General features: G+C 39.3%; 3 protein-coding genes across 5 annotated transcripts in view; all 3 read left to right on the top strand.

Annotated features, from left to right (window-relative positions):
- The window catches only part of LIN7C (lin-7 homolog C, crumbs cell polarity complex component), a 13,081-nt gene extending 2,215 nt beyond the window's left edge, over positions 1–10,866 (top strand). The window contains exons 2-5 of one of the 2 annotated variants that reach the window (XM_082284285.1): positions 2,971–3,089; positions 4,193–4,264; positions 4,611–4,820; positions 7,333–10,866. In XM_082284285.1, the coding sequence (XP_082140411.1) occupies positions 2,971–3,089; positions 4,193–4,264; positions 4,611–4,820; positions 7,333–7,488 (557 nt within the window). In that variant the 3' untranslated portion in view covers positions 7,489–10,866. The remainder of the gene's footprint in view (positions 1–2,970; positions 3,090–4,192; positions 4,265–4,610; positions 4,821–7,332) is intronic. The other variant, XM_082284286.1, reaches the window with a different exon arrangement.
- A 21,942-nt stretch (positions 10,867–32,808) lies between these two features.
- On the top strand, positions 32,809–108,088 carry LGR4 (leucine rich repeat containing G protein-coupled receptor 4). 2 transcript variants are annotated; one of them, XM_082284098.1, is made up of 18 exons: positions 32,809–33,368; positions 67,717–67,788; positions 81,744–81,815; positions 83,308–83,379; positions 92,620–92,835; positions 93,487–93,558; positions 94,973–95,041; positions 95,631–95,702; positions 95,789–95,860; positions 96,525–96,593; positions 96,984–97,055; positions 98,170–98,235; positions 98,867–98,938; positions 99,804–99,875; positions 100,173–100,298; positions 101,405–101,526; positions 102,085–102,159; positions 105,182–108,088. In XM_082284098.1, exons 1-18 carry the CDS (start codon positions 33,184–33,186, stop codon positions 106,456–106,458), a joined length of 2,853 nt encoding a protein of 950 aa, XP_082140224.1. In that variant the 5' UTR covers positions 32,809–33,183; the 3' UTR covers positions 106,459–108,088. The 2 variants fall into 2 exon arrangements, with proteins under 2 accessions (XP_082140224.1, XP_082140225.1); XM_082284099.1 differs by lacking the exons at positions 32,809–33,368; positions 67,717–67,788 and adding an exon at positions 75,036–75,102.
- Positions 108,089–114,882: 6,794 nt separating this feature from the next.
- On the top strand, positions 114,883–137,272 carry CCDC34 (coiled-coil domain containing 34). Its single transcript, XM_082283189.1, has 6 exons — positions 114,883–115,145; positions 118,873–119,005; positions 121,349–121,456; positions 134,751–134,909; positions 135,333–135,474; positions 136,790–137,272. The coding sequence occupies exons 1-6, from the start codon at positions 114,952–114,954 to the stop codon at positions 137,002–137,004; spliced, it is 951 nt and encodes a 316-aa protein (XP_082139315.1). The 5' UTR covers positions 114,883–114,951; the 3' UTR covers positions 137,005–137,272.
- The last annotated feature ends 6,907 nt before the right edge of the window (positions 137,273–144,179 follow it).

The raw sequence follows: 144,179 nt of genomic DNA, 5'->3' as shown, positions 1-144,179 counted from the left end.
TTCAGTTTTTTTAATTGTCCACCTCTGGAGTTACGTCTACATCGATCCTTGTTGAAATCCATCATTGGAATACTTCTATAGTATTCATTTTGGTCTCTGGTGCTGAATAATTGACTAAGATATAGTGTTTATATTGTGAGGAAGACATCTTTCAGCTGATCATATTCCAACTAATAATTCAGGAGGAAGCAAATTAGATCAACACAGCAGTCAACAAGCTTTTCTTGAAAAATGAAAGAAGGTGTGTTTTGCCAGTTATTCCCAGCAAAACTCTTTTTCCTAAAGCAATATTGCTGGGATAGATTGAATATCCAGCTTTTGACTTATGGTGCCTAATGCAGTTCAGTAGAAGAAAGTTCTGCTCAATTGCACTTCCACACTGGTATAATGTGATCCTCTCAATAACATACAATGAAATAACTGCCGGGAACAAAGTGCCCTGCTGATGGGATCTGTTGTCTGTATCTACCTGAGTAGGACGTGTGGTGTGATAAAAGATTTATTGAGTTCTGAGGATCTAACTTCCATGCTATGTCTGACTGCTCTGGGTTTGTACTTTCTAGCAATAGTTTGGTCCTTTGATCTAAAAGCCCTTTTTTTATTCAAGTGTGTCCTTTGCTTTAGTTTAGTCTAAAATGAATCCAGTTCAGTGTATCCTCATAACTTTTTGAAAAGCTAATTCTATGTTCTTAGTCTGTAGTTAATAAAAGACACAGCTGGTTTCCAAACAAACCAATTTTACCTTAGGGTGAAAAGTGCTATGTCATTAAATGATTTGTCTGTTAAGAGATACAGGTAGGAAGCATATCTAATTTAATGACAAAACACGAAGGTCAAAAAAAGATAAATTATCACATAGAGTTCTGGAGTCTTCATTTCTACAGCTACTCCTTGTATCAGTAGGTTGCTGTCACCATTTAAAATTGCTTGCAGTATCCTAGTCAGACTGATAACAAGTTTGTACACCTTACATCTTAACATAGTTCATGGATCATAGGCTCAAGAATGGCTGCGAGGAACTGCAGTCTTTATGTGCATGTAATAATCATTTGTCTGCAAACATCTGCAAGTATTTAAATGATAGCGGTGTTGTAATTCATATACTTGCTAGACATTTCTCAGTATTGTGTGGAGTGTTGTAGGATTGGAAGTGCTGTGATTGCCATTTGATCATACTACTTCAAGCTGATCAGTGGGCTACTTCATGAATTAAGATAATTTGTACTGCTGTTGCTGAACACAAGGGTTACTAGGAATGTTGGTGATTTTTCATCATCTAGAATGTCTTTAATTTCACCTACTGTTTTGGATTTTAAATGAAATACAGAGTATGTATTTGGAAATAAAAAGCTTTAAAAGCATGGTTTTTTATTTTGTAATTATACAGATAGCAAATATGTATGCATGTGTAAAATGTGTTCTCTGTAGAACATGAGATTATTAGTAGATAATTTAGATTTTGATAATGCTTTGCTTTAGATAACTGATGCTTGTAAATCTTGGAAATGCTTGCCAGAAAACACCAAGTTCTTATGGCACACAGAATCGTTAACTATCTTCAGAAATCATTTGAGCCTTATGGCTGTAGTACTTGAGTGTTTTTCCATTAAGGATTTGTTTCCAGTCCATGGATGAAGAGTCTGTGTGGTTAAGGTATACCTTGTTTAATCAACTGCACAACCTGGTCTTGATCTAGTAGTTTGTAAGATGTGTCTGATAATTCACGTGAGTGGACAGGACATCGCCCTGGGCTGTCTTGCTGGTGCACTTCACTGTAATTTCAGAACATGCACACCCCACTGCCTTTTCATCCTGTTTTATAAGTGCTCTCTTTTTACACTCATATTTTAGAAGAAGTTTGTGGCTAATGCACGTCCTCTGTGCTGATGTGGTACCATTGAGTAGATGTGTGTTCACATGAAAAACGAGTACCTAGAGGTTAATTAGAGAAAAAAGGAAGTAATGCATTTGGGACATAGAAGTGTCCCAGACCTCATCCTGTTCTAAAATAATCTGTTCATTATTTTATATAGTAGATTAATCACTGCTTTTTTATCTTTGTGATAATGAAAGTAATCCTTCCTATCTGCTTTTCTGAGAGGCTGTTCTAGATCTGTTCAAGAACTCATGTGTTTCAAAATAATCACTAATGTAACAGTTTGGAAATACAAGTGAGGGATGTGAATATATTCTACTCATCTGGCGCTGCCAAAAGAATGTCACATTGCATTTAATGCCGGTCTTGAGTCATACTGGTCTGGAATCAAATCCTTCGTGGAGTTCAGTTTCACAAAGCAGCATTTATGAGAAAATGGACAATGTGAACTCTTAGGAACAAATTTCAAGGTTTGAAGTTCAGGATTCTAGACTATGGAGATATTATCTCTCAGCTGAGAATATCAAAAGGAGTTCTGTTGGTTTTATAAGCACTTGAGGAGGGAAAAAAATAGGCCAGATAGTTCTCAGCTGTCTTCTATGGGGAAGAATTGAGTGTACCTTATTGAACTAATTTTTGAACATAGAAGGAATGTTAGACAGCATATTTGATAATATTATAGCAGGTGTTAACAAAATGCCATCCAAAGAGTAGATGAATTATGAAGTATACACTACCAATATTTTAGTACACATACCAATATTTTGGTCCTTTGCAGAAAAATCAGATTGTCTTTGCAATATGCATATGGCAGTTATAGCTGCAGATATGTTACAGGGTTGGGTTGCTATGGTTGATTTATAACAGGCTGGAAGTACAGTGTTTTATTGTAGCATTTTGTAAATACATAGTTTATGGGTAACAAAACTTAAAGCGTAGTTTTAAAGTGTGTGCAAGTGCACACACACAGACTGCTTCATCCTTAATTTAAAAAAAAAAACAACTCCCAAACATACCTTGAGATTCCTCAGGCATTCCTCATTACTAGTGCTTTTTTTTTTTTTTTTTTTTTTTTTTTTTTTTTTTTTTTGTAGACATCTGCAGAGCAATTGAATTGCTGGAAAAATTACAGAGAAGTGGAGAAGTGCCACCACAAAAGCTACAGGCATTGCAAAGGGTCCTTCAAAGTGAATTCTGTAATGCTGTAAGAGAGGTAAGTTAACTTGATGTAAGCAGTTACCTTCAGTTAAAAAAGACCAGTATGATTTACTTTTTTCTTTTTGTGCTCAGTGCAGTAAGCTGATTTTGAACTTCGTAAAGCCGTATTAAATTGACAGAGCTTAATAGAACAAACCTTATTTTTAAGTAATTTCAAAAGAAAATAATTTGAGACAGCATAGGTGTATAAAATAATGGCTTAGTAGCTGATCACTTCTTAAAGGTTATTTGGAGAGCCTGTCCTTACTGGCAGCTAAAAGGATGTTATCCAGTTGGTATGTAAGAATAGACCAAGTACCAATTGCCTGTGTTATTTTTAAGCCAAATCCATGCCATCTTTAGGTAGAGCCTTGCACCACCTCATCTTCATTCCAGGTATTCTTTTGGAGACTTTCAGGTGATTGGATATGCCTTGCTATTGCTGTTGCTGATGTTAATACTGATGATAACAGCTGGAATGATTAAAAAAAAATCTGTTAGTAGACACAGGTGTAATCTTAATGTTTTCATCCTATTGAGGACAGTGTACTTATTGCTTAGCAAGTACAAATGGTTGGCAGGGAGATGAGATGTGCGTTTGCCTTCAGTGCAAGTACCTCCTTAGCATTAATATTCTTATTGTCTCTGTGTTTTCGATCCTATTTTCTTCTTAAGATATTCAATTAGTTGCTAAAGTTGAAGGAAAATTTGGGAGTTTGCGGGAAGGGATGGGTTGTCAGCGGAGCCTTGAAGAGCTGCGCTTAAGTGTTTTTGCGTGCATCTGTATTGAAGAGTTCCAGCTTGAATCAAGCAAGAGAAAATAGTCATCATGCCTCGAGACAGCTGTGCGAGCCTAGCCATAAGCATTTCCAAAGTCATGGTGAGGTCTGAATACTGTGGAAGGAGGGAAGATTTAGGTTGAGACTGAGCAATAAAAACGCTGAGAGATTTTTTTCTTCATAGAATGTGAGATTGCCTGTTCTTGTAGTGAATCAGGGAGTAACATCAGAGGTGTGTACTTCAATTTACACATTTTTGAGTTGCACCTGATATTTTGTTATATTACCTAAGCAGAAAAATATCTGTTTTACTCATACTGAAACTGTTTTGCCTCTAAAGGTGTATGAACACGTATATGAAACTGTGGATATCAGCAGTAGCCCAGAAGTTAGAGCTAATGCAACAGCAAAGGTAAAAGCCAAACTATAACTTCCATAAAGTACAGTAGTTCATTACTTCAGGAGCAGAAGATTACATCAAATTCAGAAAGATATTATCTATATGTCTGATAAAATGGATAAGATTAACAGGTTATTAAAAGATATAACAAGTCTTGTTGTTTTTAAATTTCTTCCCTTTTAATTTTATTCTTGGAGTTCTGAATTTTTCATGCCAGTGTTAGTATGTAGGGAATTAACCTCATTTGTCTTAACATTTAAGTACTTTGAGATAAAATACGTTTTCAGCCTGCTCACTGTGTCTAGCTAAAGGGACTGTATTTAATTTCTTAAAATTGAGAAAATCTTGTTTCTCACAGGCCACGGTAGCTGCGTTTGCTGCTAGTGAAGGTCATTCTCATCCCAGAGTGGTTGAACTACCCAAAACTGAAGAAGGTCTTGGATTCAACATTATGGGAGGCAAAGAACAAAATTCTCCAATTTATATCTCTCGAATTATCCCTGGAGGTATAGCTGACAGACATGGAGGCCTGAAACGTGGAGACCAGCTGCTTTCTGTAAATGGAGTGGTAGGAACTGGTTTTCTCTTCTCTTTATGTAGCAGTAACTACTTGTTTCCACTTGAGGGGGCACAGAGAATACGCATGGCACAAGCTTCTTGTTGTCTTCTAATCTTGGCAAAATACTTCCTTTTTGTCCTCACAAAACCAATTTGCCCAGGTTTCTGTAGAGTTGTGTGCATTGTGAGTTGAGAGATAATGCTTTGATTATCTGTCTCAAAAAGGAACTGTACTATCTATGTCAGTATTCCAGATTCTGATGGGTTGTATAAATGTAGTCAAAGAATTTTGTGAAATACAAACTGCCTTCCTTTTTCATCATTCAAAGTTTCATGATGCAGATTTTTACTAAATGAGTTTTCTGCACCATCTAAGGTAAGTAGTAAATGTTGCTTTTGGCTGACCAGATTCTCATTTTTCCCAGTACAAATGCTACTGCATGATGAAAGCTGTAATGAGATGGAACTACAAGGTGGTGTTACCTTGTATGGTATTTTTTACCTTCCAGTTAACTATACTGAGCTTCAGAAGCGGGCTTTTTACTGTATTTTAGGAAGTATATGTCTAAAGTGCTGATGTGGATTTTTTTTTAGTATCCTCTTCTGAAGAATTAACAATACAAAAAGTAAAACAAAGGGAGGCTGGAAAGAGGAGGTTATGGGCAGGCTCTGACTTGAGACAGCTTTCAGTCAAATGCATGTAAATATCTCCCAAACACTTGCTTTTATTTCCAGAGAGGCTCTATGCAGGCTTAAAAATAATATTCTCATCATTACACCTGTAAACAAAATTTTATTTTAAGACTGAGGGTCAAACTAGATTCTGGGGGCTTTTGACATGTGAAAGGAATAGTGACTGGGTGCAGATACTGGGTATCTGTACTCTAGGAATTCCTGGCTAGCACAAATCTCTGACATACTTGGCTCCTGACTATTACCTGGGAGTCCAGCTGTCCTTTTCAAGAGGCATAAGAGAAATCATAGCTGTAGTGATGCAACTGTCCTTGCCTTAGCCTTCTGTTATTAGGAAGCATTGAAGGACTGGTGCAAAACTGTCTTCAGACGAGTCCTTCCTCACCTGCAGAATCTCTTAAAGACAGCAATACCACCACTCCACCCAAAACTGAACCTGATCATCAGGCAGTTGGTACAGCTAACAATGACTCTGTGTGCATGCACATGTATAAATATATATAATTGTTGTAAGAATACAGTGAGTGCATAAATTGCTGTTAAGAGCACTAATATAGTCTCAGAAAAATCATTGATATCTGATATTTACAGATGGAATGCTATCATCATAATACATGACAGGCATTTTCTTGTGATTGTAGTTTATACTTTAGTAATACTAAAAAATGCCACTGCCAAGACTGCAGGGAATATGACTGAAAAACAAGTTTATTTTTTTCAGGTGGGAGATCTTGAGTGTACTCCAGAATTTTAGGTGTTTTGATACAATTAAACAGAACTCTACAAACCTTCTATTACCAGTTTTAAACAGAACAGCCTACACATCCACTTGAATAACAAAAATTGAAACATTCAAATGTATGTGTTGTCTAAGTCTGATAGAAGAGAAATAACTTGGGTTTTTTTTAACTGTTGTTTTTCTTTCTGTGAGTAACTATAGTAACGGGGAAACCCTCCAATCAACAGGTACATCACCTGCCTTCTAGCTTCTAATAGCACCAGTGGGAGGTAGGCTTGGAGTAGTCCCGTCATTGTGTTTAATAAGTTTGAGAGAAATAAGTTTTGCTGATAAAATATATGCTGTCCCAGAATACATATTTGGATACAGTTTTTGAGAACCATTGCTTAAAAATTGTAATTAGATGGATCTAATATAATTCTAAGAAATTCCGAGAGTTGTTTTGGGAAAGCATTTTTATTCTGGTCTTCCTGAGTTGGCTATTCTTAATCAATTTAGTGGAAATGAACTTGAATGTCTTGTGTTTACTGAGAGACATGTGGAGCACTAAGATAAGCAACACACTATGTTAGTTGCTCCATTGCAAGTACCCAGTATGCACTGTTTTGCCTTGTGATGCAGGGTAACATCAAGAAGGCAGCTATCTTGCAGTTGTCTGTGGCAACTTACTAACCAAATTGAGGGTGATTGCTAAATTTAAAATGCATGCAAAAGAAGAAAACCAATATTAAATTTTAAGTAAGTATTCTCTTGAGGTTTTTTATTTTTAAGTGTAATTTCATAATTGACTAAGGTTATTATTGCACAATTTAATTGTTCAGCATAAACCTAAACAAGATTTTTGCACTATTTTTATAAAGAGATTTTTGCGCTTCTTTTGCTAATGCTAATTAGCATTTTTATCATCACATCACTTGGTTTGCTGAAACACAAGTCCTGAAATTGTGTGCCATTGTCCTTATGCAGTCTTGAAAATAGAGTACATATAAATAAATGCATAAATATATTTGTTTATATAGAATTGTATAAAAAAAAGAAAAAACTCTTTTCAGTGTGTCTTTACTAATACTAAATGGTTTATACTTTACAGAGTGTTGAAGGTGAACACCATGAAAAAGCAGTAGAACTGCTGAAGGCAGCTCAAGGAAAGGTTAAATTAGTTGTGCGATACACACCAAAAGTCCTTGAAGAAATGGAGTCGAGATTTGAAAAAATGAGATCGGCAAAACGAAGGCAGCAAAATTAACACTGTATGCAATAACTTAAAGAGAAAATATATATTCCTTTTACATTTTATAGTTTCTTTGTGACTCAGTTGATCCAATGCCTGTCATAAGACCCTGTCCTTTTCATAGAATCATGGAACAATTGAGGTTGGAGTGACTATATCTAGTCCATCCCCCATTGCCCAGCTCAGAGGAGGGCCTGCTAGAGCAGGTTGCTCAGGAGTGTGACAAGCTGGGTTTTTAAACATCTCTAAAGATGGAGACTCCAGAAGATCTCTGGATAGTCTGTTCTAGTGTTTTGCTCTCCCTTACACTATGGAGATCCATTCCTATGTTTAAGTAGAGCTTCTGGTATTTCCACTTGCGCCCATTGCCTCTTGTCCAGTCACAAGATCTACTGGAAAGAGTTAGGCTCTTCCTTTACTCCTTCCTTTCAAGCATTTACACAGATTGGTAAGATCACCTGAGCCTTCTCTTCTCCAGGCGAGAGAGACAATCCCAGTTCTCTCAACTTCTCCTTGTCTGTAAGATGCTCCAATCACTTAATCACCTTTGTGGCCCTTAACTGGATTCATTCTCATATGCCCATTTCTGTATTGGACTGGGGAGCCCAAAACTGCACCCAGCACTTGAGTTGCAGCTCACGAGGAGTGAGCAGAGTGAAAGAATCCCTCCCTTGCTGGCAGTGCTCTTTGCAGTGCTCTTTGCAGTGCTCTTTGCAGTGCTCTTTCCAGTGTAGACCAGGAGACTGTTGGGCTTCTTTGCTGCGAGGGCATGTGGTGGCTCATGGCTTGCTATTGTTCTCTGCAAGGCTGCTTTGCAGCTGGTCAGTCCCCCAGTCTGTACTGGTGGAGGCAGTTATTCCCCCCAGTGTAGGACTTTGCACTTTTCTTTGCTGAACTTTATGGGACTCTTGTTTGCCCATTTCTCCAGCCTGCTGAGGTCCCTTTGAATGGTTCACTGAGTGTGATCTGTCCCATCCCTTGGGTTGTTAATGAAAACGTGCGAGAGTATGGACCACAGTACAGGCCCTGGGCTGCATTGGTAACGAGTGGCATCCGGCAGGATGTTTTTCCACTGATCACAACAATCCTCAGCAGTTCAGCCAGTTTCAGAATGTTTTCAGTCTCCTTGTGTTTCACAGTTCAGGAGGAATGTGTAGGTTTAGAATGGCCTAAAATGCCCTGGAAAAGCATATATGGTGGTATTTCTATTGATTTTTTTTAGTAAGTCTTGTGTCAGACTTTTAAGCAAGAAAGTGAATTTACAGATTTTTCAAAAGCATTTAATAAGACATAATTGTGCAATCAGCATCCTTTTTTTTCCTGTTTTCTTTTGACATTACTTAGCATAGAATCTGCAGGGGGTTTTGCTGACTGATTTTTGAAAAAAAAAAAAAAGATTCTTATGTAGCAGTATTTTGGCACTTTTCTTAACAATATGTTATATGTCAACTACAAAACCTAATCACAATCTACTATGTAGCTGATAATGATACCAGATTTTGTAATGTTTTTGGTGAGTATATTGTTTTTACACTTCTGCTAAATTATAATTCAGTACTCTGGAAATTGTATTACCTCTCCTGTAAATAATTTACAGTTGGTGTTCTCATGTAATGATGTTGTAATAGCCAACATTTACAAATTTGCAACAATCATTCCTGTAATTTACATTACTTTAAACTAATTTTAAAGCAGTTAAAGGGCAAAACATGATTGCTGTATGCAGTTGTGGATTGACTCTCTAGATGTATTTTTCTATTGAGAAACAGAAGATATATAAATGCAGTGCAAAAGAATTCCAGATGTTACCCTGACTTTCTGTTGTTAAAAAGAAATTAATTGTCATACTATTCTTGTCTTTTTAGTATCTTTTATTGTAGTCTTATTTGCATATTGAATGTATTGGTTCTGGAATTGTTAGTACCGAAATTACTGATTGTTATTGTTATAAGAGTAAAATGTTCTGAGTCTTATATGCCAGGTTACTGTGACATGTGGACTTGTCTGGGGTTTTATTACAGACTGCTTCTGACTTGGGGGATTCTTATTTGTACTATGGAAGTACTACATCACCATTGCTAAATAAGGACATCTCCATCTATAAACAATTAATGTCTTATCTCATGTATGCTTGATGGTGGCATGGGTTTTGTGTACCGTTTTGAAAATTTCTGGACAGAGATCCACTTTTTGGAATCTACCAGGTTTGATGCTGTACTTGTGTAGTTTGGGTTTGGATCGGGATTTTTTAAACTTCACCTTTTGAAGAATTAGCTTCATTGTCTACTGGGTGTCAGTTCACTTGTATGGCAGCTATGAGTACATGCTAATTGACTGTTAGTAACTTGATTTTTAGAGGCTTAAACTGAAAAGTGCTGTTATTGCTATGTGGCTAATCCCTAGTCTTATTTCACATGAAGCGATATGTGAAAGAAAGGAAAGGGTTAGTAATCTAAAAATGACACCTTGAAGCTTGTGCTTTGTCAGTTGACCTATTTAAAAAGAAAAAAATGTGATTGCTATGGGCAAGTGAGAAATGTGATTGCTTTCTGCATGTTTGTAAGCATGGTAAGCCTGCAAAGAGAAATTTGGAAGATACTGGTAATTTGAAAATGCAGTATGAATATTTATCAGTTAGATGACACTGAGCACTGAATTGCATGGTTGGTTTTATGTCATAGGCCTCTTTCAAAAGGCCTCATGTTACTGATACAACCATGTTGTTGAACTGTATATTTTTGTGGAACAGCTAATGTTTAAAGTATTGAGACCAAAATCACAAGTTAGACCAATTGTGGATGTGTTTTAATTTAATTGTTAATTAGTAGAGATATGTTTTAGAGCTATATATATATTACAGAAAGGTATGGATACAAGATAGGAATGATCATTTTACAAACCGTATCCCTTGTATTACTGAACAAGAGGTGTGTTTTGTTACTCTGATGAAATATTTACTTTAGTGCAGCAAGAGCTGCTAAATGCAGTAGCATTTTCATTGTGAATTGTAGCATTTGGTTATGGTTTGTCAACTACTACAAAATGTGGAGAGGTGTATCTGGGCATATAAATAGTACATGTAGAATTTGATAAAATGTTTTTAAATTGCAGTAAAAAAAAAATCAATAACAAAACTAATTGATAATCATCTTTGATACTATGAGAACCCTTTCATAATAAGGACAGGGTTGATTAAATACTCCAAGAAACTTGATCTCTGTTACTACTGAGCAGTGCCTGTACTGTGTTAATATGCAGTCCATACACACTTGTCATACTTGGGTATACAAACAGATTAAGAAGAGGTATGATTTCTGCAAGTAACTTCTGCACCTGCTGCTGCTGTGAGGGATCTTTGGGTTTTATCAACAGAAAAATAAAAGTTCAATCTCACATGCACTGTGTTTGTGTGTTTTTCTTCTGACTTTCCATTTTGAGTATAAGTTTCAGACTGCTTTAATTGGCTGTTTATAGTCTCGAGGGCATAACGTAAACACCCACATGTGTGTGGGCATCCGAAGAGAGAAACTTTAAATCTGTGATTAGTTTGTCTCCTGGTTGCTTTTGAACCTTCCATTTTCTACCCAGCGTTTTGTGATTTGCCGGAGAAAAACAGAGTGCTATAAGGTATCTATAATAGTTTGAACTTCCTGCATTTTTTGGAAGAAAGCTACATAAACTCAATGCATATTATTCTGAGTCAGATATTATCTTTTAGTTGTTTGAATCAAGTATCTTAAGTAATGAGATACTGAATTTCTGTAAGTCCTTCAAATGATAACTTGTAAGGTTGTTAATAAAATGTTTCTGGAGTTATGAATTGAGATTAACATAGGAGAAAATGCTGCAGTTTTAAATGTAAAATCAGTTGGGGTTTTGTTGATTTTTTTTTTTTTAATTTAAGTAGGCTGGATTGTGAATCGAAAATACATGCAGAAATATTATGTGAATATTTGATGTAGATGATTGATAACACTTGAACTGGAAATAAAAACACATTTTCAGTTTTATTTAAAAAAAAATAGTTTCCATGACCTGTCTTATGACATTGAAGTAAGTCAAAAAGCAAAGTTGGAATTGAATTGATACAAGGAAGGGGTGAGACATGGTTGGTAGGTAAACATTGGAATTACAGGGAAATCGGGAGTACAAAGCAGTTTGAGTTTCTGTGATTCTCTGTCTTCTAAAATCCTGATTTCAGAGCAAAGTCTAGGTTGCAGTGTTCACTTTTACAGAGAAATTGTCCCTAGTCTGGAGAGTTTAAGATGGCACACTCAACAAAAGACATCTGAGATTCAGAAGTGAGCCTCAGGATAAAATTGACTGCTAGTTCTAATAATAAAAACAAACAAACAATAAAACTGCCCTTTAAAATTAAGTTAGAATTAATTTGATGTTTTGATTTGTTACTGTTTCCTGTTGCTTTAGAGGCACATCAGGTTTCGAGTGACAAAATGATGAAAAGTAAAACAAGCTCTGTATCCCTCACCTTTTTGGCTTTTGTTGTGTGGTTCTTTGGGATTTTTGGGGGTAGGGGTGAGTAAGTTGGGCATTTTATTGGTAACAAAAGGTTTAAAATAAGTCTGCACAGATATGTGCTAATAGTTTCTTTCCCACTCCTCAAAAAAAAAAAAAAAAAGCCTTGTCACACATTGAAAGGCTTAAGAAAGTGCATCTATTAGTTCCAAACTGAGCAATCCTCAAATCTCTGTATGACTTTGATATCTGTTTAATTGTATCATTTGATGTATGGATAAATCTTGTCTAAAGAATGGCTTCTGTTAATACAAAAGCTGGAGTAAGATGTATATGTTCCAATATTGCTGGATGTCTGTGTTCAGTCTTTTAAAGCCTTACGTGGAAATTGTGCCCTGTGGAGAAACAGTGATATTGAAACAGTTGTTTTCTCCATCTAGAGTAAACTTCCATGCCATGTCCCCCTCCCTTCCCACATTTTTTTAAATAGAGTATTTTTATTTTCCTGTCTGGCTGATCTCATTTGGTAGTATAGAATGCAAACATGGCTCTAAGTGTTACTTAAGAGTTTTGTGTGAAGTTACTGATTCTTTTTTCCATCATAACTTTAGACACTCAGACATACATTCTTTCATGTTTCTTTCTGATTTCTCCCTGGGTTTCTAGAAGATAGATCTGTAGAGGGGAGAAAATTAAAACAACCTAACACCTCTCTCTCAACCCCTTTAAAAAGTCATCTTCTTGAACAATGCACGACTGAGTCATGTAATTCCAAAAGTAAGTAAAATCACCTGTACCTGGTTCTTACCTAATCGTAGCTCTGCTTCTCTTCCTGAGCAGTACAGTAGCATTGTCTGAATAAAATCTAATCAGCGCGGGAGACTAGATGGCTAACAGCAGGGGAATAAGTCAATCAGGCCTTCCACCTACTTCAAGTGGCTGTAAATAAAAGGCAAAAGTCAGTAATTTATTGCATTCCTGGCATTACAGTAGCCTATAGAAGTCCTGGGTTTGAATTAGGGTTTGAAAATGGCCACCGTTTACTGAGCATGTTGTACCTTCCATTCTTGTAAATGACAGTGAAATACAGTGGCCTACTTTGCCTTCCCCTGACATTACAAAAATATGGAAAATAAGGGTCAGAGCAGCCAAGCAGTGTCAGAAAGAGTAATTAAAATACACACGTAAAGGGCATTGAGAGCCATCCAAGGCTCAGGCATTTTTAGACTTTTTTCCTTTTTGCAGAATGCTAAATTGGATTGTTGTGGACCTGCACTGTGTACCTTGGGCATTGATCATCACACATAATAGATATACAATGAAACTAAAGCAAGTATTAATTTTGATGAGTATTTGAGGATTTTTCTGCAAAATCCTCATAGAGGGTTTTTAGAGCAGTCCACAACCTCCCCTAATACTCTAAGAATTGGGATTCTATTGTATTTTGCAAAAACAGAACAAATAGTTTTGTCTGTAGAAGGCCTCAATCTATTGCTAAATTGTAGTTTTTGTGGCTGGCATCAGAAAGATAAATGTTTCTGTGAATTGGAAAAAAAATACAGTAGAAGAAAATTAAATATGTGTTTTTGCAGTTTTCTGTGTGATTTTATTTGAGGAAATTAATTTTCTTTTTTTCCTTCAAGAAGTACAAAATTGAGCTGTCCCTCAGCATGAGCAAACAGCTTGAGATGCAAAACTCTTGGTATATTAAAATTTGTTCTTTTTTTGGCAGGTGCCTGACTGTAACCTTACTGAAGCTGAGAGCCTCCAGTAGCCATGATTTTTTTCAGTCATCTCCATGATAAATATGGAGTACCTAAGAAGTCGTATTTGTCTTGCTGCTTCATGAAAGTATTACAGAATCAAAGAAACAATTAGGCTTGAAAAGACCTCTGAGGTTGAGTCCAATCTATGACCAAACACCACCTTCTCAACCAGACCATGGCACTGAGTGCCACATCCAGTCTTGAACACCTCCAGGCACGGTGACTCTACCATCTCCCTGGGCAGCCCATTCCAATGCTCAATTACCCCTTCTGTGAAGAAATTCTTCCTGATGTCCAACCTGAACCTCCCCATGCACATCTTAAGACTGTGTCCTCTTGTTGCCTGGGAGAAGCGACTGACACTCAGCTGGCTACAACCTCCTTTCAGGGAGTTGCCAAGAGCATTAAGGTCACCCCTGAGCCTCCTCCAGGCTAAACAATTGCAGCTCCCTCAGCCCCTCCTTGTAAGTCATGCACTCCAGACCCTTCAGGAGCTTTGTTGTCCTTCTCTAGACCCGCTCCAGCACCTCCATGTTCCTGAATTAAGGGGCCCAAAACTGGACACAGGACTCAAGGTACAGGGGAAGAACCACTGTCCCGGTCCTGCTGGCCACACTATTTCTGATAGACACCAAGATGCCATTGGCCTTCTTGGCCACCTGGGCCCATGCTGGCTCATGTTCAGTCGCTGTTGACCAGCACCCTCAGATCCTTTTCTGCTGGGCCACTTCCCAGTCACTCTGCCCCCAGCCTGTAGCGCTACAGGGGGTTATTGTGGCCAAAGTACAGGACCCAGCACTTTGGTCTTGTTGAACCTCATGCCATTGACCTTGGCCCATTGATCCAGCCTGTCCAGGTCCCTCTTCAGGGCCTTCCTGCCCTCCAGCAGATCCACACTGACCCAACGTAGTGTCATCTGTGAGTTTGCTAATGGCAGACTCAATTCCATCACCCAGATCATCAATAAAGATATTAAATAGAACTGTCCCCAACAGTGATCCCTGGGGGACACCACTGGTGTCTGGCTGCCAGCTGGATGTGGCACCATTCACCACCAGTTTCTGGGCCTGCCCATCCAGCCAGTTCTGAACCCAGCAAAGAGTGCACCTGCCCAAGCCGTGGGCTGACATCTTTTCCAGGAGAATCCCGTGGGAGAAGGTGTCAAAGGCTTTCCTGACATCCAGGTAGACAACATCAATGTGTACAACATGTCTGAGCTGCTGGTGATGTTAGACTTGGATCACACTGCATTTTAATCATGTACAGCAAAAGCTTTAGATAAATGTGGGATGTTCTCAAATGACATAGCAAGAGTAATTCTAATTAGACAAGAAGAATGCAACTAGGTAAGGAAAAAGAAAAGGATCATCATGATAAAAGATTGCAGTCACGTAAGAATTGAGATGGTTCTATCTTCTATTAAGCATTGCTAAATAGGTTTGTTGCCTTGTCCTAGGTGTCCCCCAAAGTTTTTACTTGCACTTTTATGCCCTGTAGTAATTTATCAGGTTCTGGTATGTTTTCTCCCCTCCCCAGTATCTTCCAAAGTGCCTGGTCCCCTCAGAGGGCATCAGTGCACTCATGTGTCAGTTCTTGAATCAGCACTGTAAATATGTACTGTGTTTTACAGAACAAAACTTGAACCTTTCTGCATTGCAAGCCAGAGAGAAATTATGGGAAATGACCTATCAGTAAGAAAAAAAGACAAGGATAAAAAACTGTCAGTGCTGAAATAGGATAAATTGGCCCCAAATTATTAGCTTATGCTTATGCTCCAAATTTTGAAGTTAGCTGGGTGTCTCAGTTTGAAAGACAGGTGTCTGACGAGGAAGGCAGGAACCTCCCTTGGAATGGAAATTGGAATTCCTCCCAAATTACTATAACTTTGAAATTACAGGGCTTTCAGGCAAAGATATGGGAAAGGGAGTAACAGTTCTTTACTAGTGTATATATATATGTATAACAAGACAAACAAACAACACCACCAGCAGCAACAGCAAACAAAACCAGAAGCCCAGTAACAACCTTCTGTCGGCTGTCAGGCCCTTTCCCCTTGGGTGCAGTTCTGCTCACAGCCGGCAGGGGCGCTGGTGGCTCCCGGCCGGGCAGGGTGGGAGCGATGATTCCCCCGCGCCTGCAGGGGGCGCTGTGGCGCAAGCTCGGCTGTCTCTCTGTAAGTGGGTGATGGTGGGCAGGCTGGCGGGAGAGATAGGAAAGGGGCTTCATCTACAAACCCACAGGGGCAGCTGGTCCCGGTGCCCCTCCAGATGGCAAAATGGGCTGTGGCAGGAACCTCAGAGCAGCAGCTGGAATGGCAGGGATGAGCAAAATCCCGGAGTGGTAAATGAGATGCATCAGAAACTCTGCAGCTGTAGCTGGAGCCTCAGGGTGTCTGGGCAGGCACCAGGTGCAGAGCTATAGTGTAGCAAAACACCCGGAGCAGTAGCAGAGACACTGTGGGGCGGGGCAGCGGCAGCCTGGCTCCAGGACACAGCAGAGAGAGGCTCCCTGGGAGGGGGAAGGGGCTCGGGGTCTTAGGGTTTCCCCTGAGGCACCCCAGCAGGTGGCAAAAGTCCCTTTTTTAGTGAGATAGGGTGTTAATAAGGTCCCAGTTCAGTGGCTGCTCTCATGAGCAAAGGCTCACCCATGGCAGGGGAACTGGACTGGGCTGGGCTCTGGTGACAGCAGTGAATTCCCCCTCCAAGCAGCAGCTCGACTGTTCTCCAAAGCCGACAACAAGAGAGCTAGGAGCTGAGCCCAACCCCTACCCCCAGCCCAAATCTCATGGTATCTCTGCCCCTCCAAGGCAAACCCCTCAGATAAGAGAAGTGCAGTCAGCTGCCCTCCTCCCCTGAGCTTGGCAACTTCTTTTGTTTCTCTTAAGCTTTGGTCATTATTGTTTCTTAGCGACAGATGGGACAAAATTCCATGAGAGAAAGAAACAAAAGGAAAAATCCTAAACCCTAACACTTGGTATCTGATAGATCAACTTGATGATAAATCCTAATCAGTTAATGTGCTTCCCTTCTTCCTCCTTAGATACAAACTGGTTAAAATAAAGCTGGGATTCCTCACTCCAGTAATAAGGACTCTGCCAAAGCCCATTGAGTCAGTTGCCTTTTAATTATAAGAGCTTTTCAAAAGTACAATTTAAAGTCAGTCCTACTGAAACTGTGACACCCATAGATTAGTAGTGTTTATACTCCTTCAAATTATGAATAAAAATAAAAAAAATTGCTCCACTGCAGCATGTGAGAGACAAAGAACAACATGAAGTGTTAGTGCTGAGGAATCATGTACTAAAACAAAGCAAACACAACACTTGTGTTCATCTTTAAGGCTCCATGTACAGGAAGAAATCAATTTCATGCAGTGACCTAGTGATTTTTAAAAATGTACCAAAAAAAGCTATCTGGCATATGTGGAACATGATTTAAATCAGCGCATTTCATCCAGGATGTTAGTGTGCTAATTTATACTAATAGAAAACTGTACTCAAAACTTAGGAGGTGTGCATCCCCATGATCTTCATCATGATATTGAGGTAAAGAAATTCAGCCAAATTAAATTTAATAAAGAAACAGATTTTATTCCGCGGCCGAAAGATTGGTCACACAGAAAGTCACAATCGGAACAAGGTCAGCCCCGAGCCCGGGATCAGTGCTGGGTGGACACAGATCTGACCTCTATCACATCAGATCCCCAAGTTCACGAATGTCGAATGTCGCTTTGGCTGGTTCCTTCTTATACAGTTCTTGGGCAGAGTCCGAATTAATTCTATTCTTCTCGCAATTTAGCATATTCATGATGTTTTCTTGTCCCGAAGTTGGACTGCACAAAGCATTTCCTGGATCTGATGAATTGTCCATCTTGGATGATCATTACCGCAGGCCTGGTTCCTACGGTATATCACCGTGTCCCGCAACCATAGGGAGGAGGAGGAGGAGAAGATCCAGCAAGCAGGAATTGTGCACCAAGATTGATTTATTTAATTATTTTACAAACTCTTTCATAGACTTTTTTCTTCATAGTCTAATTGGACAAAGGACCAGCCACCCCTTGGGGGTGATTGGCCAAAATCCTAAAACATCCATTATCAAAATATTTTCTACTATACCATAAACAAGACTTTCCAAGGTTGCAGGTGGCTTGGTTGTTTACATTCCCTGCTACCTCTTCTGTGAGAGAGAAAAGTCTCTCACGGACTTAGAAAAATAACAAGAAAATCCTTGCTAGCAGCATTTTTGTATCTAGAATTCCCCCTTTTTGTTTTATAAGATAACAACTCTACTATTAATCCTAAATAGACGTCTACATCAGTTATTAATTCTAAATATGTCCTTAAGGCTTTAACTATCTGACTCCATAACAAGAAATTTAAAACTCAGTCTCTGCTTGTGGAAGGACCATCCCACTCTCTGCTTGTAGAAGGACCATCTGCCTGATGGTTGACATCCTGGTCATCATCACAAGAGTCATTAGGCTGATGATCTACATTCTGGTCACCATTTGGATAGTTGGCATTCTGGTCATCATTTGGAGGTTGCCTGTTCTGCCTCTGGTGCCGTAGGTCAGGACGAACACATTTTGCAGGTAGCCACCGTATCCCAGTATCTGTGGAAATGCAAGCATACCCATGACCCCAAACGATAAGCTCATGTGGGCCTTCCCACTGGTTAGTGAGTAAATTCCATACCCAGACTTTTGCCCGGGGCAGCTGTCTGTCTCCTGCAGACTGCAATGAGAGAAAATGATTCAGAATAACAGGATTATTTGAATTTTGTGGTACTGTAAGGTGATTAATTGTATACAAAGCTTTTGCTAGTCGGCTCTGTGGGGTTTCTCCATGCATTCCCCTTTTCTGTTTGTCCAAAACACGCTTCAAGGTACCATGAGCGCGTTCGACAATGGCTCAGCCAGTAGGAGAACGTGGGATACCAAAGGTATGGTCTACACCCCATAGGTATAAAAACTGCCGCGTCTTCTCCGAGGCATAGGCAGGACCATTATCGGTTTTCACAGAAGCTGGCACGCCCAGGACTGAGAAAGCCAATTTCTAATGGGCAATGACATCACGGCCCTTCTCTCCAGTGTGAGCAGTAGCCCACATAGCCGAGGAGAAAGTGTCAATAGACACGTGCACATATTTCAGCCGACCAAATTCTGGGATGTGAGTTACATCCATTTGCCAAATCTGCAAGGCTTTTAGCCCTCTGGGTTTTGCCCCCGCTGGCAAAGGCACAGCGAGTCTGTGACAGTCAGCACAAGCGCTGACAATGTCGCGCGCCTCGGTTGGCGTTAAATGAAACTGCTTCTGCAGGGTATGTGCACTTTGATGGAAGAAACCGTGCAATGCCTTGGTTTGTGCAATTTTGTCAGGCTGAGGCCCTACCCACGCAGGGTTGGCCAGCATGTCAGCCCTGGCATTGCCTTCTGTTAGAAACCCTGGTAAATTGGTGTGGCTTCGAATGTGCAGAATGTAATACGGATGCACTCGAGCCTGAATTGCAGACCACAAGGTTTGCAACAGTGAAAACAGAGCCGCATTGTTCACCTCCTTCAGAAGTGAACAATCTAAGCGTTGGGTGATATCTGCTACATAAGCAGAGTCAGTAACCAAATTCAAAGGTTCCTGTGAGAATCGCTGAAAAGCCATGGTAACAGCCCTTAATTCAACTAACTAAGCAAAGTCTGACTCGGATTGGTAGGTTAATCAACCACTGCAAAGGCAGTGTAGGATACTGTGTGCCCTTACGCACAGTGACCCCTGCTAAAAATTTGTCCCAATCCGTACGCCCCAAGGTGCCAACACGTCCCGTCCCCAAAGGTTAAGGGAAGTGGTAGCAACATAAGGCCTAATTGTAGCTGTGTGCCCCTCTGAGTCCTTCACCACCACAGGCCATTCACTTAAATAGCTCTGTGTGGTTCCTCCTAATCCTGCGATGGCCAATCCCACCGGGGCTAAAGGCCATGAGGGAGGCCACGCAGAGAAGGAGATGATAGTTACATCAGCACCCGTATCAATCAAACCTCGAAGCTGAGTCCGGGGCAGACGGGCGTTCGGCAGGATCAGGGTACATGTCATCTGTGGCCTTTGGTCAGAGATGTCTGCAGTCCAGAAGGCCTGCGGAAGTCCCGTAGATCCACTGCCGTTATCTTTGTGAGTTTGTTGCTCTATCCTGGGGACACAAGACTTAAAAGGCACTAATTTAGCAAGGCAGGTCTTTTCAGGAATAGTTACAGGGGGTTTTTGCATGGAGACCATAGCGCAAATCTGACCTTTAAAGTCAGCGTCAATAACTTCTGAGTGCACTAAGATTCCTTGATGGGCAATGTCAGGTTTTCCCACCAGCATTGCACTGGATCCCTGGGCTAAGGGTCCATATGCATCCAAGGGAACTTTATAAATACCGCTAGAGTCTAAGATGACTGTGGCTGTGGTGTGGACGTCAAACCCGTCTGATCCATGGGTGCTGTCTGATCCCTGGGTGCCGTCTCCAGGGTGGCTGGGTAAGCCTGTGCCTGTACCTGTGCCACTCTCTGGGGGAGCGACTGCATCGGAGAGCAATTCCCCCTCCTTGCACCCCGGCGGAAGTTTCCCGACAAAGGCCGACCATCGGCATGAGTCTGGGATCTACAATAGTCCGAGCAATGCCCTGGCCTGCCACACCCCTTGCACTGGGGGATCGCTGTGTTCTCTTTTTGGCTCGGCTTAGGCCACTTCCATTTTTTCACCTGTTTTGGTTGCTTTGGTTCACAACCAGAAGATGTGTGAACAGGCTGCAGGAACGCAGCCAAAGCAGACCTTTTCTGATGCCCAGATCCCACCTTAGCACAGGCTTTGACCATGTCTGTTACCTCAGGATCCCCTGGTAAGGCATCTATGATTTTTCTGCACTCCTCGTTTGCATTATCTCTCACTAACTGCCTTAACAACAACTGTCTTAACTCGTCATCCTCAAGCTGCTTCTTGAGAGAAGCAGCAACTTTCTCTACAAAAGAGAGGAATGACTGATTTCCCTTGAACTATTTCAGTATATCGCTTTCTGGGCGCAGACAACTCTATGGTTTTCAACAGGGCAGCCATGCCGACCTGTTGAGCTTGCTGCAGGATGCTAGAGGACAAGTTACCCTGTAGACTGGGATCAGAGAAGGAACCAGTCCCCATCAAAGCATCCACTCCTGCTGTCTGTCTAGGATCAGCAGCAGGGAGCTGCATATTTGCTAATGCAGCCTTGCCAGCCGGCTTTCTCTAGGTTTTTTCAAAAACTGTAAATTGTACAGGTTGAAATAGCATTTGACCTAAGTGTCTGATATCAAATGGAGAAAGCAAATCTGTATTTATCACCCTTATTATTTGCATAACCTCAGCAGAACCTAGCCCATATTGTGCCACCTTGGATTGGAGGTCCTGAGCAACTTTCCAAGCAATTACCTCATGCTTGTCATGCTCTCCTGAATCTGGGAGAGCCTTATACACTGGGAAAGCTTGGATCTCTTTTGGGGAACCAGTACCATCCTGAACTTCTGGCACAGCCTGCGGATGGAGTGTAACAGCTCCCCGGTTACCCCCAGAATCCTCAGATCTATTTGGCATTCCAAGGATTTCTAATAACCTCCAGTCACCCTCCCCCAATGCTTGCATCTTAAGAGACTCTAGGAAGCGATTACGATGCGTCGGACGTACAGTTACCGTGCAGTCCAGAAAAGTCCAGGGGCGAGACCGGCGCAGCCTTTTTCTTCGCTGCGCGGCTACAGCCGCCTGACGACCTGGGGCCAGAACCTCATCTGCCTCACTTCCTGACGAGGAATCATCAGGCAAAGGCAACTTTGGGGTGCTGGGAGTAAACAGAAATGTACGGGGGGGGGGGGGGGGGAGCACCTTGGCTAAGTTCGCCAGAGCCAGGACAGACAGGACAGACTGCAGCTGGCTGCGCAGCAGTTTTTTACAGCAGTTTCTTTACGGGAGGCCGTCTCGGCCAGTTCTGACCGAGCCGGTACTCAAGCTGCAGCCACCGTCTCTTGGGCTATGGCTGCGCTCGGCGCCGCAGCCGGCGCCACGCTCGTCTCTCGCACGGCAGCCGCGTTCGGCGCGGTCGCTGCTTCCGCTGCTGTTTCGCGCTCCCCGGGCGCGCTCGGCACCGCCGCCTCTGGCCCGCGCTCTGCGGACGCGCCCGGCTCCGCCGCTGGCCCGTTCTCTGTGGCCGTTCCCGGCACCGCCGCCTCTGCCCGCCGCTCCGCAGCCGCTGCCGCTTCGGGTTTTCCCGCGGCAGCGCTGTTCCCGGTTTTGCCGCCGGCCGCGCCGTTTCTCGGCTCGGAGTCGTATCTCCCGCTTCTGGCGGGGGGGGCGCAGGCGGCGCGGACGGCACGGCCGGCGCTGGCACCGCTTGCGGAGCGGGCTTGGGCATTCGCCGTTCTAACAGGCTGAGCAAGTCCTCCATCCTACGGGATAGGTTTCGTAGCTCTGACAGAAAGGGCAGATGCTGCATAAAAATGTCCATGGCTCGGTTCTGCGACTGCGCAGAACAGTCCAGCGCCAGGGAGGGCAGCGGACCATAGCCAGGCAGTCCCAGGGGAGGCACGCCCGGCGCTACGCCGGCTAAGTTAGATCCAGGTGCATAGGGAAGCGAACTAGGAGGCTCTCTGGGCGTCCAAGTTGCTAAGCCGCTGATCTGCGGCCCTGGATAAGCCATGGCTGCCGTCCAGCCGAACGGCAAGGCAGGCTGTGCGCCCTGCCTCTGCCCTGACCCCCCCGCCTCTGGCGGCGCGGGGTTCCTGGGGGCTGCGGAGTCCTGCGATTGTGCAGGGTGAGGCAGTGCAGGCTCTGCCTGTGGAGCCGGGGGGGTTATTCCGAATCCACCATCACTTGCCCCAGAAGCCCGGTCAGCGGGGTCCCCCTCGGACATTCCTCCGTCACTCATCACCGAGATAGGCGAGCCAGCCCTGCTATCACAGTCAAGGTCTGTCAGCAGAATAAATAATGAACGCCAGGTTTTGTATAATTATAACGCTGCCGGCTCCCCAGTCGGGCGCTCGTGTCGGACAGCACAGCCGAGTTCCTGCCATAAGGCAAAGTCCAGGGCAGTATCTCTGTCCATGGAAATCCCTTTTAAAGTAGCCCAGTCTAATAATTCCCGAACGGAGTTTTCAGGAATGGAGGTGCGCAATATACTCAACACACCTTTCCAGACCAGTACCACAGCATCGTTCTGTGAGCTGCTGTTCGCCATTTCTCAGTCCTGTTGGACCTCCCTGTCCTGGGTGGAAGGGGAACAGTGTACCTCTAGAGAAATTCGGCTTGGCTCGCAGCGTGCAGGACATGTCAGAGAGAGCAGAATCACGTCAGGCAGCACCAAATATTACCACAGGCCTGGTTCCTACGGTATATCACCGTGTCCCGCAGCCATAGGGAGGAGGAGGAGGAGAAGATCCAGCAGGCAGGAATTGTGCAGCAAGATTGATTGGTTTAATTATTTTACAAACTCTTTTATAGACTTTTTTCTTCATAGTCTAATTGGACAAAGGACCAGCCACCCCTTGGGGGTGATTGGCCAAAATCCTAAAACATCCATTATCAAAATATTTTCTACTATACCATAAACAGGACTTTCCAAGGTTGCAGGTGGCTTGGTTGTTTACATTCCCTGCTACCTCTTCCGTGAGAGAGAAAAATCTCTCACGGACTTAGAAAAATAACAAGAAAATCCTTGCTAACAGCATTTTTGTACCTATAGATGATGAATGGTCCGTCTCCGATTCCTGGAACAGTTATTCTTAGTTCACGGAATGGGATACTCCTTTAACGACTCCGAGATGTTAATCAGTTTCATCATCGTCCAGATCATCACCCAGCTGTGGTGTTAATGGCTCCAGATAAGGTCTACCTCCACCCAGAGATAGACTTTTTTTATGCTGATTAGTTCCTGGCTGTGTTGTCTTCTCTGCTGCTGCCAAGGCTTGAGAAATTTTCTCCGTCCCCAGCCTGGGGTTTGGGCTTAGGCGTACAATTTGTACAATTTGTACAATATATACATTTATGTACACAAGCACGAATTACCAATTTCATTTATAACAATATTAAAAAGAAACAATTTGTTATCACTACACTGAAAATTGTTCATCACCAAATTCTTACATTATAATTGTTTCCTTAGTGGTCTTAGTGGCTTTGACTTCACTAAATTCCACACACTTCTTTGTAACTCCTTTCCTGTGAAGTACATGCTCAGCATATATAAACTGCCCCGGTCATGAGCCGATTTCATTTTGGTTACCCTTTGATTTGTCTTAATGTTTAAAGTATTTCCCTCTAGAATGTCTGTAGAAAATCTTGATTGTTCTGTGCTTCTAATGAATATTCTATAAAAGAAAAATTATCTGCATTTTAGCACCAATCATTCCAATTTTTTTCAATTGGGGGGGGTTCATTAGCTCTGTCTAACTTAAAAATATGTTGAATTACTGCAAAGTGCCTACAAAGTGAAGTGATGCTCAAAAAGTGATGTGCTAAACCCAGAGGCAAGTGGTCAGACAGAGGGGAGAGCTGCACAGTGTCTGCCCCATTGGGGTGTTCTGCCAAAGGCCTGCAGTTTGGGGTGGGTAGGGGTTTCCTCTCTAAGTGGGGGAAGCTCAGATTCTGACCAGGGGAGTGATGAGTCACTGTCACAGGTTGCCCAGAGAAGCTGTGGCTGCCTCAACCCTGGAAGGGTTCAAGGCCAGGTTGGATGGAGCTTGGAGCAACTGGGTCTAGTGGAAGGTGTCCCTGCCCATGGCAGGGGGTTGGAATGAGATGAGGACCCTTCCCACCCAAACCATTCTATGATGAGGCTGCCCATTGCTGCTCTGGGTTGGGTGGGTGTGGGAAGCAGGGGAAGATGCCCAAGAAACAGGTACTTGATGCTTTCTGCCTTATGCCTACTTTCACATAGTAAGACAGAGATGTTTTGTACTGTCTACTTACAGTGGAATGCCTCTAAAAGTTGCAAAATATTAACTAAAGCCTGTTCTTTTATTACAACAGCTTTCTAGCTAGAATACAAACTGACATGAATATTGGACTAAACCCTGAATTTAATTTCCAGTAATTTTATCCTAAATTGCTTTTTCATTCCTGTAGAGCTACCTATTTTCAGCTGATGACTGGGTTAGAGTGATAACATAAAATTAATTTGTTATGATGCTATTATGGTGTCCCTCTTTTTTTCAAGGAGAACACATAGTACTGGAGAAACTCCAGAATGAATTCTGGACAGCAGAATCTAGGCTGAAAAAACCCAAACAAACAAACAAAAGAACAAAATAATAAAAATAACAACTCTCCAGACACACTTTTGTGAGCTGTCCTCTTGTGATAAACGAGATAGCCCAATCAAAATTAATAAAGAAATAAAATTTATTATGCGGCCGAAATATCGGTGTCAAAAGCCAAGATCGAGAAAAGCAGCACCGAGCCTGGGATCGGAGCTGGGTGAACATGCATAGATCTGACCTCTATCGCATCAGACCTCCCAGGTTCACACCAGCTGCCTTGTCCGAGTTATTTTTATATGATTTTTGGGGAGTGTTCAAGTCCAGTCCATTCTTCTCGTTCTTTAACATATTCATGAAGTTCTTCTTTCACAGTGCAAGGCTGAACAAAGGGTCTTCTAGATGTGATGAATTGCCCATTTCCGTGATGAATTTGTCTGTCTTCGATTCTTGGAACCCTCAATGGAGTTCCCAGAATGTCCAATTCCTTATCGGCTGAGATGTAGATATCAGAAGATAGTGATCAAGTCATCATAGTGTTAATGTCCCGGTGATAAGATCCAACCCCACCTGGGGTGGAATCCTCACCTATTGATTACTTCTGTGCTGAAAGAACTTCCTTTTCAACTGCTCCAGTGTTGTAAAATTTTCCTCTCAGCCAGGCTGGTGGGGGGGTTTGAAACTCTGGCTCTGTATAGTTTTATTACAGTTCATTTTTATACATAACAGCATGAATTACAGACTTCATTTATAACACTCTCTTTTGTCTTTGCTCTATCCAATTTACAGAAGGTGTTGGAATAAACTGCCTGCAGTCATTCTCTTTTAGCTAGGGTACATCTCCTTTCTACTTGCAGCCCAGCTCACTGCATTTCAGAGGCATCTTTTGGAATAATCAAACAAGGATATAATCACCGGACCAGACTGCAAAATAAGTTATGCTCTGGACCATCTAGGTAATGCATATACAGGAATGGTGGTAAAGACACTGTACCATTGGAAGTTAAGTATGGTTTACATAGAAAAGTAATATTTAACTATAAGCTATTTAAAAATTAATTTTCTCTCAGGTTTCCATTTAATAGTTAACTTGTATATTTTTTCCTTCACTCTCCATGTGTTGTTCCTAAACTATGGATCTTAGTGGTCTTGCTTGTCCTCATTAGTTTTTCTTGTTTTACAGAGGTATAAAGTAGATACTGAGAAAAAAATTTTCTGGGCAAACTTTTGACCCTACCAAACCAGGGTTTTTTTCCAGTCATCTTTCTGAAGTTTGAAATTGTTTCTGTATTTCTGCTATACCAAAGTTTGGATCTTTACCTTCATTTTTTTAACAAAGTTTTGAGCTTGGCTGAGCCTTTCATTTGTCACTTATTTCCTGAAGTGACTTCCAGTTCTACTTCAACTGAGTAAAAGTTTCAGACTTTTTTTGTGGGAAGAAGTATACTTCCATTTTAAAGATGTACTAGTTTGAAAACAAACCAGTAGGAGGCGCCAAGTCAGAATAACAATTTAATAGGGAAATCAAGAAGATAAAGGCAGAAAACACTGGGTTAAACTGACAGTCAGGATACAACCTGACACCTGTTAGTCAGGGTGGTGGTGGCAGTCGGATAAAATGGTGGCTGGAGTCCTCCGGAAGTGATGGATGCGGTTCTGTCGAAGCAGTGATCCTGTAGAAATGGGTTGCTCTTCCTCGGAAGGTCCAGTGGTGGCTATGTAGCTCCTTTCCTCTGGGAAACTAGTGAAAAGGGTGTCTGTGATGTTTGGAATCTCAGATTGTATCCAGGATGGAATGCTTGGTTTCTCCTTCTGGGTGGAGCATCTCACAATGGGATGATGAGTCATGAGACCAGGCGTTGATGGGCTCATTAACAGAAGATAGTCCGGAGGAAGGAGGCAAGGAAACGCTGCCCCACCTGGTTTCAACATGAGGATGGCAATAGAATACACTGCAACCCAGGACAAAGAGAACTTGCTTTGGCAGTGCAGATATTCCAGACTGTTCTTTTTCCACACACAGCAGCTCTATGTCACATTCTCCAGCATAACTGTAATTTCCTTGTGTCGTGGTTTAACCCCAGCCAGCAACCAGCCAAACGCAGCACACTGTGTAACTGGAATTCAAGTGTTAATTGAATTTCCCAGCAGTATGGGGCTAAATAATAGCAGCAGCAGCTCTTGCACATGATGCTTCTTCACAGTAAGCTTTGGATGAATTCTTCAGGTCCATTTCTAGCCTACTGGAGTGCAAACCTTATTTTTATCACTAGACAGAGATAAAATTTAAAGCTGCTCTAAATTGCATACATTTCTGCGTTTACATATGCATACTAAACTGGGTTTGGGCAATCCTCAGGGAGGGGAACAGCCCTTGGGGCACATCCTGCCACATTAGCATTTCTGATGGAGGATAATTTGGATGTGCAAAACCAGTGGTGATGGAAACCGGGGATGAAACAGCTCACCTTGCAGGACTAACACACTGACTGCATTTTTACCCCAATTTATAAATTAAAATCTCCATGCAAATCCCATTTTTTTCTGTAAAGTCTAATAAATTCTTAAAGCAAAACAAAGTTTTTATCATTACTATGATCTTTACATTCCCATTCACCTACCATCGTCTCATGGCACAGCTCAGAACTCATCAAGTTCTGCTGCTCCAGTCAACCTTCACATTGTATTTATTTTTGTGTCTGTGCTTCACATCTTAATCTGCATACTCTTCCACATCAAACTCCCGTTAAATCCAAGTGAATTCATGTCTCTGAAGTGGGATTTTTGTCAGAAGGGGTTATGTTGCTGGACATGTTGTGGCAATAGAAGAAAAAATCCAATGTCCATACTTTTGTATTTTCCCCCAGTATTTCTCAAGCTTTCCTAATGCCTTTTCACCAAATGTCTGACAAAAGTTTCAAAACCATGTGATCCGTTTATGGCGCTTTCCATTTTCTCTGAAGAAGAAAAGAGAATAGTTGTGTTAGTTTAACACAGCCTGTTTTTTTGTGGGGGTGGGAGAAAAGCTGCTTGAACCTTCTATGTCCAGCAAAGAGCCAATTGCTGAAGGCTCTGACTATGGGCAGGTTAGTAGCCCAATTAGAGAGGTTGGTAACACCTTTGTGATGACAGTATTTAAGAAAGGAAAACGGTGGGAAGTTCTCTTTCTTCTCCCGAGGGGTGCTGAGGTGGCTGCTGGGGCCCATCCTGCCAGGGGCCGTGCGGCCGGGGCCCTTCCCGAGGGCGGGACCACACAGCCAGGCCCCTCCCAAGGCTGGAGCCGCCCACGCGGTGCTGGTGAGGAACCATGCAGCTGGGGCTGGCCATGTGGTGCTGGCAGGGACCATGTGGCCAGCAGCGAGAGATATGGCAAGCAATTCCCCGATGTGGAGCCCAAACAAGATCAACCTCTCAATTGCAACTTACAGACACTGACTTTCTTCCAAGTCAAAGAAAAAGGGAAAGTGAGGACACGTGAGGACAACCAACATGCCGGCACCGAGGTCAGTGAGAAGAAGGAGAGGGAGGAGGTGCTCCAAGCACCAGAGCTGAGATTCTCCTGCAAGCTGTGGTGAGGACTATGATACAACAAACTGTTTCCCTGTCACTCATAAGTGCATGGGGGGATGCAGAGATCCATGTGCAGAGTACTCACTCTGGAGCGTGTGGATGCTGAGGAACTCGAACAGAGAGATGACCCTTGCTTTTAGAGATAAAAACAGAGAGCCTTCGCTTCCAGACTAGATCAGCTCATCCATAAAAGACTAAACCCCATGAACTAAAATGACCCACACTAGGCAGTTGTGGGAAGACTGCTTGACCCATAGGAGGGACTCACACTGCAGCAGGTTCGGGCAGAACTGCTGCTTGTGGAAGTTAAAACCACGCTAGAAAAGTTCACAGAGAACTATCTCCTGTGGGAAGGATCCCATGGCATATCAGAAGAAACTCTTTTCCTTAAGCATACTGAAGAAAGGTTTTTTTCAGAAGTGAAATACGGACCAATATCCCATGTTTTGTTTCCTTGCGTGGTCAGTGGAAAGAGGGTGGGAAAGAAAAGTGTTCTGAAGGTTTGCTTTGGTTCTCATTACCCTTTTTACTTTTAATTCTGTTAATAATAAATCTTCTTTATACTGTTTAAGTTTTGAACTTGTTTTGCCTTGAAGTTTTTTTTTCAATAATCCTTAACTCATGAAAATAAAGTTTTCAGTTCCCCCTCCTCTGCTCAGCTATAGTAGAGGAAAATAAGTACATGGGGTTTTTTGTAGGTGCCTGGCACTTAGCCAGAGTCAAACCACAACAATAGTTTCTCCTCAGCTCAACCAAAATGAGCTATTTTTATCTATTTTTTTAATTCACTTGATTGTTTGACCCTCATCTTCTTCACCTGGTTTACAGCACACCTCAGGATTTTTCTCTCTTTTGCAGTTATTTTTTTTATTACATAAGCTAATTGCTGCCTTATGCTGTATTTTGGAGGGTACTTCTTGGAATTTGTGGTATTAAGGATTGCTTCAGACTAGATTTTTAAACTATGATAATTTCAAAGTCCATGGTATAATTTTTAGCTAAATAGATAATTTAGTAAAATATGGCCATATTTTTTCAGCTTAAAACATCTTAGCATGTAGATCTTTGTTACATAAATAAGCCAGATTCACAGAAAATGTTAGGGTTTTATTTAATTTATTTAATTTATTTAATTTATATAATTTAATTAATAAATAAACCAAATAAATACCTGCTAATAGGTGTCTGCCTAAGAAGAAAGTGAGAGAAATGCGAGTTGCTGATGGAGAGGAGAGAGCAGTGATCCATCAGTACGAGCAAGGGAGAGGCAGAGGTTGAAAAACTAAGGAAAGTATTAATTTGCCAGGTTGAGTTACGGACCAACTGGAAGCAGCAAAGCAGTATTGACTGAATAAAAAGGGGAAGTGGATTGCTCCTAGTACAGGAGTTTCAAATATGGAGACTTCAGAGAGCTGCACTAAGGATAAAACATCTGAAGTAAAGCTGGTAAAAGAAACAGAAAGATTGAAATCAGGCAAGGATTGAGAGGAAAAGCTGGACTATTCCAGTGTTTCAAAGCATGAAGAAAATAAAAGCTCTGCTATTCTGCTTTTACTAGGGATCTTTTGTCCTTTTGTCCAGACAACTTCTGTGGGCATTATAGGGTGCCACTGCTGCTGTACAAAGTAACCTCCATGCTACTATTTGTCTTCCAAAATCCAAGCAGGCACTGAGGGCCATTTCTGCTCCCATTATCTTTGGTTAGTGAAGTGAGACTATTTGCAGAGTGAGTATAATTGCTTTGTTATTTTTCTTTGCCAGTAGTAGAAGAAAAAGGTCACTTTTTCTTATGGGGATCGGTTTGGATCTGTTTTGTTGAAGTAAGTTGAGAGAACTCCTTTAAATATTTTCCCCTTCTATTCTGGTTGCTGGTCCTCCACTGCTATCCTTAAGCACAGGCACAGAGAATGACATGAATGCACGGTGTCTTTGACCCTGACATTTCTAAGAACAATATGGCTTTGACAACAGCATATCCCTGCCAAGATCAGCTGGGGAGGACAAAAGATAACCGTATGTGTCTGTATTTATATGGCAAAGTTTTAGCATATGTTGGTAGATTCAACTTTGAGAACTTCATATGTCTCACAACAGGACAAGCACATAGCCTGTTATTAAAATGACCTTACTTTTGCACTGGTAAGTGATGATGTTAATATAAAATCAGTGCATCAGGAACCGGATTCCTAAATGCAAGAAAATAACATTTTTTGCAACTACATAAAATAATGTTAACACATTTAGAAGGGAGTTAAAAGTTGAAAAATGATGAGGAGAAATGTAGGCGATGGAGATGGTGGTGGCTAGAGGATCTATATTTCTAGGGTCCTCACTGTGCACTGTACTTTCTTGGGCAGAGATGATTTTAAATCTTCAGGTCTCCACTATTTGCATGCCTGATTTTTAATTTTCACCAAATTACTATTTTTAAGCAAAGACTTTTGCTTTTTCCCCCCCACTTCTGTCAGCTCAAGGAAGGTGTGATTAGCACAGACCTCAGCCTGGCATGGGGTGCCCTCTGGGATGTCAGTGTTGTTACAGGGAGTCTTTGGAAGGTGAAGTGCAAGGTAAGAGCTCCTCAACTTCTGACTGACCTGCACATGATAAGAGCACCAGTGCCAGGCCAGGGTTGCTATGAACACTGTCTCTTCACTGTGTGTCCGCTGGAAGCAGGCCTGCCTCATCCCTGACCTGTTTGCCTTATATTTGCAGGTATTTAGAATTTTTCATATGCAATTGCAGGAACTTGAAGTAATTGCCACCAGGCCATGTGACACCCTTGCACAGTTGCTTTTACTTTGGATTAAGGGCTCAGTTTCCACTGCAAATCTACTCCTGGCTTTAGGGAAGTCGGCGGAGCTCTGTGTATACATGTTGGCGTTGTTCATCCCATTTCCCTGCTGTGGCAGAGGCAGTTTGTCAGCCACTGACCACTTTTTGTGCTTCTCTGTCATTTATCCACAGAATGGACAGAAGGGTACCTGCCTGCCTTTACAAAGGTCTGTAGTGGGCTCTGCGGGTGTTTGTGCAGTTTAGGTTGGGCTGCAGAGACACCTGCCTGGGTGTGACTCAGGCTGTGCTGGCAGTGCAGCTGGGCAGGCAACTCTCCAGGCAAGTTCAGAGCATCCAAATGAGACATGTAAAATAGGTGGTGTGAGTGTGCACCAGGACAAGATTCGGTGCCTTTGCAGTGCTTTCTTCAGCCAGGTCTGCTGGCTCAGAACATGTTATGGGGTCTGGACCAGAGTGGGCCAACAGTGACAGGTCCCAGTTGGTTATCCAAAGTGCTGCTGTGACATCCCCAGTGAGATTTGGTGATTGCGTGGAGCATGGTGCATGAGTGAGCTAAGCTAATGCAGCAGGCTTATTCCTCGTGGTGGCTGCAGATTAGAAGCATCCAAAAGAAAGCACTAAAAAACCACTTGGGTGATGCAGGGAACTAATGGCAAGGACAGATAGGGTTTCAGTTTTGTTTAGTACTCTTTTTTAAGGTGGTTAGGAGAAGAGGACCCAGATGGGCACAGGTTTGGTTGAGATGTATGAGTTGTATAAAAGCCAGGTACCACGGCAGTGTTTTGTGTGGGAAGGAAACAGTTCTTTAAAAGCAAACCGGTTTTGAGAAGAGCTTGTGCTGCAGTCTCTGCTGCTTTGGGAACAGTAGTGTGAAACGCTTTTGTGTCCCTGAGGCAGAAGGACGGCATGGCTCCCTGTCCTTGTTACCAGAGGATGGATGTGCCATGCCAGCTGTAATCCTCTAGTACCGAACCCCGAACGGGGCTGCCTTTATCTCCTCCCGCTGCATTGTTGGGGCCTTGTTGGTACCGGTGCCTGCCGGCTTCTAGGGGATGCGGGCCCAGGCACTCGCACGCCCCTGCTGCGGCAATGCTGTAGCTGGAAATGGTGTCCTGAGGTCACGGGGCACGGCGCTCCCCTCATTCACAGGCCAGCCTGGCCCCGGCCCCGCGGCTGCTCGGCTCATTCCGTCACGTTTCCGTGGGTACCGGGACGAGGGGCCTGGGGGTCCCGGAGGTCCAGGCGGCGTCCGGGGAGCGCCCCGGCGGTGCGGCGGCAGCGCGGAGAAGGAGAGGCTGCCCCACCATCGGCCCCGCCCCTCGCGTCCGTTGGTTGCGGCCGAGCTCTGTTTTGCATATTCACCACCCCGCGCCAGCTCTGCACCAGTGGGAGCGCGGGTGCGGCTGCCTCATTAGCATACGCACCTCTGCCCTGGGCGCGGAGCAGCCGCGGCTGCAGGACTGAGGTCTGGGAGGGGCGGGTGCGTCGAGCGTAGCCCCGGAGCCGGGCCGCCGAGGGACCGGGACGCACGGCCCGGGACCGCCACGGCCTGCCCCTCGCGCTGCCTGCGGGGCTGAGATGAGCGGTGGCGAGCAGCGCTGCGGTCTGTGCACGGGGCAGGCGGGCGGCGGAGGGCTGACTTCCCGCTAAGGCAGCCCCAGAGCCACGCCGGACGGAGGAGCCTCTTTATTTTGATTTTTTTTGTCGTTGTTGTTTTTGGTGGGTTCTTATACGTTTTCCCGGCAGCCGGCCAGGCTTGGTGCGCGGAGTGCGCCAGCGGAGAGCCGCAGGCCGGGCCGAGCCGAGCCGGGCCGGGGGGGGGGGGGGGTTGGGCGGCCAGCGGCCGGCAGGGTCGGCGATGCGGTGCCTTGCTCTGTTTGGCCTCGTCGCCTGGGGCCTGGGGAGCTGGGCCGGACACAGCGGCGGAGCGTCCCCCCCGCCCTGCCCGGCCCCTTGCAGCTGCGACGGCGACCGCGGCGTGGACTGCTCCGGGCGGGGGCTTGTGGCCGTGCCTCCGGGACTCAGCGCCTTCACGCACGCCCTGTGAGTCGGGGCGTGGGCCGGGCTGGGGACGGGCGGGCAGGTAGCCGCGGCGGGGAGGTACGTGCGGCGGGTACCCCTGACAATTGAGTGTGTATGTGGTTGTTGTTGCTGCGGGTCTAACGCGGCCAACTCCGGGGCCGCCGCGCTCCCGCGGTGGGGCTTCCGGGCCGCACGCAGGGCCCGGCCCCGCTAGGGCAGGTGAGGTTGGCAGGGCCTGAGGCGGCACCCCGGGGTTCCGGCGGATGGACGTGAGCCGGCAGACCCCGAAGGAATCGGCGTCGCAGGTTTAAAAGGCCGGGAGGAAGCTGCTCGGGTCCTGTGGCAGCGAAAGGGGAGGTCTTATGGGGGGTTTGGTGGGGCCCGAGTCAATCCCGGTGCCGTCCTGAGCCGGGGGGGAGCTGCTGCCCTCATATATGTGTGCCTCACCGTAATGTCCTCGCCCTGAATCGCCTTTCTCGTAGTTTTTCTCCAGCAACCAGTTGTCAGGCTAGCCAGTTTTCTCCCAAAAGTCAAGGCATTTTCAGTCCGAAAGAAGTCTGTTTAAATAAGGTGCCTTCGCTTCTACAAAATCTCTCACTATGGTAAAGCTCAGGGGAACCTTGAAAAAAACCAGCATAAGTAAACATCAAAAGTTTATCGAGTTTTGCTTGTGAATGAAGAAAAATAAAAACTCTTAAAACATTTTATCCCATATTCTATGATAATGTTGTAAAGTAGGCAGAAGCTGGTAGATCTTGTGTGGCGTTTTGGTAACTTTATTATTAAGATTTTAATTGAAGAATGAGCCCTGTTCTGCAGAGACATGACCGAGGAGGGATTTGCAGCTTTCAATACGGTAGCTTTGCTAATCCACAAACCTGTTAAGTTTCACAATAAAACTTGTCAGTCTTGCCCCACTTCTCAGCGCAGATTTCACAGGGTGGAGCAAGGTCTAGTATGGGCCAGTGGTCAAGTCTGGTATTACTAAAGCTTTGCTGTGTTTACAACATATAATACAGCACACTACGGCAAATGATGGTGCATGGTTTCAGATCGGTACTAAATTGCTGTTTTGTCAGAATACAACAGTGCCTTCGAAAATTGCACTTATTTTCTTTCTGTTTGTTTGCCTACACTTAATATGCAAAGGGAGTCTGATTCTTAGTTACTGGATATTTTGTTTAGTGAGGAGGTTTCCAATTTCTCCTACATATTTGGATTGTTTCTTTTAGTTGTTCAGACTGGGTGGAGAAAGATTACTGGGCCTTTTTTCTTGTGTAGTATTTGATGAATGGTAGAAGTTGCAGGTCTCAGTTGTTACCTGTGTTTTTCCTTTTTTTTTTTTTTTTTTCTGTGCTTATAAGGTGTTAGTGGGACCTCACTTTGTGGTGTTTTTCCTGTGGCAGAAATGGTGGTTTCTGAGTGCCATCATGAACGCTTGGACTTACTGGTAAACAGGCTTCTCTTGGTAAACAGGCTTCTCTTTCCTCCACAGATAAAACAGGGAAGTTACCCAAATTAATAAAATGCTTGAAGCCTCTCTGGTAAAAGCTGCATTTAAGCATAAGTTTTTATGGCTACTACATTGTCTGGCTGTCTTATAAAACGGGCTGGTACACCCCTGAGTGTCTGCAACACAACATTCGTTGTCTAATGGGCACGAGTTGCCATAGCCAACACCCGTGAGAGATAAGGCTGCCAAAGAGTTTCAGTTTATAAGTTTCTCCTTACTGTGCGGGTAAATTTCACACAGCCAATGTGACACGGCAAAAGTGAGAGGAGACCTGCACACACTTCAGTGTGCTTTGGAATGAGTTTTTGTAGCTTTTGATTTTATGCTCTTTAAGCTTGATTAGAAACGTGTTGAATTTGAGAAGACTCTATTTGATTCTGTGGCAGTGGAGGACACTCTTGATCCCCATTTGTGTATAGTTCCTGCTTTCTTATATACAGAAGGAAAAAAACTTGATGACTTCTTGGTACTTCTGAGCTTAAGTAGTCTCTCTTGTAGTGAGGCCACTAGAAGTTTAGGATATGTAGAAGACAGTTTGGGAGGCAGTAAAGAACTCACTTCTGACCTGCTTGAACCGAGCAATGTATAGTTTTGCCAGAGATGCTGAGTTGATTTGTGTGGAGGAAAAAGACATGAAAATAAAATTACGCCCCTACCTGACATGTTTGTTTCATGGCAAAGCACCTTAGCCATGTGAAGAGAAGAAAGCTTTACTGTGCTCTATGTCAGGCACCTTAATGATGTCAGGAAAGCCCCTTAGCATTACTACAGGGTTTTTTTTTTTAATTATAGCCATGGCAGCAGAGAGCCTGTAGCATAGAGGTGGCTGAAAGTGTTAGAGGTGAAGTTCTGTAATACTAAAGCAAAGCTATACCTAGATTTTTGCTTTGGCCGGGAGAGAGCAACTGAAGAAAAGTTGCTCACAATTAAAGTTGCTAGTGAATGAGTTCCAAGGCAGTTGAGAATTATGGAAGGAAGTTGGTATTTAATTTTTACTAGTTCTGTTTTCCTGGAATTTTAATTTCTTTGTAATAAGTCTAATAATTTAGCCTAACTTCCAAGGTGCTGCCATGAATGATCAGGCAGGAGTTTCTCTAGAGCCTTAAAGGCATATCCTTACAGAATACCCTTCACATTCCTTAGTTCTGTTTATTCAGTTCTTGACTGATCCTCTGCTCATTTCTTGCTTACTGTGGTGGTTTGAAAGCAGGGAGAGAGGGGCTGGAGTGGTAGTGGGGAGTTATATGATGACCACAGTATGTTGAGGTCTCCTGAGGGTAATTGTATTAGACCGAGCAGCTTGAAAAGATGTAGTATCTGCTCACTACTTTTGAGTCATTGGTGAACTTTGAGAGGTGGAATTTGAATAAAGGTGAGTATTTTGTCCCAACTGCAGTCATCTCAGTGAAGAGATTATTGGGAGATGTATAAGCGCCCACAAAAGAGAGGTGACAGCACTAGATCCAAACTTTTTGGGGGGGATGGATGGAGAGGAACTCAGAGGGAGTTGGGATGACACGGATAATTGCTTGATACTTTCACTGTAGGCAACCGTTTGTTCTGCATAATTTAGGTAGGTGTTTATGTAACTCTTAATTACCGTCTGCCTGTTTTTCTGTTTATGAAGGTTCAGTTTGCTTAGTTGCAAGATAACTGTCACCTGTACAAGTGGTGCCTGTGCTAGAATACGAAAATGGTTTTTGTTTGGGTTTTTTTTCCAATGCTGTATGCTCCTGATTTTTGCTACGATGTTTCACTTGCCATGTTCTAGAAAATTTCATGCTAGTGAGAGGTAATTGTAATAGGGCATACATGTGCTTGTGCTTCTCATGGATGTCAGTTTGAGAACTCAAATTCCAGTTTGGAGGGTTTAATACTTGTATGACTCTTGTAAAGTAGATTAAAAGCAAGTAATTCTAGATAATTACTTCTGGAGAGATCTTCCACGGGCCTTGCTGGTTTAGGTCTTGCCTGACAACCATAAGGAATATAGCCCCTTCTCAGTGCCTACTATTATATTTTAGGCACTTGAAATAAGAAAACAGTACAGATAGTTTTCATTCTAGTACTACTTGTATGTATTTTCAGGGAACGGTAGGGTCCCTTGCTTTAATTTTATTTTCTTTGAGTTGTGAAAGGCACAGGGGCTTGGGAGCTCTGGCTGCCCTAGACTAGGTGATAGACCTTCAGGATGAAATTGTTATCTTGATCTTTTGGGTTTTATTGCTCATTTAACCTAATAGTGCTGTCTTTCTGTGTGCTGTTATGCACTAGCTTTATAAGGTCAAGATGTGGCAGTTGAGATCCTTTTTTCACTTGTTTCATACTACAGGTTGCTTCAGCAATCACAGAGAATTGGCAATCTGTATTCGGGTATACATGCTATCTGGAAGTACCTACATGCTCTCACAATTGAGAGAGATACCTTTCTCCACTTATGTATAAAGGCAAAATGATATGGTTCTGTTTGGATTGAGCAGACCTTGCCCATTTTTTTTGTCTTTTCAACTGTCACTGTTATTTTTTTGTAGAATGGTGATAAAATGTAGTAGGGAGGTGTGAGGTGTCTTTTTCTCATACATCTGGTACAAAGATAGAAATCTGACCATAGGAGAATGCTAAATATCTCTTAAGTACAGTAAGGACCTGGCTGAGTTTTGTTAATGCTGTCTAGTAGAGTTGTTATGGTGAAAAGTGAAGATGTCCAGATGTGACCTTGAGTCTGGAAAATGTAGCGTAACTGCAATTCTCCTGAGATAGAAAAGCCTTATCTAATTAGAGGTTTTTGAAGGTTTTACAGGTAAATAATTTAGTTTTTCACTTGCCTGTGCTACATACCGGTGATGTGATGGCAAGTAATAATTCCATGCTTCTTTTAGAAAGACACGATCATGTCATTTCAATTTGAATATTCCTATAAGTCATCAGTAATATTGTTACATTTGTACAGGTCCATGAAATCCCATGGACAGGAGGCAACATTCAGTGATTCCAGCAACAGTCTTTCCAGCATATATTACCTAAGGATTGGAGTCTTTATCTTCATTTCAAGCTGGCCAGTTTATCTGTCAGTCTTGTAAAAAAGTAGATGCTTTTAGGTAGTATACACGAAGTGAAGCTGTTGGTGTTCCAAAGTTTTATTAAATATTTTTGCCTTTTTATGTTTTTGTTGGTATTGAATTTGGTGATTTTCTCTTTACCTTTTATCCCTCCCCCCAAAAACCCCAACACTCTGCTGTAGCATGTAATTCTCAGGTATTTGGCATTTATTTGGTACACTGAGCTCATTTGTATCAGCAATGTGTAATTTCTCATTTGATGCTTACTGGCAGAGGCTTGTAAGTGTGATTTTGGGTATTAAATACTAAGATAAGTCTGCACCATGGAAAAAAGTTGGACTTTAGTGTAAGCAAGTTTATGCTAGTAAATAGTTACCTTTTCAGTTCTTGAGAGGAATTTGGTAGTAACTGTCTACTTGAGAGGGAAAATATGGAAGCTGTAATATAAGGACTGAAAAACAAAACAAAACCAAAAAAACCTCCTCTGCAAGGATCTTTGTTTGTTTTGTACTCTACATCTAAGCCAGCAATTTTTGCAGAACACAAACTCTTATTTACCCAGAGAAAATTACTGGCCTAGATTTCCAAAGGGCTGAGCACCCATATCACATTTTAGAGAGCTGCGTGGCTCTGTGAGTATCTCTGAATGTCAGAGATCTTCCTCTCAGCTGCCCTTGCGCTTTTCCTAAAAGCTTGTTCCTAAAGATGAGCCTCTTGTTGGGAATGGGTAGGAGCTGATGCTCTGTTTGTGTTCTGGGGGATTTGCCAACAGCCTGGGTTTGCCTGCTCCTTGTTTTACAAACAAACAAGGGAGTGAAATGGATGGGACTGGTTCACTTCAGCATGGCTACATGGAACTTCATTGCCAGCAGTTACTCTATTAAGGGGTGAATGTGTTTCAGGCAGCAGCTCTGTGCTGCCAAGCTGTGGTTTTGGGTCTTTTTATGGAAGAAGCAGAAGATCAAAAATAGCTTGAGGAAGAATTAGATTTGTATGATCCTGGAAATAGGAGACAAAGGTAGGAGAAGGTACATAAGAGTAGAAGCAGCCATTCCTATTTGAAGAAACCTGTAAATTGAAGCAACAGAGTTTTAAATGTTACAAGACCTTTGCTTACAGAGGTATCAACAGTGTGTCACAGATTAGAGGTCCCTGGCCATCCTCTCCACCTGGTAAATTCACCATCTGCTTCAACAGTGACCTAGGATTTTGCTACAGAGAAATACTCTTCTGTAGTTTTTCATATCTACCTTTCAGGTACTCTTGCAGTTTCTGATAAGATGTTGTCAAACTTTGGTCTGAAAAGAGATTTCTGGTCATGTGATCTTGGTTCTCAATGCAGTCCCACCACTAGCTTGCCCTGCAAAATGCTGCTGAAAAAGTGGAGGTAGCCGTTGGTGTTTCCTTTGCTGATAGGTGGGCAACTGGTTTCATTGATGCAGAATTGCATGCAGTGATGGTTGTCACAGGAGTTCACACAGAGGAGACGAAGATCTTGGTGTTACTGTATAAATACCGTCCTCTCTATAAATATGTCTAAGAGCTTTTCTTTCAGAATCAGGCCCAGATTAATTCACTTTTGTTCCAAATAAAGCTGGTATGTTGTAGCGGGTTCGGTTTGTAACCAGGCAGAAACACCAATTTCGTGTAGTGGTTTGGTCCAAAATAATCATTACTGTTTATCTTCTGTGAGATAAGAATTAGGAGAAATGCAAAGCAGGCACCAAACTTGAAAGAATATAAAGAAGTTTATTAACAGACCTAAAAGAAGAAAAAAAAAAAATCATACCACACCTTCAGAACACTTCTCTTCCCCCCACCCCCACCTTCCTCCCTTCTCCCACTGACAATGTAAAAAGACAACCCTTAAGATGTTCAGTCTGTTTACCACTTCCATAATAACCTTGTTCAGTCCATTTAGGTATAGGAGTCTCTCTTTCTTGTCCATGCTGTGAAAACAGTATCACAACGAGACAGCCGCCTGGGTTGGTTCTCTGCTCGCATGCGAGTCCCTTCCCCCAGCTTGCAGCTTTTCCCACAACTGCTTTCGAGCAGTCTACTCTTGAATTACTGGGGTACAATTTTAAGGTTGAGCTGTTCAGAAACAAAAGTTCTCTTCCCCCATCTCTGGGAGCATTTCATCTCTAAGAACAGAGGCCCTTCTCCTTCCCTGGGAGCAAAGGGTCCTCCTCATCTTCATCTCTAGGACTATCTCTGGGAGCATCTCCAGGAACTGAGGTCTTCTTTTCCATTTGGAGCAAAAGTCCTCATCGCTTCCATCTCTCCCTGTTCAAACTTCTCATGAAATTACAGCTGCGTCAGCATCTGCCTATCTCAGCGCAGGTGCTTTTGCTCACAAGTTGAACGCTCCACCCCCTGCCTTCATGAAACTACAACGGGTACTCTGATACATCATAGCTTTACAAGAGAATTTCAGCTTTAAGCATCTCCTCTTTCTTCTCTCTCAGGTTTTCAGCTCTTCACAGCACTAAAAGGGTTAATCTCACCTAGGCCTTGCAGCTGGAATTTTGCTTATCACTGTTGGTCACATGATCTTTTGCCAGACAGCAGGGCAGTTTCAGCTGAATCTTGGCCACACTGGAGAAGGGGAGCTGGGCCACCCTGGCTGAACATCGCAGGGCTGTGGGGGGTTCCGTGGGTGGAACAGGGCTCATTGGCCCCAGGATGGCCGTGGCCCAGCCCGGCCTGGCCCAAGCAGGGCCTGGGCTGGGCCCGCCAGCCCCCGAGCGGGGCCCGCAGCCACCTGTCCCAGGGCCAGAAACGAGAGAGAGCTCTGCCCGGGGTTTGTCTGTTCTTAAGTGTGTGTCACAGAGGTGGTCACAATTTTAAGTGGCTTAAAGAATTGTCCATATTCAAACTGGCCAGCTGATAGGTTCTATCAGCTCACAGAGGAAGCTGTAAGCACCCCTTTGCAAGAACATCACTTCTGGGACTCTGCTTGCTAACCCATGACATATGTCTGAATTGGAAACATGCAGCAGTAGATGTAAGGGTACCTGGAATGTGTAATTAAATAACGAAAAAATGGCCTGTGATGTACCTGCAAAACAGTTGACCTTTTGCCTTTTTTTTAAGCACTAAGTTACTGTTCCTCTCTGTTTCACTGAAGTTAGAAGTATCCTGTATTTTCAAATCTAATGTCATTTTTTAAAAATACGTACCTGACATAGCAGAATCCATTTTATTTTACTGTTGAATTATTTAACTGGTACAGAATGGTGACAAGGTCTGAACTTTCCACTTCCAGAAACATACTCCTGTTGGTGAAAGAGTAAGGGAAATCTATTTCAGCTTCACCACGAATTTGAAGGCACAATGATATTTTACATCTTTTACAAAATCACAGAGAGGACTGTAGTGATCTCAAAAATAACAATTTAAAGTTGATATCTGAAAACTGCTGTTGAATTTGAATGGGTAATAGCCAGCTGATGGTATTGTGCATAATGTCAGCCAATATGATAACATGTTTTAAAAAAAATAGATTTGAACAGGTGATACCGATATATATTCCCTGGTGGATTGCGGTCTGACATCTGTGAGGGATACGTTTGATTTTGGGAAATAAGAATATCACTTCAGGAATTTTTATCAGTCTCTTTTTCCTCATGTGTTTTTCATATTTGCTATTACTGAGTTAGAAGGAAGTCATATTTTTCTTTGGTGGCCTGTTTCAGTCATACAGTATGTTTTGGAGTTAGTAAAACTTTGGTTAAACTTTGAACATTAATTTTTTATTTTTTAACCTACTAGAAGGTATATTATTAAATATATTTTGTTTAATTTGATGTCTTCTCAAAGGAAGAATGGTCTCCATAGCATGGCAGAAATAAAAATTAATTCCTTAGGTTTCCTTCGTGTGTTTTTTGCATTTATATCTGATGAGTGCAATTCATTAAGGATACATGTGAAGTAATGAGTGTGTGAAAGATAAGAGTATCTTCTTCACAATTGAAAAAAGTTTCTTGTGTTTCTCAAGTCAGCATTTTTAAATGTCTTCAGATGTTTGTTGGTATAATGTCAGATAACTCTAAAACATCTAAGATTTGTTACTTAAATTTGATGTTCACTGTGTATCAGTATTGGTTTTTTTTGTTGACGTTCAAATCTAATATTGATAAATACACATGTAATTAAAAATCTTCATTTTTAACTTGGTCACCTGTAGGTCATTGACTCAGTAGTTAGTGACTTTTGACAACTCAGCCTCAAGATTTTGCACAGTAAAGATATACTTGAAGTAATTTCTGAGTCAGAATTTTTTTTTGTTTTGTTTTTAATCAGAATTAAAGTTTAAAATTATGAAGGTTAACTTTTTCCTTAGGACTAGGAAAACTATTACAAAAACTAAGAACACAGTCACTTTTTTTCAAATGTAATAAATCTTGTAGGCTTTGCATTAAAAATGAAGGAGGAGCCTTAAATCATTATGGTCTGGAAGACAGAATTAAAGTTGCACAGAAGGTTCTGTCTCTGGAGCAGAAAAAAAGATCTTCTTTCCAAAAGAGCAAGTGCTAATTATTTACCTTGGAAAAAAAACCAAACCCAAAATGAAGAAAAATACAAAGTCAGGTGAAGTTGTTGAGAGAACTCTGGAGAGCACCCTCAGAAGTCAGGCCCTTGGAGAGTAGTAAACAGCCATCTTTGCAGCTCTCATTTGAGCATTTTCGTACTAAAATAAAAAGGCTTTTTTTTTTTTTTTTTTTCTTTTAAAGTGATGTGCCTCCTCCATTTCTCTCTCCAGCCAATTGTGGTGAAATGCTAGATCTTGCAAGGGCTTTTTTCATCTTAAAACTTCTAAGCAGATGTGCCTGGACTTTTAAATGGTTACACGATTAGTAGTGAATCATAAATGAATGTGCAATTTCAGAGGTATGCAGGGGAGGCCTAAACCTGTTTAATTTAGCTTAATAGTGCTGCAGATACAGCTGTATATTTTATAAGGTTGGTCTCCAAAAATGTGTTTTAATTTGGGAGTTTTGCCATTACCTTCTTGACATCTGCGTAGTTACAGATTAATAGCCTGACCCAGTGCCCCAGTGGGGAGAGCAGCATGGCAGTGCTTTCAATATGTGTGTCACTGATGATGGAAACATATGGAATATTTCATTCCCATGTTTGAAAGCGATGTATAGGGCTGTAAGGGCAGAGAGCTGGGGGCTTCAAACTTCACGGTTGATTGGTAAGCTAACCATAAGGTTTGCTGTGAGCAATCAAAACACTCTTGCTGAAGCTGTTGTACTTTGCCTGGCACTGTTTTTTGTGGTACAGGAACCCCAGATGTAGAACAATGTTGTTTTGACATTGCAGTAATGCAATGTATTGCAAAAGTACTGCAAAGACCATGCAGTACAGTTCACTGTGGTTGCGTTTCGTTCATCTATATGTGATACTATGCAGTGTTTTTTCTCAACCATTTGGGCACTCTGGTGGTTGGTATGTGGTGTTCAGTAGATGCAAAACATGAGCGCAGATACAGGGGTCCTGCTGGAATGTACCTGGGGGTCAGTTTCGCCTGTGCCCATTGCTTCCCCTTTCAGAGCAAAAAAGGGCACCCACTGTTCCCTGCTATTCAAACAGAACATGGCAGTGTGTTAGCTTGTAAAGTGAGAATTTGTTTTTCCTGCAGTCAAGGCTTTAGGGTTGTGTCAAGAAAGCAGGACAGTTTGCTCCTATTGCAGGAGTAGAGGATGGTGCAAGCCAGGAAAGGATGTTTGGGGAAGCTTGCTGCTCCTTGACTGTCAGAAGGAGTTGGTGGTGTATAGCTTCAGTCCTTTGTTACTAGAATTTGATGTATGGAGTATCCTAACTGTCCTTTTTAAATCTTTGTCTCATGTTATTTTAAAAATAACTCTTACTTGAGAATTTCCTTGCTGTTTTCTAAATGCTGATCCAGAGTAGTAGCAGATGTAGTTGGTTGATCTGGAAAAGTGAAGACACTGTGAAACCTGTGACTTCAGAGTGCAGGCCTCTCTCTCTGGTGCAGTGGGTTGTTCTATCTGGAAACATGCTTGGTCTTCGTGTGGCAGAACTGTGGATCTGACTTTCACTTCACTCATGCATGTAAAAGCTGTGAACAGGTTGTCATCTTTTTCAGGTGCTATGATTGGAAGCCCTAGAAATATGTTGTTTTTTTTAACTAGGGGAAACCTGTCCCAGACTGGGGTACATGCCTGTAGTAGTGCTCTCAGCAGTTCTGTGAGCTGCTCCTGCAAATTAGGAGCTCTTTAACCTATGGAAAGGATCCTTGCACTGTTCGGAAGATAGTTGCCAGACTTACACATTCTTTAAGGGAATTTTGCAAAGCTATTGTCAGCAGCAACCTACATATTTCTTGTTCATCTCCTTTATTTACAGTTTCACTCAAGTAGTTGCTCTCTTGAGGCGTTAAATGCTCACTGTGCTGGGTGTTGTCTTAGGGTCTTGGTGGCCTTCATGGAATTAGCTAGGGAGAGGAAAGGAAATGATCCATTGTAAAGAGTCCTGCTCTGAGAATATAGTTACTGATGATTTGGGCCTGCACAGGCTTCTGCCTTTAGGTAATTTTTTACTGGTGTTGGTTTTAACATTTGGGTTAAAAAAACCAATGAAAGTGGATGGGCTAATATTGACCAAACTGTTAATATTTTACAGAACTGGTGTGTCTTGCTAGGTGTAGAAAATCCATGTCTTTTGCAAGGGCAAATCTGCTGGCTCTATGTTACTATGGCTAAATGTTTACTAGAGGCATTATATCTCTTCAATATCAGGTCAACCATTTATTTAGAATTTACTTGCTCCTGCTTGTCATTTTTTAAAAAAATTTCAACTAGTTTGTTTATATGTTGTTTTTCTTTAACCTGCTTACTGCAAAGGCAGATCTCTAGTTTTCAGACCAAAACCATACAATATCTCAATGTTCAAGAGCATTACACGGGGATTTAATTTGGTTTTGGGATAATTAGGTGGCACTTGTTTACTTCTTCAGCAGAATCCTTTGCAATTTTGCAGCAAGACCGGTTTTTCCTCCTTAAAACTCTTCAACTTTCCTGAGTAATTACGCCAGTAAAATAAGTCTATGTATTCAAAAAAGACTAGCATGAAAACAATAATATATCTGAAATCCCACTTAAGAGTAGGACTGATTGCACTGTGTTTGTATCTTCACTTACACAAAATAATTGTTTTTCCCCTAATAGCATGAATGGGAGAAATTCTGACAAACATCAGATAAATATGCAAATACCCTTGGTATTTGCCTCACCAGATACATTCCCTGTGTCCTTCGGGCAAAGTGCATCACCTGATCTGGGTTGATTGAGTGCCATCAAGAATAGAGAATAGTGGAATAATAATGTAAACATTAAAAAATATTTGTCCCTCATGCTATTTTTCATTGAACTTGCCTCAGTGATTTTGGTGCCCGGTCTGATTGATTTTACTATAAAAGGGTCAAGATTGATATTGTTGGCCACTTTGCTGTGCAAATTGACTTTCACACCAGTTTGTCCTTTGGCATTTTCAATGGGAATAGGCAGCTTCTGTTTCATCTCTGGTCTGCACACTTTAGAGGTACTGGGGAAACTGAGGATTCTACAGTGTGTATGATGTATGTACATATTTAAAAAAAACCCACTTCTTTCAAGAGGTGATACATTAGTTGCATTTTGCTGTTACTGAGAAAGTAACAAGAATTATGTAGTGCCTACTGTTCCATGTGCTAAGTAAGTTTTAATTGTTGGTGCCTTTCTTGAACTATCAAATTGAAAACTAGCTTTTTAAGAGAACAGATGAATCTCAGTGTGAATCAACAGGCAAAGTGTAGAGGTAGTTTTACATATTTTCAGTATTACATTTTCAGTATTTCAAGTCTTTTGCATCTCTAATTTAAAGAAAGAAAAACCATTAAGTAGTAGCACCCTGTCTTGGGATTTGAGCCCTGTTCATGTTTATGTTAAAGTGGAAGCTGCTCATTATGTATGATAGCGGTGAGTTCTGCTTAGCTCTACTGTACATCAATGTAAATCTGCAGGAACTTATGGATATCTGTCTTAGCAACTTAATCTGAGGGCTTTGCTAAAAGAGTTAAGAGCGACTTATAAAATTCTAAAGTTTGGTAAAGGAGACAGAAAGGTTCTTGCAGCAGAACAGTGCTAGCAGATGCTTCTTTTGAGGCTGACAGCAGCTATCTTAACAATTCATATCTGCAAAACTATTGGGAATGACTTAAGATCTGTCAGTGTTATAGATGTTGCTTATGTCCTTTGGGAGCGCAAACATATAAGTATAGCCTGAAATGGGATTACTTCTTAACCTGTCACTGTGAAATAGTCGGTCTTTGGTTTAGGTCTCCCTGAAGTGCCTAGGATGTTATAAATACAGAATATTGCTCCATATTTGCTTTGTATTTTAAAAGCACCTAACACATAGTGTAATTTCAGAGAATATATGCGGATCACCCAAGAAGGTTCAGCAAATAATCACTGCATGTGCAGTTAAAAACACGAACAGGCCCTATTGTGGTGCTGTCTTGTCAGCAGCAGCAGTACGCTGCAGATGTCTTGGAAAGGCCCTTTCCTCCACGTGTACAACTCAGAAGGAGGAGATACTGTTACAGCTTTTCTTCACCAGCTTTTCAGTGCAAATGGCTTTCATTAAGTTTTTACACAATGGCCCAAGGCTTTTGGGCAAGGACTAGGCTGGAAACTCGTCACACTTACTGCCGTATATTGCATGCGTTTAGACAAGGTGGAGTGGTGAATGAAGCACAAGAAGCATTTTAAGCATTGAAAATCTTGGTCATATTTTAAGCTTTTTTAGCTGTTAAAAAGATAACATCTGTGGAGAGATTAATGAGCAATAAGTAAATTATGTTGAATCCAGGATTGCAGAATGCAGTTTAACTGCTTTAGATTTCAGCACACTCATTTAATTACTGGGTTACTGAAGGTTTTCTCTGCTGTGGGGGAGTGTGTGTGTGTGTATAGGGAAAATGTGAACATTTATACAAAGAACTGTGAATGAAGTTTGGGGATATTGCCTTCATGTTGCCTAAACAATCCCACTTGATATTATCCCTGCCTTAATTTCCTTTCAAGAAGATTATAGATAGGTCTTGCTATCACACTCAATTATTTCAGTGTTCACTTCCCCATATGATTTAACATGCACAAGCTTAATTATTCTTTTCTGGCCTAGGGAGAGATTTCCTTCCAATAATTACCTTCACTGCCCTTTACCCTTTGCACATTAGTTTGTTTGGAGAAACGTAGTTGCTTGGTAAGCAACTCCAAACAAGGCAGTGCCTGGAGCTGTCTTGGAAACATAAATTATACCTTTTAAATAGCATGTTAAGCTTCAGTTTGCAGAATCTAAACTAGTATATGTACTGAATAAGCAAGCTCTAAACATTTCTCCCTTAACTAGAGGTCCTATGAGTTCAGCAGGAAAGCACCAGTTTACACTGCCCTTCAATACTGTATTGGGGAATACAGGTACAAAGGAAAAGACATTCAAATTGCCTAATAACATCCATTAATTCAACCATTTCTTTCTACTTGCAGCTGTTTAATCATACAGTATTTAAATGTATTTTTAAGATGGATGTGATGCAATGCTGCCAAACTGATTGCTCCTATGGTAGCAAAGAAATACGTATTTAATCTTGTGGAAATTTCTCAGGTTTATATCCTTCTATTTGCCTTCCATGTTGTCCTTCCTAATACGTAGTATGGATGAAAGAAAAGAAAATACAAATAGTAAAGACCAGCAGGGATAAAGTGCATACATTCTTTGTTAAAACAATTTTTATTTGAATTAAGTGGTAGTTAGGAGAGCGAATTTCTTGAACTGGGTGGTACAGAATTACTTCCAAAAGCTGTTTCTTTTGCAACATTTATTAATCTATATGCTGTACAGAATACAGTTTGATATGTCAGAGGGATGGTTTTCTTCACTCTACCATGTTTACTATAAATAGTCCTTATATCTAACTATTTTGTGGCAAATACAGTGAAAAGTAGCAGAAGGTTCCATTTGTCTTGAACCTTTGAATATTTAGTGTTCTTATTAAGATGGAATAATTATTTTATTCTACTGTTAATGACAAAGTAAATATTTGTAAAGTTGACTGTCTTTGTATATGTGGAAAAAATAAACTGTTTTAACTTGACAAAGCTATGTATGTTTTTAAAAATTGCCTTCTTCATTATACCCTGGTGTTTGTTTAAAAAGAGACAAAAAGTGATTATGTTTTCCGTGTTTCCTCACCTTTTCCGCTAAGGAAGTCTCTTAAACCTCTACTCTGATCACCTGTCCCTCAACTAAAATTTAAAATAAATCACTGCATCTGCTTTACACTTTTCAGATTTGGTAGTGAATATAAGATACATTGTTATTTATTGTGGAATCCGATACTGTAATTGCAGAGCATGATTTCATTTATTGTATTAAAAATGGTTTGCCAGTTTCAATAGAAACCTTTACACCCTGTTAACTTTCAGGGTATTAATTTTTTTTTTTAATGTTATCTTCATAATTTTGCTGGTGGTAAATTGGAAAAATGAGTGTGTTAATGGAAGTAAATTATTAAATTGGTAATGAGGAAACAGGGTGTCAATAGCTTAAAGGAGCTATTAGGAGCAGGTTTCAAGCAAGTTCTACCGGCCTTGGTTTACTGATCCAGTAAAATTCATAGTCTTTCAAGGTAGAAGGAACCAGACTTCTTCCAAACAAGCAAGAACAAGACAAACCAGATCATTTTATTAATGGAACTTGGGAAGGATATGTTTTATCCACCTTGTATCCATCATAGTTGTCGTAATGTGAATTTACATTGGTCAGTGGCTCTTTAGGTAAGAGCCAGTGTATTTCCTTGCCGATAGAATAGCTATGATGATGTAAAAATATGCCTGTGTTTGTCATGTAGAGATAACCAAGTAGACCAGTGTTCATAAGCCAATTTTTTTTCTTGGAGTTCGTCTGTAAAATGCATGTTGCTGGGAAGATGCATGTACTATATCTGTCTATAAGCAAGCTAGAAATACAGGCAGATTACTTGATTGCCTTCTGTGGGTCGCTTGCTTTTTGATCACACATGAGTTAGATGTGTTTGTATAAAAATTGATTCTATGTACAAGATCAAGCTTGACAATCCTTAATCTCTGTTGCAGAGTGCGGACCAACAGTTATGTGATATGTCTTTGTTTTTCATGTGAATACTTGAAATGTTCTGTTTGCATTAAGTAAGCTGGTTTTTTCTTGACAGTTTAGTGATTAAAAACTGCTCGATTTTAAATAGGTGTATTTAAATACTAAGAACAAAGTTAAACTGAAGAGATAATCTTTTCAAGAAAATCATTAGTAATAAGTACTTTTTTTACCTTTTTTTTTATAATTGCAAGTGATGGCTATCAGTTCTTTTTTGTAGAGGGTTTCTGTGAAACATTTCATATGCTTGTATACATTTTCCTTAAAAATTAAAAATATGCTAAGTTTTTATTAGGTTATATTGTTGGGTCAGCAATAGTAAGTATTACTAATTTTATTCATGTTAGGGCAAAATCCAGAAGTCCAGAGCTGTCCTACTAAATTTGGTTAGCACAAGTACCCAGTTTGAGATGCAATTCCTAACCAATAGTGATCTTTGTGAGTGCCTCTGATGTCTGAATAGTTTTGGGGGGGTTGTTTGGTTTCATTTTTTCTCACAGAATTGTTAGGGTTGGAGGGACCTCTGGATATCATCCAGTCTAACCCCCCTGCCAAGGCAGGGTCACCTGGAGCAGGTGATACAGGAATGTGTCCAGGTGGGGTTTGAATGCCTCCAGAGGGAGACTCCATTACTTCCTGGGCAGCCTGTTCCTGTGCTCTGCCATCCTCAATGTAAGAAAGTACATGTTGCTCAATGGGACTTTGTGTGTTTTAGTTCATCGCCGTATTTGCTTGGTTTGGTTGGGTGTTTTTGTCTGGGCTTTTGTGTGTTTGTTTGAGAGTTTTTGTTGGGGTTTTGTTGTTGATGTTGTTTGGGGGGGGTTTTTTGTTTGTTTTTTGACAACAGCAGTTTAGACACTGAGCCATGCAATTAGTGAGAGGCAAAGCATCACCCTCGTGTGGGCCTTGGCTTGGACAGGATGGGCTGAGTCTTGTTTTGCTTTCTTATATTATATTACAATGGCATATTCTCATGTTATATTGCAGTTTTATCAGATATTTTAGCAGTATTTTTATCAGCTTGATACAAATTTGGATTGTAGCTGATGCATTGGATGCACTTAGGATGAGCTTTCATGCTTGGTTTTAGAATGTAAATTACTTTTCTTGCTCTTTGCTGCTAGAGAAGAGTTCCTCCTGAACTGCTGTGGTAAATAATCAGAGAAATTGTCAATAATGTAACAGAACTTGAGTGCAAATTCTTCCTTTATCAATGTTGCGCTCTGTTAAGGTCAATGATATGAGACATTCTGATAAAGGCTTGTGAGTAGGCTTTCTGAAAATATGTGGAGTTGGGCCTTCAAACCAAGTCTTGCAGTGGTTTTTTCCTCCTTATATTTTTGTGTAGTTACATCACATTTTCTTGTAGGAGGAGGAAACAGGAACACCATGTAGGACAGGTGGTCATCATGTGTTATTTGTCACGGCCTTAATTCAGTGGTCTAAGGTACGACTAGAAAGAGATTTTGGTGTATAATGCCTAAGTAGGCCATCTGATCATTGAAAAACAAAATCACTGACTACCATTAAATTACCATTCTTGGAAGGGAAGTTGCTTCTTTGATTATGTGAACAGAATTACAAGCAGCTGACTCTTTGGTGTATTTTAAAAAAATTATAAAAAGGGCTACATTGATTTGTACCCAGTTGCATTTTCATAAAATCGTAGAATGGTTTAGGTTAGAAAGGACTAAATATCACCTAGTTCCAACCCCCCTGCCATGGGCAGGGTCACCTTCCACTCAGACTCCCATCCAACCTGGCCTTGAACAAGGGATGTTCCAGGGATGGGGCAACCACAACTTCTCTGGTCAACTTGTTCCAGTGTGTCACCACCCTTACAGTAATGAATGTCTTCCTAATATCTAATGTAAGCCTACTGTCTTTCAGTTTGATGCCATTCCGTGTTGTTCTGTCACTACATGCTCTTGTAAATAGTCTTTCTCCATTTCTTTTTTAGCTACTGGGAGGCTGCAATTAGGTCACCCCAAAGCCTTCTCTTTTCCCAGCTGAACAATCCCAGGTTTTGCCTAGACGCACAGTTTTCTTTATAGCATGTGGTGCTTTTAAACAGTGCCTGCTGGATACATAGGTGGTGTAGAGAGGATTTTAAACTGTGACTTTTTGCAGTTGCTCAGATTGGTGTTTGTAATAAAAATGTTTTGGTCTGTTCTTCAAAATGTTCTGGGGGTTTCTGTCAATTGCAAAAAGGCTATTCCAGTTTTCTTTCAGGGGAGAAAGAGTTTTAGAGATTACCAGAGCCTCAGCCTGTGATTCTTTGATGTGAAAACTATCCTCTGGTAATGACTTCGGTAGTTTTTGGCTGGATTGGCTGGGCCAATCTCCCGTGGGGAAGCTGCTTGTATTCACAGGACAATGGCATTTAAAAGATAATGGAGTGTCGAGGGATTGGTTCTGTAACTGGGCAGAAGCACCAATTTCGTGTAGTGGTTTGGTCCAAAATACTCATTACTGTTTATCTTCTGTGAGATAAGAATTAGGAGAAACGCAAAGCAGGCACCAAACTTGAAAGAATATAAAGAAGTTTATTAACAGACCTAAAAGAAGGAAAAAAAAATTATACCGTACCTTCAGAACTCTCCTCCTCCCCCCACCTTCCTCCCTTCTCCCACTGACAATCTAAAAAGACAACCCTTAAGATGTTCAGTCTGTTTACCACTGCCATAATAACCTTGTTCAGTCCATTTAGAAAGAGAAGTCTCTTCTTGCTCGTGCTATGAAAACATTATCACAACGAGCCAGCCGCCCACTTCCAAATATTGTTCAGTCCATTTAGGAAGAGGAGTCTCTCTGCTCGCATGTGAGTCCCTTCCCCCGACTTGCAGCTTTTCCCACAACTGCTTTCGAGGGTCCACTCTTGAAGTTTTTTGGGGTACAATTTTAAGGTTGAGCCGTTCAGAAACAAGAACAGAGAGAGGCCCTTCTCCTTCCCTGGGAGCAAAGGGTCTTCCTCATCTTCATAGTTAGGACTATCTCTGGGAGCATCTCTAGGAACTGAGGTTTTCTCTTTTCCCATTTGGAGCAAAACTCCTCATCTGGTCCATCTCTCCCTGTCCAAACTTCTCATGAAATTACAGCTGCGTCAGCATCTGCCTATCTCAGCACAGGTGCTTTTGCTTGCGAGCTGAACACTCCACCCCCCATATCTTCATGAAATTACAACGGGATACTCTGACATATCATAGCTTCACAAGAGAATTTCAGCTTTAAGCATCTCCTCTTTCTCTTCCCTCAGGTTTTCAGCTCTTCACAGCACTAAAAGGGTTAATCTCACCTCGGCCTTGCAGCTGGAATGTGACTTATCGAAGTTGGTCACCTGACCTCTGCCGGACAGTGGTGCTGCTTTTGCTGAAATCTTGGCTGCAGTGGAGGGGGGTAGGGGGCTTCCAAGACGCTCTGGCTGCCCCCAGTCCTGCTGGGGAGGAGGTCATTCTGGAGCCGTGGCCCGGCCCGGCCTGGCCCAAGCAGCCCGCACAGGGCCCGCAGCCACCTGTCCCAGCACCAGAAACGAGAGAGAGAGAGCTGTGGGGGGTTTGTCTATTCTTAAATGTGTATCACAGAGGCGATCACAATTTTAAGTGGCTTAAAGAATTGTCCATATTCAAACTGGCCATCTGATAGGTTCTATCAGTTCCCAGAGGAAGCTGTAAGCACCCCTTAGCAAGGACATCCCTTCCCGGACTATGCTTGCTAACCTATGACATGGAGTAAGGCAGCAGCACTCTGGAGTGCTTGGACCACTGTTGAGCAGGTGATGGCTTTAAGTGGTGGTTGTACCTGGTACTCCCTACCTACCCCCAAGCCCTTCACTACGTGCATTGGATGCCACCCAAAAAACAGTGACCACATTAGTCTGCTGCTTTGGCTGGTTTGGAATGTGAAGGGATTAGATGACTAGGTTTCCTCCAATCAGCCTGCATTTATGAGGATGATATTTCAATGGCGTTTTCTTAAAACTGTTTTGTTTCCCAGTTGTGGCTCAAGTATTACAAGTTTCCGTAGCGTTTCTGTCAAACAGAATCTGCCTACACTGCCGAAAAGCTGATGTAATCCTCAAATGTCCTGTTTAATACACACACATCAGTATTACATTAGTTTGGTCCCAAATAGTGGAGTACAGATTACCTTCATTATATTAAATGCAAGTAGGTATCTAATTGTATGAGAGGCCACTTACATAGCAGGGTTTATACTTAGCCTTCACCAGCTCTATTTTCAGACAATGCTGATGCATCATGTGCAGCCTCAGTGTTACTCGGTCCTTTCTCTGCTGTCTGCTTCAGGGTGACCAGGGATGTTTGATCAACATGCGTTGTTCCACTTGCTTTCATTTTGGGAGCTGCTGTCTTGTGATAGATTTGAGTGAACTGTTGCAGATAGGCCAGTTTTATGACTGCCTGTATTTAGCGAGGGATGTACAGCAAAGAGTGAGCATAGTAAGCTTGAACTTCTTATTAATGATGATAATATTTAAAAGCTAAAATGTAACAGTATTTCAGTTGTGAATACGTGGAAATTGTGTGTACTGCTTAATGTGTTTCAGAATTCCCTGTTACTTTTCTTCTTTAAATACAAGAAAACAGGCGTGTAATGCCTCATTGAAAGAAGCCTGTAGGGGTGCTTTGTGAGGGCTTAATTAAGGGCTTTGAAAGACTAAACAAAAGGAAAAAGAAAATGCTACAGGGTTATTGTTATTCCAGCCCACTGGCTCAGAGAGCTGACCATCCATTGGTGCCTTCTATCCTTTTGGGAGCTGAATGACACTTTTGTTCATGGTTAACAGAGGTGAAAGAAGCCAATTATTGGCTGTCTTCTCCACAGGGCAGCTGCAGACGGATTTCACTGCAGGCAAATATGGACTCTTCTACCACAAGGATGGTTGTGATGACAGTTATTTTTGTGTAATTGTATGAAAGAAAAGAGATCTTTTTTTTCCCTTCCAGTGACTTGTGTAGATGTTTATTGAAAACTACTGTGAATATGCTGTCAGGGAATGGCAGTGTGTGAGGGATTGGATTCCCCATGCTAACTGTACTCAGCTTTTTCTGTGAGAGTGTGAATGAGTTACGGTTTTTTAATTTATTTTTCTCCTCTTACTTTCTTTTTTTACCTTTAAATAGCAATTGATTTTAACTGTAGAGTTTTTCTAATTGGTGTGCAGTGTTCATTTAACTCTTATGGCTTGCTAGCTCAGACTGTGCTGGCTCCTTTGTAATGATAGAGGGACAACCTCTGCAGATTAGTGGGAAGCCCTACAACAGCAAAACACATCAGCATGCCGTTAAGGACCTCAAAAAGTGTCTCTGTGCCTGAAACTTGTCACCCCTTCTCCCACATCTCTATTGCTTGGTCCAGTACAGTATAAAAATCTTTTCCCCAAACTCTTCCTTTCATAATTCAAAATGTATTCTATTCCCTGCAAATTTTCTTTGTTTCAGTAGTTGTAGTTTAAATGTGTAAAGAGACTCAGCTGACTAAGAACCAGGTTCATGGGCTACTGGGATCCTGGAGAAGTCTCTTCCAGTTAGGGGCAATTTTTGAGCAAGGACCAATGTCTCAGTCAGAGTTGATCCATCTTTGTTACACTAGAAGATTTCTTGTCATGTTAGCTGCTCATGAAGCCTGTGAGTGGTTGAGGTGGGCTGCTTGTGGTAGCCTCTTTGCATGGTTCGCTATAATAGTATTTCCTCATCTTACGTGGCTTTCTGCTGCGGGTGAGAGGAGAGTCTGTCTTTTGTCCTCAGACCTTTTGAAGTGGAAGTGCTGAGTACATTTCTCCTTCATCTATTGGTGAATGAAGTTTCTATGCTTTCATTTGGTTTCTCTTCATCCAGACTGATTATTTTCCGTCATAGTTTTTTTTGTTTTTGTTTTTTGTGGAATGGCCTATTACCTGCAGACGGGACTGTTCCTGCCAGATTCTACTGTATTGCTAAACCATATTGCTTGAAGTTAGTTGTGGCCCCCATGAGCTTAGCATGGTGCAGGCAGCATTGTCTGAGGCTCTTGAATCCTTAGAGGATGTGACTTTGAGGCACTTGTCATCTGTGTGTCAGTTGTAGGGCTGTGCCTCTGCCAAATTCCTGAGAACAGGAGATGTGGGCATGTGTGAGGCTGTGCAGTTGCCTGCACAATGCCAGCAGCAACTGGTAGTGATGAGGGTGACTCTCCTGGGCCTGAAGCTGGGCTCGCCTGTTGGAGGGAATGGGCAAGCAGCCTGGCTCTCAGGGAAGTAAGCAAGAAGAGTTGTGTGTTTTTTCACAAGGCAAAAAGCATACATGAATTTGGCTTCTTGAAATGAAATAATTAGCTCTGTGATAAGTCAGATTATAAGATAATTCCTGGCACTCTATATGAGAAGAAATAAAATTGGCTTTGAATAGTTCCTTGATACCCCTTGTTCAGTCCTGTACTATTGAAATAGAAGCTGAACCTGTAGCTCTTCTCTAAAGTGTCCTGGCAGATGTTTTGGGCAGCTTTCATTTTAATTCATGTCTAAGGTTCACTGGAAGCTAAGGTAGATGCTTAACCCATGTCTTCATTTCTATCTATGAGGGATTTGGACATTGATTTCAAATCAAAAAAAGGGAGACGTAGCTGAAACCCTCGTAACTCTACAGATCAGGAAGGCTGATGAGGCTGTTTGGATTCTTGTATTCAGCCACACTCCTTGTCAATAGGCAGCAGATTTGCCAGTTGTTGAAGGTACAGTTTCCTGAGAGAAATACAAGGGCTGTGTGTTAGCACGCATGAACTCTGCCACATGGGAAACTTCAGGCAAACTTTAATCCTTTAAGTGTCATAAAGTAGGAATTACTCTTATGTTAAAATGCTGTGCAATAATTGATGACCAAAAGTTTTCAAAACTGAAGTTTTACATCTTATCAAAAGTGGTTGTTCTTCATCAGCTTATTTAAGATACCTTGAAAATTGCTCCATAAAAGCGTTTGGTTCTAAAAAGGCCCTTCCAGGTGCTGCCATGATGTCTGTTTGGCACTAGAAAGTTGTACTATGTGCTTTTAGTTTTCCCACAGTATAGGTATTTTGAGTGCTTTTTGCCAAAAATAGTTTCTAGTTACATCCAAGTTACATGTTATATGTAATTGAAAAAAATTCTTAAATGCTAAAGCTGTTGTATATGGGTTTGGACTAATTGCAACATTTAGATTTTGTCATCTGGCTTCATTGTATCAGTGCCTGTATTCATATACCAATTTTGTTTTGCTATTTTTTGTTTTTGGTCTTCTAAAAATGTAGATCTTGCCCAGACTTTTGAGGCTCTGGTTGCTTTCTAAACATTGGGTGGGGCAGACTAGAAGACCAAAATAAACCAGAAAAAAATGAATAAAATTCAAAGTACTTAGAGTTACTAAAGCTGGTGTTTTTATGAAATTGGATTTCTAGCTGTTGATGTTCTCTTTTTGCAGCAGAGCAAAAACACACAGTGAAATTGCAACAGAAGATTTTTATATTAATATGTGTGTGCAATGATATCACTGCTTTTTTAACAGTAAACAGATTTAAGGCTCTGTCTGGACAGCTCAGAAACATGGGTAGCTTTAGCCTCCTCTTTCCTCACAGAGATGCAGAAATATTATTCTCCTTTGAACCCGAGACTTGGGAACAAAAGCAACCTGTCCAAACCCACAAAATATGTCTCTGCTGGAGCAAGGCAAGGCACTGAACCTCACTTTGGCTGCATCCGGAGTTGTAACTGGGAGCTTATGGTGTGAAACATTTGTTGTTTTAAATAGTGTTGCTAGGTGGAGAGGGATGTAATGTCCTTGAAGTCCAAAGGGTGAGTGTGACTCCCGACACTCCTATTAAGGCGGTTTAAGTTTTATGGAATTGCCCTTGAAGCTGTTAAGTGGAATGAAACGTGCCTTGTAGGTGTTGGTGGTTATGCAGCAGAAACCCGAGACTGGAGTGGCGGGGATGGGGGGGAAGCAAGACGAGGGTGGGACGGACAGGACCCAGATCTCATTAAACTGGTTAGATTACATACTTAAGTAATGTTCCTAGTGTTACAGCAATGGTTGTTCATGGAGGTTTTCGATAAGGGAAAAGTGCTTGAGAACTTCCTCTGTAGTAATGAACAAAACTGTGGCTTGGCCATACGTGAAGTGTTGGTGTCAGGTTTTTACTTAAAGCACAGGTATGTATTATACCTGGGACTGACAACTCAATAAAGAAAAATCAGTCCGAATTGTTTAAAAAATGACATAGTTAACCTCAGTGGCTGATGGTTCAATATGACTCCATGATGGTAAGGACAATTGATGCAACTGGCAATGCTACCTTTTTTTAACTTAGTTGCAGGTATAGTGTTAAACGTTATTTACTTAAAACATAACAAATACCCTTCCATAAAACTCCTTTAGGAACAAATACCCTTCCATAAAACTCCTTTAGGTTTTCTGTTGATGTTATTACAGGCATGAGCTACATGTGGTATTTTTTCTTAGTGTGAAGTTCCCACTGTCTTCTTCAGTACTTGTCTTTCCTACTACCATAGGAGTCTGCTGCTCCATAGTTGTGCTGATATGGCTCTTTCTGAGGCCATACTACATAAAATACAGCTACCACCACCTGATTACAATAAAAAAAAAAAAAAAAAAGAGCCCAAAGCACAGAAATACACCTCCAGGGTATAGTTGGTTGAATTCTTTAAGTGTGTAACCTGTTGCTGCATTCCCCTTTTCCCTACATGTGAACTATGGGTTAAAAGAAATAGAAATATTTCTGCTTTCCTTTACTGGCTTTTTCAAATAATCTCAAGTCTTGCCAAAAGTGATGGTTGTAATGCATGGTTTTAGATGCATATGTTTTGAGCTAAGATGATCTTACTTTGTATAAATTATTTTAAAAACATCTTAAGTCAGAGGGTAGCTGTGATGTAACCATGCTGAAAGCTTTCCTTCCAGGAGTTTGGGTGGTAGCAAGACATGCCAGTTGGTTACAGATCAGGGATGTGGATGATCTGACTTCCCACTTGGTTTTGTCCGTAGACCTCTTCGTGGTCTTATTGGTTATTCACATTTTGTGATGAATACTCACAGTTACAGGGGGAGTATCTTGGTACAGACAGCTTGATCGGCATGCCTGTCACATGGTTTGATTTTTTTGTACTCAATTCTCTGGCATTACTGTATTCCATAGAGCTAATAATTATGAAACTGTGAATAATACATAATTTTACTCTCTGCTATAAATAATCTCTAACTGTAAATCTCTGTGTAAAAGAAATACTCCTGCACTGAAAGACATTTTGTTTCCTCCTCCAGTTTACAATAAGCCCTTCCTTTAGACTGTAATCTGCACTCAAAATGTGGCTCTTAAAAATTAACTGAAGAGCATGTTAATTTGCTCTATATTCCAGTTCCGGGATAGGATCGCTTTCACAATAATGCAGTGGAATTTTTTTCTAGGTTAATTCCCTACCATGTGTCAACATAAGCCATTAACCGTATGTGTGATTGCTTAATGGCTGGCCTGCAGTGGCTCAAATACCAGTTCAAGATAGGGCTTTGCATGCAAGTATTGTTCTCTCTAAGATCTTGATGATGGCTTGATTGGCACATGAATAGGGTACATTAGAGCTAGTTACAGTGTCTGAAAGAAAGCTAAAACACCATGTTGGAAGAAAAAAACCCCCAACAACATGTTGATGTGACACGGGAAGGAGAAGGCAGGAGAAATAAGTTAGAGATATGGTGGGAGAAAGAGGGAGATGTTACTTCTCTTGCACGAACAGACCTGCCTGAAGTTTTGCAGGTTTTCTGTTGCTGCCAGTGAAAATGTTGTAGGTACAGCTTCAGCAAAATGCTAAAAGCTTACAGAAATCTACAGGATCTATATGCTGGTGGGTTTTTTTTAAAAAATATTTATACTGAAAAAGGGCTCTGTGTGCCACTATTTTTAAAACTTCTTATACTCAAAATCCTCTTTAATAGCCAGCATTGGTGGGTAATCTGAAGTTTGATTGTTCCTGTGAAAAATCAGGTTAAGTGCTTCATCCCCAAGTGAGCTGTCACATAGTTTCCAGTTAGAGCTGCAGAAAAGGGAATGAAAACATTGCATGTAAGTTAGAGCTTAATTTCTTTCTGCTGCCACGAAATGGACAGAAGCTACATATCTAGCAAACAAGAAATTGTCAGAACAATCTCCTGTCCTGTTTTCCTGCTAAACAAACAAAAGAGGCAGGGAAAGAAAGTTAATTAATTTGTTTTGTAAAGGACATGGTAGGTAGTAGCTGGACATAGAACATGGGAGCAGCATTGGTCAACTGGAGGGGCTTCAGGTTCTGTTGATGATTTTGCACAGCTTACTTCACCTATATCTGCATACCTGTTTTCCCTGCCATGCTGTTTGTTTCCTGCATTTAGGCAGCAAACTCTTCCAGGTGAGGAGTGTCTCCAGCTATGTATTTGTACAGCATCAGTCCATTGATGTGTTGAACAGGGTCCTTAGCTTCTCTTGCAATACAAACAACAGATGATAAGACCTTGTGCTCATTAGTGAGATAGCACGGGTACTTAGGAAATGGCAAGTGTATTTGCTGGGTGGGAATGCAATCTGTGTCTTAGCCAGTCACAGCAGATATTGACTAAGGCTTTAAATATTTGGATATTTCCTTTCTTTTAAGAGTGTTTTCCTGGAAGAATTGGAAAATGAAGCATGCTAGTAAATGAAAAAATGTCATATCTCATAGGCTTTCTGTTACTGCAGAATGGCGTGTGAGTACAGAACAGGTTTCTGTGCTTTTGAGTTTTGGAGGTCTCTGTGATCATGTCAGAGGCAGTAGAGCATGCTTAAGGTTGCTGGGGAGAGATGGAATAACAAGAAGAAAAATCTATATTAATGCAAAAATTGGTTTAAAATCTTCCCTTTTGTTATTAGCAGCTTTGCCCATGTTAAAAGGAACAGTAGATAAGTATCAGGAGGAAAAAAAAATGTGTTGGGACATGGCAATAAGGATTGGAGATACAGGATAGTTAATACTGCAGAGTTCTGGCTGTTGTCATTCCCAGTGGACCCTTCCCACTGGAAGATGGGCACTGGTAGTTGTGACTTCGTCAGAAATCGAGAGAATGTAAATTTTAAATACAATGCCAGTCTGACATTGAGGTCCTATTACCATAGAAATGTTAGCTAATAGTATAGGTATTATGCTACTACCTTGCAGTAATAGATATAGATAATATATAAAAGGTAAGAAATTAATTTCTCAGTGTGTTATTTAAACTTTATTTTGAACTCAAACATCATCGCAAGCTTGAACACTTTCCAGGTGTAGGTTCCTCTGTAAACATCATCTTTGCCTGGTATTTTCTTCCTGTTCATGATTTCTCGCTGTTGGGGTTGGCATGTCTACATGTAATGCATGTCATTGGATTTTAGCTGCACTCATTGGATTCATAGTGCATACATTCAAATCAGTAGTTGTGAGGTGGTGCTTCTGGAAGAGAATCGTTTGCTTCTTGTCATCAGGAAGATACAATAAAACAAAACTCTACTACCAAATTTGTTTCTTTCTAATTTAGTTGAAATTTTCTTGCCGATCCTCTAGGCTTTCCATACTGAACTGTTTTTCCATAATGAATATATTACATATTGAATACAATTAAGATATGAGACAGTATTAATGCAGACTCATTTATTCTGTCCCTTCAGTGGTTTTATCACCATCCTGGAGGAACTGGCTAAATGGGAAAGAAGATTTAAACCAGGGATGTAATTCAGTTCCTGCTCTCCCCTGAGACTGGCTGCTGAGGGGTGTGATTTGGATTACACTGGTTTTCATCATGTGAACATGTTCCTACAAGGAGTTGGGCACTGAATGTATTTCTTCAAGAATGTAGCATTGCAGTACAACTTAACGTTAGTCTAACCTTGAGTTTCTCTGATTTCTTGTCTCCCCCTGCCCACTTGTTTTGGCTCCAGTGTCCCTGCCTGTCCCTGCTGCCACAACACCAGGAAGTTCTCTTGGTTAACACAGATATGACCTGGACAAAACTTGAATCACTGACCATTGCCATGCAGCTGTATAATCAGTCCTTTTGTTTCTTTGTTTGTGGGGTTTTTTTTGTTCCTCTTGTTTTTCTGTGCAAAGAACTGTTGGTCTCATATGCTAAGAAGAATATATGTTGCTTTGTCTTTATCTTTACCAGTGTTAATGTAATCAGGTCATTATCCATGTTATCAATGGTCCAAAGGTAACAGATTGTTGATGGGTACTTTCTAGCATCATGTTGAGGTACATTTGCAATATCCTGGCTTATTTAATGTAAAAATATTAACAGCCTCAGCTTTTCCTAGTACTGCTGAAGCTGGATCATGGTTACTACTTGGGGAATTTTATGTAAGATTAACACCTATTACCTAATGGTTTTGTACAGGTAGGTAGGAGGGCTTTATTCAAATATAGATAGCTCTACCTAAGTAATTTTCTAACTGTTATAATTAAATAACTCAATGGCAGAGGGCCCAGACATTGGAAAAGACTAAATGGAGCCTACAGTATTACATGCTATTATCTATCAACAAACAGGTTAAGCTTGCTCAGAGGCAGTATTTTATGGGATTTTAAAGGTGCCTTGTTGAAACATGATCTTCTTTCCTTCAACCAACACTCCCCTCTCTTTTCCTTTCTCACTCCTTCACTTTCTCCCTTCTTTTCTAAACTTGAGAGAGTCAAAAAGCCAAAAAGTAGATAGCTATTAATGAAGTGCTGGGAAGCACAGAGGTGTATTTTGATGTTACTTGTTTCCAACAGCCAATCTCAATTTGGGTTTGTTGAGATCTAATTTTGCTTTTCTATAGCTAGTTATTTCATGTTTTATTTGGCTTAAGACCTTTTTTACAAAGTAGTGTGTTTTAGGTCTTTAGCATGTATCTGGATGCAGTTCATGAATGTGGTGGGAAGGTGTGTGTGCCGCCAGTTCAGTGCAGATCCAAGTGTTGAGAGAGGAGAATGTGAGCTAGGACAGGAAGTGTAACACTGGCATCTCTTGTGAGTTTTAGAAGACATGCCAGCACACCAGAGCTGTGAGGAAAGTTTCTCTGCGTAAAATGTGCACACAGCTGGGGGAGATGCAGTTAGGAATGGTAGCTACAGTCATTAAAAAAAAAGACTGTTGCGGCTAAGTGTCCCTCAGGTCACAGAGACTGGCATTATTTCCTTTTCAATGCCCATCAGTTATGGTGGGTCATTTGCTTTTATTCTCTGCTTATATCTTGGGCTAATTTATCTATCATTTTGTTGTCCTTTTTGTCCTACAGGAAGTATGTACTGCCCATTTTGTGGTAATTTTTTTGTTGTTGCAGCTTTTCTTCTCATCCAAGAATTATCATCCCACTCCTCCCTTTCCATCATCTCTAGTCATCTGTTCTTCCTAGCCAGAATCATGCTCTGGCAATTGGTAAGAGAAATGTTCAGGATAAATCTAACAACGGTCAGGCTCCTTTATGGTAGAGGCAGTACTATATAAAGTGATAGAGAAGGCTACCTGTGCCTGCAGGAGGTACTATGACATGCTGTGCATTGCATCTAATTCTGTTTTGTGTGATGCCACTGATGAAAGCTGTGATTGAAGCCACTATTTAAACATAAGAGAGTTTCTATTTTTAAAATATGAGAGAATTAGTAAGTTGCCATCCAAGAGACAAAGTATTTCTGCTCATCCTGAAGCCTGGAGATCTTTGACTTTGGTTAGTGGTAAAATCAACAATCCTTGAAGAAAAATAAAATCCAAATAACTAAAACCTCACATCAGGAACTGGAATTCTTGCAGGAGGAGTATAATAAAAAGTTTAAGTGCATTATGTTTTCTAGTTCAGTTTTCTGAAATCTCCACTGCTGGTTGATTTAAAAGTGATTGAATATCCAGCATTATGCAAGATGAGATGTGGTGCTGTGTGTTTTTTACTGTGTCCGGCAAAGCTGCTTTCCTCTTCCAAGGAAAACAGACACAACAGCTTTAAATGGGGAAAACCCAACTGTTCCATATTCACAAGAACACAGAAATCTCCTTTGATGCGTGTTTTCAACAGAGGGAGGTTTTCATTGTTTTTACTATTGTTGCCAGTTAGTATTTTTAATTACTTTAAAGTGTTTCTGTGTTAGGTGAAAGCAGAAAACTTTGCTAAACTCAGTTGGAAATGAATATTCAAGTAGTTGTCAGAATAACCTAAAAGGATCTACTTGAGCAGGCTGGAGACAGCAAATGAGTGCTGGAGTACCGTGGCTTGGGTTTTCACCTTTTGCCTGTTAAAATTAATCTCTATATTACCTGGGATGGCAAAATAACATTTACAGTTACAAACTAAGTAATTTTAGTTAGTTTTATTCTTTTCTGTATTACCTTCTTGGAAGAAGGACAAAGCTTCTGACAGAGTGTAAGAAGCCTTACTTATCATTCAGAACTGCAGCCATGGCACTGTAGGAGGGAGTGCAGTTGTGCTTATTTTCTGGTGTTACATTTCTCCTACCTGAAATGGTGAAACTAATTATAACTATAAGGCTGTGATTCATGTTATCCCCCGAGATGCAGCCTCTTGCTAAAGAGGTTTCTTACTAAAGAACCTTTGGCAGTTCATGTTTTAGTTTCAATGCCAGCTTCTTGGCCATCATTTTAGTTTCAGTGCCGGCTTCTTGCCCCATCATGCCCTTCAATGTTTCCAGGAATGGGGCATCTACCACCTCTGCCTTGGTTTAATGTTGGTTAGTGAGTGAAGAGTTAGCCTGACTGCTTAGTATAGATAAACCTAGTTAATGGCTACCTGCTGAAAGGTGCAGGTCTACTCTGGCTTCTCCTTCTTTTTCCTGGCGAATCCACAGTGTAAACCCATGGCATTACCATAATCTTATATCTCTTAGAGCTGTTGTGTCTGTTCTACACTTTCTGGGGAAAACATCCCCAATATAAATGTGGGTCTGAATTTAATTTCAAGTCAGAGGTGTAGTTTGCTGGGCTGACAGACCATACTGGGGACTTGTTGGAAGAACAAGATACCTATAATAAGCCTTTTAGATACTGAGTCTGAACTTCAGTTTACCAATAAAATTTAGGGCAAACATATGGAGATTTTGGTGTTTTGTTTGTTGGGAGTTCTGTGTGCGCGTGTTTGGCAGCAATTCCAAGGTTTGCAGGTGTTGTGCTGTTTCTAGGGGACTTACATCTCAATGTAATAACCCAATCCATAGTAGGTCTTCTAGCTTAGTCCTGCTGAAAAGGGGCTTTAGGCAACTGCTGACATGATCCTTCTGTTGTATGATAGCATCCTTCCCATGAACACTACTAGAGGCTGGGAAAGTACTATTAATATTCTTTTGTTCATTCTTAGAACCTTTTAAATACATTAGCACCCTAAATGAGTTCTGGGCTTATAGACCTGAGGGCTTTTTAGTAGTGAAACAGGTGGTGTATGACAGCTTCTCATGGAGATTTTTTGATATGTCAAGAGTCATACTAATATTTATCTTTATTAAATAGACAGCCTTCTTGATACTGCATAGACTGATCTCTTTTTTTTTAAGTTTAGGAGTAGTAAAATGACTATTTATAAAATACAAACAGTAGAAACTTAGCAAGGGCTATTTTTGTTTTGGACTGTGGTTTTGGGGATTATTTGTCATTATTTTGTCATAGTATATTGTGCTCTGCCATTTCTGTTGCAATTCTTCTATTAATTATGTGTTATTAAGAGTATCTTACCAAATTAACTAGGTAAACTTAATAGAGACTAGTTATTAAGTCATCTAATTTTAGTGTCATGGATGTTCCTAATATTGTTTGTAGATTCTTACTCATGAACTACTTAATATTTTATTACCAGTGTACAGTGCCTATGAACTCATTCTTTGAGGAGATTCTGTAGAGTAAAATGAAAAGAGAAAATATTTTTTTATATCTACATATAGGCAAAACTGCTTTTACATAATGTTCTTCATTAAACAAGAATTGTTTTAAGACTTATGTGATGATCATTAAGAAACTTTCAAAGTTGGTGTTTTGATGTTCCCCAAAGTTTGCAAATCAGTGCCATAAAGGTTGGCTTATTTATTTAGTAAGAGTTACTATCACATGTAATGAAGGCAAATACAGAAACTTCATAAATATTTCAGCTTTTTAGCAAGGCATCATGGTAAGCAGTCCCTGAAGATTCACATGATAAAGACAATTGCAGTTTATATTTGTGTCTGGTTTTGTTATAAATTTAGCTTCACTGAAAATAAATTTCAGTAGAACTTGAGAATATTGATGATGGTTCTCAGTCCTCATTATAGGGTGATCTGTTTCATGCTTGCATCCAAATAATCTACTTTCTAAATTAAAATTGTAGACACTAACACTTGGAGCTACATGGAAAAAACATTTTTAGCTAATTTCAGATCCCAGAGAAAGCCAGAATTGCTTTGAATTTGGATGTCAGCCATTCTGTGTGTCTGCATGGTTTCCATTGACTTTGTTTAGGATTGCATAGGGCACTTCTGAAATTGAGCGTTTATCACTCTGGAAATTTCAAGACCATTGCTTTCAGGTGGATGTGGTTTCCTTACCTCAGCTGTCAAAAAGAGCTACCATGTAGTACAACAAATGTGGGTGCAGCCAAAATCTTTGCCAAAGTGATGCATAAGCTTTCTGATGTTATGTACTGTTGACTTATTTTTAGTACCACCATTTATTATGGTGCATATGACAGTAAGGTTTTATATCACCTGGACAGTTTTTTGAGAGTTGTGATTTTCTTGAGTGGGTTACTGTTTAAGATTAGGATCTCCACTCCCTTCTTACTCTTCTGCCCTATTAATAAATGCTTCCTAGTTGATACTAGAAGTGGATTTGCAGTCCTCTGGAAAGGAGAGGACAAGCCTGGATGTGTGAAATGTGTGTATTTATGACAATTTGAAAAATGTGCGAGAACAGAAGTTGCAGTCTCCCGTGGAGCAGACAAATGGCAGTTCATGTACCAGATACATTTATTTACTTTCCTGCACAAGAAGAAAAACATCCTCCACAGCAGCCACAGCATTGCACTGTTACCAGGCTGCTGCCAAGGCACAAAGCACTGCTTAAAGCATGCAGGCTGTAGAGTCCAGGGATAAAGCATCTTGAGTTCAGCTCCTTCTGGAGTTTAGTGAAGAAGTCTTTTGTACCATAGCAGTTTATTTTGGGCTCTTTTCACAGTTGGGTTTGTTTTGTATGAGCTGAACCTTGTTTTGATCTCACTGCTCTTGAGTTAGGTTAGTATACTGTTAGCAGCTTCTGAGGAGTAACTTTCTTAGTTTACACTGGGAAATGAGAAATGAAGTTTTTGGACTACTATTTAATAAACATTTAGTTTAGAGGAATGGTTGCCTCTAGATTTAGTGTAAGAGCACAGTTTTCACATTGGCAATGCCTGAGGGTCTCTGCTGCACAGGTGGTGCAGCAGATCAGTTGCCAGTTACTTGTTAATGTCATGGAGGAGCTTCAGTGGTACTTGTTGGCCATTAGTGAGATAAAAGTAGTTTTGCCTAGTTTGCTTTCTATCTGAATTATGTAGGGAGGTGGCAGATAGACTCTAGAGAACAGCATGTGGAAGACAGCAAGCAGGGAAGGCTCTACTAACAAGTGTTACTGAATTGCTCATTAACTACATACTGAAAAACCCAAACCAGTAACCAAGTGGAAAGTAAGAACTTGGATTATGCCATGAATTGTTACGCAGTTAGATTAATTATCAAACCAAATTGTTTTCATGCTGCTTTTACTCACATTGAGTAATAACTTGCTTTAGGACTGGATTATCTGTGATCTTTGTGTAGGTGTGAACTGAGGTGATGGCACCAAGTTTGCCACTTACTGCTGCTTTGTAAAGAAAAAAGCTGAGCAGGTCCACATACCAATCATGTAAGCACTTGCTGCCAGCTTCTCTCTGCTCATGGACTGAGAATGAAATCTGCTTAAAACTATTACCTTGAGGACTTTCATAGGTTTTGTATAAGAGAAACAAAACAAGACTGTGGTAGAGCTAGGACATGTTTCTGTTATTCTTGCCAGTTGTTCCAGAAGCCTTATTTGCCAGAAGCTATTTATTAAGTCCTAATGCGTGTATTCCTTTTTTTTAAAGACACTGTGGGATGAAAATTTGCTTGGTGGGTGGTCACAATGGGGTTTTTTTTAACTTTTTTTTCGTATGTTGTGGTTTTAGAGTCTTAATCATCTGAGTTAAAACTGTATGTAAGTTGGTAAAAATTAGTACTGGGGATAACAGTATTGTAGAGCATCTTCCATGTATGCCTTCCCTGTAGTTTCACAGTAATTATTTTTTGTTTAAAGGTGTTGGAAAACTTTATTTTGTCAACTTCCCATTTTATAGGTCTTTGCTGCAACTGGATTCTCAAATTACACTGATTTGAAAGTTTGGCATGCAAATTTCTAGAAAGAGATATTACTGTGTGATACTAGAATAGGTTTTTTTCTGTTACTATACTATATGATGAACCTTTCTTTTTCTTACGCTTTTCGTAGAGTGTAAAAATCCTTTTCTGGTTATTGATAAATCTGTATTTGTTCTTTTCCAGAGATATCAGCATGAATAACATCACAAGACTACCAGAAGATGCCTTCAAGAACTTCCCCTACTTGGAAGAGCTGTAAGTATTTTACACATGTTAAAAGTTTTACTACAACATCATATGGCTGTATAAAGTGGAAGGTGGTTGGAGAAACAGTGTTGAGCTGCGAACAGAAAAAGCAATTATACTTTAAAAATATTATCTTGTACATGTTTGGAAACCAGGACAGTAAATGCTACTTACAAGGGACTTTTTGTGGTAATTATTTTAATCATGGCTAGGGTGATGACACATACTAATTACAGTGTTATCCAAAGATAACACAAGAGTTGTGTAATTACCATTGTTTCTGAAGGAACTACAGTATAGCTGTTGCTTAAGTTCCATAAAATAGATGTTGCTTCATTTACTGAGCAGCTGGCTCCCATTGTCCTTGTAGGCTACAGATGCAATGCTCACAAGCCCATCCTGACCTATATCAAAATTCTGTGGTACAGGGCTTCTTTTTCTTAATTTCTCTGGCAGAATTTTTTTTTTCCTGCTTCCCACCTCCCTTTTGTCCTTCTCTCATTTTAGCTTTCTTTTTTTGTGTTTTACTTAACTGATACTTGGATTTCTGAATCCTCAAGCTCATGTGCTCAGTATTTTGTTGAAGTCTTAACTAAGACGCCTTTGCAAAGCCAAAGCATGCTTTCACAGCATAGTCCTTCATTAAGTTGGGATTTGGAGTCAGTAAACAGGGAGGCAGGTTTGACTTTCACTTACTACTTTATTAAGTACGGTTTTGTGACAAGTGCTTTCTGTGTGCCTTACAGTTTCCTTATCTGTGAAGAGAGCGTGAGGGTAGTGGTTCAACCTTTGCAAGAGAGCTTTGAGAACTTCCAGTACTAAGCAATAGATAAGACAAAACTCCTGCGATTTGCTTTGCTTCTCTTATATTTTCAGTGACAAAGTAGGATTTCTTATATTAAAGAGCATTTAAAGTACAAATTAAGGCTGTCTCTATTTGTGACTTTGGCAAGACTAGGACTATGAATGCTGTTGTGAGAGGTTTTTCAATAAATCACCTTAGGGAAAGAACAGCTCGTTTCCCTGAAGAGACCACCCTTACAAGGTAGGGAAGTGTTTTTCTGACTTTACCAATGAGGAAACAACCAAAGAATGGAAACCATTTGTAGAGGGCAAAAGGATAAATGAACCCTATAGCAAAACTAAAGATAAAGCCTTGAACCCTTTGACTCTGATTTTCTACTATAACCAGTACAGCCACCACACCTCACTGGAACAGATACTGAGAGATTGATAAGAGATGGATTACTTGCTTCTGAAGAAAGACTTGGGTTCCTGAAAGCTGCTTCTTTGCATCTCAGCCACACTGGTTGCTTTAATCTGTTCTACCTCTCCTTAGAATTTTGATCTCTCTTATATCCTGGTAATGTAGCAGCTACCATTACTAATGCACTTAAATAACTCCATTTTACCTGGTTCTTAAATAGTTTTGACTCAGGTCAGTACAATTGTGAAGTGCAGTTGAGTTTATTTATGTCAGATAAATTGTGTGTGATATCTTATTTAATGTTTAACAGGTTCTAGTTTATTCCCTCTGATTTTAGGTATTGCTTAAATCTGTGATATAGTCAAGAATGCTGTATGAAGAAAAATAGGTTTTCAGATGGTGCATTTGTGTAATTGACAGAATTTAAGAAAGGCTCTATGGCATGAGTAGTCACTTGGGAAAAAAAGAGGCTTAGGAAGGCTTGGTTGGCTCCAGAATATGTACTAGCCAATATTCCATATATGCTTTATCATATGCGCTTCTGTATGTCTGTATGATTTGTTATACTAGATTTGTAACCCCGTTTCTTAATTTTAATTCTTCATAGGCATATTTCACACCAGAAGTTGAAAAACTCAAACAATTCTGGTTTTCCAATGTAGATGACTGTGGGAGACTTCATTTTTTTTTCCCCAATAAGTAATTAAGCAATAAAACCTAACTGGTGGGTGTGCATATTGTGTAACTTCATAAACCTTGAGGTGTGTCAGGAGGTAAAGAGGAAAGGCAGAGCCTTCAGCTATCATCTGTTGTGCCTATTGCATAAGAGCCATTTGCTACATTGCCCCCCTAAATTCCAGGTTTTCAGTTTGAAAAAAAAATGGGCTAGCATTAAGCTCAGAATTATGTGTGAACACCAAGAAACTTTAAATCATTCCTCACGTGCTTACCTGATGGGTTCAAGCAGCTTCTGGGGAAAAAAAAACCCAAACCACCAGTCAACTGCAGATTCCCTTGTTTCAGTTCAAGTGGTTCTTAAATGGGAATATAATAAAGCAGTTTCAAACAAAAGCAGCTTTCCTCCTTAAGAGAAATGACCAGCACCAGATATGACACATTTCTGCTTTGTTCTCCCTGTTCCTTTTTCTCTATGGGATAGGGTACAAAAATATTTCATTCTTTATTTTTCCTGGTTATGAACAGGTACAACTCAACTCTCGTACTTCCTACTGTACAACCACAATTTTTCCTTTCTATGATTGTCAGAGTTTCTTCCTGGCTTTTATTTATAGTTGAACAGATCCAAATTCTGACTGCTGGGCACTAGCAAAGTTGCTTTTTCAGCACGCAAACCTGGGAGTTAGTCTCCATGCCAAAGAAAAATAAATTAAAGAAAAGACTTAAAGTGGTGTTGGAATCTGTGCTAGAAGTGACTTTTCATTGAGAAGTTCTCCCAAGAATTGTTTAAAGCAAATGAAAATCCCACAAACTAATGGGAATGCAGTACCCACACCAGTGTGGACTCTAGGAGGTCTCCATCAAGGAGACAGCCCCAGACACCTTTACCTTCATACCATGCCTTAGCCCTGCCATTGTCAAATGCTGTGTTCGATTAGCCCTTGGCAGAGTTTGCTAATTAATGTTGCAAAATAGTGTCATAGAATTTAATTGAATGGAAATGGGAGACAATTAGAATGTATTATTTTGGCAACTGAGTTGTATGTAGGGGCTGAGATTAAACACTGCAGTAGGAGCCACTTAAAATGCGGGTTGTCATTTCTTCAATGAAATTAGTTATTTGGTAGTCTGGAGAGACTTCAGAGGATCATTTTCCGAATCCTAAAATGAACACTAGTGAAAGAAGCAGAGTACCAGACTTGGAACAGCTGTCTGCTTGATTCAAAAGTGCCTTCTGCGTCACCAAGAGGAAGCAAATCGGGTGCTTCAAATATGCATCCCAGGCTGTTTTTAGATGTTCTGGGTTATCCGAGACACCCACACCAGACTGACAGGTCTGACACAGATGGGAAACCAATGGCTGCTGTGAATGGCACTTGATGCCAGGTGGAGGAGAATATCTGAAATGGCACTAAATGGCCACGTATAAGCAGCTGACTCCCCAGCAAAGTATCAAATTTTAAGGAATAATCTGGGATTTTGTAACTTTGAGATAGTGTCCTATTGGACTATTATTTACAGGTACTAGCAAAGGGATTTTAACTTGTCCGTGGGCAGAATCTGCCCGTTGGGTTGAGTGCTCCATTTACCCTCATTCACAGCCTTGTCGTGCATGTCACTACATAGCACACTTAACATATGTCTGCAGGATTCTAGCACTATTTATAAATGTTGTAAAAATTCTCCATGTCTGTGTAACTGATACCCATCTGGAAGTAATTTGCAAACTATTGAAATGGCAATGGTCAGAGTCAGGGAGAAGCAGACCACCAAGGGTTTTGCCTTAGCAGTTAATGATGTGTATTCTTCAGAAAATGCTAACATAAATATGCTGCAGCCCTGAACATGATATGGAAACTAAAAGTTCTTGAAGAACTTGGCCATGGTTTTCTAACCACACCTCAAAGTATTTATAGAAAGCTAGAAGAGGAAAATATAACTAGATAATGCAGTGTTTTTAGAAAGTAGAAATAATTTTCCAGTGTGAATTTTTAACTAGAATATCCAGGTTGTGTTATGTTTTGATGGCCTTTTAAAAGGTGACAGTCCCTTCTAATATTCAGAGTTATCTACAGTAGTTTGAAGAATTTTATACTCTATTTGTGAATGATCTGCTAGATTAATTAAAAAGGCAGCCTCTTATTGAGAAAGGCAAAATCAAAATTATTTTTATTCTTGGCCAGTTTTTCAGTCTGTCTTCAGAAACTTGAACTACTCCAATAAAGCAGAAGTATTTTTGACTTAATGACCTTTTAAGCTTGTTTTGGTTTCCATTCAACCCTTTAGAATGTTGTCAGCTTATTTGCCCTGCACTCATGGGCAAGATTTAGATTATAAGCTTTTAGCTGTCTGGCTGCTGGTCCATGTGAGAAGCAGAGGACTGCAATCTCTTCCATGTCTGTCTGTAGGTTACTTGTGACAGAAGGATGTGATTGTCCAAAGGGGAGCACAGGTAATTTCCCAACCAGTCAGCCTTGGGGTGGGGCCCTGAGCTTCTCCAACAACGCTTAGGGAGGGTGCTCTCTACTCTTCGACTGGTGGGTATAAAAACTCTATCACACCCAGTAATACTGCAAGGAAAATAATCCTTCCTGAAAGCACGAACAGACACGAGTGCTTGATTAATTTCTAGATGTGTACTGATACCAAGATCTGTTGTGTTTTTGTTTTTTGCTCATATGTGATATGAAATAGTTTCTCTCCTGTGACACTACCTTCAGATTTTTTTTATCAGGCAAGGGCAAAACTTTCTTACGGATTTTATTTAATGGCTGGTTGAAAATGGTTGGGGAAATAAAGTAATAAAAGGAAGACTTAGATCAATAAAAGTTTTCTCTTTTCTGAAACACAGTGCTAATCTGTTCTTTGAGAGATGAATAAACAGTGAACAATAGACCACACACACGCAACTAATTTTTGCAAGAAAAGAAATAGTGCAACTGAGTATTTGCTTGACTGTTTAATTATATCCATGTTGATCACAAGTCTTAAGAGGTCTTGCTTAAATGTCTCCTCATCTTCCCTCCCCAGCCACAGTCTCTGATCATGGCTTTTAATTGATAAAGTATATTTTAGGAACATAAGGAATAATTAAAATGTATACTAGCAGTGAAAATGAGGTGGGTTTTTGCCATAAGGTTGTAATCAGGAAGTATCTGCAAGGGAAATGTCTAGTTATTTTCCCTCTTGACTGCGGCTAAAGATGACCACCTGGCTGAAATGCCACAGCTGCTTGTTTTTATAGTATCTGTTTCAGTGTGTAATTTAGATGGTACCCTTCCTTCTAATTTCTCCATCAGCACCAAGTTGTATTATCCTTGGGCAGGGAGGGAGAATATCATGTCTTTTTTATTACTTGAGTTTTATGAATAAGACATCTTGGAGTTATGCCAAGGTTGGGCTGTTAGCTTAGGATGCTGTGTCTTTCCTCACCTGACTGTAGAACACTTGATGGAAAGACTTGCCTTGTCCTTCAGTGCCAAGCCTTTTAAAAGCAGTATTTTCAAGGTGGTGTGCGAATGTTGATGAGATGGTGCAATTCTTTTCTCTTTCATACATGTGAGATGTCCCAAGGTTTATAGTTAGAAGCTGGAGCTGAAGGACTTGTTTTGAGTAGAGAAGGTAAGGATGAATCTTCATGTTGTCCTGGTGCCTTGTGTTAGCTCACATGTGATAACTAAAACTGTGGTTAAACATCCTCTTGTAAAACAGGCTGGCGCAATTGGAGACATTACTGCCCTGTCTCTGTCCATTCAGCCCCACCGGCAGAGTCTGAGGAACAGGCACAGATCTTTCTTCAGCTGCTTTTTTTACAAAGGCAGCCAGTGTAGACACTGGCTGTTGGTCTTTCAAAAATAGCCATATGGACATTGGGTTGGAAGCCAACGAGTGGCCTTCATCAATCTACCAGCTCCAAGTATTTGAACAGCTGGAGGAGGTGATTTCCTCAGTTGCTCCAGTCTGAATTCCAAGAGGTAAAGATTTAATGAAAAAATGCAAGGTGTAGGTTTCTTGTGTGGTGGCAAGTTAAAAGCCTAACAACTTGACCAGCCAGCTCACACTAGGAATGCTTGCTGCCTTGTGTGCACTGGAGCTTTAGAAAGTGTCAGCATGTCATAACTTGCACCTTCAAATTCTAGTCAAGACAAACCTTTAGGCAAAGACTCCCAAGCAGAATTAACCACAGTCAGCTAAGATATTTTTAAACATCACTTACTTGGTCTGCATTAAATGCTAAATCATGTTTAAAAACATGTTGGCCAACCTGTGTTTAATTAGTGTTTTCTTATCTCTGTGAGTCCTAAATCAATTTGATTCTGGATGAGTTTCAATCATGCTGATACAAGAATAATATTTCTGTAGCTTAGAAGGTTCTTGCTGTGCTTGACAGTTGCATGTTTTTTCCTATTTGTGGGGATAGATGCTAGTAGGTTGAGTAAATTCCATTGTTTTTTAGATGATGAGGAACTTCCTTTCATTCCAGTTTCTGTTTCTACATGTTAATTTCCAAAGTTGGCATGGTTGTGTATAAGGACCCCAAAACCGGTTATTCTGCTGCAAGTACTCTAGAGAACAACAAGACTTTTTCCTTACCTGTCATTTTTTTTGAGCTTCAGTGTTCTGTTCATATGCACACACACAGAAGCTGGCTTAGCTAAATGGCCTGAAGGCTGAACTTTGCAGTGTTACACTTCAAGACCAGTCTTACAAGCCTTATTTATTATGCTGACTCAGTTGCCAGGTTGGGGCTGTCTGAAGGTATAAACCAGATAAGAAGCTTCTGGATGCTGAGCAGTAGCTTGAGAAGCTCCAAGTACAGTTCTCCAAATGGTGCTTGTACCATGCAGTCCTCCTCCTCCTTTCGGTTTCAGAAATTGGAGTATGGAACAAACGATGTATGTGTGTGAGTGATCAGGTAGCCAATTCGAGGCTGGAGTCTCAAGAGTCATCACATGAGCTCTACAAAAACCTTCGACAAAAAAGGAGAAAAAATTAATCCTGTATGCCAAAGATAAATACCTTATCCTCTGATGAAGTAATTGAGTATATTCTGTCATCATAGTTTCATAGTATGATGCTGTATGTTACCATAAGAAGACATGGTGATGTCATTCTTTTACTTCTTTTCCTCCCCTCTGCTTGGATATTTGTACTTTGTAGTTTTGTGTTAGTACAGAGGTACTCTTGCCTAATTAGCCTTGGCAGATGTCCTGGTATAGAAATAGTAACCAGACTCTGGTAAAGTTCTTTTTCCTGCCCATCTTATATAAAAGTAAAATTCTAGATTATTCTGTTAAAATATTTGCTTTTATTTCAGCTGGAAGAAAGTTAACAGTCAACCTAAACTGAATCAAAGAATCATACTGAAAATTACCTCCATTTCTCTAAGGTCATTCATTGTGAAGATGTCTGCAGAACCTGGGTCTTGCATTTACCCAGTATGTATCTGAAGTGGTTAGAAAAACAGTAACAGAAGTTTAATTGCCAAACATATGTAGACTTAATCCACTTCCCCGTTTTGCAGTGTCACTTCCTAGATGCACAGTCATTCAAAGATCCCATGCCTGGATAGCCAATAAATGCCAGGACAAGAGACAAGGCTGTATGAACAGACCAAAGCAACCTACAGGATTTACTATATCAGCAGCAGTTTTTTCACCTCTCGTATCTGACCATTAACATATTTCATGATCTTGGAAACCTTCTGAGCATCCTAATAGCGCTATCTGCTAAAAGCACAAGTCTGTAGTTAATTGATTTGTTGCATCCCAGTTGATCGAAACCAAACTCAGTGGCTTTCATCTCTGTGTCTCTGCTGTACAAACTAGGTAAGTAAAATGCATTATTACCTGAGTGTTGAGATAGCTATCAAGGGAAAGGTCTATCTGGCCTGTGGTAAAGCAAAGGAAAGTTACCACAAACATAGTACAAGATGTGCAAAGGCAAGTAGAGAGAAGAGAATGTATTTTTTAAAATATATTCTGCATTTTGCTTTGGAGGTGAGAGGAATCAAAATTGTTTTCTGCAACAACTCAGCATTTCTGCTGTAGACTAGGTTTTAACCAGATTCCAAGACACCATGATATTGTTGCTTATGTTTATGACATATATATCCATGCTAAAAAATTTATCCAAACTTCTGAGCTTTTTTGCTGCAGAATACTAGTTGAGATTACAAAGGTTGCTTGTTTCAACAACTCATAGTGTATAAGAATTGTTTTATGTTATATTATGTCTTTTGGTGCATGTCTTGCAGCCTGTGGGTTCTACTTAAAGGAGGTCTTGCTCTAATACAGATATTTCTTGAAAAGGAAAGGATAGAGCATATTTTGCATGGTTGTGAATGCTTGCTTTCCTGAAAATCCATAGTAATTTATTTTCCTGTTAAAAAAAATGTTCTTTGACAGTCCATAAAAAGCATTATCATAGAGTGTATTTTGTCTGTGGTGGATGCTGGTGACTCTTACTGATAATCTAACTATAGAACTTACGAATGAGCTTTAGACTTTTTAATCAGTCAGTTTAGTTTACTTAGATATTTTAGCTTTTTAGACCCAAAGTGCATTTTGAAAACAAGCAATTATCTTAAAGTTCAGTATAACTTTGAGAAAGCTGTAAATGCTGGAAAGAGAAAGTTCATGACAAGAAATGGAGTTGGTGCAGTGTCAGTGTTGGTTGTAGTTACAGTCCTCTATTTTCAGTTATGATGTGTCTTGGTGTACGTACTCATAATTTTATAAATAATCGTTGAGTTTATATGTATAATACTGAAACTACTGCAAGAAAAGGAGGAGACAAATGCATTTTCCATTAGCAGCAGCAGAATAAAGTATCCATTTAGTTTTGTTAAATTGGTGTGGAGGAATTTGGAGTAACCTGTAGGCAATAGATTGGCTTCCCAGCAGTTTGGCAGGCTGCAGCTGAAAAATGTCCCAAAAGGTCTGTTTGCTACTCACAGAAAAGCAAAGCCAAGTTTAGTCTGGATACACAGCTTCCATTTACCAGCTCCTCCTTTTCTGCAGTTGTCCATCTTGGGGAGGAGCTGTCTGCAGAGGCGTGTGCCCTGACCAGGCAGGGCATCCACCCTGGCACAAGGGATGTAGCGAAACCCTGTATTTTCCTGCAAATGACTGTACCTCTCCTGTAGAGTTCCAAACCTTGATTAATAAATTGTAGCACATAAATATGCATCATCTGTTAAGAAAAACAGAATTCTGTTCCAAAGTGACTGCTATTTTGGCACAGATGGAAACTGAAGCTCTTTTTTAGGTTTGAGGAAACACTTAGCACAGATGGAAACTGAAGCTCTTTTTTAGGTTTGAGGAAACACTTGCTGGGCATCATGGATTAAGTCATCTCTGAGGCATTTTCAAAGATTACTTCTGTTGTGGGAGAACTTAAAGTAAAATTCAAGTTTGTATTTGGGAAACAGAGAACCCAGAAAAAGTGGAAGTTAGGGATAGGCATATAAAGATAGTAGAATACTTCAATGTAAGACAGCACAAAAAGTAGAGTTTGCAAAACTACAGGTGGAGAAGTAGTGGAATGTTTTCCAGTGGGATGAAAATAGGTATGTAAAAGTTGGATAGCTATAAGAAATTGTTGGCTGGGCAGAGGGACAGTGATGGATATGGAAGGTTCAGGCTTGACTAAACCTTGAAATACTTGAGTCTTGGGTCTTAAGACAAAGCAGCTAATGTAGAAATAAAAATAATAAATCAGGTGTTTTATTATGACATCAGGATTTCAGCCTGTGTCACTATTTGAATTTTATCTGTGAAGAAAGCAGCCATTATATTTTTATCAGAGACAAGATAGACAAAAGGTTAGAAGCATCCCAGAATACCACCAAGAGGAAAAGAGAAACCAACCCAAAATCCACAGCAAAAGCATTTTCTGTATGAGCATAAGACCTTCAGATGGACAGAAGGAGATGAAACTCTTTGCTCAAGTATCCTGAGGTTAACTACCATTTGGGATGCAAGACGAAGAGAGAGGTTTCCAAGAAGTTTTATTGCGTCCTGTCATAATGAGAGTGATGGTTTTAATTGTTACAGGCAAAAATGTATCCTTGGGACACCCTCCCTGATTTTTGGAGTGACACCAGTGATTAACTTGGCTCGGTTAACATGCAGCTGGGTTGCCAGATGCATAATTGCAGAAGTTTTTATTTCCCAAAAGAGAGAAAACAGTGTTAGCTGCAGTTTCAGTGCAAGAAACTAGGCTTGCTGTGTACTCTGGGAATGAGACACCATGAAAGGCTAGTCTTAAGGTGTCCTCCACATCTGGAGATTATTTACTGTGTCACTTAAAATAATGATTAAAGGGTATTGCTCACGTCTGTATGACAGGCTAGCAGAAGTATTTTGTTCTCTGTGTGTCCTACTCTGTTTCCTGCTGTGCTGAAATTGATTCTGTAATTTGAATTTGTCCAAATTTACCATTAAAACACTCAATTTTTATTTTTAAAGTAAATACAGAAGACTACAACATTCAATGCTAAGCAATTACAAGATTGCCCACCTAGAAGAAAGGTACATACTGTAGCCATACATTACAGCCATGACTCCACTGCAGAAGCCTTCAAGGTTTAACTCAGATGCACTTATTCCAGATACCTGCAGTCCTTGGCAGAGTCTCCAAACAAGGGGAGTCAGGATAGAGTTAGCAGAAAAACTCATGGTGTATCAGTGTGATACACATTTTCATCCCACTTCAGATGATACCTGCTGCTGTGTCTGTGCCTTGAGAAGTAAGAGATAGCAAATAAAATTTTTTTGTGGCCTTATAGCATGGCAGGACACTTTACAATTGTCTGTTTAATTAAGTTTTTACTGTCTTTGTGGGTGAATCTCTTTTGCAGCCTGCTGCCTTTTGGAAAGAGCTCTAATTAATGGTGATGTACCTTGGCTCATTGGCAACAGATGGACTTTCTGACCAGGTCTCTGTAATCATTTCCACTCAGAATGAAGGGAGGGATGGGTACTCCCTTGACAGTGTAAATACAGGGCTGCCTCAGATGCTGCTTTGTGGCAATTTGAAGTTGTCCCACCATAGAGCCAAAATTTCCAGGGCTGCTCTCAAGCAGGATAGTGGCTCTTGCTGTAAGGAGATGAAAGTTGTGTCCTTTCTGTTGTGCTATCATTTTGGCCTTGGTAAAGCTGTGATTTCCCTTAGCCCATTTACCGTGTGCATGAGAGAGAGAGAAACAGATGCTTTTAAAATATATAATAATAAATAATTTTTAAGACTTGCTGTAAGAAGGTAGTGTGGAAAACCTGACTGGATGATTTCAATGGCATCTTAATTTATAATGCTGTACGTGTGCTATACTGTATGCTATTAATTTTTCAATTCTCTCTTTAAAATGAACCTGGTTATGTAAAGAGAAACGTTTCCATCCTTCCAGCTGCTGCATGCTGCTGCAGAGGGAAGCATGTTGAGAACAGTGTGTGATATACTGATCTTTGCCTGCTTGAGAGCTGCAGTTGGAACCTCCTCACGAGCGGCTCCCCAAGGCTAGGATGTGAATGATAAATATGTATTTGGCAAACTGATTAGTAAAGCCTTTGTGCACTTCCTGGAACACTGCCAGATGGTGGAGAAATGGAAATGTAATTGATTGCAAGGGTTGGGTTTTTTCTGTTGGTTGGTTGCAAAAAGGCCGAAGAAGCAGGAGTTGCCTAGAGGAAGGCAAAGTCCTACTATTTGAAGTCACACAAGTCTTGCTCTGGCTCAGCTGTGATTTGTTTCCAGTGCTCTTTAGGTTGTTGTTAGTGACATTCAGGTTGGGGGAGACTATGCAACTGTATTTAGTTTAGCTTTTTTAAAGCTAAAGTAATCTCCAGCCTCTTTGGGAGAGGGAGCAGATGCCTGACAAGCCACACGCACACCAGATTAATTGGGAACCTTGGCTGAGCTGCAGCCAGAGCTGCCTGACACATTTACCAGGGCTGCCACTCCTTGAATTGTGTAATATGTAATCATAGTAGTGTTTGTATGCAAAATGATTCGGTGCTACAACCTTGGTTAAATTTTGTTTGATTTAAGGATTTGTATAATGCTGTTTCAAACACATTTTAACATAAACGGGTTTTGCAGATTACTCGCTCTCTGCTGTAGAGACTCAGCATGTTTCATCAGTACTTCTTTCTGTTTACAGTGAACTTCTTAGGAAATCGTTACAAAGCAAGACATGAAGTATTGCAAACATCCCTCCACATCCCCCCAGATAAAGTTAATAAAGTTGATTTAGACAACTACAGACAACAAAATGAATTTTAGGAGAATGTTTAGTTGCCATCTGGAAACTTCCATTAATGTTAAAAATTCAAAGTATATGAAAAATCATGTCCCTGAAATTCTGAGGTTGCTTGCAGACAGGAGATTTCAAGAATAAGCTTACACAGATTATTTTTATTTTTCTTCTAGTTTCAGAGCTGTTTGATTATACACAACCGATGCAGACAAACTTTTCTCAGCAGTCAGCAGATATGGGAGTTTTTTTAAGCATGCTTGTAGTGATTTCAGAGCCATGTGTGAACATACCAGGACTAAAAACCAATGTCTGCCTTAACAAGCAAGAGTAACACAGTTTTCTAAGAAGAAGTAGTATCTTCTGCTGTCATCTTCTTGTTCATGAAAGTGTTCTTGTCCTCCCTTGGTTTATAAATATAGCCATCTGCATTTGAGAAATGGGTTTAATAAAGGTAACTAGCATCCTCTCTATCAGGCAGTGTTTTATTAAGTCACTAATTCTGTTGCAAGCAGATTTATGTAAGCATTAAATGTAGTTAGAGACGAAGATAAAAATGTAATAACATTGCTATGTTCTGGCAAGCTGATACTTTAGATGTTGCTCTTGTTATTTCCTTTGTTTGCCTCTTTGAAATAATATTTTCCCTTTACTGTGTCTGGCTTGCTTCACAGTGCCCTGTAACAGCAGAGGTGGGTTTCAATATTATGTAACCTTTGTTAAAGCACATTGATTGTTTTTTAATTATTACCACTTAGTGGATTATACATAGTATTTCCCTGGATGATTTCATTGCACAACCTTGACCAACATTGCTTTTGCTTAGCTTGGATATGAAACCAAGTCTGAAAGCAAATACTGTGGCTAAAATTTTGGCATCTTTTGTCAGTTATGGATTACCAGGTGTTTTGCATTATTGTCTTTAGCCTTGATAAAATACAGCTATTAGCAGCTCAACCAAGGCTGGACTGCACAGTATCTGCTGGTCAGGGGAGAGGTAAAACGTCAAAGAAAAAAAGAAGAGTGGGGGAAAGGGGAATGTGCTGTTTGGAAGCAGCTGTTTTGACTGCTGTTTCTGCTTTCCTGCTTTGTATTCTGCAGCATCTCCTGTCTTTATTACTTTTAATATCATGGTGATTTTCATAATTTACTTTCTTTTAATGTCTAGCAGTCCAAATTTAACCAACCACATTTTGAGAGTGTGTATGGCTGTTCCATTTCTCTCTGCCCCAAAAGAATTTCCTTTCCTGAAAAGTTCCTCCAAATAGCTGACCAAAAAAATGAAATATTACCAATATTATGTCTTGGTCATATCAGCAGGTGTCCTGTCAACTGTCAGCACTGAGTGAACATACCACTTGCTTGTGAATATTGTTTTCATATGTGGGATTCCCACAGAGACTTCTGCTGCTTTTCTGTAGCATCTAGCTATTTTTATTTTAACTTCATACTTGCTTTAGAAACTGCTGTATAGGTTAAAAATATGTGGGTACCAGAGCATGTGTTTCAGTGGAGCAATGCTGAAAGCCAGAGGATTGTGTTGGTAAATGCACTTTCAAACCTAGTACCATGAGAAGGTTCTTCATCATTCTAGGGTATGTTTTTTCTAGCACATTTGCAGAAGAGGCTGAGTAATGCATTCTCATTGTTATAAATGTACAGTAAGTAAAATAACTGCAAACTTGGAAGATTGTGAATGTAGCATAATTGAATGCAAAATGCATAATTACTTGCAAAATTCGATATAGGAGTGATTTTCCTAGTTAGGTGGTTGTAGAAGTACTGTATTTTGTGACTGAAATTATTATTGCAATTTTTTTCCAGGCGACTGGCTGGCAATGACCTTAGTTTTATCCATCCAAAGGCCTTGTCCGGTTTGAAAGAACTCAAAGTTCTGTAAGTAATTGGGTTTTAGAGCTTCATAGCTGGTTGTATGCTTTCTTATTGCACAGCCAGACTGTTTACTGGTAGGCTGGAGGGAATTTTTTTGCCCTCTGTCCTCCTAAAGTATAGCTTTCTTACTTATTTTCTTTTTTTTTTTTCCCTTACAAAACCTGCTGGATATGGTTAAGATGACAGTGATGAACTTGACTAAACTATAATTATTGCATATTATTAGAACACTTACTTGTTTCTGAAGTGTATCTTGTAGCAGAAGAATCAGAGGAAAAATCCTAAAAAGGACATGTAAGCTTTTGTTGTTTTCCACCCCTTCCAGCATACTCTGTCAGGTGCCCTGACGTTATCAGGTAGTACTAGTGCTTAGAGATTTAATACACTGAATTACTCCCTTCTGGTGATAGAAAAAGTTGCTATAGTTTGATGCTTCTCTAAGTGAAAATGGCTTACTATTAAAAAAATATTTTATTTTTCTTTCTGAGATAAGAATTTTTATGGCAATTATTTTTCCATAGCTAAGGATAAAAAAAGCTTCCTTGTTGTTTGGGGTTATAAAAACCTCTCTTCAAAAACTGTAGCATTTCTGATGATGTAAATATTTCCAAATGCTAGCAGGGTAATAGGTAGTTAATTAAAGACATACTTTAAAAAAATAGCAGACCTTGAGGTTTTAAAGAGAAAAACACAGGCATTATAAACAGGGTGCAGATTAGGGAACTGCCCATCTGCAGGACTATTTATATGATATTTTGTAAATTGAATGCAAAGTGTTAAAGCTCTTGAAGGCATATGCATTGCAATACTCAGCACCAGCGGTGCCTGAAATTCCAGCAGTTCTTGGAAAAAATTGAAACTTGGGTCTTAATTAACAGTTAACTTTCTTGTCTACTTGAATTTTTACCGTAGTATGCACCAAAACCATATAAGGTCACTTACATTCTCTTTATGAAAGAACTCCATGACCCACATTGACCTATAAGAGAATTTTGAAGAAACTGACAACAGTATAGCTTAATTCAGCTTGGCCCAAAGGTGCTTTTGATGTGAGCACACCTTGTAAATTAGATTGTTAATGCACTGTGTATTGATGTGATTTTAGGAAAAATTAAAGGTTTGTGTGTTTTCTAGCCTGTAAAAGATAATTCCACAAGAAAACAGAAAAAATCATCTCTTGTATCAAATTTGTCCTAGTGTTACATTGTTTAACCTCTTCATTGAGTTCCCAAGAGAATCTCAGCATATTGTGTCAGAGCTTGTTCTCTGTGAATTAATGCTGTTAAGGAATGAGTTGTAAATGAAACTGAACTGAAATAGACCATTTTCTTGTTTCATTGTTGCCTTTGGGTATCTGGTCTTGATAATTCCACATGCTTTTACATACACTAGAAATCTGGGAAACCATAACAGGACTATGGGCTTTTCTGTTACCTCTACCACTGATAAAGATGATTGTCGAATTCTACTTTATTAACACAGTGGATTTTTACAGAACCCTACAGAACAATCAGCTGAAGACTGTACCTAATGAGGCCATCAGAGGATTAAGTGGCTTGCAGTCCTTGTAAGTTTCCTTACTTTGCTTCTGATTTTGGATTGTTCTCCAAGGTCCACTTTCAGTCACTCTGTACCCCTTTGCTTCATTCTATAGAGTTATGAAGTACAATAACATATGTGTAATAATGTACCTGGAGTTTCTGAAAGTGCAATTGCAACCGGAACAAAGTTTCACAATTAAAATTCATAAGGAATTTTATTTGTTGTCTTTGCTGGAGTGACCCAAATGCAAGCTCTTTCAAAACTCAAACACCAGGTACTAGATTGCTGTATGAATGTAGTGGTGGTGTAGTTAAACTGTAATTCCTCTTTGCACATCCTGAGGTATTTAAGCAATTCTGAAATGTTGTGCAAAAATGAACGATGCCCAAGTCTTTTGTATCCAGAGGAGGAAAAGGGGTTTCTGTGAAGAAGTATTACTTGAGACCTGCATGGTACTGGTTTTACAGGAAGATGATGAAATCTCACACACAGTTATGAATACCTCAGCCATTATTGCTAGTTGCACACCAGGTATTTCATATGTGTTTATACTATCTCATGGCTTATTATGTTTTATAAAGCATCTTAATCAGACCGTAATAAATACAGCTCTCAAGGTGGTAGATTCCTATCACTGTGAGGAGGAGGAGGAGGTGGGAAGGGCTGCACAATTTTTCTGCCTTCCCACTTACCTCCAGAGAGAGAGAGGATAAATTATCTATTCTCTCTGTGTCAAAATTCAGGTTTCTGGCCCAAGATCCTGTTTCTTTCGGTGTTGTATCAGATTATGGATTTTTGGAAAAAAATTAGTTTTGCAGAATAGATTTGCAAACTACTGCACAGCTTTTGCAAAGGTGCTTTTCTGCATTTCCTAAGCTTGGATCTTGGCCCTACTTCTCATAGCTGCTTGGATTTTCCAGTAAGCAGTGAATTTAATTTAGTCCATGTTTCACTCTTTTTTTAGCGTGAGTGTAGAAAAGAAAATACCTTGGTCTTGGTGCAAATACTATGCATTGTAATAAAAGCCCTTCAAATTGCATGGTATGAATAAACCTTTAGTAATTATTTGAAACAAACCAAAAACTTCTTCCTGGCTTCCAGCATTTCTTTGATGCCAAAAAGAGAAACTGCTTTAGTAAAAATGTTTGTCTACAAATCATCTATTTCATTTTCAGTGAACATTCTTTTTTCTCTACATATTGACAGTAATGTTTGTTCTCTAATTAAAGTTTAAAATAGTAACTCTCCAGTTGCTGGAGATGATAATTTGATGGTAGTTTTACGTGCAAAAGGGAAAGAACAAAATTTAAGGGAAAAATAATGAATGTATAAATTAAGCCATCATCCATCTTTTTTTTTTTAATTCATTTTTTTTATATATATATATTTTTGGAAAGACGACTATGTTAGAGCCATTTTTAAAAAAGCAAACATTTTAGTTTTGAAAAAAATAGTGGGATGATTGTTAGATTGTATAATGTAATAATTAAAACCACTTGACTAAAACATCATTACAATTAAAATATAATACTAACAATTTAAAACATGGTGAGATTTCCCTTTCTAGGAGCTTCGTTGTTCAAGAGCAAATGATAAACTGTATCAAGTTTAGGATGGTGAAAAAGGAGGAAGTTAGGTTAGTTAGTAGCAGCAACCTGCTTGTTACTTCTTTTTCTGTGGAAAACCAAGCTGTGATTTCCAGATAATTGTTGGAAATATGGAGGGCAAATCCAGTCTGGAAGTCACTGGTATCAGAATCACAGACAATTCTGAGTTGAAAGGATCATTGAATCCAGTTCTCAAGTGAATGGTCCACACTTGATTGAACTCCTTGGTGTTATTTAACCAACTGAGCTAATCTGAAGCTCAGGAAGATTTTATCATGGGCTTTTTTTTTTCCATCCACTGATGTGAATCAGCCTTTGGTTTTCCCTCTCTGTTCCTGAGAATGATATCTGTCTGAATTGCAAGACCACTGTAATTTGTTAGAATGGGCAGGAATTTGAGAATAAATTGGGTTTTGAGGCAAGTGTAGTGAGAAATGTAAAGCATTTTTTCTGTGCAGTTTCTTTACTACACCAGAATGCATTTCTGTGACTTCAGTGAATTTAAGGAAAACTTTGTTAGCATTACTCATGCATAATTACACTGATTATGCATGTCCCCTAGTAACGCAGATAGCACTTTTTGGCAAAGGAACATAAGAGGGGTCCTCTGAATTTTGTGTCTCAACATGGAAACATAAGTATCAGCATCCTGCTTTATTGTATTAAAAAACCATAAAAAGTGATTTATTCCCCTCCCTAAGAAATTTGTGTGGATTCAAAACTCCCAAATTGCTGTGAGCTTCTTTTAAAACAAATTACTCATTGCAGAATATATGTTAGAAAACCTGCTTCTACTCTTTTATATAAATCTCCAACCCAAACCTGCAAGTTTAAACATTACTGAACTGACCCTCTTTTGGCAGTTTCCCAGTTTGCTCTGAAGTATGGTTTAGAGGGATTTTTTCTTGGTGAAGGCACAAATTACTTCCTCATAAAACTTTATAGTATATTGATAATAATTTCATTTGAAACTCCTTTACAACTGCTTTTTTTTCTTAATGTGCTCCAGTGTTTAGCTTCATAGGAAGACAGTTGCCACAATGTGGTATGTATTAACAAGCTCAGTAAACATACCTCAGTGGAAATGAAGAAGATGGTTATAGGAGCTTCATGATCTGTAGTGTTTATATTACAGCTGGTGAGTAGCCAGCCTGGTTCAGAACACTAAATGACAACTCTTTATTTTCTGTTTGCATAGAATATTTTTCCCAGCTCTGGCCTCCAAAAGAGAGTTATAATAGGGTTCTTTATATGGAGGTGAAATTCAGTAAAATTAAGGAGTTTTACTGAGTGGAAGCTTGCTATGTAGCACCCCAGAAAAGTTTATCTGGCAGGATGTATGCTCACATTGCAAGATGCTGTGATAGGTGGGACTGTGGGATGGCTCTACCAAGGGAGAAGCCACTGTTTGTCCAGCTTGTGCCCGCCTCATTTGGTAGCAGAAAAACCTGACAAAGAGCTTCACAAATGTAAACAATAGTCCTGATGCCTTTCAACTAATGCAAAGCATCAATAACATGTTTTTGTTATTACAAGGCCATGAAGTGGTGTACTTTGTATTTTAGATCTGGAAATGGTGAGGTTTATGGGCAATCCAAGGGTCATACAGAGAACCAGAGGCAGAGTAGCACAGCAGTGTGCTGCTCAGCAACGTGTGCAAAGCTGCTCCCTGGGAGCAACTGGGAAGCCATTAAAGAAAGTCACTCCTTTAAATGCTTCGGTGTATTTGACTGTGATGACTTATTTTGGTAACACTGTTTATTCTGAGCTTTGACTCAGAATCTGGGGATTTGTAAAATGGGTCTGTAAACTACAGCAATTTTTAAGGTTGCTCTGATTTACCACAGAAACCCAGCTATGTAGGAATTTTAAGTCATAGCACAGAATAGTCTAGTACAATCCCCAGTGTATGACAAATATTGGAATTACACTATTTAAACAAAGACTTCCAGCTGCTTTACAAAGGAAAACTTTATTCCACTTGAATTAAAAACCCAAAAACCTAATTGCCACTGTGCACTTGCCATCAAATCCAGGAGTCTTTTGAAAGCCTGTCAATATCTGCTAATGTATTGCGTATGATTTATTATAATAATCTACTGTCCCAGCACATGTGCACACATGTCCACATGCAGGGAATATTAGAGCATTCTGCAGCAACAGTTCAAAGCACTGCATCTTAGCTGTTCTGCCAGATTACCAAATTGTGGGATTTGGGATCATGCCAGTGTGATACTCAGCTGTGATAGCTCCTGACTTTCTTGCGTGGGTGTTCACCTGAGCTGCAGGGGTGTCTTCAGCAGTCATTTTCTGCAGTAGCTGGTGGCAGTTCTGGCTCCCTGAACAGCCCAGTCTGCTCACAGCAGGATCATAACCGGTTTTTCAATCTGCTTTCCTGTCTTAGGAGGCTGGAGCAGGCTTGAGGCAGGATAAGGCAGGAGGCATGAATGTGCTGAACTGGGATGGGATAATATTTTCTGGGAGTGGGGATCATCTTGGCCCAGGCAGGAAAGACTACGGTCCTAATGTAGAACTGAAAGTAATGAGAGCAGACTCATGCCTTGCAGGGTAAAAATGTATGGTAAAAGCATGGGGACAGAGAATAGAGGCATATTTCAGTCAGAACACATTTAAAATATGTGCTGTAGCACGTATCAGCTACAGTCTTGCATTTCTAGCTTTTTTGTCTTTTAGGAAGGATTCCTTATACAGATCAAGTTAATATCTGTATTTTTTTAAAAAAATCAAATCTAGAAACATTCTGCTGGTAATGAAACTGCCCAGTTTTAAGCCATAGTTCATGTTGGTGACAGCTTCAGTAACGTAAACCATAAATGCAAAATGTGTCAGAAGGGAAGATCCCTGAATTTGGAGAGAGCAACGCAAACATAATCTTCTATAAAAAAATAGAGTTCTGTTCTATTTCTGCTATTTTCTTCTTGAAGAGTGCCTTAGGGCTCCCGTTGATAATTCTGTTATTCTGCATTATAGAGTTTGGACAATACTGTAGGGACAATAGCGTCTGGGAGGCTGTGGAAGGTGTTCATCAACAGCAATGACTAGATGAAGTTAAGAAGCTTTAAATGGTTTTATATGTAGTATGCACCCCTAACCATGGCAGGTGTCTTTTTAGCTAAGCAACTTTTAATGGCTTGTCTTCAGAGATTTTCTAGTTCCCTGCTTTGCTGTTGTTAAGGGGTTAAAGGGGATTAGCCCTCAAATTTAGTCTGTGTTAAAATATGGGATTAATCAGAATGGGAATGGAAGAAATGGATGTATTTTCTCTTTAACCTGCAAAACCAATACAGACTTAAATACACTGAATATGTTTTTCTTCCATGAATGTTTAGAGTTAAGAATGTATAAGAGCTCTTCTGGGCATATCTGATTGTGCTGAAAAATTTTTAAACATACTGCTTTGTATACTTCACATACTTGCTGAATGACAAGAGTTGTATTTTTCTATGCCATCTTTACCTTTAGAAACTGTTCTGGTTTTCTTGAAAGTGAGGTATGGTTTCTTGTGAACTTCAGGAATTTCTGGGACTATTGTAGCTTTTTTAAAATTTTTTTAAACTGTCTGGGCTTGCTTAAGGAATTGCTAAGTTTAAATAAAATCAGGGAATTATCTAGAAATTGAATGATCAAAAATTTAAATGCAATGATGAAAGTTAAACAGCTTGTAGGCAAAATTAGCTGAATCATCTGTGGGTAATTTGCAGCAAACTGTGACCTCTGACTGGTACCATCTTGAACATTTAGATGGAAGAAACAGATGTGCTGGCACATCAGTACTGGTGATTGAAATAGCTTTGGCATGTATCATTAGTTTCTGAGGGCTGCTGTAAATTTGTCTTTGAATAAAGCAAATCCTTATATTGATGTTCTCAACATATAATGCACAGAGAGCCACTGCTTGGTACAGTGAGCAAACTCTCAGAGTGTTTTAAAGTACCTCTGTTAACATGGGTTATTGCCTCCCATTGTAGCAGGATTTCCATGGTAGCAGGCTTATCGGTACTCAACTTCAAGACGTAAAAATCTACTCCACTGTTATTGGAGTGATTTCTTTGTGGTTTTTGAAGGAGCACTTTAAAGAGCAAAGTTCTTTAATGATTGCCATTGAGCAGAAGTGGTTTAACACAAGAGCTGGGAGTGATTTGCCTTTTATTAACATCGGCAGTAAACTCCTGCTGTACAAGGCTGTTAATTAGGCTATTAGTACAAGGCTGTTATAATTTCCCAGTCGCTGAAGCCTGGAAGACTGCCTGTGGTCACAGATGAGAGCTAGTGAGGCTGGGAGGCTGGTCCTGGAGGTCTCTCAGATGTTACCTGTTGGGGATGCAGGCTGTAGGGCAGTTACCCTGAGTAGTGTGTGTGTACATTTGTACGTAAAATTTCATTTATATGTGTGTGTTAGACTTGGAACTTCTATTCATTTGAACTGAGGTAGGTGTTCTTTTTAGTTCTGGTTTCCTTAAAGCAAAGTCAATTGTCTGCAGACCTTGCTATGTTCCTGTTTTAAAAATATATCAAATACTGATGTAAGAGCTGCTGAATGTTTAGGTTTCTATCATCCCCCTGCTCTTTTCTTCTTCTGGAGTTGGTGCTTGTGTGAGGAGGGAACCTGAGAAGTAATAAAAGTGAAGATGACAGCTCAACAAGTGAGCTCTTAATTTATAGACTAAAATGTAAAGGTCTCTCACAAGCCAGTGCCTATAAGAAAGCTGGAATTGGAGTAGCTTCTGAAAGATTAAGGTACATGCTGCAAGCTCTAATTTGAAGAATATAGTCTTATCTTTAACAATATAATGGAAAAACACAGTCTTTGTACAAAGTCCAGTCCCCAAGCAAAGAATATTGCTTGTTCTTTGTTAGTTATTGGAGCTAGGGAATATTCCCTTATCTACCTTAAAGAAAACTTGTTGTCCTTAATCGTTAATATTTTGTGAAGGTTGTCAAGTATTTTAGGTTTGCTTTAAAGTTGTTTCACTAAGTGCTTTTTTATGTGCATTTCACACTAAATAGGAGGGTTTCAGTTGTGTTTTGTGCATTCAGTATCATATGTATAAGCTTGAACTGTTTGAAAGAGGAAAAAAAAATAACCATTGTATATTAAGCTCTTGGGAGAAATGAAAGAACACAAAAAACTGTGCATGAGGCAAAAATGGCCAAATAACTTAAAAATATCTCTTTCACTTTCCAAATCTCTTGCTCAATGTCAGTGGTGGGTGGTGTTGTTCTTTCCCCCCTCATCTTTCCTGCTGTGGACTGGAGAAAATGAACACAGCAGATTGGATGGCTGTGGACAGTCATCAGTTTAAAGTACGGTTACTTGGGTACTCAATCCACCCGTTCTGGGAGACAGAGGTCTTGACAAAGCAAACTAAAAATTCAGGGTCTGACATCATCTCCATGACCATCTTTGTTCCCCCTGGCTGAGTTCAGCTCCCTCATTGTGTGCATCCATCCTTCCTATGTTCACCTCCTTCTTTAAGTATGGGAGAGGAGGAGCGGGACATGCATCTTTTTTGTGTGCTTTTGTTTTTCAAAGTCTCCTAGAATAAATGGAATTTAGCAAGGCACCAGTGGAAGTACAAATGGACTAGATGAGTAGGCACAATGATTGAGGCCTGTCTCTTGAGTATGCTGCTTCTGTTTAAAAAACCCAAACCAACCCCTTCCCCCCAAAAAAAACCTCAGAAAAAAAGAGGGTGGGAGGGGAAGGGAGAAATTAGAAGACTCAGATATGTTTATTGCATTGGGAAATAATTCTTTGATCTTCAGGGAGCTGTGTAAATTTAGGAGAGAAGAAAGGTAATTTCTAGTTGCTTTTTTTTCTGAAGCAGAGCCTCAGGCTTTCTTCCTCTCTCCCCCCTGCATCTTTGTTTTCCTCCTTTATTATCATCAGACTTTAGTTTCTCTGAAATGTTCTAGTCTCAGTGCAGCCTAAGAGCATTCAGCTAGAGTATCATACACATCTGTCAGACCATGGGCAAATGATAAGGGGATGCCAGTATATGAACCATAGGAATTACCTCTTTGATGTAATGACACCTCAATCATCTTAGGAGAGAACTTTGGCTGCAGACAATTTTGTAAGTTCCCACTTGTAATAGTATATTTGTTGCTTAATTTGATGTATTTTTGGACTTTTTATTACATGGAAACTCAACCGATGACTTTTTTCATAATATTTTGAAGTATGCAATCCGCATGCATCACAACAGCAAACCTCTGTTTTAAGGAAAAAGATTAAGTGTGTTAAATTTGTGATCAGGCTTGTCTTCTCCATTAATTTTTGGTCAGGGTTGTCTTCTCCCTTGGAATTCTGCATGTCCTTTAAGTGTTGGGATCCAGATCTGTTGTGACTGGGGGACAAATGCAGCAAAGTCACTTGGTCCACACTGCCTGCCCAGAGAAGAACAAGATGAATGGCTGGAGGATATTACTTCTGAAACTAACCCAGCTAGACTTTCAAGAGCATATCTGATCATGGCTTTAGAAACCAGGGAGTGCTAACGTAATTCCAGAGCTGTTCTGATTTGTATCTTAATGAGCATCCATGTTAATGGAGGAGGGTATATGTATCCTGTCTCTCCCTGCATGGCAGCAGCACCATGCACCACGGCTGGTACAGGAGTAATTTCAAATCAGTTGTGCAAGGTGCTTTCTTTTGTGTTTGCAGTGAAGTCACCATGGTTCAGCTGTATGTTGACCTAGAGAAGACAGCCTTTAGGTCAGAGAACAGTCAAATATTGCCCAGTGCTCTCTGCCCTATGTCTTCTCAGACCCATTAAAGTCCATTTTTTTAATTTCATGGACTATCACTGCTTTATGGATGTTTTGCTTCTTCCTGGGTATTGAATAACCTAGATATGTCCCCTTGTCCCGTCTTGGTTACTGCAAAAATTAACCCTGTCGTGGCTGGAACCAGGATAGTTACTATATCTAATTTTGCAATTGGTATTCATTTAGGGAAGAAGTATGATGGCAAATCCAGTGCTGACATGCTATTTTGCATTTCGTTGTGGAGAATGTTAGAAAAGATCAGGTGCAAGAGAGCAATCAGTTTTAGTTGAGATGTTTTATTTGTTGGGATAATTCATAACTCTGACTTTGTTACTTTGTTCACGAACAGTTTTTAATAATCTTATTCTCCAAAGTAGTTGCTTAATTATGGTATAGCAGTACCACAAAACAAAGCATACAACAGTATACGATGCTATCAACAAGGTAGATGTAGGAATAATCTGTTCAAATGAGTAAATGCCTCTGCAATCTTAGATATGCTGTCAAGCTGCTGTTTTAAAGACTTGTTGCAGTGTTAGAAGCTAGGGGTTTTGTTGGGAGATGCCTTGCAGAGTTATCAATTCATTTTGGTTAGGTGATTATAAGTATATCAATTTGTTAAAATATTTTATTAAAAATATTTGAAAAGTTTATTATGGAACTTTATTTTAAGAGCTCTTCATTTGCCTTGAAAGAGTTTTCATGCATCTTTCAATAAAACTTCAAACTTTGCAGTATTGAATTATTTCGGTGAAAGATATATAAGCTTAAAAAAAAGTGTTCATGAGTAGTAGGACTTGAACTGGTATTTTTGCTGATCTGTAGTTTGTGAGTTTGTTACATTAATTCTTTCTGGTTTAATATAGGCGTTTAGATGCTAACCATATTACTGCCATACCAGAAGACAGTTTTGAGGGTCTTGTGCAGCTGCGTCACCTTTGGTTGGATGACAACAGTTTGATGGAAGTTCCCATCTATCCGCTCAGCAATCTTCCCTCTCTGCAAGCCTTAACGCTGGCTCTCAACAAAATAACACACATTCCTGACTATGCATTTACAAACCTTTCAAGTCTTGTTGTTCTGTGAGTATTGTATTTCATAGGTCACTTTGCTTTTCTCCTCAGTAACAGTTTTGATTAATCTAGGGTGGCATTGAAAATGGTTTTTTTGCTATGTTTTAGCTCAGTTGACTAGTAACAGCCTCTACTGCCAACATGACATGATACCATGTATGTTAGAGAACCCACTGAAGGTTTGCTGAAGACTTTCTCCTAAAAAAAAAATCACATGGGCTATGGGTAGTGAGATTTGATTTCTGACATCTCCTTATATAATGAATATTTCAAAACAATGGTTGTCAGAGAAAGCTTTCAGAGATACTAAAAGAAGAAAAATTTCTTTGTTTTATCTGAAACCTGTTTCTTTATAGTCTTAAAAATCTCCAAGGAATAGTGTCAAAATTTAGTTGGATTTCTGTGTTTACATAATATTTTTATCCCATTTCTGAATAGTGATTAAAGATTTAAAGTAAGTTGTCTTGACTGCAGGCAATCTGTTATGTTTCCATATGAGGGTGAAATACTCCGTCTGGATGTGAAAAATATTCTTCTATGTAATCCACCCCATACAATGTTTTTTTTCCTACACTACTTAACTCTCTTGATTTCATAGAAATATCTGTTAATTTGTTAACTTATATTAAATCATTCACTTGTTTTGGTTTTGCTTTTCAGACATCTTCATAATAATAAAATAAAAACTATAGGAAAGCACTGTTTTGATGGATTAGACAACCTTGAAACCTTGTAAGTATGTTTCTTAAAATAATTAGTAGTTAGTGTTTGTCTCATTCTCAGCTTAATCAAGGTTGCCATACTGGTATGAAGAAAGTTTTGCAAATCAGGCGTATGTGCACTGTGCAACACATGCCACTGACACTTTGATCCAGCTCAGGTTTCAGAACTGAAGGCTGGTATCAGTGCACTGCTCCACCAAAAACTAATTAACCACGTTGAGAAGCAGGTAAATATTAGCCTGGGTGAAATGTCATGCTGGATGATGTGGCTCTAATGTTCCTGTCCCTGGTCTAGCTGGTGTATCTTTGCGTAGCACTCTGCTGAGTCAGGTGGATAGACCACAAGTGTTTGAGTGGCCCCATGAGTGATAAGGGACAAATACTTGTTGCTCAGATTTCCTGTAGGGCTAAACATAGATAGGATACATTGCCAAAGCTGTTGTGCGACAACAGGAGGTTTCCGAGAGGGCCTCAGAGGGCTGTTGCTCCAGTGCTCCTTGTCCTTAAACTCCAGAGTGCCTCACTGGCAAGGAATGGCTTTCAGCTGCTTGGGTTACACTTCCCATTTCCCTTCAGCTCAATCAGTGAATGTCTAATAAGCAGTATCTCCCTCAGGAATGCATTTTTTTTTAATGCTTTGGAGAATGCTAAATAAGTGAAACTAATGAAGGAGGGCAAGGGCAAGCCAGTGACAACCTCTTAACATGAGGAGCTTGGGTGAATTCAGAAATGCTGCTTACTTCATCTTGTCATCCTCTTACAACTTCAATTAAGTAATGAGGTGCTGTGTAAATAGATACAGCTGATGTAAGACTCTGAAAATATTTTTTGCCCTTTATAAAGAAACCCTTTTGCAGAGGTCCTGGCATAACTGCTCGAATAGTGACAAGTTAACTGAGAATTCAACAGATCCCCATCACCGATGTGTCATGAGGTTTCTCTGTGCTTCTAATCACTATTTATAATTGGTTTTGCTGCAAGGTCTGCTTTTACATAATGGCTTATTTACTGTTTGTTTTATAAAACCTGGACAAAATGTATTCTTAGTAAGATGATAATGAAGAGTAGTCATTTGTATCTACTTTTTAAAAAAATCTTTGAAATCATAGTTCATTTCTGTGTAAATTCTGTTGAAGAAAAACTGTGAGGTATTGAAAAATACTGAGCTTTGCTGTAAGGAAATACTATTTGACTTAATATGAATAATCCTCTGGGTAATATTAAATATCTTACCTAAGTTACTAGCTGGTTATAAAGCATGTAAAACATCAGAAGACTAAGTCTAAGTTGGAGTTATTCTATGGCCTAGTTAAAGGTGTTCTGAGAATGTTTTTCTTTCATTGGACTGTCTTAAACAAAAATTATTTTGACAATTCATGGCTACTGTTAAAAATTTTATAATATTCTTCCTTTGGTTCTTCTAGAGATTTGAATTATAATAACATGGTAGAGTTCCCTGAAGCCATAAAAGCACTTCCAAGTCTAAAGGAGTTGTGAGTATTACTTATTCTCCCTTTTTACCAGCTTTCTTTCTTCCTTTCCATAAATAAAAAGGGGAAAAAAATATCCTGGATTTAAGAATGCTTGTCTCATTATGCAGGAGCCTAAATCAGGCTAAGTTATCTTAAGTGAAGCTATAATTTAAAAGAAAATATAATCATCATCTAGAGAGGGCATGTGTTGCAAATTATTTTGGTGTTACATAAGCAGGCAATTTATTCAGGAGAATCATTAGCATAGATCTTAATCATGAGATGGTTTTGGCCTCCAGTAGCAGATTAAGGACTCATTGATCATACATACTTTCCTTGTCCCCTCCTTAAGAGATGAGTAAGAAAAATGAAAGTACAGCATCATGTTTGGTCAAAATAATTTCTTGCAAATGAAATATTTTCAGTTTAGTTGATGTGCAGTAGACAGAAATCATATCTTTGAAGTTATTCCTACAGTTTGACTTAGTCCTATTGCAATCCTGGTTATGGCAGGATTGGGAACTGCGTAGATGTGAAGAAAATGACTAGTGATTGAATTTGCTGGCAGTATAATTTTAAATGTTGGGTTTTTCTTTGCTAATATCTTTAGGGGATTTCACAGTAACTACATTTCCATGATTCCTGATGGTGCATTTGCAGGAAACCCCCTTCTAAGAACAATGTAAGTAATTTTCATCCATCTATTTTCAGCCTTTAGCAGACAGTGACTCTAAGAACAACCACTGAAATGTGTTTTTCATTTCCCAGACATTTGTATGATAATCCTTTGTCTTTCGTGGGGAACTCAGCATTTCAGAATCTGTCAGATCTGCATTCCCTGTAAGTACCTTCTTGACAATACTGTACAATAAATGGGTATGAAACATTGTGGCTAAAACTCAAAATAAATAAATTCTCTGACTCCCTCTTATGTTAGTGTTTTTTTTGTAGTAAGTTTTAATAAATTTTATTATTGTCGGGAATATCTAGTTTCTTAAGAAGCTCTATTAAATATGCTCTACAACTTTTTTTTAAATTATCTTTCATAAGATTCATAACCCCAGGCCAGATGCTCAGATTCTTAGTTAAACAATCTGCAATATGTTGGTGGTGGTTTTTTAGCAGGGATGTACATGGTGAGAATGCTTTGCATGTTAGTGCATGTATGCTCTTAAAAGATACGACTTCTGGGGCTGATGAATAAGCAGAATGAAGTGAGACTTTGAACTAGAAACTACACTTTTTGTATATGTATTGATAGCACTCTTTTCAGTTTGATGAATTCCAATTGTTTGCTCATGGAGGAGTAATTTATTAAGCAAAGGAGTAGCATAAGAAGCAGTGAAAAGATTATCTTTCACACATTATTCAAGTGTAAAATTTAAGAGCAGTAAGAATGTTAGAATGTCTCTTTGGTGTAAATATCTACCTGATAATAAGACTGAATGTCACAATTCAATTTCATAATAATTCACAGCTAATTTTCATGGTGATTTTTTTTTAGCGTCATTCGGGGTGCCAGCATGGTGCAGTGGTTTCCTAATTTGACAGGAACCATAAATCTGGAGAGCTTGTAAGTGTCTTCTGCAGAAATAAATTCTTGGGTTTGCCTCTTGTGAAGTAATTGAAATATGATTAGTGGATCTAGAGAGCAACTGCATATATGTTCTCTTCCTGTCAATAAATACAATGATACAGTTTTCCTCACTGTGATACCTGGCAGCCACTGAATGGTTTTTTTTTTTTTAGTGGGGGAACCTGAGAAAAGCCTATGAAAAGGCCATTGATACTAACCCCCTCTCCCGGAACTGAAAAACAGAAAAATTGTCTTCCAAAAAAAACAAACAAAAGATTTGGTGGGTGAATCTAGCACCCCAATAGCATTCTGCTCTTATCTATCCTTGTTATGCCATCTGTCATAAACAACACAAGCATTTATATGTGTGGGGTTTTTTTCCCATAGAACTCTTACAGGGACCAAGATAAACAGTATTCCTGTTAATTTATGCCAAGAGCAAAAGGCGCTTCGAACTTTGTAAGTATACATTATGTGTCTCTCTTCATACATCAGAATGTTTGGAAAGAAACTTAAATCTAATTTAAAGCAAAAGTATTGCTTTGAATTTTTAATCCTAGTAGTTCTACCAAAGTTGGAAATCTAGATTGTTCAAATCAAGATTTTCGGCAGATTTGATGTAATGCATTACATTCCTAAACAAAGTCCCCTTTATAGGATATGCTATATTTTTTTCATCTGTTATGAGAGATATGTAAGGTGATGCTGCAGAGACCAATCTTCAAATTCGTTCTGCCACCATTCTTTCTTAATACAACCGTAGTCATGTACATTCAGAGGTTAAAGAAGAGTTTAGATATAGTGCTTTGACTTTTTGTGTTCAGGAACAGAGGAGGGAGCATCAGGAACCAAAAGAAATGGAGATGAGAATTGGGAAGAAGATAGCAATACAAAGGCTAGACAGAAAAAGCAAGTGAGCATGTGTTAAAATTAATGCAAAAAACCGCAACCTGGTAACTGAAACCGTTAGGAGGATAGGGACAAACCATGTTTGCAAAGGATACATGCAGGAAAATGTGGAACAAAAGCAAATCCTGAAAAAGGGAGGAGAAAAAATACATTCTGTTTGATAGAAGAAAAACAGGGGAGTAAGAATGATGAGGTGGGATTTATTTTCAAACAGCCATTTACCTTTCAAATAGAGATTTTTTTAAGATTGTTTGCTTGTTTCTAGTCTTTCTTTGCTGTATTGTTTCGCGGAACATTTTGAGCTTTCCTAGCTTTACTTAAGCAGTTACCAGCACACTAAATGAAAATTGGCGCCAAATTTGTGCATTACATACAATTTATCCAGTTTGTTCTAAAAAGCAGGTTATGAATAAATTTTTTAGATTCTAACTCTCAGAATTCAGGGACCTTTTACTGTATGTTTTTAGGGTATGTGTATACCGAGATGTAGAGTTCATATTTGTGATCCCGTCTGTGATTTTCTCTAAACTACCCTTAGTTTTTCAGCAGAATGGTACTAAGAGGATGATTTTTCTGTCAATCTGTTCATTAGTTATAAGTGATGAGATGTTTCAAGTAGAAAGGAGTTGATCTAAGCACCCTTCTTCCATTTTCTGTTTTGAAGGGACTTGTCTTATAACAATATAAAGGACCTCCCAAGTTTTAAGGGCTGCCATACCTTGGAAGAAATGTAAGTAGAAATAAGTGTTTATTTTTATAAACTCTGTAGTATTCTGAGTCTACATCTCTAGAGACTTTTTTGCTTCATGTTTGATCGTAAGTTTCAAAAATTAAGGACAAAGAGAGATAATATGATCTCATATGATAAGTGTGCTGGACAGAGAATTCAACCACTTGTGCTTTCCTTAATTAGCTAATGCTTAATTATTCCTGTGGCACAAAAGAAATGAAAGACATAGCTTAATCCTTCATGTCATAGTAGTATTGCTATGCACATAAATGGAATGGTTAGAACATGCCTCAAGACTCCCTGAAGAATGGAGTAGAGTTGTTTTAAATTTCAGTATGACTCTTCAACATTCCCAAAGTGTTATTTTTAGCTTGCAGGTAATTCAGTCTACATTTAATAGTCTCTTCTAAATTAAATGAGTTGTGAATTGGGATTGGGCAGACGTGCCATGAATGTGCTTCATGGTTGTATTAACATAGCTGATGCAAAATACTTGGCAGTCTGCCTACAAGGGGAAATGAGTAAAATCTTGTCATTGATAAGGCTTAAGCCATATATTAGCAGACACCAAGCTATCCCTTCATTTGAAACCAGCTAATAAAGGTTCTGTTTCTGCTTCTTCTGTTTGTAGTTCCTTACAGCATAATCAAATTCATGAAATTGCAGAGGACACCTTTCAAGGACTATCCTCCCTTCGTGTCCTGTAAGTGCATATATAGCTGCATGCTGAGTAAAACAAGATCATGTTTTAGATTCCCATGTAAACTGATGTCAGGATTTGGTGTTACAAATTTGATTGATTGCAAAAGGCCAGCAGCCAGTTTCAGCCCTGTTCCTTCTAGTCTCGATTTTATTTTTCTAGCCTATAAAGATACTTTGATAAATAGGAGGTCTAAAAACTGAGATTTTTTCAGTGGTCCAGTATTTTACATTGTAACTATATTATTTCATGATACAGTATTTGTTGGAGAAATCCTATATGTTTTCCTCAGGAGGAGCAGATAAGTAAACAAAATTATCCTCTCCCCTTACAAGTCAAGCTATATTAAATTACCCAGAAAACCAATCCAGAAATTGACAGGTATTTTAAGAAGAATGTTACAATATAAGTCATGGTAGTCCAGCAGAAGCTGGAGCTGGATTTGAAATCCAACAAAGCAGATGGTCTTCTACTTGTTCTTTTGTTGTCTTCCCCTATCTCTGCCAACATGTCCTGCTACAGATGCAATTGTCACCAAAGTGGTCATCCTGGCACCTTCATGCTGGGAATAGGTGATGCTAGAGCCAGGCTCTGCCTTGCGAGCACAGGTTATGCTGGTAGCATCAGAAAGGGAAAGGGAGCAGGAATGGGAGATGGATTCTACTTCGGCAATGAGGTGAAGCAGGATACAGCTGCCTTACCAAGGAATTTGGCTGCTATTGCACCTGGCTGAATGGGAAGAGAGGGGATATGTTCTTCTTTTCTGGTAAAGGCATGATATATTTGTCACCTTAGCTTTTTTTATCAGTACAGTGGCTGTTACATTTGGTGAAACTGCCAAATTAATCTCCTGTGGCATTCATTGCAGGGACCTCAGTAGAAATCAGATCCATCAGATCCATAAGGGAGCTTTCATCACTGTTGAAGCGCTTCTTAACTTGTAAGTAGGCTGTTCTGTGTAGTCACCTCCTCTCTCTGTCATTAAACTGTTGAGATAATAAATATTTTTAGCTTAAAAGTGATGTGTTCATAATTTGTTTAATATCTGTGAATCAGGAAGGCTCTTGCTAGCTGAATATATGCAAGGCACACTTCTTTAGAGTGCCTGCTGCACTGACAGGCATTTCCAGACCACAGCCTCATATGAGAGTTAAAGTCTTTCCCTACTTTAATGAAATGTGTGCCAGAGGATCTTCTGACTTACTTTTTAATATGGTCTTAATTATTCACATTCCAGAGACCTAAGTTTCAATGAGCTCACTTCAGTTCCAGTTGAAGGATTGAATGGACTGAACCAGCTTAAACTCACAGGCAATTCTGAGTTGAAAGAAGCCCTGGCAGCAAAGAACTTTGCAAAGCTCCGGTATGTTGATAAATAACACCACAGAGTGCTTGCAGTACCAAGCAATGTGATAATAAATGAAGCCAGTGTAGGTAGTACTCATGACAAATAATCAGGCCCTTTGCTGAGTCCTGTATAATCTCAGTGTTGGTCTATATAAAGGGCATCAGACTGTTCTGGTATAGAAGCCATTTGCAGATAATTTTTTTGGGATCTTTTATATTTTTCCTCCACCACTTCTCAGGCAAGATACCATCCAACTTGAGAGTACTGCTTTGGGTGGATTTCCATTTGTTACTGAACTGAGCATGTCTGTCTTTCACAATGTGGAAAACAGAAGCAGACAGGCAGGTGTCTGATTACATAATCACCATGCTTTATGTATATATTCTTGGAGGCAAATGATAAGAATAAAAATAATCATTCAAATGGAAACCTGTAATTGATGTTTGTGGGAGATCGGTCAGACAGTGATGAACTGTTTTCCATTTTACAAAGATTTTTCTGCACTTTAAGAAGAAGCAGTCTGACATTCCTCCTAAATACAGAGAATTCAGGATAGTTGATATTGTAGTCTTGAGTGAAAAAAATTAGATTCTGGTCTGCTATTACCTCATTGTTTATGTGGATTTTTAGAACTCTGTGTGAACATGTACTACTTCTCTGCCAGAATAATAGTATGTACCATTTCTGCCAAACATGCAAAAAATGAAGAGTGAAAAGGAAAGATGTAGCACAAGGTTTTGGTCATCTGGGAGTTAACTTTCTTACAAAACTGTTACTCTTTAATTAGCTTACTTAATTAGTTTTCAGTTAAATTTCTACAGCAATGCCACAAACCCTGATCAGAATTTGGTTTGTATACGGAGTAGAAAGTATAGTAGAGAGCTAAATACCATATCATCTTTGTGCTTCTCACTTGTATACGTCACCTGTCCTTTATCTCAGGGCAAGAGTTCATTAGAAATGGTTACACCTGATCCAATTTTAAATAGTTTTTATCAGTGACAGTGAGAAAAAGACTTGAGCTTAGCACTGAAGTGTGCTACTTAAGTATTTTTAATAGGTGGTAATCTTAACTTTGGTTACAAAGTTTAATGGTCTTCCTTGTTCTGCCTGTATTTCAGGTCACTCTCTGTGCCATATGCTTATCAGTGCTGTGCATTTTGGGGTTGTGATTCTTATCTAAATTCTAATGCTGAAGATTCCAGTCACCAAGATCAAGGTGCCTTGATGGATCATGAGAAAGGTAAATGTTTCATTATACTCAACCAGCAATATTGTTTTGTACCAGACTAGAATAACAGTGTATGGTGCCTTTGAATAAGGGAATGAAAAATGTAAGTCTTTATAGGGATACAAAAGCAGTCTCTGAAAGTGCGTAGCAATTCCTTGCAAATCAGCAGTGCAGTGTTCCTTCTAAACATGTGAAAGATATGTTGAACACTGTAAGACTCGCCTGTCTGAAAAAAAAGTAATTAAAAAAAAAAAAAATCAAACTGCAAGTATTGCTTCCGTCGTGGTTTTACTGTTCTCAGTGTTTCAACCTGTCTATTCAGACAGGACTTGTCTTTCCACTGTCTGCTTCAGGCTCCATAGATCTTTCCCCAGTGATCAAAGATGTTGCTTTGTTACAAAGCCTTGTGAGCAGCAATTTCTGCACTGACCATCTGACCTTATGTGGCAAACCAGAACAACTTCACTTGTCAAAAGGCTCAGGTGTTGGTGAGCTACTTCATTCTAGGCAGCTTCACTGCCATTTCACTTATTTTTCTTCCTACAATTGACATGTTTTTCACTTCTACAGCTGATGCAGATACTCCAAGAAACGTGAAAAATGATGAATTGGGACAGACCATTACTCACTGTACACCAGCAACAGGTAAATCTTACAAAGTGCTTTAGCCACACTGAACTTCATGTGTGGTATTATGCAAAGAGTTGAGTGCAGAATTACATCTTTCATTCCTGGTAGTCATTCTGTACACAGAAGATTAAATTCTACAATGCTTTGGGCACAACTTGATTTGATGTCAGTGTTGTTTTGGATGAGCAATCACAAAGATTTGACTTAGCTTTAGACACATAGCACTTTACCGGAGAACTGTGCTAGGAAAAATACAGGAATTTCTTTCCAAAAGCAGAATAATCATGACTGTAATGCTAATATTTGGAGTCTGCTGTGTTTAATGCACTGCCCCCTAATTCTGCTTTATTTTTGCCAAGGAGATGTCTGTGGAGCAGATTGTATGAATGCTCATCTGTTTCAGTGAGAGTTCAGCCTGTGCTGTAATAGCTTAACTCAAACTGCTATCTATCATTGGTGGTTTTAATGAAGCTTGATGTCTTTCCAGGAGAGAGGATAAAGAACACTCACATGATCTGTTCCCCAGCCCTACTATAGCCACGTTAACTGTGAGCAGAGGGCTATTACAAGTACCTGCAGTCGGCAGTAGCATCTTAAACTGCTAAAGACACTTGTGGAGTGGTTAGTCTTATTGGCATACCAGATTTAGTCCAATTCAAGCTTGAACAGTCTAGGAGTGTTAAAAGTCTTTGATCTTGCAATGAATATTTTCATTCTAGGCAGCTTTGTTTCCGCCCTTCTGCTTCTCTTATTCAAACTGCAAATTTCCGTACACCATTCCATTCAGCTCCTGAAGGATTTGCTGTGGTGCCTCTTACTTTCTTGCCTTTGCCACAGACAGAGGATTCCTTCCATACATCTTGCACCCTTTTGTCTGCATAAACAGGAACATATAGATGGGGGGAACAGTATGCTTCCAATAAAGTTACTTCTGGATGAGCAGGAGTTTTCCAAGTCTTATTTCTTTCTCTTTTCCTAACTACTATTTTATGTTACGAAAATCTGTTTATCTTTTGAGCTAGCTCTGGCTTTAATATCCAGAATATCACAAGGATTTCTTGATCACCGCCAAAAAAACCCTGTAGTCAGAACATCAAATATATTATTAGTGTAATTGTACATCATCTGAAAGTTAATTTCTTAATGGTGCTTATTTGCTTTTGATCTCCTGTTTACAGAATGAGAATTGAGATGGTGTGTTTCATGGGTTAAACTTGTAAAGTCTTTAGCTCTTTCTTTTTGTCCATGCCAGAAATGCTGTAGTAGAAAAGAGAAAATAAAGAGCTTGCTCTACAAGTTCACAATTTGCCTTGTTTTTCACCAGTCCCTCTCATACTAACAAGTCTCTATGCCATGCTGCCATCTAGTCATAAGATACTCCACCTGTCATGCAAGTTCCGAATCATTGCTCAGCCTGTAGATCCACTTGCACTTTTCCTAAAGAATGGATTGCTGAACAGTGGTGCTCAAGTAGCTCAAGTTCACTGAAACATGCTTCTGAGCATGAATTTTTGCCCCCTCCTAGCATGGGCTGGGAATATCAGTGAGAGAGGAGGGTAACTTTTAACTCAAAGGATATAGCTAGACTTTGGGACAAAGACAGACAGGAAAGGGTGGTGGCTTTTATTTGTCTAAAGTACAGCTACTGGAAAAATGGCTTCAAATTGATTTTCGGAAGCAGAGAATTGACATTTTAAAATTTTGTAAGTAGGAAGTTGTTTTTATTTTTAAGTAGATCAGCTTAGCAGGTATTGTTGTGTCATATGAATGTATTGTAAAATTAATTGTTCTGTCATTGATGTTTTACTTGGGAATACCTGCTAAAAAGGGGTTTTACTCCTGATTTGCTGATAATCCAGTGGGCTCCATTATTTTGTGCCCATACATGAAGCTTGATCACTTAAACAACCAAAAAAAAAAATTTTTTTTTTTTTTTTTGCTTGTCAGTTCATTAATTTCTGGAAGTTGCTTTAGGCCTTGGGAGATTTTTGCACTGACATTTAATCATTCTTGGCAGTTCTGTTCCTGCCAGGATAGGGATGGATTGTCCTTACCTTTCCCATGCCTAAAGGAAAGGCATGTGCTGCACAGAGCCAGGGTCCCAAGCTGAATCCAGCTGAGAAGCTCCAGCCTTTGCAGTTTGGCGGTTTTCTTCAGCTCCCTGAGTGGTCCCCAACTGCAGGGAGGGATCCCAAGCTATTGTGCTTCGGACAATTAGCAGTGCCTAATGAGGATATAGGAGAGGTTAAATTCTTCTAATTGTTGCTTAAAATCAGTAGGATTTCCCTATGGAATAAATAGCAATTAGGAGGATTAGAAGGGTAAGCAATAGTAGTGACCTTTTTTCATTGTCTTGCCTCCTATTATTTTGCTTGTTGGACGTTTTTATTATGTAAGCTGTTTTAAGTGGCAGAAGAAGAAGAAAAATACCATTTTCTCATATGACTTTTCAAGCTCACAGTGTCTTTCAGTGGCGAGACTGGGGGACAAGGCTTGTGGTAAATTACTGTCCCTATTAAAGCTGATTAAATTGAATTTGTCTGCTGTTCTACACATTTCCTTGTGACCAAAAGTTACTCCAGAAGGCATGTTTGTGAATAATTTTTTGAGAGAATATGTTCCTTCTAATAAATTCTTTTCCCTTACAAGGGGATTGTGAACATTTACTTTTATATTTCTTGTCAACCTTTTTTATGAAGTATGAAATCTACATAAAATAAAAAAGTATTTAGGTGGCACTAATAAAAGCTATTTCGAATAGCTAAAAGGTAATTAAGTTTGTTTAGCTAGCTTGTTTATACAAAATGTTCTCAAGTGACCATTCACTGCAGTAATTATTATTTCAGGCATAATTAATTAGTAAATAGCTTCAACAGAATAGTTTACTTTCAGCTTCCCTATTTAGCAGTTTAGCTGTGTATTCTATTCATGAATTAATGAGGAGTACGCTTTTAAGACCTTTTCAAAATCTTGCTTATTAAGGCAGAATTTTTTCCTAAATTGGTTGTCCTTCTGTTTGTTTTTTGTTTTCTTCTAGGTGCTTTTAAGCCTTGTGAATATTTATTGGGCAGCTGGATGATTCGGCTTACTGTCTGGTTTATTTTTTTGGTTGCTTTGTTCTTCAACCTGCTTGTCATGTTAACAATATTTGCCTCTTGTACTACATTGTCATCTTCCAAACTGTTTATAAGCCTGATTTCTATATCTAACTTATTTATGGGAGTCTATACTGGTATTTTAACTTTCTTGGATGCTGTATCTTGGGGGAGATTTGCTGAATTTGGCATATGGTGGGAGACTGGCAGTGGTTGCAGAATTGCTGGGTTTCTTGCAGTTTTTTCGTCAGAAAGTGCCATTTTTTTCCTGATGTTGGCAGCTGTTGAACGGAGCTTCTCTGCAAAGGAGTTTATTAAAAAGGGGAAAAGCAATCACCAAAAACAATTTCAAATTGCAGCATTTCTTGCTTTCCTGTGTGCTCTGGTAGCGGGATGCTTACCACTTTTTTATAAAGCAGAGTACTCGGCGTCACCCCTTTGCTTGCCCTTCCCCACTGGAGAAACACCTTTGTTAAGTTTCACAGTAACTTTAGTGCTCCTGAATTCATTAGCATTTTTGCTAATGGCTGTTATCTACACTAAACTCTATTGCAACTTGGAAAAAGAGGATCTCTCCGAAAACTCCCAGTCCAGCACAATTAAGCATGTTGCTTGGCTAATCTTCACGAACTGCATCTTTTTCTGCCCTGTTGCATTTTTCTCATTTGCACCGTTGATCACTGCAATTTCTATCAGCCCTGAAATCATGAAGTCTGTTACTTTGATATTTTTCCCATTGCCTGCTTGCCTGAATCCAGTCCTGTATGTATTCTTCAACCCAAAGTTCAAGGAAGACTGGAAGTTGCTCAGGCGCCATCTGACCAGGAAGAATGGAGCAATAGCAATTGCTGTCAATGCTCAAGGGGGCTGCGTGACGCAGGATTTTTACTATGACTGTGGCGTTTACACCCATTTGCAGGGTAACATTGCTCTGTGTGAATGTTGTGAATCACTCCTTTTATCCAAGCCCGTGCCCTGTAAACATTTAATAAAATCCCACAGCTGCCCTGCACTGGCCGTGGTGCCTTGCCAAAGGCCAGATGGCTACTGGTCGGACTGTGGCACCCAGTCAGCCCACTCTGACTATGCGGACGAGGACGACTCCTTTGTGTCAGACAGCTCGGACCAAGTGCAGGCCTGTGGCCGTGCATGTTTCTACCAAAGCAGAGGGTTCCCCTTGGTTCGTTATGCCTACAACATACCAAGAATTAAAGACTGAAAAGGCTTTCTGCCATCAGCTGTTCCAATAAAGTGGTATAATGCTTCACAGACTGTTGCCTGTTTTGACCTTTCAAGCAGGAAGCACTTTTCTAATCATTATTTAGTGTCATTTGTAAAGAAGGGAAGTGGGCAGTAATTTCTTGAGCCATACATTTTTTTTAAAATTAAATCAATCAATTGCCCTGACTGTAAATAATTGGTAAACCAAAATTGTTACCCAATATTTTTACTCTTTTCACACAATAGTGGTTTCTCATATACAGTTTTACATGCTAATGGTGTGTTTCCACATAATACTGCAGTTGTACTTTGCTTCTGCTGGTGGTAAGTTCTGTTGATTCCCCCCCCCCCCAATGAAAGCACAATATAAAGGACAGCTGCTTAATATTATAGAAATTATTTTTAAATGTGACTTTTCTATAATTAAGAAAAAAGATCTATTGCTAGCTTTGTATAGTATATTCAGCATTGAATCTCAGGATGCATTTTATTGCAGGGCCAAAAAAGGGATTAATTCTCTCATATGTAACTGTGACAGCAATATCGAAATACTGTGTTTGTTTTGTATTTTAGCCAATGTTCAATTAAAAAAAAAAATTCGTTGCAGTAAAGTACTTGTAATCCACAATATTCTGCATATTTATCGAAGTAAGAATATTAACAGCTGTCAAGATTAATAGGGTTTAACACATTTTTCCAGTGATGACGCATTACTTCAGGTGAACCACAGCAAATTTCTTCAGTATTATGCAGTCAAGTCATACCATTGGAAGGAATGTCAATGTAGCAGGGTGTTAGCATGCTGTCACTGTACACAGCTCATTTCTTTGCAATAAGACTGGCTAATACTCTGCAGCCTGTTGAATATTACAGCACTCCAGTAATACCTATGCACAGACTGAGGTTTTAGGAAATAGAGGCAAAATGCAAGGCAATTTGGCAGTAAAAAAGAAAGCGTTTTCCCAATTACTTTACTGACAGTGAAGTACACTGTGCAAAGTCACTGATTTTTCACATAAATCAGTGCAATCTTTTTAAACCATTAAAGTTCCGAGATCCAAATGATTCAAGTACAACCAGTGATCCCGTCTTTGTATTTAGTTTGAAATATGATCAATACAAAGTTATTAATGGATGATTAAGTAATTATGTAGGGTTTTTGGGCAATACTAGATCAAGAGTAAATCCACTGCTCTCCCAGTTACTCTGGAGAAATTCTTGTTGAGATCTAAAGCTAGATTGCTGGTTTGAGAATTAAACTGTATATACTGTTCATACAATGAATTTTTATCTTTGTATTTTAAGTTATTTGATAGAACCCATGATGGGAAATGTGGCTTCAGTTCATTTTGTTAATTAAAGCTACCTCCTAAACAATAGTGGCTGCCAGTAGCAGAATGTTTAAAATGTGGTTTATGTACTTTTTTCATTGTAAATAGATGTGGTTGTATATTGTCACTATAATAAAAACAGGATCCTTGTATATCGAAATCATGTACTTTGTACAAAGTATGGGAAGAATATTTACTGTATGCTGTTAATTTTGTAAGCCAAAATATTCAAGTGTAAAAAGGGAAGAAAACCATCCCAGAGTTGTTAATTCTTATATTTACACTCATGAATATTACATCTGCAATTAGCATGGAATGTTACACTGAAAGCAAATAAAGGGTACGTGAATACCTATGGTCATTTATCTCTGTTTTTCAAAAGTTAAAGCGGAAAATGGTGCACATGTAGAATTATTGAGCATAAATTATGTCTCATCTGCTGTTGGCTACATGTTCATTCAGGAAAGAACTGTCAGAAAAGCAAGAAAGTTGCCAGTTTACAAGTGGATTATATGATGTCAGAATAATGCTGACTCTTGGCATGCAAAAGGTTAAAAACCTTAAGCAAAGTGTTTGCCCTCTTAAAGCAATCTCTTGATTAAAGGTGTTATATATATTGTGTTTGAGTTGAAATTTTAGTACATTTTGAATAACCATGCAGATTATAATTTTCATATCGATACTTTATGTTGGGAGTTGTGGGGGTTTTTTAAGCCATCATTGTCTAAGAGTCACAGCTTGTCCCACATTCCCTCTGTTGGCTGACCTGTCAAAGGTAATAAGAATGTTTCTCAAAAATAACTGTAAATGTCAGCTGCCATTTATAATCAGTAGGGAAGGAAATCCAACCATGAAGCTTCCAGAAAGCCTGTTGTATTTTCAATGTTCTTGAGTATGGATTTATTTCTTCTGTTTTACAAGCAAGTCTTCAGTGCTGTTGGATGTGATCCATTTGAAGTTCTAGTATTTCACTGTATCTCAGTATGTTTTTGGAGTTCAGTTGTACTAGCAATTAACTCTTTAGTGCAGTCAGCCCAGTGTCTTCCAGCACACACTGGTTCTGTCTGCTGCTGGTAGAGGGGAAAGAATATGAGCAGCAGCTACTGAAACCAGCCTATTAAGAAGCAGTGCTGCAAAACCTGCCTCTCTCAACATGACCATGTGCGTGACACCCATGGGCGATCACATAAGGAGAATCCAGACAAATCCAGTTGCCAGGTACTTAATGCCAACTTTCATTGTGTCTTTGCTGGTCAAGGTGATCTCAGGCCAGGGCACAGTGGAATGTTCAGATGTTCACATCCAGTGAGCATTTGCTCCCACTCCAAAAGCAATGTCAAATACATGGGGACAACTTGCTTTAAAGCTGTTTTGTGTTAGCGTGTGGGATTTTTGTTACCTATGTACCAGTGGCTTTCTGAGCTGTCACCTCAGCAGTCTCTTCAGCCAGGTAAAGCTTCCTATTTTCAGTTTCGAGTCTGAAACAAGTGAAACCACAAGTTATATCCTGGGGTGCCCACAGAAAATAAATCCTTCAATTTTCTAGAGTCTAAAACTAGCTGAAACTGGTCTTACAGTTGTAATGTCCCATTATCTTGCCTCTAGACCTCTCCACAACTGTCGTACTGAGCTCCAGTGCTGGATTTAGCAGTCAAAAAGGCTTTACTGTTGACTTTAAAAGAAAAACATAGGGCAAGGAGAGCGTTTTGTTGTTGTTTTTCTCCCTTCTGCTGTTGTGAGGAAGCACCTTTTTGCGGGGAGATGGTCACAAAATTGCCAAAGGTATTCCCTATCTTTCCCCCATTAAGAGTAATTTCTTACAGAAACAAGTCTGCTCTGTGGCAATATGCTGGGGAGAGCTCTTCATTTGAAATTGAGCCTTTTCATTCTCTTATAAAAATAATGCATCTGCTTAGCAACTTTTTACTCTAGATGCCTTTTGCCTTTTTTCATTTCTTTGCAGTAGAATTTCCCATTTATTTATAAATTCACTCAGAAATTCCAACTTACACAAAGATACTTCAGTAATTCTTTTAATTTTGATTACTGTTTTTAAGCCTTCAGTTTCAATTTACAGGGTAATATTTTTAATTAAAAGCACAATACAGAGTTTGTTTCATACGTATTCTCAATAATTTCTAATTACGTAAATGCTTTTGATCTTTTACTGTTGGTGTAAGTTTATTTTTTTAGCAGGAGGTTTTTTCAGTATTACCTTTCACATATATTGTACTGTAGAGTCTGATTTAGCACTAGATTTCAGTTGAAGATGATTCAATAAATAAGGAAATGAAATCTGAAATGGGATAATATATCACAATTTGCTGTTTTCTGTACTGTTGTATACTGTAAGAACTTGGAGGGTGAATGGACATATTTCATATGTTGCATGTATGGCACTACACCAATATAAAACAATATTGTTTAGGTTTTACATAAGAAATACTAGTTAGTGGTCACTGTAGTGTTTGCTATAGGGAGCTAATTTTGATTTGAGGGTAACAAAATGTTGTCTCACTGGTTTCCAGTAACAAAAGCATAACCTGTGTCCTGAAAATTCCAGCCCAAAAATGAGCAAGTACATCTGTTACGAACTGATGTCTTAAAGGAGAGAAAGACTTTATGCAGAACTATACACTAGCTAATGAAGTGAGAAGTTTTGCTGTTCAAAAGCAGGAGGGCTGTGATCTCCAACTAACATAAAACAGCTGGGCTGAGTGGGAATCCTGCTAGCAACTCACAAAGATGTGATTTTAAAATATATACGTTACATAGAGTTCTTCCACATTTCCCCAGACAAGAGAAATTCTCATCTCAAGGCCCTGTCCCTTTAAAGCAGATGGTTCCACATCTGCAGTCAGCAGAATCTGGGCTGGGACTAGTAGTGTATACAGTATACTGCAACGATGAGAATACATCATACCATGAAGGAAAGTGAAGCAATCCTCTCAGGTTTCACAGCCTCTAATCAAGCAGAACTACACATTCAGGCACAAAAATAGCCAGAAGACAAGTATAGGCAGTGTTTGTTGAGCTCTGACATGGAGTATGAGCCAAGTAGCTTTCTCCCTTAACTCCTGTGCCTGACACACTATTTTTCCTTATGCTGGAAAATGTGAAGACTTAAGAAGACTTAAAAAAACTTGAATTCAACTATATTTGGTTCAAATTTTCTACTTTTTTCAAGGTTGCAAGTAAAATAGTCTTTTCTTCAAGCTTGAAGCATGTCTAAGCCTCTGTTTCTCCCTAAATTTAGTAATTTTTTTTCCCATAGGATTATTTCTATGTTTCTGTGTTCCTTAATGTCTGTTGGGGAATTAAACATGGCATCTGCAAGCAATCTACTCTGATTCTTTTCATTAAATCTGGCTCGTATTCATCAAGTTGGCTGGCTCTTGTGTTTTCAGAGACTGAGTTCATCAGATTACAGTTGAATTTCTAAAACTGAACTATTTCATAAGCAAGAGTTGGCAAATCAAGGTGCTTAGTGATTTAGAGTAGTTTGTGTCTAGAATTTAGATCTTTTTTATGTCTGCTACCTATGAAATTGCTTTCTTGATATTTTATGTATAAAACATTTTTTCAAATAGTGTAGGTGGAATTTAGTGAATACTTGTGAGAAATTTGTCATGAGCATTTGGTTGTTCAGACACACTGATTGGCATGACCAAACAGACAAAAAGTATAGGTCATCATGCTATTTTTACTGAATTTTACTGCTGTTGCTAGATAGCTCTTAAGTGCTTACTCTATAGTCTATGACAGTGAGCTAGCACTGAAAGACTGAATGTAGTTTCTGTAGTTTCTTTAGTGATAAATTGGGATGATTTTTCACACTGGTATCAACCATATGGGTGTGTATATATATTTATTCACTACATTCAGTTTGCAGCATTTGTTTGCAGTAATTTCTGTGCTTCATTGTGGCAGTTTGATTTTGCCTATGGGTTTTAGCAGTGTTGCCATGTAATTCTTGCCAGGGCAGCGGCTTCTGGCATTCAGTTCACAGAATTAAGGTTTTGCCATCCTTGCAACATGCCATTTATGTTTGTTAGTCCTTCTGTGGCCATTGTGGTCGTTGTGTACCTGACCCTGCAGGATTGTTGTTTCAATGCTTTTTTACAAAATTACATTATTTGGGCTCATACCTTTCCTGTGTTAACTAGGGCACAGTGGCTGTGGAGCCAGCTTGACAAGTTGGGCAGAATGGTAAGAGGAATAATAACAATATTATTTTATGTTTTCACATCTCTTCAAAGTTGGAATGCTTCTGCCATTCCAGCAACAATGCTTTAATTTCCCAAAGGGTGAACTGGCTTTTGCCACCCTCTCTACGGGCAGTCTTGATGCATAAACTCTCCTAGCTTGTCCCAATGCTAAGGTTTGTTAGTGTAAGTTATTTGCCCGATATCTGCTCCTGAATCCTGAGAAATTCTCATATTTATAATAGGATAGGGAGGGAATAGACAAGCTCAAATGTTTGTGTGTTTGGCAAGATTGCTGCTACCTTGCCTTGAGACATCCATTTCATAGTTTCTGGCCATCCAAGATGATGTAGGCCTCCATTAGAAGTGAGAGATGCCCAGTGGAGCGAGCTCCAGAATTCATCAATTTACTGAGACAACATAGGGCTTTTCATGTTTTCTGTTCATTTTTGACTATTCCCAGTGTTCACTATGAGATGGCCTTTAAGGTCAGGGAAGGTTTTCAAGCCTTCCTAAGATGTTTTGAAATTACTTTGGTCTGCAGCCTGTTGAAATACTTGAAGTTTTCCTGCTTGCCATGACATGCGGCTTTGCTCACAGTGCTTGTGTAGCCATGGAGTGAAAAACTTCTATGCTGCTTTTATGTCTTAGCTGCATGCAGCACATATACAAAAGCTCCTGTAAAACCATAGGTTGTTCGTGTTGAGCAAAGCTGAGGCACTGGCTTGTGTAACTTGTATCCTAAGAATTCAGACCAATTTGAAATTTTCTCTTGTTTTAACTTTACTTGGCATGAAATTTAGATTCTGGTGATATTCTGTTGTCTCCAATACTTGAATCATCAACTTAAATTATTTCAACAGGTGTAATTTGCTTGCTAGATAATGGGCCTAGTCATACTTGATTCTTTATTTTATGATAATCAGCTCAACAATCTACCACAAGGGGCTGGAGTTATTTTAGCATCATGAGCATCAATTTGGTGCATAGTGATGCAGTCAGTCTTCTGGGGATGCTTAGATCAGAGATGTATTCAGGCCTTTTTTTGTCTTTTTCAGCTTGCTGGAAAACAGTTCTGTATGGTCATCTGGTGATCAGTGATGCAATAACATTTGTTTTTTTCTTACAGGAACCATAATGTTATTTCTCCAACCTGTCAAATCTGCAGTTCCTTGTGAAATGGTAAGCTAAATGCAGAAGCTCCACCACTGAAAGGGGGAAATCCCAAATCCCTTACACCTCACCTCTGCCTCTCCCTCTTAGTTTGTGTCTGTGTATTCTTGTTGCTTGCCTGGTTTTGGCCTCAGCAGCTGTCTGACACATCCCTGAGCTTTAGCTTGCTCAGACCACAGGTTGTTTGGCCAAATATTTTTCTACCACTTTAGTAAGGTTTTGTGGGTCAGTGAAGGGTTCAGTGAGCAAGAAGGAAGGAGAAGTATGTGCTCCTGAGAGATAGGAGAGATACAGCCTGTCTGGCAGAGAAATTACGGATTTGGGTGCCTGTCAGTCTGCAGCCCAAGCACCAAACATCCCATCTTAAAATTTTCAAATATGATCATTTTAAGCATCTTTTAGGACTGTTAATGATGGCATTGAGATGTCTCCCACCTCATGGCACTCATTTTTGGTAGTGTCTAGGTGCACATAATGGTTGTATAGATTTTATGACCTTTTTGTATCACTGAGCTACTGAAATTCAATTTTTATGGCAAGTCAATTGCCTCAGATGTCACAATTGACTTTCTTGATTTAGACAAAGCATTTTTAATACTTTTTCTTATTTTTCAACTTGCCTGTCCAATGAAAAATACATTTCTTGTTAAACTCACTGAAGAATCTTGGCAAGAACAGTTAATACAGCAGCCAAATTTACAATAGTTTTAAAATTTCTGTATCTCATCTTAATGTTTATATCTTAATATAATACTTCTGCTTAGTCAGCCCCAGCAAAATGACTCAAAGTTTTATAAAAATTTACCAACTGTTGATCAGCAGTTACCTTGGTTGATGAAATTTGAAGGTAACAAAAAGCTTTGGTAATACAAATGTGTGTTGCTTATCCTGCTTAAGATTTGGCTAAAAAGGGGGAGTCAGGGTGGCCCAGCATAACCAGTGAGGAGTGACTGTGTTCCTGGGATTTGGAACCCAAATAGAAGACTGACAAAGAATGTAGTGGTGAACAAGTATAGGAATATATATATATACACACACACACATATATATAATCTGACCTGTTTATTACAGATAGTTGTAGACTCCGTGGAGAATTAACTGATAGAGAAGGCAAAGGACACCGTTTGCCTAGCAGAGGTGTATGCAAACCAGGTCTTTAGAACTTTGAATTAGAAACAAGATAGTAATTGTGAGGACTGAAATGGGATTTTGCAATTTACGGCAAGTATGGGTTACAAATTTTGACTTGGCTGTTCAAAAATGTTAAGATGCCTTCTTCTGATGTATTGGGATTGTCACCTGCAGATGAGGTTATTGGTTCCTGCTTATTGAACTGGTACGTGTGCAAAAATGTTAAGTAAGAAAGAACAACTGTAAGGAGTTCCTATAGATTAGCATACGCGTGTCAGTGATCACCCTGGAGAAGCTGAGGGCCAGGCAGGCAGTCCCGGACCTGCTGCCTCTCCCGGGCCGGGGTGCCTCCGTCAGATCCCAGGTGCTGGGAGGAGTCGACTCACTGGTCAAAAGCATATCAGTGGCCGCCGGTTCTGACCCCGTCTTGTCCCGGTGTCTCTTCCCAGGCACTGCCTCGGCCCTGGCCGCACCGGACGGAGCAGGGCTGGGCGGGCACTTCCACGGGTAGGGCGGAAGTGCGGCGGGGACGGGCCAGGCGGCGGGGACGCGAGGGTGGGCGGCCGTGGGAGACCCGGTTGCTGGGGCCGCGGGGGCCGTTGGGAGCTCGGGCTGGACCGCCCTTGCCGGTAACCGCCGGTGGCTCCCGCCATGAGCGGTGCCGCCCGGCGCTGCTGCAGCACCAGGAACAGCGGGGCCACCGTCCTCAGCTCGCCGCGCTCTGAGGGCGAGGACCCCCTCAGCCCCTCCAGAGGCTCCCCGCTCTCCCTCGCGTCTCGCTCCAGCTCCCCGGGCTGTGAGGAGGAGGAGCGGGTGGCGGCCTCCCGGAGCCTGGCAGGCGATAGGTAACCCCTGCGGCAGGGACCGGGCTCGAGCAGGGAGCTCGGGGCTGCCCTTTCGTGACCAGCCGGGCCCCTGCACTCGTTTCCCTCCGCTGGAGACTTTGGGGACAGAAGATTATTTTAATAAATATAGGCTTGTTTGCATAGATAAGTGCATTAAGCACTTTGTTCCTTTTTTTGGTGTCTCGGAAAGTCTTCTCAGTGAACAGCTGAGTATTTTTATGGGCCTGAGCCTGATAAAAAGCTACGATGTTTCCTGCCTTAATTTAAAAGTGGTTGCGGACTAAAGGGCTGTTCTTCGTAGTGTATATGGCTGGGTCCAGATTCAGCTTTGTATGCATGCATTGCACAGCTCCTGCTCCTGTGGCTTACATCTTGTTCCATTTTAATTATATGCAAACATAATACGCCTTCTTTTTACTTGGGATCTCCCTGGCTTGATAGGAGAATAAATAATTCTTATTCTTCCCTTTAAAACAGAAGGGGGAAGAGCAGGGAGTGCCTGTCCTATTCTGGAATACCACTTTATGATGGAAACTTCCCAGACTTACGCATTAACTGGTGGTGAATGTAACTAGCAAGGTTGAACTGAGCTAAAAGTGACAGTGGAGTAAAGAAAGGACAGCAGAGCTTTACAGGGGTGCAGGTTTCCAGCATGGTTTTCAAATTTCCATGGAGAGCAGTGAAGGAATATGGATCACACTGAATTTTGCTTAAAAGCATTTCTTGAAAAAGGTGCTAAAAATCCAGGGAAAGAGTGTTCGAGTGTAGTCAGAAGCTTCAGAGTGAAGAGATCAGCCAGTTCGTGATCCCTTCCAGTTTTTCTGTTACCTCTCCATATACTTCTTCCCAATAAGCAATTTTGTTCATGCACCTTAAAGTTCTGTTGCAATTTGTTCAAGCTACAACTTGTCTTTGCAGCTTGAGAGGCTATTTGAAACAGCTCCCAACTCTTGGGCCTGTTGCTGCAGTATTCTCTGGCAGCAGTAAGATGCAGCTGAAGACAACCTCTTTTAGGGCCTGAGTTGGCAGAGTCTTATTAAACTGTGGGGAAAATACATGCTTCGTTAATGCAGACACTGCTTCTGAGTAATGCTGCTGCCATGTTGTACTAAGTGCCTACCAAGTGTTCATATAGCAGCTTCTGTGTATAGCTGCCAAGATCTCGGAAGTATAATAATAAAAACCACTTCTTATATAGACCCCCACATATGCATAGACTCTGAATCTTTTTGTTGTTCTTGTCGTCTTAAAACTACACAAAAATTAACTGGAGGCAGATACATTGGGAAATGCAATATTTGCAAAAGAGAAAGGGTGAAAACAAGGCCTTCTGAAATGGGGTTAGGCATTTTCATACTTTCATTGTGGATCAGTGCTATGTTTGATGGTGTGACGTCAGTGCATATATGGCAAATGATAATCACTGTTTTTTATTAATCAGACTTCAGGTCTAATGCCAGATGTGTCCAGTTTGATTTAAGATACTTAGTTAGAAATAAATACGCACTTGAGAATGGGGTATCTTAAGAAGTCTTACCGTAATTATTTTGAAGAAGTTCTTAACTGTGAACAAGCTAGAATTTCAGAAAATGGCCCTGTGAAATTCAAGGTCTGTGTGGTTCAAAATACATGGTTGGTGTGCCAGGGAGAGTGTGACTGGTGGCTGCAATGCACACCAAGAAAGGCTGGGTTCTGGTGCGATTGGAGAGCTTTGGACACAGTATTGGAGAAGTATTTCTCCTAACAGGCCTTAATACTGAGTTTGTGTTTTCCTCTGTTTAAGCTTCATTTTCTGTTATTTCTTACTCATCTACAGTAAGTTTTTAATCTATTACTGTGAATAACTTTTTTGAGAAGTTGACAGCTTAAATTTCATGAGTACTGATACCAGAAACGACATAGTAAATATTATTTTTCTTAATTTATTCATTCTCCTAGTACTTTTTCTAAGGTCGGTTTAATTTGTCAGCCATGTTCCAGTACTAGGTGCCATAATGCAAATCATGCAAAGCAAAGGAATGTATTGAGGAAGTATCCCTGCCCAAAATGTCAAGTCTGTGCAAAGTTACAGGGTTTTTCCCTGAATGTGAATGTATAGTACTTTTATCCTTTAATAAACTTTCAGAGACTTATTTCCTTACAAAATGTGTTATTAAACATTCTTAAGTGGTATCTGTTATTATATGTATGTGTTTAAAAGCTGTCTCTGTTAAATTTTTGGTCTTTATTAATCCTGTAGCATAAAAGCCCTAGGGTGCAGCAGAATGTGTTGGACTATGCTGGGCTTGTGAGTGTTTGGTCTGTGCTGCTTCTGTCCTTGCATGGTCTTGTGACATGCAAGGGTGTCCCTGTCAGTTCTGTTATTCTGCATCTCTGTGGCAGCACACTGTAAAAGTGGGTTTGTTCAGAGAAATAAACCTGTTCCAGGTAGGTTTCAGTGTAAATCAGTTCCCCTGTCTTGGTCCTGCTAGCACAAACACATATGGGTAAAATAACAGAGAAGAGTAGGACAAAACTCCCTAGCACTGGTGTTGTCCCCAAATGCTTTCTACCACAGACATGTATTCTAAAGATGAGTGGGACAGAAAATGTTTTGCAATAGAGTATCAGAGTATTGCTGTGTCCTGTGAATATGTTGTACTTTTATATTGATAAAGCCCAGATATCTTCTATTTAAAAGATTGATTTCCTGAGCATTAGCATAATATGCTTGTTGGATGCTTCTTCTGTAGCTTAGATTCAGCAAACAGAATTCCTCACTGTAGTGAAGTATGTATGTAGGTAGGTATTTCCAGAGTCTGTACATCCATATGAAATACTAACGTGAAGTCTAGTTTCACTGCTTTGTTCTCAAGAAAAAATTCTGTGGCAGATAGAAAAAATCTTTTTAAAGAAATCTCTTGGCATGTTTTCAAACTTTGCTGACTTGGATCCTAATATATTGTGTTACTTATGAAATAATACATGTATAGAATATTATAAAAGATATTTCTGACCGGGGGTAGGATTGCTGCATTAGTAACGAGTAAAGAAGTTATGAGTGACTTATGTGAGATATCCTATTAAATGTCTAACACAATCTTGTATAATACCATCAAGTATTGTATGCTAGCTGTATTTCTTAAGCACATTTCCTATGAAAGCGTTTTAAGGTGGAAAACTTCATTGGATTGAATGGATGTATTAGTAATGAATGGATTCGTAATGCTGAGGTTGCTTGATACCATGAATCCACTTGTATACAACTTGAATGAAGAAAATATATTCTAGCTTTTGCTTTGCTTTTGCTAAAGACCACTTGATACATGGAGCTTCTTGTGACCAAGGATAGGATGTTAATGTTAAATCTTGGTTTTTCCTTGGCTTTCATATGTGAGAAGGAATGTGACACTTTGATGTTACTGGTAATCTTTTTGTTTAGTTCCTAAAAGGTATTATTTTTGTTTAATTCCTAAAAGGTAATGTTTGGATCTGTTCCACAGTTTAGAATCACTAACAAGCTAGAATTTAGTAAGTAAAATGTAGAATGTAAGGGGGATGGTCAGAGGTGCATTATAAATGCCATTTTATCCATCAGGGAGATTACTAAGCAAGTAGAAAAATTCTGTCATTGTTGTCACATTATGCCATAAAAGAAAAGTACTTTTTCAAGACAGTAACACTGCTTAACTTTTCAATCAAATACATTCTAGATAATATTCTCTTATGTTTCTTGTTTTTAATTCAGGAAGGCTGAACGCTCTGAAATAGCAGGGGGGAGAAAAGTGTCACCTTTGAAAGATAACCTTTCGCCATGGGAAGAATGGTTCATTGGCAAAGAGAAGGAACTGCGTGCCCGCTTACAAGCTAGAGCTGCAGAGGTGATTACATCCAATTGGCTTGATTCTAAGTCTAATAGAAGATAGCAAACACAGCGTTTTCTTTTCCTTTGGTTGTAGAAACACAAGTAGTTTTTTTTCCCTTTTTTTTTAGTGTCTTAGGCCTCCAAAGTGTTTGTGTTTGTCATTGCTGGCATGATTCATACTGTGTGCATTCTCTTTTGCTAAATGTTATGCTTCACTGAACTGGTGCTGTATAATATTTTGTTTATCCAACTGTCAGGTAATGGTTCAATTTTAGAAAATTAAAACATTTATATAATTACTACCTTGATTTTCATCATGGGTACGTACGCCTGCATGTAGAAGAAAATGGGGTGTGTACTGATTGTAAGTATGCCAAGCTACTTGGTTAGTTTTGAGGCACAGTGGTGTTACTCACTTAGCATGTAATTTTACAACTGTTTGGTGTCCTTTCCCAGGATAGGGATCCCTGTTACAGCATTTTTTCCCCCTCAGTCTGTCTTTTGCCCCCTTGCAGATGAACAGTTCTTGAGAACCAGGGCTGGGACACAATTAAGTGAGAGCACTCTATCTTTTCTTGATTATTCTGTTTGTAGTTGCAGTTGATTAAATGATACTGTTGTTGAAAATCAAATGGGAAGTATTGGGTAGTGATTAGAACAATCACATCAAAATTAGGTAATTTCTCACTTTAGTTATTGATTAACTATTTGACCTTGAATGTTTTCCTAGGCTTTCTGTGATTATCTGTAAAGTGAATATAGCATACAGCTGTTTTATGTGGGCTACCTCATGTTGTTTATAAAACATGTACCACTGGAAGGTTCAGGAACAATATTTTAAAGATCAGCAGTATACCAAAGTAGTTTGTTAAACTTAAGGAATATGCTTTGATCCATTAATATCAACCAAACTTATCAAACAAAATCAACAAACCAAACAAATGAAACAATTCATGACTTCCCATTTATATTCTGGATTGGTAATGTAAATGTAAGCTAGCAGATGTCTCTCAGCTAAGTATTAAGAACAGTCACAGGACAAGCATTACTTAATGCCAGTAGAAAATAGTCATATAGGTAAATATTTCTAGTTTGTAAGATTTTGAAAACATTAGATGTCAAACTGCAGCAAGGCAAAGTGAAAAGCTTATATTTGGGGGAAAAATATAATCAACACTTCTGTAAGATGCCAGAAAAGAATGAAATATGTGATATTTATATAAAAAATTATTTCTATGTTTGCATATTAAAAGTATTCTAAACTGATATCCTGAGAAACAACTGGGAAGTCCCAGATAGATCTTTTGATGACATTTGCACCAAGTCGGCCCTGAATGTCAAAAATGTGGATAAACATTTGGAGTGGAATTAAGTTGGGTCTTCTAAGGTACTTACAGTGCCATCAGCTTTTACAGAAGCCAGGATACCTGCAATACAGGTGTCTTGGAACTCAAAGGAGACATTATTTGCTGTAACTTTGCCTCAATACAGCAACAACTGTATTTTCAAACTATGTCTGTATTGTGGGTGTTTGAGCTCTCTGTAAGCTTCTCTTGATGTCCTATTAAACTGAAATTCAATGTCATAAGAAAAGGGTGTTCTTTCTGAAACTGACTGCAGAAAATCAGTTTCATGGAAATAATTCCATCTGTCCTGTGTTTGAAGGTATGAATTTTCATTAAAAATTAGGACTTTTTGTTAATGTTACAGTTGGAGAAGCTAGACATCTCAAATTGTCTCCTTAGTTATGTTTTTTCTTTATTAACTTCACTGGAGAGATACAAGTGACTGCATATATACTGTATATCATATAAAGATACTTTGGAATTTCTTCTCTCATCTTCAAAATAAACCTTCTGTTTCAAAGTTTGCTAGAATCTGCGATAATTTTGGCTTTAGTAAGTTTTGGGTTAAGCCCTAAAGTTCTAGTAGTTCTGGTACTAAAAATCACAGGTGAATAATACTTCACTTAGCTTTTGATACCTTCCACAGTGCAGAGAAGTACACAATGTAAATTTTTAATATTGTAGGAAAGTACTGCTGCAAATTAAGATTCTGCTGACTAAAAAGGCATTTCAATAAACTGTGGAGTGATTTGGTACATTTAATTGCTTCCAAAATCTAATTAAAATATGTATTTCCAGTTACTATCCTAAAAATTATACATTTTCATTGGTTGTATTTCGTAGTATTTCTGTGTTGACTGTCATTAATCTTCTCCAAAATCTTAGTGAAGGAAAAATACCAAAATCTAATGCTTACCTTGTTTTAACTGCAGCACTGTTGCCATAATACTATTTACAGTACTGCCTGTAAACGGTCACCACAGATTTGAGATGTATACTTTTTCTTTAATTAGGAAATGAATATACAGCTTGAGAAAATGAAGCAATATCAAGAATGTGAAAGAAGAAAAAGGATAGCTGAAGAGAAACACAAGGAATGGGTCCAGAAAAAAAGAGAAGAGGTAAATACTGCTTTGGCTGGAAATATTCATGCCGTGCTTGAGTAAGCCTATGTAAAATTTACTCAGTCTGTTTGGACTTCCATGGTTTTAGTTTGCTGAGTAAATGGCTGCTTTAATTGAAAATTATAAAAACATGCCAAAACAGCTAAACTTTTTTTTAAGACTGATGGACTTTTTTCTGTGAGATACAAAGGGATTTGTTTTCTGAGTAGTCAGATAACTGACAATTGGTGTACATCTTGTGCAGTAGCTTTCTGCTGATTATAGCTGGGGTTTTGATCTTTAATGTACCCAGACTTCCCAGGTTCAGTGCCCAAACATTTTGGGTTAAATGTACATCCTGTCTGTGTGCAATGTCTTGTAGAGCCAGAAGAAGGATTTAGTTAAATATCACCATGAACAGGCAAAGAGTGTGGTAAGGTTTAGAGAGATAATTGAGGTATGGGGCCAGATTGAAGAAATTCCCAGTAGACCACAATTAGAAATTGGGAATTCCTTCACTCAATAATTAATTTCTGGGTGGGATCAAAAGATTTTTAAGTTCTCTTGAGGGGGATGCCTGAGTCCAAGGTCAGAAACAGACAGAATCCTGATCTCAATGTGACCGTTTCCTGCGCTTTCACGTGTCGGAGGAAAATAACTTTGAGGGATGGGACTATGCAATTACACGAATTTATTGTTTAAAAATAACAAACGCATCAGTCGAGGCGTGAGATTTTACAACATCTCTGAGTAATGGTGACTAGTCACAAGATTTAGGGTTACATTGTAATTTATAACTTTCTAATCCAATAGATACTTAAAACGACACTTTGTTTTAGATTAATGACCTATCACCTGTGGCACTTCTCACTGCAATGCAGCTGTGTCTTGACCAATAACTTCTCATGTCACGTACACACAGATGTCTCTCTTATACCATCTACATTAACTTAAACTATATAAAATCACATCATTATATTTTAAAACCCTTCACCAAAACACCCAGTGTACAATTTTACTTATAATTGTAGGAACACAAGTTTGTAATCCTTTTGCTTAAAGTCCACAAATCTCTGTCAATTAAGCCAGACCTAGTCTCTTCCAGGGTTGTAAATCAAAGCCTCCTTTAATTGCAGGAGTTTCTACTCCTCTGTCTCCCACATCAATGGATCTCTATACAGCTGTGTCACACCAAGTGAGCATATGCACTTGGTGGCAGAATTGGGAACGCTTGGGAGACCAGGGCATGTTCAGCCTCTGGTAGTGCATGGGTGTATGTGTTCCTTGTCTTATGGTCTGTAGCAATACCAGTTGTTTACTGTTCTATACTTCTGTTTCTGAATAAAATCAGATGAAAATTCACTAAAAATATCCCAATAGCACTAGCTCTGTTGGATGGGCAGACCTAATACATTTGTTTTCATTATTTCAGAACTCCTTCTTCAGATTCAGCCTAGAACCACTAGAATAGCATATGTTTGGATCTAACCTAATTAATCTTAGTCTTAATGCTGGTTGGATAATTGGTATAAACAGCAGAACCTATCCTGCTCGATTAAGTTATTATGATTTATATTACTAATTAAATTACACAGCAAAAAGTAGATTTATTATTCAGCATATACAATGCCATTTTCCTCTTCCAAAATGAAATTTAAATGAAAATTAAATTCTAGGTGTCTGTACCTATTCATTGGCTTAAAAGAGTTGATCTGCCTCTTAAAACACTTCCAGTTCAAAACCAGAAGTTTTCCTTCTGTCTCCTCCTCACTACCCCTATCCCCTCCTTCAACTTCTATAAATTTCTACTTATTCAGATTTTCCTTGGAACTTTGTGGATTTACTGGTTAACAGCTTCTATTCTGTTGTCAGTGGGAATAGGAGGTCTTTTTTATGGTAATCACACCAGCCCAGAGGACAGGCAAAAAAACATACTTGTGTGTGGACTTTATCATATTATGTTTTGGAAGCATAATGTCATCCTTAGAACAAGTCCCAAGTGTTTAGAAAAGTAAGCTGATTTTAATTGAAATCAGATGATTCATTGGCTAGTCTTTCCTATAAGCCACGCTCAAATCAAGGACAAACTGAACTTAAAAGCTTATCTGTCCATAGGATATTTGTGCTGCATAGACTGTCCCATTTCAAGTTTCCACAAGATTATTTGTGGAACTGGATACAGACTGAAGGATAAATATGTCAATTCAGTGACTAAGATGTTTAAAATTGCATCAAGATTTCAGCTGTAGTTAAGGTTAGAGTCATGAGCACTCACAGTTGATATAATTTTCTAGGGGATTGTGTATATATCTCCTATTTGGAAAACATTTTCTCATAGAAATATCAAAAGGTGCTTCTTGAGGCAAAACTTGCAGTATACTTTACTGAAATTTCCATTAAGCACTCACCTTTTTCAAGTTCAGTTATTGATTCTGAGCCCTGTGTGTAGAGTGCAGAAAACGCTTTATTTGCCAAGAGGCAGTACTTCCAGGGATCTTATCTCTGTAATCTCCACAAGTCTGTATCCTTTTCCATTGCTCAGTACTGTAGTGATGAAGAAAGTAAGGCACACTTGAGCATATGTGAAACTTTTTCCTTCATCTTGAGCATCCAGCACCAGGAGACACTGCTGGAAGAGTCTTTATACTGTGAATGTGAGAGACATTTATGTCAGAAGTAAAATGTTTGTGTTTGCATAAAAGAATTCTGGTTTTCTGTATGTCAAGCCAGTGTTCTTGTATAGCAATTTTAGTTGTGATGCTCTAACTGTTAAATATGGTCCTTTAGGGTGGGGTTAGGAAGCAAAGCTTGAACACTGTTTGTGTGTTCACTATTGGTTTTTTTATTATTTAATATAGATTAAAAATTATGTGTTGTTACAGTTTTCTTTCTTTCATTTTACATAAACTATTTTTGAAAATAAAGGAATCCTAGCTATTTAGTATTCTTTATGTAAATAGCTTTTGTGGTTCTTAAAGGTTGTAAGTGAACTAAAAGTAGTATTTTGAAATAATGAGCCATCAAAGAAGATTCTAAGCCATGAAATAATGGTTATACAAATATTTGTTTATGGCAAAATTTTGCAGCTCACTAGGAATTAAAAGCTTAATAAAATCAATTGTTAGGCACTTTCCTGGACCTAACAATGCCTGTACAATTTTCAGTAAGGTACTGGATCTCTCCTGGACAAAAATAGTCTTACTTTCTCTCCCTCTTAAAGTTGAGTAATTTGTGGGCAAACAGTAAATTGTCTGTTGACTTTTTAGCAAGTCATAGGAGTATCAATTGAAATATTTTAACTCTAAAATAACTCTAAGCATGCTTTTGATTCCAGAAGAAAAATGAACATAACATGATTTTTTATGTAACTAGAACTGTTATTTCTGAGTTACTGTTAGAGTTATTGATAAAAATGAGGTTGTTATGGTTATAAATGCTGAGCAAGTAAATTTGGTGTTCAGTGTCCTGTTTTCATTATTAAAGTAGCCTTGGTTTAAGTGTTATGCGAAACTGAAGATAGATCAGCAAAGTCATTAGAATCTGTCTTTATCTCTCTGGTATTTGCTTGATTATTTATTGCTGGTTTTAGGCTCCAGCTTGGTAAGGCGCTTATAGTGAACTGCAGAGTTTGAAACAAAAGGAATTGACATCCTTGATTGCCATATTATCATTGAACTACATCTTGAATAGGTATTCAAGATTGAAAACTAATTTGTATTTAATTTCTTCAGATTAGAATTAATGCTTGTGAAATCCTCTTTTCTCTCTGTCTGTTCATTATTGCACTGTGGGTTTTTTTCTTTTCTGGAGGGGGAGCAGCCAAGAAAGGACCCATTCTTAGAATGAAGTTTTTTATTGAAAATAAAACCAAGAAGTAAAGAATGGCTAGACTTTTATCATTAAAAAGAAGAGGCCTTTGAAGTCTGTAATCTCCTGTGACTCCACGTAGATTCTGAACAAATGAGTTAACTTCAGTCATTGTTCTCCACCACTGAGTAAGTTTAACACAAAATGCGCAGCCAACACCTTCAATACAGTCCTCTAAACTGTGCCTTGGAATTATTTGAATCGGGGTACCTACTTGTGTGATACATTTTGAAAAGCTTCTCTCCATAGTGGCATCTGTATGACTTGTGGCTTGTCAAATATGGTCTTGTTTAACAAATAGAAGTTTTGTTACTCTTTGGCTTAGCTGGTTGTAGATGATAAGTAGACTGTTTACAGACTTGGGTAAATTACAGTTTAAGGAGGAAGATAAAAAATACTGCTATTTATCCTCAAACTATTTGGGAATCACATTTCTGGTTCCTTCCAAAGATTTTTCTCTCTCATCTAAATTCTGTTCAATTAATATGCGATGACAAAACTCTGGCTGGATAAAAAACATGCAGTAAAATAACATGATAGTTAAGGTCATAGATGTTCAGAGTTGATCACTCATTCATACTTTCTTTTGTAGTGTTTCCTTTGAAGGCCACCACTCTTGAGAACTTGTTCAGTATGGTTCAATTCCAAGTTCCTTCACAGTGTGACCAGGCACTGGTCCTACTGAGTGATAACTTACTGTGTTCTAATCAGTGGAAGTTCCTGGAGCTTCTCTTCTGATTCGGAATATATGTAAGCTGCTCTTTGAAGCCAGTTGGATTTATTTTTTCCCTTATTTTCCCTTGAACTAATTGATTCAAGATACATGTAGCCTTCTTCCAGGAAGAAAACCCTACCCTTACCACCTCATTTCCCAAGAATGAGGTGCAGTATGGAGAACTCTTTGCTAGTGTTCTTTTACTGTTAATTATTTAAAGAACTGAGGATGGTTTTGACTATTGCTCTTTATGTAATCTCACATGAAGTGTTCTTATGTTCATGTAAACGGGAGCCCCCCAGCCCCTGCCTTTACCATTGTAGGCATAATTTGGGTTTAATACTTGCCTATCTATTAGAGTAGTAGTAGAGAGTGCAGTGTTTACAAGACCATATCTGCAGAACCTGAGGTATGTAAGACTTACCTCCTAATATTTTGCCATAGCATAGGAATCTCGCTTTTGGCAGTAGCCAAGGTTTTTTCTTTTCCTGTTTTATGTGAACTTCTGATCCTATAATGTGAAGTCTCTTTCCTTCCTATCATCAGCTGTGGACACTTTGGTAAGGTAGTTGTAATTGTGGAATTACTGATTAAATCAAAGTACTGGTTTCAAATCAAAGGATGAAAAGCTTTTGAGAAATGCATTGTGAATGTATAAACTGTGAAGAGCCTGTAAACTGCCATGACTGTTTAATTCTTTGTCATAACAGTCAGAACCTCTTATGAATTATTGCTGAATAAAATATTAGGATTAAAGGTCAGGCTTGATGACAACAGCTTTTTGATTACATATTAAAAAAATCAACTCTGATGCAGTGTACTCTACCTGCTACAATCTAATATGGTATCTTCAAATCATATTTAATCCACCTTTACTGACTCTGCAAAGCTGCTTCATTTTTACAATGCCAATAGAATATGAACTTAGCAATATCTAGAGTATTCAATTCATATATATACATGTGTGTAAATATATTTACATTATATATTGTTGTGGGTTAGCCCCAGTAGGCAGTTGAGACCCCACATAGCCCCTCATTTGCTCCCACCAGCTTTTATTGCTGAGCAGTATGGTCTGGGATATCCCTTGGGTTGGTTGGTGTCAGCTGTTCTGGCTTTGCCCCCTCCAAACTCCTTGTGCACCCCCTGACTATGCACTGGTGGGATGGGATGAGAAGCAGAAAAGACCTTGAAGCTTCGTAAGCATTGATAAGTGATAACTTATGTTATCAACAAGCACTGTTTTGTTCACAAATCCAAACAAAGCACAACGGGAGCTGCTATGAAGAAAATTAAGTCCATCCAAAACAAAACCCACTATATGTGTTATGTGTATCTTTGCAACAGTAAGAGAAATCCCCAAAGAGGAATGCTTGCATCCCAAAATAACTAATTCTGAAACTCATTTTATTAACATCCTTGTATTTAGTCTTTGCATGTAATTCTTTATGCTGTAATAATGTGATACCTAGCAAAGTTGTAAAAGCACGAGTAGTGAAGTTACAATTTTCCATTGAAAAAACCAATTACTCTAATACCAATCTAAATTTGACTGTAACATTTCTAATACTTTCTGCATTGTTGAATAGAGAATAAGGCAACACTTTTTTTTTCTTAAAAGTAAATATGACCAAGCAGGCATTAAGAATAGAATTTGGATGTTCAACATTTTTATTGTTCTTTTCTTTTCAATAAGACCCCTTTACTTACTGAAAAATATAATTTTAATGGAAACTAGGTTCAGGATGGAAAAGTTCTGTTTGAATGCTTTTTCACTGAAAATTTTGTTCTTACCATTTACTGTGCTGTTGGCTGATAGTCTTTATGAGAAGCAAAAAGCAGTAAGAAGTATATGAAAGCCTAGAACCATCACACTGTATAGTAATGAATGACTGTTCTTGGAGCAGACTTCCTGTAGTGGTTTGGTCCAAAATACTCATTACTGTTTATCTGCTGTGAGATAAGAATTAGGAGAAATGCAAAGCAGGCACCAAACTTGAAAGAATATAAAGAAGTTTATTAACAGACCTAAAAGAAGGAAAAAAATAATTATACCATACCTTCAGAACTCTCCTCCTCCCCCCACCTTCCTCCCTTCTCCCACTGACAATGTAAAAAGACAACCCTTAAGATGTTCAGTCTGTTTACCACTGCCATAATAACCTTGTTTAGTCCATTTAGAAAGAGAAGTCTCTTCTTGCTCGTGCTATGAAAACATTATCACAACGAGACAGCCGCCCACTTCCAAATATTGTTCAGTCCATTTAGGAAGAGGAGTCTCTCTGCTTGCATGTGAGTCCCTTCCCCCGACTTGCAGCTTTTCCCACAACTGCTTTCGAGGGTCCACTCTTGAAGTTTTTTGGGGTACAATTTTAAGGTTGAGCCGTTCAGAAACAAAAACAGAGGCCCTTCTCCTTCCCTGGGAGCAAAGGGTCTTCCTCATCTTCATCGTTAGGACTATCTCTGGGAGCATCTCTAGGAACTGAGGTTTTCTCCTTTCCCATTTGGAGCTGAAGTCCTCATCTGGTCCATCTCTCCCTGTCCAAACTTCTCATGAAATTACAGCTGTATCAGCATCTGCCTATCTCAGTGCAGGTGCTTTTGCTTGCGAGCTGAACACTCCACCCCCCATATCTTCATGAAATTACAACGGGATACTCTGATATATCATAGCTTCACAAGAGAATTTCAGCTTTAAGCATCTCCTCTTTCTCTTCCCTCAGGTTTTCAGCTCTTCACAGCACTAAAAGGGTTAATCTCACCTCGGCCTTGCAGCTGGAATGTGGCTTATCGAAGTGGAGAGGGGGGGGGGGAGCCGAGCCGCTCCAGCTGCCCACAGCAAGGCGGGGGGGGGGGGGGGGTTCCATGGCTGGAACAGGTCCATGGCTCCAGGATGGCTGTGGCCCAGCCTGGCCTGGCCCAAGCAGGGCCTGGCCTGGCCCACTGGCCCCACACAGGGCCCGCAGCCACCTGTGCCAGCGCGGGAAACGAGAGAGAGCTGGGGGGGGAGTTTGTCTATTCTTAAGTGTGTATCACAGAGGCGGTCACAAATTTAAGTGGCTTAAAGCATTATCCATATTCAAACTGGCCAGCTGATAGGTTCTATCAGGTCATAGAGGAAGCTGTAAGCACCCCTTAGCAAGGACATCCCTTCCGAGACTATGCTTGCTAACCTATGACACTTCCCTTTTTGCTGTGCTGTGTAATTCCTCCCAGAAGAGACACCTAGATGCCCACTCTTACACCAAAGGCTTTTTGTTTAATGTGTACTTTATCTCAGCATGGTTAATACAGAGCACAGATTGTTCAACAGCTCAAGCATGACTTTCAAGTTCAAAAGCTATGCTTGCTCATACTGTCTTTTTCTCATCCAATGAGTTGTTAATTATTTTGTGAGGAGTGATACCACTTCCACAGAAGGGGTGGAGAATCCTGTCATCCCAGCCTGCAGCCTGGGGACATGTTAGTTGGAATCTCCTCAGGCAGAAATGTAATGAAATCCAGATCTACCCTGTCCTAGGTTAATGTTCTTACAGCTGAACTGTTGTTGAGTCAAAGCACTGGTTGCTAATGTAGAGCCTGATGTACTATGGTTTTTGCTGACAGTTTAGACTTGAAAGAGATGCTAAGATGTCTACTTTTTTCAAGACTGAACCCTTTCAAGAAATGTGTTTGTGAGGGAAGCTTCTAGTAGACATGATTTCCAGTCATGAGAACCAACTGCATTTAAGAATGAAAATTTTCTGTGTGCATACCTGTCTTTACATATCTAAATTGTTTTTGTGGGTTTGGGCTTAATTTCTTATGGATTTTTTTTTCATATTGTGGGTCTTTTACTCTCTGAACCTGGAAAGTCTTTACACAATTTTTTTCTGTGATGTCATGCATGATCAATGCCATGGTTATAATTTTAGGTTGTACCTGAATCTTAATTACCTTTAGATTTCTGTAAGTAGAATGAACTATTTTTTCATAGTGAGTGTTAGAATGAGTTTTAGACAGAGTTTTGGAAGAGGAATTCAGGGTGACAGGTGAATATGAGTGCTCATGTATTTCAGCAGCATTCGTGGAGTCCACATTCTTCTGAAAATCCCAATAGTGTTCCAGGGACCAAGTACACTAAAACTTTGTTTGTCACATACATTGAGTCCCCATATGAAATGAACACAGTTTGGGAGAAAGATCCAGTAATTCTCCGGTTCCCAGACTGCAGTGGGGTCTGCACTGACTTTGTGTGAACTTCAGCAGTAAATTGATATAAACTAGCCTGTCAGGAGACATCTGCTGCTCAGACCTCTGTTGACCTCCTTTCTAGCCTCTTGTTTTCACATGGAAATTCTAGAGAGATTAAAGAAGTACTCCTGTGGCCTAGGCTTGGTCACTGATTTGGGTTATAGGCGAAAATTGAAAAGATAATTACAATTGTCTGAATGACCCAGATTTCTAAGACTGCTAAAAGTGGTTGATGTTCAGGATTATTATGAGGATAAACGAGTAAATTTGGATGTGTGTTCTGATGTTGGCAATGTGGGCTTTTCCTGTATTTTGCCATCAGTCAGCATTAAATGATGCTAGAATATGCTAGCTGTTAGCAAACCGCTGTGAAGTAGAACCCTTATCTGTGAATAGAAAAATGTTGTCACATTCTGCGGACCATAAGATGGAAAGGATTGCTGTGAGAAGTAAAAATATCTTAAAAATATCAATCACATCATTAGTTTCTGGAAATACTTCTACTCAGTGACAGTCTGCATAGAAAATGCAAAACAGAAAACACCCCTGCACTTTGTGCATTCCAGCCTCTCATTTAGTCATTGATGTGAAAATACAGAAACATATATTTTAGTAGTTTTCTTTGAGTTGGATATAGTGCCTATGTTTCAAAAGCAATTAGGGTTTTTTTTTCCTGCATGAAAAATTATTTAATATTTCTACCTTCTGTCAGGAAGAAAGTGGGATGCTTCAAATTTTAAAATCCTTTGACCATTCACCACATACATGTAGGTCTGATTTTTCTTGAAAAGTTAGTAATTAATACTGACTCAGTAAGACACATGCTGTGAACTGAGTCACCATTCACTGCTTTGTGGGACAGATGGATTTGCGTTGGGTGGGGGATTTCGACCTAGCCCAGACTTCATTAGGTTCTGAGACTTGATAGAATCACAGCACAGAGTGGTGAACCTTCAGGGTAGATTTGTAACCTTTTGCCTTAGTTATATGCTTGGGCAGGGTGGCAGGAGAACAAGCCTTTCTTGCAATGAGTAATTGGATGTTTTACAATCAATACCTTAATTTATGTAATACCTGCAACCATATTTTAGTGTATGTAAATTTACTAGTGGTTTAGTGAATAAATTGTGACTGTTTCGAAGACAAGATCAAAGAGGATTTTTAAAACCCAATCTAAACAACACCAAGCATAAACAAATAATTTCTTCCCTCATATGTACATGGAAGGGAAAGTAAAAGACGGAGTGAAGAACATGTACCTTAATATATATGTTCATAGCATTTTTGATAGACTTTTATAATGAGGATGGGGAAAAAGCTGGGAAGGTCAGAGTGATAGAAGCTTGACATGAAACAAGTTACTAAAGTAGCTGGGAATGTGGTGTACACTAACTTTATGAAGGAAAAGCTGTTCCAATTGTGAGAGAAGGAGGAAGCATTTCTGATTTGTCTGCAGAAAAATTTCTAGGCTGCTGTAAAGTCTGTAATTCTGCAGGGAGTCTCCCTGTCTTACGGATGTCTCACTGGAAGTAAAACTTAGCAATAGTCATGGCTTTCATGATAGTGTTATGGCATGTTATTGTTTACATAGGACCTAATTTAACTTTGAGTCAGCCTAGATAGTTGCTAAACTCATCTAAGTATTGTCATTTAAGATACATAATTTAAGAAGCTTCCCTGCCTTTCTTTTATAGTATTTAGAAAGATTTTTAGTCTATTTTCTGCTTATAATTGTTTTCCATTATGGAACAACTCCATAGGTATGGAAGTAGCCCAGTTTTTCAGTTTTCTCCTATATTTATTTTAATGTCTTTTATACAATAAGACCCTTAGCTAAAGACTGTAGTTTTGGAAGATCCTTAGTTTTGTAACTTACTTTCATGTACGTCAGAGGTAAGTCAGCGAACAACAAAATGTGTGAAATCTTTGTAAGCCACCTTCTCCCCTAGTTTAACTCACTGATTTAACATATATCTCTCATCTACATTAATGATTTTTATGTGTTCCAGAGTTGTTGGTGCATTTGCGAGTATTTGGTAATGAAGAGACAGAGAAACAGCTCTGAATAAAAGAGATTGAGATGAATTTTAGATGAAGAAGGAGGAAAAGCTTAGACAATTGGTTATTTGCCTTTTTCAGGAAGGTGATATTTAAATACTTTACCAAAAATACATTATTTTTTCTTTTCAACATTTTTAAATATGGAAGCATTTGTTTCATGTTAAGAAAGATCTTGTTTCCATTCTTCATTAGCATAAAAACATTTCAGAATCTCAACTTTTTTTTAGTTCCCAGAATGAAATGAATTTTTCATTGGTCTTGGTTGTAAATAGTTTTATCACATGTACAGGCCTCAGTGTTGTGAAGTCATATTAATAAGACCAATTGTTTTATAATTCTGTGTAGTTTTACATTCCAGATATGCATTGAAATTGGAGTGTATTCATATTTGACCATTTTCCCTATACTACAAAACAGATTAAGCTGATGTTTGCTAGAACGTATTAAAAGTGAAATGGAAAAAAACCCACCAAGCAACAAAAAACCAAGGAGAAAATAGAGCTAATAGCTAGTTGCAATTGTTTTGTGAAATTGTGTGCATTTTGTACACAAAGAAGTGTTTGTTGTCAAGTAAGAATATTTGACAAGAGTATACCAGAGCAGTACTACTGAAAGTGTCTTTATGATTTTAGGTGAAGAAACATCCACCTTGGAGATTATGGTAGACAGACCTAATAAAGCATAGCTTGTAAAAGGAGGGAGGTGGGGTGTGGTGGGTGGAAATCCCACGGTGCATAGTATAGCTGCTGATGTTAAAATTGTAGTAGTGCTTCTGGTATTGGCAAACAGAACAGGACACACTAACTCAAGCGGTTCTGTAAACTGGCTTCTTTCCTGGCAGAAATGTGGTGTGTTGCAGAGCAGTATAAGCTGAAGTTTTTACTCTCTATGTGCTACTTTATTGGATTGGTGGTAGTTTTGGTATGGGGGACAAGCACTGAACCAACAGGTATCCTGTTTAGACCAGACTGAAGGAATTGTGCTGGTCCCCAGCTCCAGTATTATGGCTTCTGCTTCATTATGCATAATTGGATTTTCCAGAAGTACAGTAAACCTGGGAAAGGGTGGGGGAGGGACACATGGGGAGAGCTCTAGTTTTCTGCCTTTTTGTTCTTTTAATGGGAAAAATGGTAATATATAATGGTAAAATGGAATGGGAGTGTATTTCTGGTTTTCTTGAGAATGTGTTTTTCCTGTATTTCATTTATTTATTATACTTTGCAGCTGTAGTTCTAGGCATTTGACATCCATACTGCCAACTGTAATAATTCTGAGTCAGTATAAGTTTCTGCTAAACTACATATCTCCTTTGTTCAAGAGGAGTGTGCAGGGAAGTGTATAAGTAGAATATTTCTTAAAAGAAAAATAATGTGTTTTTTCAACAGCTCTTTTCTGTTAAGAGGAAACTGGTCTTAAGTGTTGTGCCTCTCCTCCAAGTCATGTGCACAGCTTGTCTGGTAGATTTTTGCTTCCGCATGTGTATGCGGTTGCTTCAGAGCTAAGCGAGTTAAGCAGAAATAGTATCGAATCAGTAGCTTCCAGACACTTCATAATGGTTACAAGGAACAGAAGTGAGAGCTATTGTTACTCTTCAAATAAAAATACCTCCCTCTCTAGATGAAGAAAAGGCCAGTGGATACATGGTTGTTTGCGTAGAGAAAATCTTCAGAACATTGTTGTTGGATACACACACTCTGAAAAGATGCAGAAGTGAATGACACCTCTGGTGTATTCTGTCTTCCAAATCATACGGGCAGCAATTTCACTTCACCCTCAAGTTACCATTTTGCCTGCCCTAAATGTGTTTTCTCATTTTCCCTTTCATGATTTGAACAGGAGAGATGTGTGGATTGATTTATTGAAGTATTCCCTCTGTGAATAAGCTAAAGAGTATAAAAAGAGAGTACCACAAAACATGAACTGGATTTTTATGTGAACTTTTTATTTTCCTGTTAATTTCTGCTTAAGTGTGTTGAACAATCTGCATATCTCAGTGACTCTTAGAATGGGGCAGTTTACCTGACTTCCATTTGGAACTGTAGTTTGCTCTAGATTCACCAACAAGTAAAGCTAACACACCATTGTTGAGAACTGCAACCATGTATTTCATTCCCAGAAATATTGAGAAGTGTCTGAAGTGTTAAAAAAAAATCTCAGAATAAATAAAACAGAGTAGTAAATGTAGTAGTATGAGGAGACCTGAAAGTAAAATTTATCATCTTTTTTGACAAGTTTGTATGTCTAAAACTATCTTACCTAGAATCTAGCGATGGATAGGTTCTGACTTCAAAGAGCTTACAATATCACATATATTTTCAGGTTTATGATAATTTTCTTTGTGATTGTGTAATAAAATTAACTGTATTCCTCAAAAGAATCGCTCCTTGAAATATACTGAAAAATTTCTATTCTGTTTTTTCAATATGTTTCGCATAGGAAAGAAGAGAAAGGAAACGAAAGCTGAGCAAAGAAATGGCGGAAAAAGCCACAAGGGAACTAGAAAAAATGCAGTTACAAGAAAAGGCTGACATAAAGTATAAAGAATGGTTAAAGAAGAAGAGAGCTGAGGAGGCAGAAAAGAAGGAAAAGGAGAAGGTATTAACAAACTGATCATTTATTTGGATGGAGTTACTTAATCTGTAACTTACATTAAATATATTGATATCAAATGGCAATGTTGTATAGGAAAAAACCTTTCAAGAGTTGCAATGTTAGTTAGAGACACTGTGGTATGGTCAGCAAAGTAAGATGCACGTTAATGCATTTTCGTTAATAGCCTTTGAGTTTTTCTAAGGGAAACACTGGAGTAACATGGAGTTTGGGTTTTTTTAATTTTTTTTTCGGACTTAAACCAAAAAATGCATTTTTTCCATTGTTAGGAAAAGGTGGTCGTATTTGAAGACATATTTGAAATATATTCAGCAGTCTGGAAATCTGCAAAAAATTATTTATTATTTTGTGTATATTGTACAGGGCTTTGTCCAGGAGTACCTTAATTTTTTTTTTTATTATTTCTAGGAAAAAGAAAAAGAAAGGGAGGCTGAGCTACAGGAGAAGAGAACAAGATCGGAGAAAATCTTTAAGGAATGGCTGCGAAATGCTAGAAATAAACCACAACCTGCTTTAAATGGTTATGGTTTCCCACATGGGAAGTCTACAGGTTTGTATGTCTAGTACACGAATATGCAGTGACTTTGCTTTGTGGTTCCTTCCTTCTAATATTTTAATGTAAAACGAAGGCTGTTTAGGATATTCATCTCATATCTAATTTTGGCACATAGTAATGACTATTTATACTATGGTATAAGTCAGAGAAACAGATTCTGAGACCTTTTGTGTATTTTTCTTAGCCTTTTTTGTTATTTGGGAGGAAAACTGTATTATTTGAGATAATTATGTGGTGTCCCAAATTATGATTTTATCTGATATTTCTCACCAGGCATAGGAATCACTAGAGCAAATCACTGTTTCCTGTGAAGCAAATTAGTTATGTCATCATCCTTGTAAAGATAGTTTTCATGTTACAGAAGGTGTGCACCACCTTAGCACACCTGAATCCCCCTTAGAAAAGAGGTGGGGTTTTGAGACACAAGAACAACTAGAAGCTGACAGAAGTCCTGTCTGAAAAAGGAGACAGGGGCATCAATCTGTATACTGAGCTAAAATTTCCATTCTGTTTTGCTTTTCATCTGCATGGTACCTCCTTGGCTTCTGTAATCCTATTCCTTTTTTTGTTTGAAAGGGAAGTGTGGAAGAGAATGCTGTTCATAGTATGGTGTTTCACAGGTCTTACTTTATTTTTGTATTTTTTGTCATCCCACATAGTACAAAAGCAGAAAATCAGCAAGAAATGGTATTGCATTACACGTTATTTTTCTATGCAACTAAAATAATTGCTTCCATTTCACTTTGCAACAGAAATAGTTTTGGGACCAAAATTCTGGTCTCTGAGTGTTTAAGAAGCATGTACAAAGCAGGTGAACAACCTTTACTCTTTTGCTTACATTTATTTGTAAATAGTGATACACCTTGCCTTCATGTTTTGGTTGGACCTTCGTTACATACTGCCAGCTGCAATCATTTATTTAAATGATTTTTGAAAAATACTTCTCTACTCACTTATGTCATTCAGTAGAATGTATTACAAACTTTGAAGTGTATCCATCATGTGGTTAGGTAAAACAAGGTAGCCAATTTGTAGACATTTACAGTTATTAAGAACACAAAGGACTGAGCATTCAACCTGGTTATTATTTAAGTAGAGGTGAAGAATATGCCAGTTACTGGTTTAAAAAAAAAAAGGTGGAATATTTATTATTTTGAATCACCTAAATTATGTGATGTGCCTGTGCTGTCTTTCTCTGAAGACACTGTTGTGTAGTAATTAGTCTAGATGATTATTATAACTGCTTGCATTGGAAAGATCGTAGCATAAATATTCCTTTTTAGTTATGTGTATTTTCTAAATGTTTTAGGGAGTGCTGATAGAAATTTGTATCCGGCTCCAGCATATTGTAACCCCATTCCTTGGAAACCAGTACATGTGCCTCCCCCAAAGGAAGACAGTTTTCTTACCTTGAAGAAGAGTATGAGACCTGTATCTTGTCAGCCTTGTGCATCTTTACCAATGGTGATTTCGAAGCCCAAGAGCAACCCTTGTATTGGATCTCTGTGCAGAAAGAAGTTATAGTTCAGAAAAAGTGTTCTTACAATCTTGAGCAAACTGGGCCATAACTGTGAAGTTCTGTGTAGTTACATGTCCAAAGCAGATTGCTTTGTGCCTACTTCTTTTTTTTCCATTTTTGTGAGCAGGCTTTGTGTTTACCACTAATCGACCAATCAGGCTTTTTATGTTTTTTCTATATTGCATTTTAGCTTTAAAAAAAAAGGAAAAGATAAATTGTAATGGGACTGTACCTCAATACCAATAAAATGCACAGGATTGTTTCTTCCTTTTCTCTCTTGTTGTTGAAGGAGTTCATTTCTATATGTAATTATTATTTTGGGCACCAGTATTACTAGGATATTTTAAAGACGCTATTTGTAACAGATTTTAAAACAATTCTTGGCTTAATGCGGCAGGAATTCAAGGCCTGCACCAGTTCCAGGGTTATCATGTCATTGGGATTGCAGACATATAGTGGGATAGCTTCTATTGCTGGAGTACTGCAATGAATGGACACAGGCTCTTTGCCAGACCTGATACGTACAAACCAGGGAGAACTGGTCAGGGATGTGAAGTTTGGAGCCAGTAATGACATACATGAGTCTGTGGGATTTGGTAGGGTGCACCTGAGAATGCTGAGGAAGTGGCAAATGTCATTGTAAGGATACTCTCAATTATTGTTGAGAGGTCTGGTGATAAGGGGAGGTTCCTGAGAACTAGAAGAAAGTGAATGTCAACCCAGTCTTCAAGAAGGGTGTATATGTAGAACTACAGGCCAGTAGTCAGCCTCACCTCAGTCACCTAGAAAGGATGATGAATGTGGCAAGTGCAGCCAGCAGCCTCCTGGGCTGCATGAGGAAGAGCGTTACCCAACAAAGGGAAGCAGTCCATCCCTTGTACCATAACTGTTTTGAGACTACATTTGGAGTGCTATGCCCATTCCTGGGCATGCTAGTAAAAGACTGACATTGGTGTTCTGGAGCAAGCTCAGTGAAGGGCCACAAAGATGATTAAAGGTTTGGAGCATCTGACAGACAGAAGCTGAGAGAGCTGTGAGTGTTCAGCATGAAGGAGAGAAAGTTCAGTAATGTCTGAACAATGTCTGTAAATACCTGATGAATGGAGAGAGAGAGAGCAGACCCTTCTCAGTAGTGCCCAGTGAGAGAAGAGGCAGTGAGTGCAAATTAAAATACAGTCATCAAATGCTGGATCAAATTGCCCAGAGATGTTGTGGAGTTTCCATTCTTGGAGATACTCAAAACTTGACTGGACATAGTCCTGAGAAACCTTGTCCAGTTGGCTCTCTTTTGAACAAGGGGGTCAGACTAGATGATTTCCAGAAGTCCATTCCAGTCTCAACATTCTGTTATTAATGGTGAAAAGGAAAAAGTAGAAAGAAAGCAGACTTATTTTTCCTGTTAATAGTTTTATCACTTTGAGAAATACCTTGCTATGTCTTAAAAGTTAACAGTATTAAAAATAATAATAATAAAGTATGTTACAAAATATTAAAAAAAAAAAGCGCATGTTATAAAATTTACATGGTAAAATAACACACTAAGTCACATTCTGGTATGTAAGTGTTCTTTTGATTCTACTTTTTGTCTTAATAGTATATTTTAATTTCTTCAGAGCAAGTTGTGAAAAATACTAAAACTATCTCATGTCAAGTTTATACTTAATACATTACTCGTACCATTACTTTGAGTGAATCAGTTTACACAATATACCTGTGTCTGTTCTTTTTAGATGGTGGCAAATGCTAACAAGACTGCAACACCTTACAGGTAGATTACTTGGTTTGTGTTTGCTTTTAGACTTTCACAAAATCTTAATTTTACTGTATGCATGTAGGAGAAGTCTGGAGTCTGTAAAATACGTGGAGCGTCAAACTGTGCTTCTGTTAAGTAGAAGCACACAGAAGTCTGCACATTATCTTCAGGATGTAGAACTCTGTGTCCATCTTTTTCTATAAGGACCTTTGCAATAGATGGGTATGAAACTAGTGGATTAATAGATTAGTTGTTAATCTCTCCATCCCATCTTGCCATGTGGAAGTGTCTAATCAGACTCATAAGTTTCAGAATTATGTAAGCTATGAGAAGCTTGTGAGTGTTTAGATGAAGGGACAGTATTTTACTGTAATGCAAATAATTAATTTTAGATTAGCTTACAGAGATTTCTTAGGACTGATTTAATTGAAGAGTCATATACTATTTTAGTGTTTTCTCTAACAGTTTCTCTGAAGTAGCATGTGGCTAGCAGTAAGGTGTGTTGGCATAATTACCTGAGTGTATACTTATGGCTTTGTATTTTTTTTAGCATTTATTTGCTTGTTGTGAAATAAAATGAACTTACAACCCCTAAAATAGAAGCTTTAAGATGAGGCCCATATTGTAGCTTATCCATAGCATTGTTGACACTTTACCGTGCCATAAATCAAATCTCTCCTGATGGGAGAGAATTTGCTGAAAATCCTTGCAAGGAGTTTAAAAGATAAAGCGAGACATCTTCTGTAGTTTCAATGCTTTTAGATAGTTGTTTATTAAGTCTTATTAGAGGAACTGAACCACTAGCATGACCCAGGTACAGCATGGAAGGAGGAAAAGTAGGAGTGAGAGCAATTATCAAGATTTACACGCCTTTTAAAGATATTTTAACCAATAGTTACTAAAAACGTACATTATTTTCACTTTCTTACCAATTATTCAGTAACACGACTAGGAACTGCGGAATTTTCTATCCAATCAATCCAAACTACTTTTACTACAGAATATGGAGTAGTAGAAGAAGGAGAAGAAGGTCTAGAGAACAACAACAATCCTCCATTTTGATATTTTTTACTCTTATCTATTTACTATAAAGAGAAGCCCAAAACCTCTAAAATTTTCACCCTGTGACAATCTTACATAGTAGTCTATCACCTAATTCACACCACTGTATTTTCTAGTTGTTGTCTGAGTGTTGGTAATTTTTTCCAAGGTTTAAAGCTATACCAGTGTTGTCCAGGGGGGTAAAACCCCTTAAAAACAGGCAGAGAAATATTCTTGGCACTCTGGGTTTCTACAATTGTAAAGACAGTTCTGTCTTAACTAAATTACAAAAAAATTTGGCATTATAGCCTCTGAATGCACATATTGGCCCAAATTCAATCCACATAATGATTTGGCTAAAGAAGAGAAATAATGTTTGGATTTTTTCCAGCAAGATATCAACTACACAATAAAATGGTCTGGCCTTATAGCATAATTTTGGACTGTGTGCTGCAGAAGGCTATAATTTTATGCTGTTGTGGCAAATAATTTACACCATTTTTTCTCAGATGTTAGAAGATAAAATCTTGACACTTTGTTTTAGCGTAAAGAGCATTCTGTATTCTGTTATTAATGTCTCTTCTGGATTTCTCTGCTTACAAAATTTCACAGTAGATCAAGTTACAGAGTCTCAAGTTACTCACTGGAACCAATACAAGAAGATCTTGCATCTTGATGCCTGTACTAAAATAACATGAGACTTAAACTCAGATTCTTTTCATCCTCATGCTTTTGCAGAACTTCTGGTAAGAATTCATAGACCACTTCAAAATAATGACTGTTGTTTCCTTCTAGGGTTTACAACTTTTCCACTTCTCTATGTGTTGATCATAAATAGAATACCATGCTCAACCTCACTGTGAAGGATTCCATCTCCTGTGAGCTTCTGGGTTAGAAAGTTTCTGTGTAGGTACTCCATAAAAAAGCATGACTTTGCAGTAACTGATAGGAGATCTTCATGCAGTTGTTTCAGGGTTGAAAGTCTACAAGCAGTAAAGTGGATCAAAAGTCCTGAAGAGCATATCATTAGTAAGAGGTCACTATGATTGTAGAGAGCCTTGCATTTGTAGGAAGTAGTCTGGTTAATGTAGCACAATGCAACTCCACTGTTGGAAGTTTTGTTACTGGTTCTGGTGTGGAGCCAAGGCTTCACCTGAACTCAGTAACCAATAACAGCAGATCTAATCATGCCCTTGCCAGTGTAATGTTTAGTTGTAAAATTAATTCCTTAATTTATGCTTTAGAAAGTCAGATGAAAGAGCAGTCAGAAGTTCTGATATGACTTTCACTGGGATATTTTTGTGAGTAAATATGAAAGACTTCATCCTTTATTGCTGAGGTCAAAAGTGAGTGCTCCATAGTGCTGATCCCTGGGCAACATCAGGAGCTATGTTTAAATTCAATACCAAAAAGGAAATCTGATCACCCTGATCTAATAAAGCATATGAATACTTGGTTAACTTGAAATATGTTAGGGAGATCATTGATAAAGAAGGGCCAAAGCAGTCATGCTATCTGGGATTTGAGGCCTCTGACCTAAAGCTTGTTCAGTTACCAAAGTCTCCATTTCATATGTAAGGTGATGTCCTTGTTTTTATATGTGTAACTCATTTTATAATGGCATATTAGACAATTCTCTAAAATTGTATTTAAGTGAGGCAAATTTTTTGAAAATGTGAAGGTTTTTCCCTAATTATATTGACTTAAATATTTGGTTGGTCCAGCTTACTGACTGAAACAGGAATTGCAAGTATTTAATTCAGAGACAAATATGACTTCACAGAAAATTTCAGGATCATTTGGAAAGTGATGTACTTGAAGCTCTGAAAACCTTTTGAACTATGTTGTGGCCAGATGCAAGGGTGCATTCAATTATGTTTCAGTTATGTTTATGATAATCATATTGTTATAAAGGACTCAGACTTTGGTTTCTTTTACTGGAGTTGCTACTGAAATTATTTCAGTATTACTAGCACTAAACAATGGAAAGTACCTTAACCGAGCTTGATAAATATGAAAATAAGTGCTTTTGTGTATAGGTCCTGTAGAAGATGGGTATTTGACTTTTACAGGTAATTCATTTAAACAGTGCAAGGTTGTGTGTTTTGGGATTAAGGCAACAAACAAGTTGTTAAGAAGTCATCCAGCAATGCCAGGATGTTAACAGATGCTAGAATGTTTTCTCTGTAACTTGAGTCTGACTAAAACAACAAAAACCCCTGCAGATTTTATTATACAATACCACCATATGTGGTTGTACAGGTATGAAATCTATAATATGTAGATCCTTCTTGGTAAAATTTTGATCAGGGAACACTCTTCAATTTCCTCTTTATATTTGCACATCCTTCTTTACGTATTGGTTCCTGAAAGCTATGTAGAATATCAGTACCCATTAGAAAAGCAAGGTGACTCTGGTATGCCTGAGTCTGAAAAGCCCTTCAAAGATACTGGTATAAATATACATCAGCCTTCCCTAACAAAATTGTGATTAAGTTGTAGAGGATGGGTCTGAGGAATTCCTGTGTTGTTCTTGCTAAAGCACTAGTTTCAGTTTAAAGAGCTAATACCAATGGTTTGATTTCCACTGATCAGAAGTGATTTCTCTCTTTGTTAGGATATCTGTTCCAGGTTAAGCATAGCTCACAGTGCACTGAGCTAGGCAATGGCAGATATATAGAACATGTGTATTGGGTCTGGCTGAGCTTGAGTTCATTTCCACATAGCAGTCCTCACAGTGCTGTGCTTCGCATTGTTAGCTAGCAAGGTGTTGATAACAAAATTGCAAAAACAATTTCCATACCTGATGTAACTGCCAGTATGCAGGAAACAAAGTTGAAAGGTGAATAGATGGCAGGTAAGTCTGCAGCTGTGACTGGGCAGAATATGGTACCTCTGCTGCATTATTTATGTCACATGATATCAAAATTTATGCGATCTTGAACTGGGACAGGTGAGTTATTGTGCCCATCCAGCACTTTCTCCTATGCCACCCTATGCACAGTTTGTTAGAGGTGTCCCAAGCCAAGTGTGAATGACAACAGCTTGAAGTTCCCTTATCAGTAGAATCTTGACAGTGATATTTATTAAGTTAAATGCCAAAGCTGCTGCACTGATACAGGGTTGAACATTAAAGGTTTTCGCTGGCACTTTTTTGTAATGTTCCAGCCCATTGCAGCTGACATAAGCTTTATGAAACTTCTTTGTATGTACTTCAAAATCAAATGGCTTTCAGACTTTAGTTTTGTTTCATATCCACATTCTTTTACTTCTCAGGAAGGAAAACGGGAGGGTAAAACTACCAGCATTCTTGGTGGGAAAGTGGATAATATAACCCCAATGAATTTAGCAAGGAATGTATTTTCATACTGGTTTAATCAGGTAGTAATAATACAAAATGTTACAGAAAATGTAATTTGAAAAAACTCTAGGATTTAGGTGCTGCTGATGTTTTTTTCTCATTTTCTTTTTTTCTTTTTTTTTTTGTTAACTTGGTTTTTAGGCTGATGTTATTATTGAATTATTTGTATAGTCCATGCTTAAATGCTGACCAGGGAACTACTTTTGCTTCCACGTTAAGCTGAACAGCTTTAAAAATTGAAAATATTTTGTGTAATCTCCTGAACATAGTGGATGTGCTGATCATGTTTCATGAGATTCCAATACAAACAAATCTTTAAAAAAAAATCTTCACTTTTTTTTGTTATTTCAGGTGGTCTGGGTGCATTGCTCATGCATAAAATTGTTAGGGTTCTTCTAAGGCTGCTTCAGAGGTGTAAAATTTCAGGATTAAAATGCTTAAACAGGAGTAAGGACAATAAGCTTCAACTTTATGCCTTTTAAAATTATTGAAAAGTGTCATTGCCACTTACCTTTAAGCCTTTGAGACTTTTAAAGCGTAATCTTCTTGTAAAGCAGTTCAAATGCTTGGTACAGTCACTTAAAATGTTAATCTACTTCATGCCTAGTTAAATTAGATCACTGATTTGTTGTTCGTTTACTGTCCTTGTCAATAAATTTACAGAATTTGACCTCTCTCAGACATTCCTCTTGAAACGGTTGTGGTTTTTCTAAAATAGCTTACAGGTAATAATTCCAGAGGCAGTAGCCTAGAAAATAAGATATGTGAGTTTCAGTATCTTATCCACGAACTTTTACTTATATATGCAAAATAAAATACTTTCAGCAGAAGGATTAAACAGCTCAAGGTAATAAATTCTCTCACCTGAGTACCCATGGGAGAAATGAATGAAAATAACAAATTGACTATTGAGAAATAGCATTCTGATTTTTTTTCCAGAAGATCTGTGAAAAATCTTTTAATCATATTTATGATTTAAAAAACTGTTTTATATTAAATGCTGAGTGAACAGTATTTTAGTCTTT

This window comes from Coloeus monedula, assembly GCF_965178545.1.
Source record: "Coloeus monedula genome assembly, chromosome: 6".
Lineage (NCBI taxonomy): Eukaryota > Metazoa > Chordata > Aves > Passeriformes > Corvidae > Coloeus > Coloeus monedula.
Note: the sequence above shows the minus strand (reverse complement) of the source record. Positions and strands in the feature narration are given on the sequence as shown.

Excerpts from the sequence above, each read along its gene's own strand:
- LGR4 (XM_082284098.1), top strand. The coding sequence starts at position 33,184 with ATGCGGTGCCTTGCTCTGTTTGGCCTCGTCGCCTGGGGCCTGGGGAGC. Across the intron at positions 95,703-95,788 it reads AACCCCCTTCTAAGAACAAT|ACATTTGTATGATAATCCTT; the intron begins GTAAGTAATTTT and ends TTCATTTCCCAG. Across the intron at positions 101,527-102,084 it reads CTTGATGGATCATGAGAAAG|CTGATGCAGATACTCCAAGA; the intron begins GTAAATGTTTCA and ends TCACTTCTACAG.
- CCDC34 (XM_082283189.1), top strand. The coding sequence starts at position 114,952 with ATGAGCGGTGCCGCCCGGCGCTGCTGCAGCACCAGGAACAGCGGGGCC. Across the intron at positions 119,006-121,348 it reads TACAAGCTAGAGCTGCAGAG|GAAATGAATATACAGCTTGA; the intron begins GTGATTACATCC and ends TTCTTTAATTAG. Across the intron at positions 135,475-136,789 it reads CCCACATGGGAAGTCTACAG|GGAGTGCTGATAGAAATTTG; the intron begins GTTTGTATGTCT and ends TAAATGTTTTAG.